At 34.8% G+C, this 129,865-nt stretch overlaps 9 protein-coding genes and 1 pseudogene across 22 annotated transcripts; 6 read left to right on the top strand and 4 right to left on the bottom strand.

The window, feature by feature from the left end:
- Positions 1 to 1,445: 1,445 nt before the first annotated feature.
- On the bottom strand, positions 1,446 to 2,854 carry LOC25480736 (probable aspartic proteinase GIP2; annotated as a pseudogene).
- A 30,974-nt stretch (positions 2,855 to 33,828) lies between these two features.
- On the top strand, positions 33,829 to 34,771 carry LOC25486860 (uncharacterized). Its single transcript, XM_013608681.3, has 2 exons — positions 33,829 to 33,992; positions 34,444 to 34,771. Exons 1-2 carry the CDS (start codon positions 33,871 to 33,873, stop codon positions 34,691 to 34,693), a joined length of 372 nt encoding a protein of 123 aa, XP_013464135.1. The 5' UTR covers positions 33,829 to 33,870; the 3' UTR covers positions 34,694 to 34,771.
- A 4,004-nt stretch (positions 34,772 to 38,775) lies between these two features.
- On the bottom strand, positions 38,776 to 43,525 carry LOC25486856 (DAR GTPase 2, mitochondrial). 3 transcript variants are annotated; one of them, XM_039830608.1, is made up of 7 exons: positions 43,203 to 43,525; positions 43,019 to 43,096; positions 42,423 to 42,552; positions 42,219 to 42,289; positions 41,185 to 41,281; positions 39,648 to 39,853; positions 38,776 to 39,200 (listed from the first exon to the last, which is right to left on the bottom strand). In XM_039830608.1, the coding sequence occupies exons 1-7, from the start codon at positions 43,470 to 43,472 to the stop codon at positions 38,949 to 38,951; spliced, it is 1,104 nt and encodes a 367-aa protein (XP_039686542.1). In that variant the 5' UTR covers positions 43,473 to 43,525; the 3' UTR covers positions 38,776 to 38,948. The 3 variants fall into 3 exon arrangements, with proteins under 3 accessions (XP_039686542.1, XP_013464131.1, XP_024631350.1); XM_013608677.3 differs by having other exon boundaries at positions 42,423 to 42,576; positions 43,203 to 43,523; XM_024775582.2 differs by having other exon boundaries at positions 42,423 to 42,580; positions 43,203 to 43,459.
- A 2,329-nt stretch (positions 43,526 to 45,854) lies between these two features.
- On the bottom strand, positions 45,855 to 48,124 carry LOC25486855 (putative pentatricopeptide repeat-containing protein At1g03510). The gene has a single exon (XM_013608676.3). The coding sequence runs from the start codon at positions 48,089 to 48,091 to the stop codon at positions 46,775 to 46,777; it is 1,317 nt and encodes a 438-aa protein (XP_013464130.1). The 5' UTR covers positions 48,092 to 48,124; the 3' UTR covers positions 45,855 to 46,774.
- Positions 48,125 to 48,208: 84 nt separating this feature from the next.
- LOC25486853 (transcription termination factor MTERF15, mitochondrial) lies at positions 48,209 to 55,108 on the top strand. Of its 8 annotated transcripts, none has more exons than XM_039830606.1 (4): positions 48,209 to 49,970; positions 50,978 to 51,698; positions 52,272 to 52,826; positions 54,043 to 55,090. In XM_039830606.1, exon 1 carries the CDS (start codon positions 48,243 to 48,245, stop codon positions 49,539 to 49,541), a length of 1,299 nt encoding a protein of 432 aa, XP_039686540.1. In that variant the 5' UTR covers positions 48,209 to 48,242; the 3' UTR covers positions 49,542 to 49,970; positions 50,978 to 51,698; positions 52,272 to 52,826; positions 54,043 to 55,090. The 8 variants fall into 8 exon arrangements, with proteins under 8 accessions (XP_039686540.1, XP_039686539.1, XP_039686538.1 ...); XM_039830605.1 differs by having other exon boundaries at positions 50,836 to 51,698; XM_039830604.1 differs by having other exon boundaries at positions 50,150 to 51,698.
- Positions 55,109 to 59,561: 4,453 nt separating this feature from the next.
- LOC25486852 (uncharacterized) lies at positions 59,562 to 63,278 on the bottom strand. The gene is made up of 3 exons (XM_013608673.3): positions 63,126 to 63,278; positions 60,182 to 60,289; positions 59,562 to 60,059 (listed from the first exon to the last, which is right to left on the bottom strand). The coding sequence occupies exons 1-3, from the start codon at positions 63,186 to 63,188 to the stop codon at positions 59,838 to 59,840; spliced, it is 393 nt and encodes a 130-aa protein (XP_013464127.1). The 5' UTR covers positions 63,189 to 63,278; the 3' UTR covers positions 59,562 to 59,837.
- Positions 63,279 to 66,504: 3,226 nt separating this feature from the next.
- LOC112419407 (protein FAR1-RELATED SEQUENCE 5-like) lies at positions 66,505 to 68,915 on the top strand. Its single transcript, XM_024777053.1, has 4 exons — positions 66,505 to 67,728; positions 68,246 to 68,560; positions 68,642 to 68,773; positions 68,850 to 68,915. Exons 1-4 carry the CDS (start codon positions 66,505 to 66,507, stop codon positions 68,913 to 68,915), a joined length of 1,737 nt encoding a protein of 578 aa, XP_024632821.1.
- An 8,563-nt stretch (positions 68,916 to 77,478) lies between these two features.
- Positions 77,479 to 96,582, top strand: LOC25486850 (callose synthase 2). 5 transcript variants are annotated; one of them, XM_013608671.3, is made up of 44 exons: positions 77,523 to 77,626; positions 77,822 to 77,889; positions 78,255 to 78,481; positions 79,204 to 79,304; positions 79,553 to 79,671; positions 79,830 to 79,923; positions 80,036 to 80,146; positions 80,494 to 80,610; positions 80,683 to 80,775; positions 80,892 to 80,983; positions 81,130 to 81,256; positions 81,433 to 81,570; positions 81,661 to 81,737; positions 81,828 to 81,927; positions 82,523 to 82,645; positions 82,746 to 82,863; positions 83,053 to 83,387; positions 83,670 to 83,722; positions 83,813 to 83,873; positions 84,150 to 84,231; positions 84,313 to 84,362; positions 84,452 to 84,538; positions 85,252 to 85,389; positions 86,030 to 86,124; positions 86,559 to 86,643; positions 86,739 to 86,899; positions 87,204 to 87,327; positions 87,407 to 87,504; positions 87,595 to 87,724; positions 87,837 to 87,988; positions 90,375 to 90,484; positions 90,626 to 90,745; positions 90,871 to 90,939; positions 91,023 to 91,212; positions 91,298 to 91,454; positions 92,236 to 92,355; positions 92,774 to 92,892; positions 92,988 to 93,071; positions 93,460 to 93,572; positions 93,667 to 93,896; positions 93,972 to 94,769; positions 94,877 to 94,927; positions 95,055 to 95,240; positions 95,915 to 96,157. In XM_013608671.3, exons 3-44 carry the CDS (start codon positions 78,295 to 78,297, stop codon positions 96,155 to 96,157), a joined length of 5,838 nt encoding a protein of 1,945 aa, XP_013464125.1. In that variant the 5' UTR covers positions 77,523 to 77,626; positions 77,822 to 77,889; positions 78,255 to 78,294. The 5 variants fall into 5 exon arrangements, with proteins under 5 accessions (XP_024631533.1, XP_013464125.1, XP_024631535.1 ...); XM_024775767.2 differs by having other exon boundaries at positions 77,822 to 77,902; XM_024775765.2 differs by lacking the exon at positions 77,822 to 77,889 and having other exon boundaries at positions 77,479 to 77,626; positions 95,915 to 96,582.
- Positions 96,583 to 104,393: 7,811 nt separating this feature from the next.
- LOC25486848 (uncharacterized) lies at positions 104,394 to 106,109 on the top strand. Its single transcript, XM_013608669.3, has one exon. It carries the CDS (start codon positions 104,810 to 104,812, stop codon positions 105,656 to 105,658), a length of 849 nt encoding a protein of 282 aa, XP_013464123.1. The 5' UTR covers positions 104,394 to 104,809; the 3' UTR covers positions 105,659 to 106,109.
- A 14,726-nt stretch (positions 106,110 to 120,835) lies between these two features.
- Positions 120,836 to 127,654, top strand: LOC112419406 (uncharacterized). The gene is made up of 2 exons (XM_024777052.2): positions 120,836 to 124,697; positions 126,876 to 127,654. The coding sequence occupies exons 1-2, from the start codon at positions 120,836 to 120,838 to the stop codon at positions 127,652 to 127,654; spliced, it is 4,641 nt and encodes a 1,546-aa protein (XP_024632820.2).
- The last annotated feature ends 2,211 nt before the right edge of the window (positions 127,655 to 129,865 follow it).

The raw sequence follows: 129,865 nt of genomic DNA, 5'->3' as shown, positions 1-129,865 counted from the left end.
AGTTCCTTATTTTCCTCCTCGATTGCCCCTCTTCTAATGTGGTATTTAGGCGATGTTTGATCTTGATCAGACTACTAAATCTTGAATGGTGTCTTAATAGTTGCTCCAATTACTCTTTGAAGGGTATTATCTCTACTCAAGCAAATGTGAACGATTATTAAACAAATGGGACACGTTCAAAATTTCTTAGCAATTTGGGACTTCCCTATTTTTTTTATACCAAAGTAAACTTAATTCATATCATTACTTAAAATATAGTCAATACAAGGAGGACAAATCTCAAAGACACGGTGACTAGCCCAAGAACAGGCCGCCCTAGCAAGAGTGAGCAGCCATGTTCGCTTGTCGTCTAACAAACTTTACCTCAAAGTTGGGATGTAAAACTAAAATAGACTTAATAAGAGAAACTAATGCATGAAACTCAGACCTGCCATGTGTTGGGGAAGAGATACAATCCACAAGTGTATTTGAATCTGATTCAAAAAGTACTCTATGCCAATTTTTGTCAATGGCTACCTTAATAGCATGTTGCAGAGCCCAAGCTTCCGCTTCGAGAACTGTCAAATTCGCAACCTTCCACGCTGACTGAACATGAACAAACCGCCCCTCAGCCATCCGTAACCCGACGGTTCCCAACTATTGTTAGATTGCAGAGGCATAGTTGTGGATGGCTCGACTCCTGCATAGTCGAACCTGATTCCATTGCGGCCAACCATTCACTGCCAATCCACCAATTGTAATTGAAGACTCATCATGAGTATCATTCCACACAACATTTATGGCTGACCAAATCTGCCATAATAGTACCGCAACCCGACCTGCTGCATCTGCACTCTCACGACTGCAAATATCAAACACTAACTCATGCAAAGTATTAAAATGATGCTGCCTAGACATCATCAACTCTGAAAGTTCCGTAGAAGACCAACTTTCCTTTGCAATTGTACACCCAATAAAAGCATGTCAGTCCGTTTCAGCTTCCAGACCTCACGAGGGACTTCACTATTTGATTATTGCTTTTAGGATCATGTTAACAAGGTTTATGGGAACTTGTTAAGAAGTAAAAAATAAAAATAAATGATAACTTTCCCTAAACAAAAATAATGATAACTTTTAACTTTTCTCTTTCTTTCAATCAAATTAATACTTATGTTGAATGTTTTTTATGATATCTAGACACTATTTCATTTTTGTGTTAAAATATTTTAAGTTTGTTAGATCTTTAAGTTTTATACTTTCACATATCATTGACGATATTGTTCGCGTAAATTGACTTTATCCAAAAAAAAAAAGTTATATTCTTTCCGGCGCATAATACATCTACTAATCGGATAAGAAACCCATAATTATCAATTTTCATAACTTTTTTTTTCAAGAAGTCAAAATCAATTTTCATAACTAGATTACATCAAATAAAAAAGGGTTATGGTTACATCATATGTGGTGTCAAACAAAATGAAGAACAGAACAACAATTTTAGGTTACACAAAGCAAACAAAAGTTGAGAAAAGTGAAAAATAAAAGTTGCAACATTCAATGTGGCTAATATAATCTAAAATGCTTAATGAACATATGCCATTAATTCAAGAGTAGGATTTAGGAACAACTTGCATTGTGGACCAAAAGTGAGGAACTAAAGCTCAATTTAGAGGAAGCTAGATCAAACACCAAAAGATTGTCCACCAATAACAACTGAAGCTTTTGCAGACGACCATCTTGGTGATGTCCCTCCATCGACAAATGCCAAACATGCTACATTTTTCTTTACATTAACCATTAAATTGGTTTCATGTATAGTCCACTGCACACCTCCTTGAAGCAAAAGATCAATTCTTGGTGCAGAATTTTCAATGCTAGTCGAGTCAAAACATGCGTCAAACGGTGCCACCGATTCCACTCTCTTCAGTTTTCTATCCGAAGCCTTCTTGAGAAAATCGCGAATAAAGGGTTTGTAGACAGAATTTTGCAATTTAGTGAAAGGACTCAAGGTACTAATTTTGGTGCCACCATTTCCCTTTTTGTCAATAGAAAACAAAGAAGGCTTTAAGTTCAAAACATTACCATCAATCTTAATAGCTTTCAAATCAATGAAATATTCATTTGAAGGAACACCTTGAATAAAAACAGCACCTGTTGAAATAGGATTGACAATGAGTGGTGTGGTTTGAACAAATTTGGACAATTCCTTAATAGGGTCACCACCATATCCAACAAGCAAGTTTGTGAATCCTTGTTTGTTTGAGGAAGGTAAACAAAGAGAGAATTTAGGTGGAAGCTTGTTTCTCAAGGCAAGTTGTGTAGTGAATATTTTGATCTTGCAAGACCAATAATTCCTTTGGTATTTTTAGGTAAGCCATTGAGTGGTGAATCATTGTCGGTGAATGACGGAAAACCATCAATGTCAATACAAGTAGAAAGCAAGCCAAAAACTTTTTGTTGATCGACAAATATGATATCTTCACCGAGGCCACCATTGAAAATGAATTTGGCAAATGAGTTGATTGTATTAGCAGGACATGTATTGTTTGTGCAACCTGGTTTGAAGGGGCCATTGCAACCAATGCATGTAATATCTGGACATTTTTTTGAGCCACATTCAATTGGAAAATAGGATGATGAATTGTAGTGAGTGTCACAATCATACCAAAGATTTTCACCTGCAAGATCAATAATTTTTTCGAGGTGTTCCTATGCCAACTGATGTGTAGAAAAGATTGGTTGATGGGTCTTTCTTGATGGGAAGAATAAAAGGGTGTTGTTTGGTATTAGGAGGTTGAGATGTTGATGAGCAAGAAAGTGAAGAAAAGGATACTAGTAGGAAGAAGAAATGGATGGTGACAAAAGAAGAAGCCATTGTGAATGAAGATGTGGGAAATGGTATTGTTAGTGTGCTTAGTTGATGTTTGCTTTTATAGATAAAATATAATAAGGTTTTATTTTTGGAAACTTAGTGGACCATATATTGTTTATAGCCACCGTACATTTTTTTAAGTGTTTTCGATGGCTATCTGCTGTTGTTGACTTTAAATGATAAATCAACTATGATATTTGTACACTCTTTTATTTTTTGAGTTAAGATCCACTCCATTTACGATTGTCTCCATTTCTTTCATTTGTAGAGATAAAAATACAAAAAATCTTAAAAAAAGTATAAAGTTATTAATGATGGTGAGATCCATTTAATTAAAATATTCATTATCTATTTTTTGTGTTTATTTCTTTTTAAATTGTATTCTCCATTTATTTTGATAAATGGAGAGGATCTTAACTCGTTTGAAATACATATACTCCACATTTGTTTACATTTTTGGAGTAGAGTCTCTTACCATTTTTTACACACCTTAAATATTATGTTTTACTATAAAATTATTGAGTTTTTATTTTATTTTCGATATGCAAGAGTATCGAATCTAGATCATCAAAATTGAAGAGCTAATTTTTAATCAAATTATTCTAAGGTAATTGAAAAAATAGTAATTTTTAGTTTCTACAAATGATCAATTTTAGTCCATGCACTAACAACCAGAACTAAAAAGCGGTACTTTTAATGGGAAAAAAATTCCAATAATATTTTTAAACGCTTTTCTCATTGAAACTGTGGAAATAATTCTCCCCTAAATTCACGAAATGACAAACCATTCCTTGAAATTGAAGTTTCTGAGTCAATTTAGATGTTTCATCATCTACGATTAGAACTTAGAAGTCTTAAGAACGAGGTAGTATATTTTAAGCTAAATTACACCGTAGGTCATTTAAGTTATTTAATTATAGTAAATTAGTCATTTAAGTTTTTTTTTTTTTTTTTTTACCACTTGAGGCTTTAAGTTAATTCATTGTAACATGTTTGTCTTTAAGTTTTTTTCCATATCAATTAGGTCCTTTAAATTATTTAACCATAACAATTTGGAGGATTTCAAATCTTAAAAATATAATTCCTCAAAAAAATCTTCAAAATATAAGTTATTCGGGGTTTAAAAGTTACAATTAAATAACTTAAAAATCTAAGTGGTACAAAAAATACTTAAATAACTTATTACAATTAATTAACTTAAACATCTAAATGAAACAAAAAAAACTTTACAGATCAATTTATTACAATTAAATAACCTAAAAAATATATGGTGTAATAACAAAGTAGTTAGTGAATTTTGCAGTGTAAAATAAAACAAATTATGCAACAAAAAATAACTTATACAAAATATTGTTGCAACAACGAAAGTTTTTCCTTTTTTCATTTTTGGAATAGGAATTTTTGTTAAAAATTTAGTGGATTGAATAGTTCAACCCGATCGTAACCCAATACAGGTTTATTGGATTAGCTCACGATGGTGAAGCGTGACTTTTGCACCTCATTGCATTCATAAGTTGGGTTAATTCAGGTTGTGCTCTATATTTTTTCGGTGTGTCGGAATATCGAATCTAAATTATCAAAGTTGAAGAACAAATTTTCAATCACGTGATTCTAGAATAACTGACGGGTTAGCTCATACAGTCGAGATATTTTAAAACTATATACACATTTAATCGTGCAATTGAGTAAAACTTTCACTAATAAATTGTGTGTGTATTTCCCTTCAACAAAAAAATTGTATATCTCTTTTTAGGAGTTCATAACTTATTTGATTTGAACGAAGTAATTCTATTAATGTCCAAAAAATGATCAAACATAAACATAAATAAGTTTCTTGACCAAAAAAATAATAAACATAAATAATTTTAACGACAAGAAAAACTTAAAATTGTAATTGATAATAATAATTTGAATAAAATCTAGTTGGCCCTCACAACTTCTTCGCGACTTAAACCAGCCTTTAATAAAAAATAATATCAAATTAGTCCTTAACATTTTCATATAAAAGACAAAAGAGTTATATTAGTAACAAGTTAAAATTAATCAAGAGACTAAGAGCATTTACAATAGTGAGTGTTTATGTTATTTCACTTTAAATTAAATAAACATCTCCAATGTGAATGGAACATATTGGATGTTTGTAGAAGATGGAGTTATGAAAGCACATTCTCTCTACAATTTTGTGGGTTTTGTTAAACAAATTGTATTTAAATAAATGATTTTGGTTAAAATATAATAAATTAGATAGTGGGACCTTTTACTAAAAATGAATTTAGATGCTAAGTTGCATATAATTAAGTGTTTATTAAGATTAATAGAAAAAAAAATTATAAAATGAGTTATGCATACATACATATTTGATCCACTTAAGTATAAAATCAGAATATTCTATCGTGGATAATCTATGTTGTCTCTTACAAGTTACATGAAAATGTCAAAAATTATTTTGGTTATTTTTTTAGAGACTGAATTAAACCGCAAACAGTGGTGAGGAATCAAAATTGGTCTTGACTCTAGTAATTAAACGGTAAATGATTAAGAAAAGAAAAAAAAAAAAAAAAAGTAGATTTGGTGATATTTTTATCTCTCTCTTCTTTGTGAGGACCAATTTCAAGAAGTCCTATAATTTGGGTGACTTTCAGTTTTTGTGATTTTGATAAGTTGTGTTCGGTTGATAGTCGATCAATCTTTTTAGTAAAATAATTTATTTTAATCATTCATTTATCATTATTTCTTTTTAAAATACACTTTAATTTATTAAAGCATGTCTTGTAGTACTTTTCTTTAATATTTTTTTTTATATAAAAAATGATATTTATACAACCATTTTATGACAACTTTTGAACAACACTCTCACATACTCACATTATCTTCTTACCCTTTTTTTTTTTTAGGGAAACATGCTTATAGCATTTCATTAATCATAGAGTTGGAAAATAAATTACGAAACAAAGAACGACAAGAAGAAATAATAGAACCAAATTCAGACAGGTCGTTCCGTGTAGAAAGGAAGGCAGCAACTATTACTTTAGAATCTGTTACAAAGTCCACATTATCGAGCTGCATATCACCCAACCATTGCAAAGCAGAGTGCAGCCCTAAAGCTTCTCCAACATCCACCGAAACAATACAAGAGTATGTATTAGTCTTAGCCAGAACAAAACTACCTTCCGAGTCGCGAATACAAATGCCAATACCTGTGCGATTATGATGAGATGAGAACGCTGCGTTAATATTACACCTATATCTACCTGATGTGGGAGGCTGCCACAATACTCTATTGTGGTGGTGTGAGGAGGAGGCCCCCATATGCGCAGGCATGACATGTTGAGGAGGCGAAGTGGATGCAAGGACATCCGGAGAATTCGCCAAATGCCAATCCGTAATCATGTTTCAAGCTCGCTCTACAACCACCGCACTTGTTTCTATAGCATCGTCCCAAACTCTAAGATTGTGGTGTTTCCATAAGCTCCACATGACAGTTGACAGACGTTGAGATAACTCAGCGGACAAAGTCTCCAAAAGAGAGAAAATAGCATCCGTAGCTGAAGTAGTATGAGTGAGGGCGTGATGTACGGAGCTCCAAAGGTTGGCCCTGTTCCACACCTGTAAAGCAAAAGGACAATCGAAAAAAACATGCAAAAGGTCCTCATGAGTAGAATCACAGCTAGAACAGTTAATGGGACAAACGACGCCTTTGTCCAATAGACGTACACGGGTCGGTAGACATCCTCGACACATACACCAAATTAAATTCTTAACCTTCGGTGGAACTTTAAGGTTCCAAATACCAGACCAATACCCCGGCCGCCATAAATAGGAAGAATCAATTAAATCTGTTACACACAACCTGTAAGCACTACGTACAGGGTAGCGTCTGTGCCTTTCTGCTTTCCAAATAATTCTATCTTCCTCAACTTGAGAAATAAGTGGCGTATGAAGTATTTTATCTGCAATATCCACGCTAAATACCTGTCTAACTACCTGCTCATTCCAGCTTTTGTCATGCAAATTCATCAGACTATTAATAGTAAAATTATGAACAAAATGAGCACTTGGAATATCACTACTAATAAACTCCCCGTTAGACAACCAAGGTTCGTTGAGAATGGGAATGGTAGCACCTGAACCTATTCTTCATCGTGCTCCCCCACGCACTATAAATCTAGCGCGCATGATACTACGCTAGACATAACTCGGGTTGTGTCCAACAGTAGCCGTGAGATAGGAACCAGACGGGAAATATCGAGCTTTGAAAACACAAGCAACAAGAGAGTCGGGTTCGGTAATAAATTTCCATCCCTGTTTCCCCAACATAGCTAAATTAAAAGCAGAGAGGTCCTTAAAACCCATACCTCCATGAATTTTTGGTGCCGACAGCTTCTCCCAATTCATCCAATGTATCCCGTGTTGAGCCGTTTTGCCATGACCCCACCAAAAGGAGTTCATCATCTTTTCTATGGAGTCAATCAAATACTAGGTAGCTGAAAAATACTCATTACATAAGTGGGAATAGACTGCAAAACAGATTTTATCATTACCTCACGACCCGCTTTCGAAAGACACTTGCCACTCCAGGAATGAATTTTCTGCCAAGCGCGATCCTTAATATACGCAAACGTAGCTTTGCGGTCCCTACCTATCATAGAAGGTAGGCCCAAATATTTACCTATACCTAAAACAACTTGAACGCCAAGAATATCTGTGATAGTAGTTTTAAGATCGACAGGGACATTGCGGCTGCAGTAGATCTCTGATTTTGGCAAGCTGATCGCCTGACCTGAGGCTAACTCGTAAGTGGATAAAATATTTTTCATTACATGTGCATGGTCCTCAGTAGCTTTGAAAAATAGAAAACAATCGTCAGCGAACAAAAGATGGGAAACAGAAGGTGCTTGGCGACAAACCTTGGTTCCCGTAAGAACACCTCTTCGCTCGGCATCGTTGATTAGCGCTGATAAGCCCTCTGCACATATAATAAACAAATAGGGGGAAAGAGGATCCCCTTGTCGGAGACCACACCCTGGAATAATAGGGCCAACCTGCTCACCATTGACAAGCACAGTGTAATCGTCTGACTCTACACACATACGCATCCAATGAATCCAGCGGTTATGAAAACCCATTTTATTAAGAACAACCATTAAGTAATTCCAATCCATACGATCATAGGCTTTGCTTATGTCAAGTTTTAGAGCAACATACCTATCTTCCCCGCACGTCGTGGCTTTCATGAAATGGAGAACTTCAATTGCTACAATAGCATTATCTAGAATGGAGCGACCAGGGACAAAAGCAGACTGGTTATCAGAAATACACTTAGACAAAACATGCTTCAACCTGTTTCCTAACACTTTAGATATAATTTTATATAAAACATTGCAAAGTGCTATTGGCCGCCAATCTTTCATGCTAACCTGCGAATAACCTTTAGGAATAAGTGCAATGTTAATAATATTTAAATCAGGTGGGAACTGTCCTGTATCTAACCAACCACAACATTCCTTGAAGATGTCATCACTGCATAAATTCCAAAATTGTTGGTAAAAACCCGGACTATATCCATCAGGGCCGGAACATTTGTCCGGATGCATAGAGAAAATAGCAACACGAAATTCGGCCTTAGTAAATGGTGCCGTAAGAAGACCATTATCATGAACAGAGATAGACGAATTTATAACATCTATAACAGAAGAAAAATCACTATTTTGTTGTTGAAAAATATTCACAAAATAATTTCGCGCTATTTCTTGCAAACCATGTTCACTAGTAACTTTATTACCAACGTCATCATCAAGAGATGTTATACGATTTACCTTTTTCCAGGCTGTTGCCGAGGCATGAAAAAACTTCGTATTTCTATCACCATCCTTGTACCAGTGAGTTTTAGCACGTTGACGCCAATAGGCATCGTCTTGGGACAACAAGCGTTGCATACGTTTCCGAAGTTCAAGCATACGATTTTGATCCTCCCCAGAAGCATGCATCCGTGTGTCTTGCATTTGTTTATGGCAATCTTCAATATCTTTTTTTAATTTGTTACAATGATTTCTCTTCCACTCGCACATATCTTCCGCACATAAGGATAATTTTGGCATGAGAGTGCTTGTCGAATGTTCCTGCCAAGAATTAGTAACAAGCTCCTTAAACCCCGGTTCAAGTTGCCACGCATTTTCGTAACGAAAATTTCATTTATGCACATGAGGCCGAGGTAAAGGCGCAACAGTGACAAGTATAGGGTAATGATCGGAAGTAGGTGCTACAAGAGTCTCAACAATAGCATTTGAAAACATATTAAACCATAAATCATTAGCAAGTGCATGATCTAACCTTTCTTCCACCGCACGTGGGGTGCCAAGACTTTTGAACCAAGTATACGGATAGCCTTCAACCGGGATGTCGGATAAACCTGAGTCAAGTACAGCTCGACGAAAGCCATTTATAAGCCAAGGAGATCGGGTGGTGTGCCCCTTTTTCTCACTTGCATCCAAAATATCGTTGAAGTCACCAAAAATACACCAAGGACCTGAAAATTGAGTGGAAAGTTGTCGAAGAAAGTTCCAAGCGGCTGTTCTACGACCTCCATTAGGATAGCCATAATAGCCGGTGAGTCGCCAAGTACCAAGAGTAGTGTTTACAATTTCAACAGTGATGTGATTATTAGAAAAATTTACAAGCTGACAATGTAAAGAATTTTTCCAAAATAAAGCTAAACCCCTGGCTCTCCCGGTGCGGTCTACATGAAAACATGCATCGTAACCAAGCAAAAAACGAAGTTCTTCAATTTTATTTCGGTGAGCTAGAGTCTCACTTAAGAAAAGAAGATCCGGATTGAAGTGCCGGACTAGGTACTTAAGGTCTGGAATTGCACTCGGGCTACCTACACCCTGGCAATTCCATGCTACTAAACTCATTCACCTAGGCAGGCCTGATCTTCAGGACCTGCCATTACATTTTGCTCATCATACAAAGGATTAGAAAAAACATTCATTTCAGCATCCCCCATGACTAACATTGTTTCCTATTACATTGTTTCCCATAACCCCATCAGCAGCAAATGATTCTCCATTCTGAAGGGCAAGCATACGCTTTCTTTTCTTCAACTCCGAGCCATTATCCTCATGCACTTCATCATTATTTTTAGTCACAAACGGGCCAGCGGGTAAACCAAGCACTATAGGGCGCCCGGGCAGCAAGCTAGAGGCCGAAGTTCCTGTGGAAGAGGAAGCCAGAAGTTGCACTTTGCAAGCAGAATTAGTATCATTACCTCTTTTAGCATACACCGCGGTTTGGGCAGCAAGAACATCTTGTTTCATGGCAGTGAGTTGGTGCTAGAAAGCAAGCATACGACCATTAAAAATTTTCAGATTTCCTATACCAGCAGCATGTGTGTCGCGGCCAGCAGGAACATCAGCAGTGCCACCAGCAGAGGTGGTTTGGTGTGGCACAATTGCGGGAATGGGATCTTGCAGCCAGCAGTTTGTTGCAGCAGTACCAATCTTGTTCGTAACCGGCTTTAGGTCAGCTCCCCAATTACGGACACCATCATCAGCTTCTAATTCGAACAGCTCCGGACAAACTTTGTCGGTATGTCCGAGTAAACCACACTTGTAACAAAAAACACCCAGTTTCTCATATTTAAAGTTAACAGTAACAAAAACTCCATTGCTTGCACGGACATGCCATTCTTTTTCAAAGGTGCAGTGACATCAATAGCAACTTTGATCCGCATATAGGAACTATGTATTGAGTTTCGGCCATCGTAAGCTTTTAGGGTTCCTAAGAAACTTCCTAGACCTTGACCTACCTTCGGCTGGATAAAACCAAATGGCAAGCTGTTATACCCTGATTTTGGACCTAAAAATACTCGTCCAAATTTCTTTTCTAACACTGATATTTGTCAATTCTCTGTTATTTTACTCTGAATCTTTACTCTCTTTTAAACGTATTTTACTGCCTCTGTCTGTCTTTTCTTGCATTACAAGTCATTTAAGAATTTTCTGAAACGTCGCATTACTTTTCTTGCATTTTATTTCAAAAACCATGCAAAAAGGGTATTTTGGTCATTTCCTGCAGTGGAACCCATTTTAGTCCCTGTGTCTGCCTCTGAGTCTTTTCAATTTGTCTGTACAAATCATTGTTAAGTCTTTGTTTAAAAATCATTTCAAAAAAATTGCATCTGAGTCAGTTTAGTCCCTAGGGGCATTTTGGTCTTTTCCTGTCAAAATTTTGACAGGGAGGTATTTTGAAATACCTCATGTCAGTTTTTGGTTCGTTTTAGTCCTTTTGTTGATTTTATTTTAGGTTTCACTTTACGTTTTGTCAGGTTACCAATTTTATTTCAAATTTTATTTTTATTTTGCATTTTGGTCCTCAAAGAGGTCCAAAATTGCTTTTCAGTCCAGAACTCTTTTTTTAAAATTGCATTTTAGTCCAAAATATTTGAAAATTCCATTTCAGTTCTTCTTTTTTATTATTGCAGTTTAGTCCTTTTAGTTTCCTTTTTTGCAGGAAGGTCCTTGAATCAAGTACTGCGCAGGTCCAGATGTCACAATTCTATTGGCTCAAGTGTACACATGTCAGCTATAAATACATTGAGTCAGATTTCAGAGCCATTAATCACACGCCAACTCACAAACACAAATCCAACTTTCTCTTTCTCAGCAATTGAATCAAAACAGAAAGATTTCTCAGAATTTCTCAAGAACACCAAGATCACAAAAACCCTAACCGTTTCCAGAAATCAAAAAGTTCCTCAGAAATTAACGAATCTCACATCAATCCTCAGAGATTCGTGTGAATCTTCATCACTGGATTGAAGAATTCTCCTACAATTCAAAGTGCGAGCTCACATTGAAGCAAGCTCAAGCACTGATCATAGGGATTTTCTCACGCAGATCTAAGAAGCATTGAAGCAAGCTCAAGCACGTAATCACAGAGAGAGAAGTAGAGAAAGAATCGGAGAAGATGAAGAAACAGAACCGGTAAACCGATTTATTTTCGGTCCAAGAAGATCAAAGATTCATCAAAGAACATTCAAGTTTTTCCGAAGATTTTCTCTATCAAAAGTTTCAACCAAAACTTCAGGTAAAACTCAGAATTTCTTTTCAAAAACAATATCATAGTTTAACCTGCAAAATCACGTGAATAAACAGAAAAAAATTTCCAGAATCACAAAGAAAACCATAACCGTAAACACAAAACCTAGATCCATAAGGATCCAAGTTTTGAAAGCAAGAACAAGCACCAGAGAAGTAATAAACGACGAAACGATGTAGATCCTTAAAGATCTAAACGTTTTCTTTCAAAAATCAAAAAAATCAGTTTCAAAACCGTACGAAGTTTTTTCAGATCTACGTCGTTTCAAGCTGTGTTTGAAAAAACCTTTGCTGGATTCGTGTTTAGGGTTAAAGGACGAATCAAGAGATGTAAAAATCTTTGAATTCTGGAAAGTTAGGTCACCGGAGGTTTATAGGCTCGCCGGAGAAGATGAAGTTTCCGGCGGACCTTCAAGGTCTCCGCCGTAGCTTCATCCTCACCGGCGGTGAGTTGAGAGAGAGGTGAGAGATGAGAGAAGAGAGAAGAGTTTAGAGAGAGAAAGGAGAGTGACAAATGAGTAAACCGGCGCACTAGGGTTTTATATAGGGCGCTAGACCGGACCGGTTCAAGACCGGTCCAATCCCCTGCGTTGTGAGCCCTTAGATCTAGGGTTTGGGACCTTGGATCAATCCAACGGTCCCTGAGTATCCCTGTGAGATCCGTTTCCTTTGGTTTTGGGCTGGGCCTTCTTCTGTACGTTTTCGCTTTTTTTTGTGCTATTTACACCGTTTTTTTTGCTATCTGAACCTGTTGCTTGCTCACCTTTTTTTACAAAAAAATCCTAAAAATCCTAGTTGTTTCTTGATATGTTTTTGGTATTTCTATGGTGTTTTGCATGTAAAAAAAATTGGTAAAATGGCATGAATTGATTTCTATGTGTTTTTACATTTTTTGGTATTCTTTTGGTTATGTTTTTTGACACTTTGATATGTGACATGGATGAATGATGCCTAATATTGTGATGAATATGCCTCTGGTCATGTGCCCTTTTTGCTGTTTTTGGATATGATTTTGTGAATTTCTTGTTTTGCAAGCAACAAGTGTTTGTCTTAAGGAATAAAGTGCCAAATTTCTCTATGAATTTGGTGTGATACTTTGCTTGCATGTGTCTCTATTAATTTCATGTCATGGCTTGAAACAAAATCTCTTACAAAATTGCCATGATGTGATAATATGGGTCACAAGCACCTTTAGGTATCATATCAAATTTTTTAGGTTTTTACCACTTTATTACTTTCTTTTTGCCATTCTTATGCTTTCCTTTTTGTTTATTTCCTACTATTTTGTGCTTTATGATTACTAACCATTTCATCTCATGTGACATACATTTCATAGCATTCCACTATCTCCTCCCCTTTCTTTAGCTTAGCATTTATTTTTTTTGCAAGTTTTAATTCATTTGGTGATGTAATTTGTTATCATCGGTTTGTAGCTTGGCAAAGAGGCCATAGAATGTATTTAGGCAATTTTTGTAATATGGACTATGGACACTATGACGCACCGGCACGCACACACCCACCCTAGATGTATGCCTAGGATTGTATGTGTAGATGTATGGCTAGGATTGCATGGTTAGATGAATGCTTAGGTTTAAACACTTAGAGAAAATCCAATTTTTTTCCAAAATATGCAAACAAATTCACTTCAAATATTTTTTTATAAAAAATGGAGTCAAAACTCCAACAATTTTTCCCTTTTATTTTCTTAAACAAATTCTCAAATAAACCTAATCATTAAGACTTTTTTGCAACATCGCTAAACAAACCCTCACTTTTTCATACTCTAATGCTCATGAAGCCTCTCAATCCCTTTCTTCAAAATCATTTTCAAAATTTAAAATCAAACAATTAAAAACAAAAAACAACAAGTCTTTTTAGCAAGAACTACGCCGGTTTTGATCCCGTAAAACGGTACGTAGGCAAGGGACTTTAACCCCTCCAAGCCGAAATAAAATAAAATTCTACTTCTTCTCACCTCCATTCTTCACTCAAATAAAATTTCTTTCAATAAAGTAGGCAAAAAAAATAAAGCGTAGAAATAAACTTAAGAAAACGGCTCCTATAGAGTACTATAGTCACCGCGGGTGCCTAACACCTTCCCGTAGTGAAAACGACCCCCGAACTTAGAATCTAAGGGTTTTTTCTCAATTTCGCCCTTCCCAAGAAAAAATAGAGAATATCAAAGATTGAAAGGTTCAAGCCTAATTAATGACTTGACACCCGAAAATCGAGATGACAGAAATGGCGACTTCACTGGGGAAATTTTTTTAGCGGGTCGCGCCTAGTTTTTCTTAGTTTATATTTACACTTTGTTTTATTGCTTACATATGTGAATACTTGTTTATTTTCATTTGACGTGTGGGGTGAGAATATCAAAAGTCCTATACCCGGGCTGAGTGAACTTATGAATAGGTAGAGATATAATCGACAATTCAATCCGAGGGTTGCCTCGTGTATTGGGTTATGCGATCAATCTCATATAGCGGAGGCATTTTGAAAGTAATATTGTCGGCGTGTGTTGTCATGCTTAGGCACTTTGCTTTCAATTGTTCGACGACGCTATGGACTGTAGTTACCAAGCCCATCCTTGGCCTTTTTTAGGACGTAGTGCGGTGGCTAAATTGAGTGTTGTCTCAGACTTTAGTCGTCACGCGATACTACACTCAAACTAGACCTTCTCACAAATAATCATGGAACGGGTGTCGTCCTGTACTACCATGATATATGTGAGAGAGGTTGCAGTTTGGGAACTTGATTAGAACCTTGGTTACTATTATCCTAAGCCTTAGTTTACCGGGCACCGTGTCCGCCCGTGGCTCCTCGACTTTAATCTCAACCCTCCATGTTTTCTCTGTAATTGAAAAAAACAATCATGCATACATGCATTCATGCATAAATTTTTTCTCATGCATTCATCGAAGGATTGGACAAATTAAAAACTTTGTAAACATTACAGGTATGAATTTGCTTGTTTAGATATTGTTTACAAAACTCCTAATTTGTCTAAAAATCCTTCGATGTCCAAAAACAACTTTTGCATTTGCATTTGTACATATCATGCATCATGTGCATCATTCATCAAGCCACAAGAGGTTTCCAAGTGCTCACTGCCTCCTGGTTCTTCTGCCTCATATTGAAAGGTGGCTCGTGCTCGGAAAGTTTACGAATCAGACAGAATACACCGGACTAGACTCTACAGAAAGAAGAATTCGGCAGCCATGGAAGAGGAAAATGCTCAGCTCCGTACCGAATTAGCTTCTCTGAGGGAAGAATTAGCTAAGGCCAATGATACCATGACTGCTCTGCTAGCCGCCCAGGAACAATCATCCACCGGTTCACCAACAACGACAGCAGCAACAAGCTAGACCTACCTTTCCTCTGATACCAATGCTATATGTTGAGTTGCTCCCGACTCTACTTCTCAGAGGGCACTGCACAATCAGACAGGGGAAGCCTCCACCTGATCCGTTACCTCCCAGGTTCCGGTCTGACCTCAAATGTGATTTCCATCAAGGTGCTCTGGGTCATGATGTCGAAAGATGCTATGCTTTGAAATACATTGTGAAGAAGCTCATTAACCAAGGAAAGTTAACTTTTGAGAACAATGTCCCTCATGTCCTCGACAACCCTCTTCCAAATCACGCTGCTGTGAACATGATTGAGGTATATGAGGAAGCTCCCGGACTTGACGTCCGTAATGTTACAACTCCTCTGGTGCCACTACACATCAAGCTATGCCAAGCCTCTCTGTTTGACCATGATCATGCCAGTTGCCCAGAATGCTTCCATAATCCTTGGGGTTAATACGTTGTTCAGAATGACATCCAGAGACTGATGAACGACAATTATCTGACTGTCAATGACATCCAAGAAGGACAAGCTGCTGGCTGGGGCAAGTTAATACAACTCCTTGAGAATAAGCATAAAGAGGGTCTCGGATATTCCCCAACTTCAGGAGTCTCCACAGGAACCTTCTACAGTGCTGGGTTTGCCAATGCAATTACTGAAAAGACGACTGGATTTGATCCTAGGCCTATGTTTGTTATACCAGGAGGCATTGCGAGAAATTGGGATGCCATCATCATTCCTTCAATCATGCATGTTTCCGAGTAATGTGTCTTGTTGCTTAAGTGTTTTGTTTTTCAAAAATAACAATCCTCTCGCTCTGCCCGAAGCGATAGTGATATTTTCTGTAAGGGCATGTTTGTTTCGGCATCGCCGTTATTAATAAAAATTGTCGTTTCTTTCACGACTTTTATTTTTTTTTAGTGCTTTTTTTTTTTTGGGAAATAATGGTAATGCCAGAAAAAACCAAAACATCTTTATTTTTCTTATCAATTTCAAAGAACTGCATAAAAGAAAAAAAAAACCATTTTGTAAAATCATTCAACCATTCTATGCAGTTTGAACCATAATAAACCCGTTGAACACAGTAATCCTACGGTTCCTCCAAATTTTGAATTCCCTGTGTATGAAGCCGAAGATGAAGAGGATGATGATATACCATATGAGATCACTCGACTGCTTGAGCAAGAATCAGTCTATTGTATGGAACGATGAATGCCAGGAAGCTTTTGATAGCATCAAGAATTACCTGCTAGAACCACCTATCCTTGTCCCTCCCATGGAAGGAAGGCCTTTGATTATGTATTTGGCAGTATTTGGTGAATCCATGGGATGCGTACTTGGTCAACAAGATGAGACTGGAAAGAAAGAACATGCTATCTACTATCTAAGCAAGAAGTTCACCGATTGTGAAACTCGGTATACAATGCTTGAAAAGACTTGTTGTGCTTTGGCCTGGGCCGCTAAACGCCTGCGTCATTATTTGGTGAATCATACAACTTGGTTGATATCCAGAATGGATCCGATAAAGTATATCTTTGAGAAAGCTGCTGTCACTGGGAAGATTGCACGCTGGCAGATGCTTTTGTCTGAATATGATATTGTGTTCAAAACTCAAAAGGCAATCAAAGGTAGCATTCTTGCCGATCATCTTGCTTAAAAACCTCTTGACGATTACCAACCAATTGAATTCGATTTCCCCGATGAAGAGATCATGTATTTAAAATCAAAAGACTGCGAAGAACCGTTGATTGATGAAGGTCCAGATCCCAATAGCAAGTGGGGTTTAGTCTTTGATGGTGCTGTCAATGCTTATGGTAAAGGAATTGGGGCAGTCATTGTATCCCCACAGGGGCATCACACTCCTTTTACCGCCCGAATTCTGTTCGAATGTACAAACAATATGGCTGAGTATGAAGCATGTATCTTCGGGATCGAGGAAGCAATTGACATGAGAATCAAACACCTCGACATCTATGGAGATTTTGCACTTGTCATCAACCAGATAAAGGGTGAATGGGAGACCCACCATGCTAAGTTGATTCCTTATCGGGATTATGCGAGACGTTTGCTGACATATTTTACAAAGGTTGAGCTGCACCATATTCCTCGTGATGAGAACCAAATGGCTGATGCTCTTGCTACTCTATCTTCCATGTTTCGAGTAAACCATTGGAATGATGTGCCAATAATCAAAGTGCAACGCCTTGAAAGACCTTCGCATGTGTTTGCTATTGGGGATGTGATCGATCAGGCTGGTGAAAATGTGGTTGACTATAGACCCTGGTACTACGACATCAAACAGTTCTTGCTGAGCCGTGAGTATCCGCCGGGTGCTTCCAAACAAGATAAGAAGACCCTGAGAAGATTGGCCAGTAGGTTCATGTTAGATGGAGATATTCTGTACAAAAGAAACTATGACATGGTATTGTTAAGATGTGTTGATGAACATGAAGCGGAGCAGTTAATGCATGATGTACATGACGGTACCTTCGGGACCCACGCTACAGGGCATACTATGTCAAGGAAGTTGTTACGAGCAGGTTACTACTGGATGGCCATGGAGCATGATTGCTACCAGCACGCCAGAAAGTGCCACAAATGTCAAATCTATGCTGATAAGATTCATGTGCCTCCGCACGCTCTCAATGTTATTTCATCCCCATGGCCGTTCTCAATGTGGGGCATCGACATGATTGGAAGAATTGAACCGAAGGCTTCAAATGGTCATCGTTTCATCTTAGTGGCAATTGACTACTTCACCAAGTGGGTTGAAGCAGCATCTTATACCAACGTAACCAAGCAAGTGGTAGCTAAGTTCATCAAGAACAACATCATCTGTCGATATGGTGTTCCCAGCAAGATTATTACCGACAATGGTACCAACCTGAATAACAATGTGGTGCAAGCTCTTTGTGAAGAATTCAAAATTGAGCATCATAACTCTTCTCCCTATAGACCTCAGATGAATGGTGCAGTTGAGGCCGCCAACAAGAATATCAAGAGAATTGTCCAGAAGATGGTAACCACTTACAAGGACTGGCATGAGATGTTACCCTATGCTCTGCATGGCTACCGTACTACCGTGCGCAGTTCAACCGGGGCAACCCCTTTCTCTCTTGTATATGGTATGGAAGCAGTTCTTCCTTTGGAAGTGGAGATCTCATCCCTCCGTGTGATCATGGAAGCAAAGTTATCTGAGGCTGAGTGGTGCCAAAGCCGGTATGATCAGTTGAATTTGATTGAGGAAAAACGTATGGATGCCATGGCTCGTGGACAGTCATATCAAGCAAGAATGAAGACTGCTTTTGACAAGAAGGTCCATCCTCGAGAATTCAAGGTAGGGGAACTTGTATTGAAAAGGAGGGTAAGCCAGCAACCCGACCCAAGGGGCAAGTGGACGCCTAACTATGAAGGCCCTTATGTTGTCAAGAAGGCCTTCTCCGGTGGTGCTTTAATCCTTACACATATGGATGGTGTAGAACTTCCAAATCCAGTGAATGCCGATATAGTCAAGAAATACTTTGCCTAGAAATATGAAAAGAACAGCGTGGTAGGTCGAAAACCCGAAAGGGCGGCCTAGGCAAAAATGCGCTTCCCGGTGGATCGAAAACCCGAAAGGGCGGTCCAGGCAAAAATAAGGGACAAAAAAAAAACAAATATGAAAAGCTCGCTGAGATTGTACACAACTCAGGCAAGAATGAGCGTCTCGATGAATCGAAAACCCGAAAGGGCGGTTCATGCAAAAATGAGATTGAAACAAAAGGCAAGTAACTATATCTGGCTAACCACCGTCCCCCTTGGGGCATCTGCGGCTGTTAATGACCATCTTCATCTGAAGCTTCTGTACTTGTGAATTCAAAGTTTCTAAGAACTGTAGTGGTTACTATGTTCAATGTACCACCAACCAATAAAATTACCATTTTCCAAGCTTTGTGAATCCGTGGAGTCATGCCTTTGGCTGACCACCACTCTTATACATCAATTTGAGCCTTTGCTTTTGTTTGAAAACTCCATTTTTCTTCTACTTTCAAAGCTATATACAAAACATTTTCTTTCTATTTTGATAATGACAATGCTCGAAACAAACATTTTGAAAATTGAAAACTTTTTTGTCTATTTTGAAAAGCAAACCTGAGCAACAGGGTACATTCAAACGAAACATGCATGAGCGAGTGTATGTTGATGTCTATTTCAATACATGTCACAAGCAGGACCTCCCCCGAGGTGGTCTATGGTCAATGGCAAGAATGAAAAAACAGAATGAAAATGCATGAAAATGAATAGGCTCGCTAAGTCGAAAACCCGAAAGGGCGACTTAGGCAAAAATGAGCACCCCGCTGGATTGACAACCCCAAAAGGGTAGTTCAGGCAAAAATGGGGCAAGAAAAGAATCTATTTTCCCGGTGGATCGAAAACCCGAAAGGGCGGTTCAGGCAAAAATGGGATGTGAAAAATGAGAATATGACATGCAAAAAAGCATTGACCACAGATGCGATATCTACGACATACCCAGCACTGAAATGCCCAGCAATGACGGCATTATTCCCAGTAGAGTCTCCCGAGATTCTATCCCCAGCAAGTTGCATAGCTATCTGCCCTCAGCCATGGTCCCGATACGTCTCCCAACGACGTCATCTCCAAAGAGGATTTCCAAGAATGCGTAATATAGCACGAGCCACTACGTGCCCAATACTCCAATATCTTGTCTGTCTCTGCGAAACTGTGTCTACAAACTGCCAACAGTCATGCATTACAAGCATTCATACATGCATAATCATGCATACTACGTGCCCATGCATTTAATAAAACTGTTATATCATCCATACATATTGCATTTCCAATGTCAACATCAGTCTCAATTCAATACTCATGTCAGGTTCTCCGTCAAAACCTTGTGAGCCAATAATATTGGTCAATCTCTACCTTTCAAATCAAATCGACGTCAAGTCAATTTCAACCTATATTTTGTCAAACAAACCAATCCCCAGTGAATTTGTTTCTGTTCGGTCAAGTGGCTAGTTCAAGTCCAAGAACAGCTTGTACCTGTCTATTTGTTTCTATCCGGTGGAGTAACCAGTTCGCATCCAAGAACGACTCGCACCTGTCTGTCTGCTTTTTTTTTCCCGGTCAAGTGCCCAGCTCAATCCAAGAGCAGCTTGTACCTGTCAATATGTTTCTGTTTGGTCAAGTGTCCAGCTCAATCCAATAGCAGCTTGTACCTGTCAATTTGCTTATCGGTCGAGTTACCAGTTCGAATCCAAGAACAACTCGTACCTGTCTATGTGACTATGATTTTGGTCGAGTGACCAGTTCAGATCCAAGAACAACTCGTACCTGTCTATTTGTCTTTATCCCCAGTCAAGTGACCAGCTCAATCCAAGAGCAGCTTGTACCTGTCAATATGTTTCTGTTTGGTCAAGTGCCCAGCTCAGTCCAAGAGCAGCTTGTACCTGTCAATTTGCTTATGTTATCGGTCAAGTGCCCAGCTCACTCCAAGAGCAGCTTGTACCTGTCAATATGTTTCTGTTTGGTCAAGTTACCAGTTCGCATCCAAGAACGACTTGTACCCGTTTACTTTTCAATGTTATCGGTCGAGTTACCAGTTCGAATCCAAGAACAGCTCGTACCTGTCTATGTGTCTTTGATTTTGGTCAAGTGGCTAGTTCAAGTCCAAGAACAGCTTGTACCCGTCTATCTGTTTCTGTTCGCTCAAGTGGCTAGCTCGATCCAAGAGCAGCTTGCGCCTGTCTATTTTGTCTTTGTCTCCGGTGGAGTAACCAGTTCGCATCCAAGAACAGGCTCGCACCTGTCTATTTGCCTTGCTTTCAGTCGAGTGACCAGTTCGAATCCATAAGAACAACTCGCACTTTCCAACATCCCCAAGTGAGTTACCAGTTCGAATCCATAAGAACAACTCATGTTTGTCCAGGTAACCTCTATCCCCTGTGAAGTAACCAGTTCGCATCCAAGAACAAGCTCGCACCTGTCTATTTGCCTTGCTTTCAGTCGAGTGACCAGTTCGAATCAAGAACAACTCGTACCTGTCTATCTTTTCTATGTCCCCGGTCGAGTGACCAGTTCGAATTCAAGAACAACTCGCACCTGTTTGTCTGCTTTTATTCCCGGTCAAGTGCCCAGCTCAATCCAAGAGCAGCTTGTACCCGTCAATTTGTTCCTAGTATCCTATCTACCCTGTTATCTGTTATCTTGTTAATGTCTATCAGTCCCGCAATGGATATGACATCTTTTGTTAATTCCAGTTTTCGTTTGTCTTGCACTCATAATCCAAATGTTGCATGGCATTCATGATATTTGAAAATGTACAAGCGTATTTTTACGTCCAAACACAGTGCAAATGTTAATATTTAAGTATCTTCGTCCCGTCAAGCCAAAGACTCCGTCTCTTGACCCTCCAGACAAAGAAACTTAAATAGGGGCAGCTGTTATACCCTGATTTTGGACCTAAAAATACTCGTCCAAATTTCTTTTCTAACACTGATATTTGTCAATTCTCTGTTATTTTACTCTGAATCTTTACTCTCTTTTAAACGTATTTTACTGCCTCTGTCTGTCTTTTCTTGCATTACAAGTCATTTAAGAATTTTCTGAAACGTCGCATTACTTTTCTTGCATTTTATTTCAAAAACCATGCAAAAAGGGTATTTTGGTCATTTCCTGCAGTGGAACCCATTTTAGTCCCTGTGTCTGCCTCTGAGTCTTTTCAATTTGTCTGTACAAATCATTGTTAAGTCTTTGTTTAAAAATCATTTCAAAAAAATTGCATCTGAGTCAGTTTAGTCCCTAGGGGCATTTTGGTCTTTTCCTGTCAAAATTTTGACAGGGAGGTATTTTGAAATACCTCATGTCAGTTTTTGGTTCGTTTTAGTCCTTTTGTTGATTTTATTTTAGGTTTCACTTTACGTTTTGTCAGGTTACCAATTTTATTTCAAATTTTATTTTTATTTTGCATTTTGGTCCTCAAAGAGGTCCAAAATTGCTTTTCAGTCCAGAACTCTTTTTTTAAAATTGCATTTTAGTCCAAAATATTTGAAAATTCCATTTCAGTTCTTCTTTTTTATTATTGCAGTTTAGTCCTTTTAGTTTCCTTTTTTGCAGGAAGGTCCTTGAATCAAGTACTGCGCAGGTCCAGATGTCACAATTCTATTGGCTCAAGTGTACACATGTCAGCTATAAATACATTGAGTCAGATTTCAGAGCCATTAATCACACGCCAACTCACAAACACAAATCCAACTTTCTCTTTCTCAGCAATTGAATCAAAACAGAAAGATTTCTCAGAATTTCTCAAGAACACCAAGATCACAAAAACCCTAACCGTTTCCAGAAATCAAAAAGTTCCTCAGAAATTAACGAATCTCACATCAATCCTCAGAGATTCGTGTGAATCTTCATCACTGGATTGAAGAATTCTCCTACAATTCAAAGTGCGAGCTCACATTGAAGCAAGCTCAAGCACTGATCATAGGGATTTTCTCACGCAGATCTAAGAAGCATTGAAGCAAGCTCAAGCACGTAATCACAGAGAGAGAAGTAGAGAAAGAATCGGAGAAGATGAAGAAACAGAACCGGTAAACCGATTTATTTTCGGTCCAAGAAGATCAAAGATTCATCAAAGAACATTCAAGTTTTTCCGAAGATTTTCTCTATCAAAAGTTTCAACCAAAACTTCAGGTAAAACTCAGAATTTCTTTTCAAAAACAATATCATAGTTTAACCTGCAAAATCACGTGAATAAACAGAAAAAAATTTCCAGAATCACAAAGAAAACCATAACCGTAAACACAAAACCTAGATCCATAAGGATCCAAGTTTTGAAAGCAAGAACAAGCACCAGAGAAGTAATAAACGACGAAACGATGTAGATCCTTAAAGATCTAAACGTTTTCTTTCAAAAATCAAAAAAATCAGTTTCAAAACCGTACGAAGTTTTTTCAGATCTACGTCGTTTCAAGCTGTGTTTGAAAAAACCTTTGCTGGATTCGTGTTTAGGGTTAAAGGACGAATCAAGAGATGTAAAAATCTTTGAATTCTGGAAAGTTAGGTCACCGGAGGTTTATAGGCTCGCCGGAGAAGATGAAGTTTCCGGCGGACCTTCAAGGTCTCCGCCGTAGCTTCATCCTCACCGGCGGTGAGTTGAGAGAGAGGTGAGAGATGAGAGAAGAGAGAAGAGTTTAGAGAGAGAAAGGAGAGTGACAAATGAGTAAACCGGCGCACTAGGGTTTTATATAGGGCGCTAGACCGGACCGGTTCAAGACCGGTCCAATCCCCTGCGTTGTGAGCCCTTAGATCTAGGGTTTGGGACCTTGGATCAATCCAACGGTCCCTGAGTATCCCTGTGAGATCCGTTTCCTTTGGTTTTGGGCTGGGCCTTCTTCTGTACGTTTTCGCTTTTTTTTGTGCTATTTACACCGTTTTTTTTGCTATCTGAACCTGTTGCTTGCTCACCTTTTTTTACAAAAAAATCCTAAAAATCCTAGTTGTTTCTTGATATGTTTTTGGTATTTCTATGGTGTTTTGCATGTAAAAAAAATTGGTAAAATGGCATGAATTGATTTCTATGTGTTTTTACATTTTTTGGTATTCTTTTGGTTATGTTTTTTGACACTTTGATATGTGACATGGATGAATGATGCCTAATATTGTGATGAATATGCCTCTGGTCATGTGCCCTTTTTGCTGTTTTTGGATATGATTTTGTGAATTTCTTGTTTTGCAAGCAACAAGTGTTTGTCTTAAGGAATAAAGTGCCAAATTTCTCTATGAATTTGGTGTGATACTTTGCTTGCATGTGTCTCTATTAATTTCATGTCATGGCTTGAAACAAAATCTCTTACAAAATTGCCATGATGTGATAATATGGGTCACAAGCACCTTTAGGTATCATATCAAATTTTTTAGGTTTTTACCACTTTATTACTTTCTTTTTGCCATTCTTATGCTTTCCTTTTTGTTTATTTCCTACTATTTTGTGCTTTATGATTACTAACCATTTCATCTCATGTGACATACATTTCATAGCATTCCACTATCTCCTCCCCTTTCTTTAGCTTAGCATTTATTTTTTTTGCAAGTTTTAATTCATTTGGTGATGTAATTTGTTATCATCGGTTTGTAGCTTGGCAAAGAGGCCATAGAATGTATTTAGGCAATTTTTGTAATATGGACTATGGACACTATGACGCACCGGCACGCACACACCCACCCTAGATGTATGCCTAGGATTGTATGTGTAGATGTATGGCTAGGATTGCATGGTTAGATGAATGCTTAGGTTTAAACACTTAGAGAAAATCCAATTTTTTTCCAAAATATGCAAACAAATTCACTTCAAATATTTTTTTATAAAAAATGGAGTCAAAACTCCAACAATTTTTCCCTTTTATTTTCTTAAACAAATTCTCAAATAAACCTAATCATTAAGACTTTTTTGCAACATCGCTAAACAAACCCTCACTTTTTCATACTCTAATGCTCATGAAGCCTCTCAATCCCTTTCTTCAAAATCATTTTCAAAATTTAAAATCAAACAATTAAAAACAAAAAACAACAAGTCTTTTTAGCAAGAACTACGCCGGTTTTGATCCCGTAAAACGGTACGTAGGCAAGGGACTTTAACCCCTCCAAGCCGAAATAAAATAAAATTCTACTTCTTCTCACCTCCATTCTTCACTCAAATAAAATTTCTTTCAATAAAGTAGGCAAAAAAAATAAAGCGTAGAAATAAACTTAAGAAAACGGCTCCTATAGAGTACTATAGTCACCGCGGGTGCCTAACACCTTCCCGTAGTGAAAACGACCCCCGAACTTAGAATCTAAGGGTTTTTTCTCAATTTCGCCCTTCCCAAGAAAAAATAGAGAATATCAAAGATTGAAAGGTTCAAGCCTAATTAATGACTTGACACCCGAAAATCGAGATGACACAAGCCATGAACTTGAACCCAGAAATCGACATGGGTGAGAGGAACAGAGTTTGGTACGACACCAGGCGAAATTCGATCCATGACAATATGAAAATTGTCATACAACCATGGACCTTCATCTAGGATACGGTTAGCATCGACCTTGTGATGAAATTGGAACAAGTAGCGATCATTCACATACTTGGTAATCGTAACCCGTTTGCCTGGCTTCCAAGCACGAGACATACGCTCGCTGAAATAGGCAAACTGAATTTCGCGATCAGCGAGCACGCGACCAATAAGGTAGTGTTCAAGGACAGCAGCGGTTTCCGGTTCAGACTCTAGGTTGAGGGTTAAACCTTCCTCGGACAGAGTCAGGCCACCAAGATTGAGGTGAGTGGGATCCATGGAGTCAGTGAAACAAAGGGAAACACAGAGAAAAACGGTTTGACAACAAAGGAAGGGAGAAGACACGATTATGCGCGAAAACGTTTTACTGGAGGCTAGGGTTTGGTGATGCAAAGTCTGCAGCAAACGTGGGAATAAATAGTCAGGAATAGAAACATCTAGATCATGGATCAGATGAGATACAGCTTCTCACGAGGAAGATCCGGCCCAAGGTGCGGCGGCAGCCCAAAGGAGGGTGGCGCTAGAAACCCTAGGAGGTGGAAACCCTAGGAGACCAACAACAACAGTCAATCATTATTATCTTCTTACCCTATCTTCCTTTTTTTGTCTCTTGTTTTTAACAATAAAAAATTGTTTATATGAACTCTCTAAGCAACTCTAGCCGACTTACCCTCTCCTTCCCCCACATCATTTAAACCATTTATCCAATTTGTAGATGATCTCTTTGGTGGTGCCATGAGTGGCAAAAGGCCCTCTGTACCACCCAGTTTTCGGTTCTCTCAAAGTCTCCCACGACGTTAGCTTGGAGGTTCTAGTGTCGCCGCCGCCCTTGGTGGTTTTTCGAAGCCCTGGTTTGTGGTTTGTTGGATCTATCTGCCCTCTTGGTTTGATATGGGTTTGTGGCCTATTTGGGTTGTGGATTCAGATTCGAATCCTGAGTTTCTCTCGGATCTCGCGGGCTTTTGTATTGGCCTTCCTTTACGTCGAATTTTGCACGTCGGCGAAGATCATGTCGTTCTGCAACCGTTCTCATTCTAGTTTGACTGTTTCGCCGGATCTTTGTCGTTGACGGGTTGTTTGCTACTATGGGTATCCGACATTTTATTTTTTGTCGCTGTTTTTGTTTTTGCTACAGGAAGATGAAGATGGGTGGTGGGTTTGTTCCGACTTGATTTGTTCGTAAATCTTGAATCTGTTTTTTTTTTTGAATTGAGATTGGGTTCTTTGATTTTGTTCTTCTGTGCGATGTTTGGTTTGTTGCATCCCTTGATTTAGATTAAACAACTCTTTATTCACTGTTGTTGCTCAAAAAAGTTTGGTGCGTAGATGCTCCGTGTTGACGGTAGTAGTTGTGTTTAAGAATTTTATCTGCCGCGGTTGATTCACGCGCCATTGGTGGATTGTGATGAATTTTTGTCGTTTGTTCATCCCACGATCTGGACTACGACTGAAGTTTCAAAACTTGTGCGACTCCATGCTTCGGTTCGTAATTAGTTGGTTTGGCTTGAGAGGACGTTTAACTTGCTTCATCTAGAAGGGAGTTGTTGGAACTTGGATCGTTTATGTGTTGGCAGACGATTCATACGCTTATGTAGATGCTCTGAATGCTCACTCTGCGTTTTTTTTTTTTTTGCAATTCGGTTTTGCGTCTACACATGGTTCACTGAATAGTTCGTGGTAGTGATTGTTTAAGGTTTTTTTTTATATACCAGTTATGTACTAAATTGTTATATCACTCGTAACATGTTTTTGTGGTTTACCGGGGTAGGTACATGTCCCTAGTCTTGCACTTCCTTGTCTTTTTAAATTTAATTTCTATTTTGGCTTAAAAAAACAATAAAAAAAAGTTATCACAATAATTATCACATATTATTGTTTTTTTTTTTTATCTTTTTAAAAAAGTTATGATTAAATATGTTTTTAGTCCCTACAAATATACCACATTTTTGTTTTAGTCCCTCTAAAATTTTCTTTCGAATTTTAGTCCTTGTAAAATTTTCAATCACCACTTTTTAAGTCAACTCATGTGTATTATTTGTATTTTTTTTAATGAAATAGTGCAGAAATGTATATAATATTGCAACAATCTCTCTAAAAAAGATTAGATTTTTTAACAAAACATGAATTAAATATGAATTTTTAACCGTCAAAAATATAAAAAATTCATATTTAATTCATGTCTTTTAAAAAACTCTATTTTTTTTTTTAGAGATTATTGTATATTTATAAAAAATAAAATAAAAATAACATACTCTTTTTTTTAGGCTAAAACGCACTTTTTACCCCTTAAGTTTGCAAAAGTTGCAATTTTGGCCCCCTATTAAAAAAAATGGCAAAAGTGATCCCCTATGTTTACCCCCTTTTGCAAAACGTCAATTTTGACCCAGTCAACCCCATGTGGCACGCCACCTGTGTATTTATTATTTTTTTTAATTATTTTTTAACAACTATTTTCCACGCGTATTAATGCAGAATTAAAAAAAAATAAAAAATGGAACAAATAAAGCTTGGCACGTGCGAGTAAGAATCCCAAATGAGTTCTAGGGTTTTTTCCCACCCCCATTTTTCCCCCAATTCTTTTCACGAACCCTTATCTTTCCATAACCTTGTGTTCATCTCATCATATCCCTAAAACGCATTTCAATCGCCTCGTCTGGAGCATCCATCACAACATTCACAGTCGAAATCGCAAAACTCCGAAAATAGGAACTGAGTGAAGCGAAGGTTGAAGATGAAGTGGGCAAGCGATTCTTCAACGATGAAGTTTGGTGAAACTTCGGAAGGCAACAAAAACGTGGTCCCAGAGAAGATTCCTGACAAAGATGTCTCAAAGTAAGTTATCCTTTGTTTTGCTTTGTTTGTCCTACTCCTTTATTGAAGTCAACATAGTTATGAGTTAAAAAATGGTTGGTGGGATGTATTTCGTACGAGAATCGTATATTATACGGTAGAAATACAGTATTGAAATTATTCAAATCGTATTTTTAGTGTAACTTGTTATAAATTTCGTATGTATTTGAATACTCCCTTATACGTATATTGGTTTATTTATTGCTAGGTTTGCTGTTGGCAACTACTTGAAGATAAGTTTTCATTACAAAGGCTACTTTAGTTGTGACCCTGATTTTGCATATAAGTGTGGTAAGGTTCACGAGTTTGAGGGTGAGTGGAACACAGATGAGGTGAATCTCATAGATCTGGACAAACTAGTAAGGGAGATAGGTGTGGAAGGTGACTATAAGTTGTGGTATGTTATACCTGGTGGAAGTTTGAATGGTGGTTTAAGGTTGCTGAAAACAGATAGAGACTGTGTGAGGTTCATTAATGAGTTTGAGAATGAGGTAGCTGCTGATTTTTATGTTGAGACTCCAGTAACTGAAGGATTGGATAGTAGGTATGACAGTGATGTTGAGGTGGTAGGAGAGGTGAAAGGTAGTGAAGGATCTAGCTCAGATGGTGAATACATAGTTGAAGGTGAAGGTAGTGAAGAAGAAGGTGAAGGGAGTGAAGAGGAAGGTGAAGGTGGTGAAGAGAAACAATCTGAAGAAGGAAGTGTTGAAGGGTTATCAGAGCATGACAGTGAGTATGATGAAGACTGGGAGTGGACATCTGTGTTGCCTGATCACACTTTGAATCCTAATGCTCCATCTTCAAATGTGTTGCCTATTGTAGTTGCTGCTGCTCAATCATCTAGGAACCCTGCTCCAACTACTCTCTCTGATTTTGAGGATGACAATGCTGATTCAGAGGAACTAGAGAGTCCATACTCTTCATCTGATGATGGTGTTGGTAAGAAAAAATTGAATAAGTTTGTTTTGAATGAGAATGAGCAAGTTAGCTTTCAGGCAGGTCAAGTATTTGCTAATGCTGAGTTAATTAAAGCAGCTGTTAAAGAGTATGCTTTACAAAGTAGGAAAAATGTTTATGTTAAGAAAAATGAGAGAAAAAGAGTCATTGTCAAATGCATGCCTAAGTGTCCATTTCATATGAGGTTTAGTAGGGCTGAACCAAAAACTTATTATGTGTTATCTAGGTATAGTTCTGGTCATAAGTGCTATCTCACAAAAAAAGCTAGGTTATTGAAAACAACTATTTTGGCTAAGAAACTTGTTCCAATTCTGAAACACACACCAACTATGAAACTAAAAGCTTTAGGGGAAGAGTGTCAGACTAGGTGGGGTGCTCATTTAAGTAAGTTTCAGCTGTATAGAGCAAAAAACAAAGCCTTGGAAATGATTCATGGTGCTATAGATGAGCAATATGCTCATCTTAGGAATTATGCTGAGGAATTGCGTAGGAGTAACCCTGGGAGTACTGTGAAGATAAAGTGTAATGCTGGTCTTGAGGGTCCTTTGTTTGAGAGGATGTATGTGTGTTTCAATGCAAGCAAGAGAGGTTTTGTTCAAAGTTGCAGACCATTGATAGGTCTAGATGGGTGTTTCTTAAAGGGTAGCTATGCAGGACATCTGTTGTCAGCAATTGGTAAAGATGGGAATAATCAGATGATGCCCATTGCATTTGCTGTTGTGGAGGCTGAAACCAAGGAATCTTGGGATTGGTTTCTAGATCTGTTGCTAGCTGATTTGAATGGTATTCAACATAAAAGATGGGCCTTTATATCAGATCAACAAAAGGTAGCAATATGTACATTTAAATTCATTAATTATTGTTGTGTTTCAATATATGCAAAGTTACTAACATTCCAATGATTTATTTTCTACAAGGGCCTGGTTAACACAATTGCTGCTACATCAGAACATGTTGAACACAGAGTTTGTGTGAAGCATTTGTATGGAAATTGGAGGAAGAGACATGGTGGTGAGCACCTAAAGGAAGCTTTGTGGATTGCTGCAAGAGCAACAACTGAGCCTGAGTTCAAGAAAGCTATGGAAAATCTGAAGAAGTTGAGTGAACCTGCATGGAAGGAAATGAGTGAGTTGGCAGTAGGTATGTGGTCTAGAGCTGGGTATAGTGCATACACATGTTGCGACCTACAAGTTAATAACATGTGTGAAGCATTTAACAGTGCCATATTAGAATACAGAGAGTATCCAATCATTTCTTTATTTGAGGGTTTGAAGTTTTACTTAACAAAGAGAATTGTGAGGCTGAGAGATTATATGTTAAGATATGAAGGTGATATTTGTCCTATGATTGCAAAAATTATGGACAAAAATAAGAGGGATGCTGATGGATGGTCACCAAATTGGCATGGGGACAGAGATTACTCTTCATTTTCTGTGGGTAATGGTATTGATAAGTATGTAGTTACTTTGAAGGATAAGTCATGTGCTTGTAGAAAATGGGACATCACTGGCATACCTTGCCCTCATGCTATTGCTTGTATGAGGTTTAATAATCAGAATCCAGATGATTTTGTGGCCCATTGGTACAGGTAATTATGTTGTTAAATATGTTGCTAGATATGTGGTAGAAACAACAAACTGTTTACTAAATGAAAACAAACTTTGCTGATTTTGTTGATTATGTTGTACAGGAAACGAACTTTCTTAGATTGCTATAGCAATCTGATTTTGCCATCCAATGGACCAAAGCTTTGGCCAGAAGTAGTTGGTGATCCCATATTACCACCTAAAATGAGGAGAGCTCCTGGTAGACCAAAGAAGTTGAGGAGGAAGACAAATGATGAACCAAAGAAATCATCTGGTGCTGGTGGGATGAGGAAAAGAAACCAAGAAACTGTGAGATGCAGAAGGTGTAAGGAGTTAGGCCATAATCAGAGAACTTGTGGGGGAAAGACTGGTGCAGATAGGAAGCTTCCTAAGGGAGCTAACAAGGTATGATTGAATCTTGTGAACTGTTTAGGATGAATGTTGTGTATACATGATATGAAATGAGTTTGAATGAATGTTGTGTATGTTTTCTGTAGACTGATTCAGATAAAGGGAAAGGCAAAGCTAAGAAGCATACACAAGCTGGTGGGAGTAATGCTGGTGGGAATCATGCTGGTGGTGTATTTCAAGCTGGTGTGAGCAAGACTGTGACACAATCTGTGACACAAACTGCTGTAACTGGTGGGAAGCATGTAACTGTTGGTGAGGCTACAATGTTTGTGCCAAGAAAGATAAGGACAACAGGAGTCAAGAGGAAAGTGGATGAAATTGGAACTCAACAATCTGTCAACAAGAACTAGTCCTTTCTAAAGTCATGAGACTTATGTAATTTTGGGATGTAATTCATAAGTACTCTTACCAATATTTATGTTATTCTGGGATGTTATTTTGGCAAGTTAGACTGCTAAGTTATGAGACCTATGTAATTCATAAGTACTCTTTGCAATATTTATGTAATTTTGGGATGTTATTTTGGCATGAAATTCTGCTAAGTACTGCCTGGCAAGTTTTTTGGTTTGTAATGTTAAGTGCACCTTTGGTGTATAACCTTTTAGCATGTAATGATAACTACTTTTATGGTGCTATTTCTATGTGCTAATTTAAGATAGCTTTTAGCATTTCACTTTTGTTCAATAAGGTAACACAGTTGCCATATTAACCCAAACATAGTTGCCATATTAACCCAAACATACAAACACTTTTGATTAATTTTATCACAAAGTACATCAAACTTTAACAACACATAGTGTTTCAACAAATTACACAAACTTAAACAACACATTAAGTTACTAACATTAAGCTAAAATGCATAAAATTACACCTAAACAACATAAACTAAACAGCAGAAACTTAAAGACACTTATAGCAAACTACACCAACACTCAAAACCAACAAAACCACTAATATGACTATCACTTTCAAGAGTATTTTTTCCTTCTTCTTCAGTTTATTGTTTTTCTTCAACATCCCACTAATGATTTTCTTCTGTCTATCTGGAACTTCAGGATCAAACCAACGGAAGAAGTTGCATTTCCTCCTCAAGAAAAATCTTCCACATCCATGGAATCTCCTTCCTGGGTTTTCTTCTGTCCAAGCAGTCACCAAAGGAGATTCCACACCACAGTGACAAACCAATCCAGTTTTTTGTTTCAATGTCGACAACCCATTGAAGCTTGAGGATGAATATTGAGACATTTTCAAAATTTCTGGAAAAACAAGATCCACTAATGGAGATGGAGGGAGGGATGAAAGAAGAAAAGATGAAGATGAAGGTTTGGGTCGGAATTTCTTGGAAGGAATTTTCTGAAAAAACAAAGGAGAGGATGATGTAATAAGAGAAGATGGAGATGAAGGTTTGGAAGAGGAAGATGAAGATTTGATTTTGTTTGGAAAGAGAATATGAAGGAATTGGTATAAATAGTTGTTAAGCTAGCACGTGCCAAGCTTTATTTGTTCCATTTTTTATTTTTTTTAATTCTGCATTAATACGCGTGGAAAATAGTTGTTAAAAAATAATTAAAAAAAATAATAAATACACAGGTGGCGTGCCACATGGGGTTGACTGGGTCAAAATTGACGTTTTGCAAAAGGGGGTAAACATAGGGGATCACTTTTGCCATTTTTTTTAATAGGGGGCCAAAATTGCAACTTTTGCAAACTTAAGGGGTAAAAAGTGCGTAGATGCTCCGTGTTGACGGTAGTAGTTGTGTTTAAGAATTTTATCTGCCGCGGTTGATTCACGCGCCATTGGTGGATTGTGATGAATTTTTGTCGTTTGTTCATCCCACGATCTGGACTACGACTGAAGTTTCAAAACTTGTGCGACTCCATGCTTCGGTTCGTAATTAGTTGGTTTGGCTTGAGAGGACGTTTAACTTGCTTCATCTAGAAGGGAGTTGTTGGAACTTGGATCGTTTATGTGTTGGCAGACGATTCATACGCTTATGTAGATGCTCTGAATGCTCACTCTGCGTTTTTTTTTTTTTTGCAATTCGGTTTTGCGTCTACACATGGTTCACTGAATAGTTCGTGGTAGTGATTGTTTAAGGTTTTTTTTTATATACCAGTTATGTACTAAATTGTTATATCACTCGTAACATGTTTTTGTGGTTTACCGGGGTAGGTACATGTCCCTAGTCTTGCACTTCCTTGTCTTTTTAAATTTAATTTCTATTTTGGCTTAAAAAAACAATAAAAAAAAGTTATCACAATAATTATCACATATTATTGTTTTTTTTTTTTATCTTTTTAAAAAAGTTATGATTAAATATGTTTTTAGTCCCTACAAATATACCACATTTTTGTTTTAGTCCCTCTAAAATTTTCTTTCGAATTTTAGTCCTTGTAAAATTTTCAATCACCACTTTTTAAGTCAACTCATGTGTATTATTTGTATTTTTTTTAATGAAATAGTGCAGAAATGTATATAATATTGCAACAATCTCTCTAAAAAAGATTAGATTTTTTAACAAAACATGAATTAAATATGAATTTTTAACCGTCAAAAATATAAAAAATTCATATTTAATTCATGTCTTTTAAAACACTCTATTTTTTTTTTTAGAGATTATTGTATATTTATAAAAAATAAAATAAAAATAACATACTCTTTTTTTTATCGACTTCCACCTTATCTCAAAAGGGAGTAGAGAGTGAGAGAGTGATATCAAATGGCGTCTGTTGGATTCTCCTCACTGTCGTCACCAGCCAGATCACAATACCTCAATATAGGGTTTCCTTCAAAACCTCAATTCCTTCCTACTGCCACACTCAACTTCTCTCCCACCTTCAGGTTCATGCATTTCCTTGTCTATCTCTTATTTCAGACTTTTAGGTTTCAATTGTTCTCACATTTGATTTTAGGCTTGTAGAATTGATTTTGACATTTTTTAATGTTCTCAAGTATAATTAATTAATTAATTTTCTTCTACAATTGATTTTAGCCCTGAATTTACTGTTACATGAATGTCTCTAAACACAAATTACTTTACATAAAACTTAACAATTCTCTGATTAGATGGAAAGTTGGTGAGTGAATTTTTTTGAAGATGGAATTTTCATTTTAGTCCTCAAATGTAGTGTTGGTCAACTTTTCCAATGAAAACGAAATTTCAAAATTTACCCGGAAATTTAAAATCTCGATCGCACTAGTCGTCTCAACAATCAATTCATCTATGCCTAGGATGCATGTATTATCCTCTTAGTATTAAACTATATCCTCTCTTGCTGACTGTATTATCCAGATGCATAGGCTCTAGAAAATTGCAAATAAATCGAAAGCTATTAACTGTTTCTGCTACAAACCCCAACTCTGGAGGTGGAAAATCATCCAATGAAGGATCAGATGTAAAGGAAACTGGGAATGCTTCTCAGGGACCTCCTCTCCTTACAATTTTGGCTGGACTCTTTGTGTTTTTCCTTGTTGGTTGGGTCATTGGGTCCGTTGTAGTGTGGTTGATAAGTTTGATTGTTAATGTGCCCTCTCCGAAATAAACATTTATGTTTGCTGTAATGTGTTGTTGTTTATATGTTAAACCCTTGTATCAGTCCTTATCATTTTTCTTGGTTTGATTTTGTGCATTTAGACTTGATAGTGTTTGAGTGGTGGAAATGCCAAAGTGAGAAAAAAAGCTGGATAAAGGGAAGAGAGAGAGCATATAGAAGCAGTGAGAGTATGACCATTGCCAATAGATTCTAACCTATGGACCAAAATGTCAAAGTGAGGTAAAAGTATGTACGATGTCTAACACCGACACTGACATGGTTACATTTAATCTTTCCATTTTCAAAAAAAAATTATTACCAGTGTCGAAATGTTAGTGTCGGTGGTTGTGCTTCGTGGGTTCTAACTGAGATTGCTTGAGAGACAAGGTTCTGCTTTGGCAGCTATCCTCAGCAAATTTCTTGCATGCTATATTTTCTGCTTCCATTAGCTATACATCTGTATTTGAAACATCTGATTGGTGGATTCAAATTCCAGTTCTCTGTTTTGAAATTCAATTACTTGAAATTGAAATTTCACTTTTAAGCCATAATCATTTACTCTTTGAAATTGGTTATTGGGATATCTTTTAAAGGAATGTTTTACAGTGGCTATATGTCCTACAATGGTGGTGTTACTTAATGATGCTACTAGAAGAAATTCTACTTGAAAGAGTTTGTATTATGTTTTGTCGCCTTTTTGAGAAGAGAAAAAAAAAAGTGTGACAAAACATAATACAAATTCATAATATTTAATGTGCGGTAAAATTGTAATTTTCATTAAATTACACAAATACTTTATTTCGTTTGGTGAATTCAAACGTAGTTTAAAGTTTAAAGTTTAAACATCAAATTTACGCTGTCAATCTCCTCTCTATTGGGAATCCATGCATATGGCATATCTCTTGATTGATTGACTACATTGTCAAATGTTTTGTTCTCCTAGTACAGCTTGCAGCAAAAATAAATGCATGCCTGAGTTATTTCATATGAAACACTCTGCAGAAATATTGCATTTAAAAAGTTAATGGTGTCATGAAATGCGTGGCTTAGTGACAGTGGAAATACACTGGAACCATGATGCATTACCCTTTTTTGTTAGACAACCAATGTTAGTATGGTAATTGTTAATTTGTTAATATTTACTCTCGCACCTAAGCCACCAAGCCAACCTTATAGCTTCCGATACCTTAGCCCCTTACTTAGGCATCATTCCTTCCGTACTATTGTCTTTCTTATTAAAGGGCATACCTCTTGAGTGATTGAGTATACACTATTCCTTTCTCAGAATGACATAAACAAACATGATTGAAGTTTCCAATATAGTGTGCAAGCTTAGGTTCAGCCCTAAAAGTTAGATCAGATTAGTTCTATGCAAACTGTTGAGATTATTTCTCTAGTGTTTTCGATAGGATAGACTATCTTTTTATCCTTTGAATGTGTGAGATGTTGTCGTTGTAATCCCACAAAGTACCAAAATTGCAAATACATCCTCTTGTCTTTTTTGTTTGTAATTTTATGAATTAAATTGACTAATGAAAAACACATTTGAGGATCAAAATAAATAACAAAAGGCATATTAAAGAACCGAAATGACTTACTAGAGGATGTGCTTGCAATTTTGATACATTCAAGGACTATAATGACATTGTCTCACATATTTGAGGACCGAAATGATGGTTTACCCATTTTGAATATAAAACAAAATGCAAGAATACTTAAACAATAAGACGAATGAGAGAGAACTTGATCCATAAAAAAAATACTAGAGAACGTGAAACAATTTACAATATACAATACTCAAATCACTTCATATGTACGAATCTAAAATAATTCCCAAACAAATATGAAATTTTGGTGGCTTTTAGTGTGATTTTATGAAATGTCATTTCTCACTCAAGTCACCAAGTAGTGTATGTCATAAACCAATAGGTGAATCTTCAGCTGTGTTCACCTCCTCCTTGCATGTAGAGTTAGGATTTTGTTTCTTTGCTACCACTAGTGACCCTTTCATGATATTGAGTGACTCTTTGATGACCCTCAAATCTAAGGCTTTGACCAAAATCAAGCTGAGACGAATACCAGAACATTCTAAAGTGGATAAAGTTGCTACCTAATTTTCACTTTTTGCCATTACCAGGGAATATATACTACCAAAGAGGCCTTCTGGCTTCTTGACAATGGGCATCTTTCCTCATGGAATGGTATAACCAATGTGTAAGATTACTATTACTATATCCAAACCAACTATAAAGGAAATGCAAATTATCTATAGAACTATTGAACTATCACCTCAACTCTAAGGGTTCTAACTTCTAAGAAAAGGCTTTGGGTTGTTTTCAGACAAGCATTAGTGGAGGCCATCTCTTTCTCTCTTCTATTCTATTCTCTTCTCCTCTCTTTCCTTTTTCATATTATACCAAGAGTAGCCGAATCATTTTAGTAGTTGAATGTTGGTGTAGCTTTGATTTGTAATTGTATGGATGACTGTGATTTGAGACTAAAGTTTCCATTTATGAAATTCAGAGCTTATCTTTTGTTCTTCATGCATCATTTAATTGCCATTCCTGATTGATTTTTAGACTTTAGGTTGATTGGAAGGTCCTGTAAATTAGTTGATTCTGATGTTCAGGAAATAGTTACTGGTTCCGATGACGTCAAGAAGTAGATTACAGAATTGATTGCATGTTGAGTTTAAAAATGACTAGTGAATTAAGGATTTCATTTACAGTTAATTAAGAAAACCCAAACATGAATTTCATGACAGTAACTTCGAAAATCCTCATAGTTCAAGTGCATGGAATCTTTATCTATGTTCTTTCCACCTTGTCGAAAAGAGCTAATCACAATTTCTATCTCCGCAACAACTTCAACTATAAAAACTAAATTTTGATTTCAAGAACCAAAGTGTATATATATTTACATGATAATCCATCAAATTTCAATTTTTCTCCAAACACTTCAGAATCTTTAGCTATTAGATGCTTTCAACTTTCAAGTCAAAACATCATAATTGAGACCTAATAAAGTTACTCAAAAAACTTGCATCTTATTACAATTCCAGTTTGCCACCTTATACATAGTCTTGAACTCTTGTCTGTCCCTTAAGAAATTGCAGCAAAAGAGACTTGAAACACAATTAGTTTTTGTTTCATTATAGTGAACTTTATCCACTTTAAAATCTATAATTAACCCAATTCTAGTTTCTTCCCTACATTAATCACCCAAAAGTATAATGTTGTTAAGTTTATTTAAAACACATTAAGTTAGACCTCCTTTATCCATACAGGCCTATAATTTTCATATGCCTCTCATATTGTATGTATCCTGCAAGTAAAAACAACAGAAAATCTTAGGAAGAAAAGGAAATAAAATTGTGAAATTATGTATGATTCTTCTAGACTTATTATCTTTCAAAAATAAAATAAATGTTGTATTTACTCTAATTATGAGAAGGAAAAGGGATATAGATGAGCATGCCATAGATGGTTGAAGAAAATTGTGAGCGAAAGAAGGATATGATTAGAACTGGGATTGTACCGGTGCATTAGGAATCCGTTGAGAGGCCTATTACCAATAGTGTCTAACCTATGGACCAAGATGCCAAAGTGAGGTAAAAGTATGTCCGATGTCTAACACCGACACTGACACGTGGTTGCATTCACTCATTTCATTTTCTAAAAAATTATTACCAGTGTTGACATGTTTGTGCTTCATGGGTTCTAACTGAGAGAGCTTGAGAGACAAGGTTCTGTTTTGGCAGCTATCCTCAGCAATGGATGAACTGCTTAATGACAGTGGAAATACACTGTTGAACCATGATACCCTGGCCCCTCATTGAGGCATCATCCATTTCTTTCTCACCGTTCTTTCTCTTTATTAACTGACAAAGTTGAGCAAGTCACCATTTTACAAGTACATAACCAAATTTGCTTAAAAGTTTCAAGTATAATGTGCAAGCTTAAGTTCAGCCTTAAAAGTTCTCGTAGGACTCGGATTAGTTCTATGTAGCTTAACTATTAAGAATATATTTTTTTGAACGGCACTTAACTATTGAGATTGTTTTTATGGTACTTCTTTCGATACAAGAATACTTAAATAATAACACGAATGATAGAGAACTTGATCCATAACCAAAAAAAGTTAAACAATGTACAAAAGTAATACATGTACTAGAACGACCTCAACAAACAACAAAAAAGAATATCATTTCAGAACTTAACTAAAATATTTAGAGACCAACACACAATGCATTGGCCTGCAATGGTCAGTGAATATTTCTGGGAAGGTTATCTAAAATATAATGTCCAAGACGACCCGTACGAAAAAGATTAAGCAATTTCCCGGCAACCACGACATGAGCATCTTCTTCACGTTCAGTTGAAACGTGGAAAACTTCCTGCAACGCGGTAAACTGACTAGCAATAAGTGCTTCCATTTCAACTTCACATCTTATATTGCCATCAAAAGATGAAACTGTTTCATAGAGTGTTCTTCTAACATCCTGCACCATGTCGTCCTGCAAAACACAAAGATAACTGAATGAATTTGAATTTTAACTACATAAAGATCTCGTGCAAGATTGCATAAACCTGAGGAAGATATGGCAGAAAATAATAGTGTAAAATTCCACCATATATCATTGGCAGACTACTTTTCTTAGTAAGAAGAGAGCGAAAACATTAATCAATCACCCAACTCATTACAACTGTTCTTCATCAATAGCATACAAACCAACTTTAAATGAAATGTAAATTATCTATTGAACTATTGGAATCCTTTATTAGATTAAAAAATGTTCAAGTTACAATATCCAATGTCAGAACCATTTGTTTTGATTCAATTCTTTGATTGTCCTTTCCTTTTCTAGCTTGATGTGTAGTTTTATCAAAACAGAAACAGTTTTTATCCACGTATTTGAAACATTACATAAGATTGAGGTTTACACGTAAATAATTACAGATACCTGTGTGTGATCGTTAGGGATTTTCTTTTTCTGTTTCATTTGTAACCCATGTGTAGTCAAGCACTCTGTTGTGCTGTTAAGGAAAAATATGTCGTTTTCCTTGCTCGATAACTTTGCCCATTTTTTGTACTGATCACTTGAGTTGTGAATAGCTAGAAAATATTCAGCAGTTTCTTTTCTCTCAATCAAACAGTCCCCAATTGCTCCTGCATAACGATAAAAATGAAGTCCAAATCAGATAAGAAACACACACATACAGAGAGAGAGGTTATATAAATGTTTGAACAACAGAAGTAATTTAACCAGAAATAAACACTTGTTATGGAATGCTTTTTGTTCATTTGGAGGTAAGCTGTACTTGTTTGAGAAGGTGGGATGTATAAAATGAAATTGACTCTAAATTTAGAAATGTAGAAAAGTTTAGAGTAGAGAGTATTGTGTACAAGAATGAATAAACTATCGAAGCATGAGTATATACTTGAAATAGTTGGAAGTACTAGCTAGAGAAAAATGGTAGAAAGTTTAAGAACCGTCTAAATATGAATCAGCACAATGTTGTTGGGATAGATCAGCTCATTGGATTGCACTGTGGTGTTCAGTCCATTTCATGAAACTGGCTTTCAATGACGCATATAGAGAAGCGTTAGAGGAATGTGATGGTGCTTTTTTCTTTGCCTCTTCTCTTGGTCTATTTCCAGAGAAGCATTAATAGAGGCCATCTCTTTCTCTCTGTCTCTTATCTTTCATTGTTTTTTCCTTTTATCACAAGTAGCTAGCCCTTTTAGTTGAATGTTGGTGTAGCTTTGATTTGCAAATATATCAATAGTTGTGATTCAAGACTAAAGCTTCCATGTATGAAAAACAAAGCTTACCTTTTGTACTTATGCTTCATTGAATTGGCCATTCCTGGTTGATTTTTAGACTTTATATTGATTGAAAGGTCGCACACACTACATGATTCTGAGCTAAATATAAATTACTTCTAGAAATAGTGTAACTCTCTTGTGGCTGCTTTGGGTTTGGTGAAGCTTAATCCTTGTGACTTTAAGTAGATTGCATGTTGATTTAAGAGAGACTAGGGATTTAAGGAATTGTTTTACAGTTAGTTAAGAAAACCCAAACATGAATTTAATGACAGTAACTTTGAAAATTCTCATAACTGAACTACATGGAATAATCCAAGTGAAATCAACAACCCAAAATGGTTACCTATCGATTAACCAAAATTTTCTTCCCATTTCTTGCTTTCTTCTAATTTACAATATGTTATCTATTAATTTCATGGAATCAACTCACTGCAATCTGTATTAATTGACAGCTCAATCCTCAAGGGACGACAACTCTACTCACTTTGTATTACTTGCTTGATTCGATATACCTCTCAAAAGTTCTCAACACTTGCTCATAAAAAAACCCCTCCTTCCTATAGCTCAACAGACATACAAAAAATTGTACCATACTACCACTAACCACCACTAACTAAGAATGTAAAAAAAAAAAAAAAAAAACAAGGAAGAAGAAAACCAATCAAAAATACCTGTTAAGAGTAATTTAGATAAAACATCAACATCAGGAACCTCTGGAGGTAAAACAGCTGGAGTGTCTAACACATAAATATTGGGATGGCTAGCAATCTGAAAGGAAGGAAAAGTTTCATAAGAAAATCATAAAAGAGATACTTATGAATGAAGTTCAGACAAGAAGCAAAATAGGGAAAGTGATGAATATCTTAGTACATATTGGCCCACAAAAAGTATGTAATATGCATCAAGTTAACTCAAGATTTAAATACATGAGTGTTTTCAAAAAATGTTTTCCAACAATGCAAGTCATCTTATTAAATACACGAGTGCGAAAAGATTTTTCCTTTTTTTATTTTATTTTGTATATACATACATATGTAAAGTTTTCTCGTGTTCAGTGCATTACAACTGAAATCCAGCTTACATTTGGAAATATGCAATGATAAATTGATGAAGTTGGCAATCCATGAAAAACATAATATCCTGGTTCCTATATATGCTGGTATTTTCTTAGTTTGATACAGAAAGTAATTAGTGAGATTCGTTCAGTTCTTGTATTTGGTGGTGTCGTTAAGGTGACATCATATCCCCTACTTTTGTGCATTTTTTATATTCTCTAATGAAATTATCCCCTAATAACAAAAAAATCTTACCCGCTTACCAAACATGAGCTTCCTATACAAGCATACTAGATATCTGGGAACGGAAGATGCCTAGATGAGCATGCCTGTGCACAAATCATCTTCCCAAAGTAAAATTATTATGTTCGTCAAGTCGTTGTCTGTTCAACATGATGATCAAATTTTTAATTTAGCCAAATAAATGAGATTGTAAAAAAGAGAAGAATGACGAAAGGTTGCATGAGATTCAGAATTTATAAAATCTATTTAGAGGCTAATTAAGAGTTCTGAGATCCAGCAGCATGACAAAAAAAATAAAGAATTGGTAGAACATGTGATGAAAACATACAACTTTGGAGGTCCTTAAAAGAAAAAAAGAATTCCTAGCAAAACGATAAAGAGTACGGTGATAAAGAACAATCGTTAACCTTATAACTTCTAATGTCTTTAGTCTCCCCTGGCTCTGGACTCACAGTTGCATGCTTTAACTTTCCTTTTTCTACAAAACAAAAGTTGCAAAGGAAAAATTAGAAATAAAATTGAAATTTGGTGGACATGCATCCACTTGTTTCTCAAACGTTGAGAATGTCATTTAGCCTGTTCCTCTAGAATTGCAATAATAACTTGAATACCTGCAGCACTGATTCTCCCAACATGATGCAAAGCATTAGTAAGTGCCGATTTTCCAACATTTGGAAGCCCAATTAACATTACTGTTGCAGTATATTTATTAGCTTGATCCGTTCTCCTCAACTTTCCCACCTGCCGTTGTATAAGGCTTAGGAACTGTCTAAAACAAAAGGTCTTTATTAGTAAATTAGTTTATGAACAGATAAAAAGAAAGAGGGCGAGAAAAAAGCCAAAAAGAATAGCAACAACTAAGTGCAATTTTTTTTCTTTCAGAATCTCTAACTGATCATTTCTTAAATTTACTCACTAAAGTAAAGAAATCCCCATCATTATAATACTATTTTTGTGTATAACAGACAAATCGATGGCAACATACAGATTCATTCCTTATAACTAATATAAAATGTGAGCTCTTAATAATTCAAATCAATTTGAATATGACTTGTTCAAAGCTGCAAGATTCAAAATTACAAACTAGTCTTCGTGTCCTTTAACAATGTATCGTGAGAAACAAATCCAAACACCATGATATTTTCATAAGATCATTCATTCCTGAGACTCGACAGAAGATCTCACGAAAAAGGAACTTATAGTTTACCTGTCTGATGCTCTCCTTGTTATGAGCATCGACTCCACAAGATACGCAGTTCGTTTCCCTAAAATAATCCATCCATACCTGTTTACAGATTTTTTTTTTTTAAAGTTAAGTTATTCTCACTCATATTCATATAAGCTATTTTCTTAAACAGCTTATGAACAGTAAAAGAAGAGAAGTAACGAACCTGTAAAGAGGAACGAGAAGCGAGATCAGCTTTATTGAGAACGATAATATGATTATGTGTGAGTAAATGACATTGAGAGGAGAATGGAATCCTTGCATCAGTGACATGGACGATGAGATCAACCAAAGGGATTCTTTCTGCAATGGCGCGAGTAGAAGCAACCATGAAAGGATCGTTCCATAATCCTTCACGTATAACGCTGCTTTTCCTTCTTTCTATTCTTTCTTTCACTATCCTTCCCACTCGCCTTCCGAATTGCGTCGTTGCCATTCATCAAACGCTGTTTTGTGTTGCTCAATTCCGTCTCTCGTACAAAAATAAAGCCACTCATATATATATTTGTAATTTTAGATATGTCACAGCACAAATAAAATTAGTCCCTCACAATTTTATATGATGGTCTAATTTGACCCTTTTAAAACAACCACATTTCTTGTAAAAAAAAAACATTTTAATTCTTTGATCAATTAAAAACGACCACATTTCAAATCTTCATGTGAATCAAATATCTATATTACACTACTCTTTAGATCCTTATTTGACATGTTCATTTTTTTCAATGGTTAAACCTCGACAAAAAGATCAGACTTGTGATACCACTTAAGTTCTATTTGGAAGTTTTGAGGGGATTAGAGGGCTTGTAAAAAAAAGAAAGGAAGAAGTGGAAAGAATGAAGAGTATTAAGATGAGAGGTTTTTTTTTTTTAAAAAAAAAAGCATGAAAGGTTTTGTCGAGTTTGGGTTTAATATTCCATCGTAATACAAAATCTTTTTAATTTGGGAAACTAAAAAAATTGTATTGAAGCAGGAGTTTTGAGGGTTTTTAGGGATTTGGGTAAATTTTTTAAATTCAATATATGTTGTTATAGTACTTTCAAAATTAAAAATAAATTAAAAATTAGTGTTAATTTATCATTCTCTACAAAACACTATCTCAATTTTTTTTTAAATGATTTCTTTATTTTATTCCATAATTAAAACTTTAGGCTTTGTTTACGAGTTTGGAGGGGGAGGGACATGGAGAAAATGAATGAACAAGTGGAAGAAAATAGGAGAAAATGGAATGGGAGGGGAGGGTTTTGGGGGTTAATTTTTCTTTGAAATACAAAACTCTCCTTATTTGAGGAATTCACAAATTGTACACGATGAGGTTTTGGATGGTTTATATAAATTTTTTAAATTTAATCTATGTTGTCAAAATATTCTTATATAGTAATCATAAACATTAATTTATCATTATCCAAAAAACTACTATTTCAAAAAAATGTGAAAAAATTCTCTTTCTTCCTCTATATTTTCCACCCTCCAAAACCTTCATTTTCATTCCCCTACAAAGTCTTAGGCTTTATTTGCGAATTGGAGGCGAAGGGATGGAGGACTTTGAAGGGATGCGATTAGAGAAAAAGAGTCATGCTAACTTGTGCCCTTAAGGCACAATTATTTTTTTTTTTTTAGGGACCCTTAGGGCACAAGTTAAGAAGCTTAAAATGGAAATTAAATAATTTTATTTTAGGGAAAAAATAAATTTTATATTAAAAGTATAACTTTTGCATATATATTAATGCACAAGTTTCAAGAAAATCCTTCTACATTTAGTTTCTTAACTTATGTCCCAAGAGCACAAGTTAACATCTCCCTTTTGTTTTTTATTTTGTTTTCCTAATCCATGTACTAAATTCTTTGACTCACCGTCCATATACAAAATCAAAACAATCATTATTGAGATACTAATTCAACCATATACAAATTAGCCTTAAGTTCTCATACGATATTCAAATTGGCCCTGAAACTCAGTGTTTGTTTGGAACCACTGATAGACAAAGTGCAAATTGGCCCTGAAACTCAGTGTTTGTTTTAAACCACTGATAGACAAAGGAAAGAAGCAGATGAGGAAAGAAAGTTTATTGGTCTTTGTGCTTCCACAGTTTGGTTCCCTGATAAACAGTTAAGGAAAGAAAGATTTATATGAGTCCCAGGAAATGTTTCTCTTCAAATTGGTGAGGAATCGGCTTGAATTGGTACTGTTGGTTAAGAAGTCATAAAAACCACTAATTAATACAATAAAATAATGTTAGTATAGGATTAAAATAATGCATCTAACATCATTTATCAAAATATACGAATTGAAAAATATGAAAAGAACATATAAATAAAAATATCAAAAACTAAAAAATAAAATATTTTATATTAAAACATAATTTTATTTAACTTTCTACGGTGTACCATAAATTTAATATTTATTATGCAAGCGTGCTATACATCAATGTAGGGATATTTATGCCATTTAATAAAAATAGATCTATCTTTCCTTCAACTTTCTTTGATACCAAACAACTAAATAATCATCTCACTTTCATTCCTTCAACAATCTTTCCTCTTGCTATCTTTCCTTTCACTTTCTTTGATCATCCAAGACACATGCATCGGCAACATTATCCCCTGTGTTTCACACCATGTATTGAATTGGGTACTTGTTCATGTCTTGATATTATTATCATTACATACAATAAATACTAATATGTTGATAACAGACATGTTGATGTGCATAGATTTGTTTGCAAGATCCATTTCTTAAGATTTCTGGTAACGATTAGCCAATGTTAGAAATAGTCATTGATTTCTTTTACTCCCATATATATTATAATTCTAATCATAGACATAAAAACAGGATTTGATTAACAAAAAATAATAGAAATATTCAAGTCAATGTACAAGCTATTGTGCAGCATTCAAATCTACCATACATCAAACGATTTGCATGAGAAATATCCATCAATTTATCAGCACGGGTTTGAATTCTCCCTGGTTGTCGGAATATAGGATCAGAACCCACCAATGCAGCAAAAGTCATGTCCAGTGTTAAAACCAGAAGATTCAAATCCATATCAAATTAGCAACACCTTATCAAGAAGTGCAATTGCCAACTCGTCGTACCTGCCTTTGATAGCTGCAAGTAACGAGCTCAACCTCATCAATTCATCCTATCCCAAAGGGACCCAAATAAACAGTCCCTTTTTCAGTCCAATCCTCCATCCGTCCATTCAAAACACCACACTTCACCAATTCTCTTTTTCTATATTAATCTTATTATCCTTTCATTAGGAGAAAAAAAAAAATGAGACAAAACAAGGGTATCAAGAAAAAAACATTACTTGACAACCAGTTTTCACAGTAGGGCAAAACTTGCCAACAGTACTATAGCCTATAGGTGTTGTTCTCTACTAAAACTTACAATAATCATAATTACTCTGTGCTCATGATACTGTAAGTTTTCTTTTAAAATTATGGTCTACGAAAGCAATTGTCAGTGTGTTTGTTTCCGCGGCCACGACACTTTCATCGTGCTTTCATTTAGAAGCTCAAAGTAGTAGTTTCAATACTATCACATGTCCAACACATATCAATTGCAAAACACAAACAATTAACGTGACCAAAACATCAACAGTTCTGAGATCTTTGCAACTGCAATTGCTGCAACGCAAACAACATTTGTCTGGGATTTCCAACAATATTGAAAACCAAATCTCAACCATAACTGCAAATTAAAACCACGTTTGACAAACGCAATGAATCTTAAGACTCAGAATACACGACCCAGCTAGTACCACTCGTAGTCTTCACTCCCTTCTCTTTCATTTCCCTTATCATTCTATCAGCCTCCTCTCGTCTCCCAACACTAGCATAAATCTTAGCCAACAAAACATAATTTGCAGCATTATCTGGTTCAACCTCAGCCAAAGCCTTCCCCGCAATCTCAGCCAACCCCAACTCCCCATAATTCGTACAAGCACCAAGAAGAGCACCCCATGCCTTGGCAGTCACTTTCACAGGCATCCCTTTAATAACCTCATAAGCTTCATACAATCTCCCAGCTCTACTCAAAACATCAACCAAACATGAATAATGTTCGCTATTCGGCTCAACGCCATAATCCCTATGCATCTTCATGAAAAAACACAACGCCTCATCATCCAACCCAGCATGACTACAAGCTTTCAAAACAGCAAGAAAAGTAATCCCATCTGGCTTCACGCCTGAAACTTCCATTTCTTGAAAAAACTCCAATGCTTCCTTTGCTTCACCGTGTAAAGCACAAGCAGATATTAAATTACTCCAAACAACTACATCTTTATCGCAGCCCCTCATATTCTTAAAAACTGTACGTGAATCCATTAAACAACCGCATCGACCATAAGCTTCTATCAACCCACTACTCAACTGAGGATGTGAATCAATATCATTCCTCATCGCATAACCATGAATCTCTTTAATCAAATTCAACGCTGCAATCGAAACAGACGCACGAACAAGAGCAAGTAGAGTGATCAAACCCGGCTTTAATTTCAACCCAGTCATTCTCCGGTAAAAGCTTATCGCTTTAAACGAAGCATTGTTTTGATTCGACAATGACAAAGCTGCTATAATCGGGTTAAAAGTTGATTCATTAGGCGGTACATCCATCTCATTAAAGAGATTAACAGCAGTTGTAATGTTTTGCACACGCGAGTAAAGTGCAATGATGGAATTCCAAATAACATCGTTTCGGTGAGGAGTTTCATCGAACAGTTGGTGTGCATGATTGAGCGAAACACAATGGCCGTAGAAGTTGAGGAGGGAAGAAGAGAGGAATGGGTTGTTGGTAAGAAAAGAGGATTTGATGAGGTGGGAATGGATGGAAGTAGCGAGGTAGGGAAGGTGAAGGGAGGTGCAGGATTTGAGAACGAGGGTGAAAACGTGTGGGTCAAGGAACATGAAAAGGGAAGAGTGCATGTGGTGGAAGATTGATAAAGCTTCTCTGTGACGAGATTGGTTGACGTGTGTTGTTATTTGCTTTGTGAAGGATAGGAGACGTTGGTGGTTGGGTGAATAGAAGAATGAGGAAGACGCCATCACTTCGCAGAAAGAAGGTTGGAAGAAGAATCAATCAATTGAGGTGATTTTTTTCAACTAAATTCGCTTTCTTTGGCATCGCTGTCACTGTTTCTGTTTCTGACTGATATTATACTAACTAGTATCAGTCACATTTCTCACAAGAAACAATATGTTTATTCTCAGAAGAACCATTTCTTCAACTAACAGCTTCTCCACCATTTCTCATCAAACATCTCATTACAGAAAACAAATCACACTCGCTAATCTCTTCCTATCCTTCGGTTTCCCTTCCTCTTCTCTTCCCCATTTCCTCTCCAAAAACCACTTCCTCTTCAATTCCGATCCATCCCACCTTCGCCAATCCTTAACAACCCTCTTTTCCTTCAAAATTCCACAGAAAAACCTAATTTCACTTGTTCGGGATTTCCCTTCTGTGTTGGAACCCCAATTTCTACATAGTTGGGAATTGGGTTTTCCAAAATTCAAATCCAAGCTTTTTAACCCTTCCCCGTTGATGATAGCCAACTTATTGCGGTGTTCTAGAACTTTCCATTTAAACCCACTTGAAATTTCCCGTAAAATTGAGATTTTTAGGGGTTTAGGGTTTTCTGATGATGTTTTGATAAGGGTTTTGGAGGAATTTCCCAGTGCAGTTGTAATGGGGGAAACTCAAATTGTTGGTGTCATTAATTTTCTTATGGAATTTAGGGTTCCTAAGGATGAAATTGATAGGGTTGTTAGATTGTTTCCTAAGGTTTTGGGATTTTCTATTGAGGATAGGTTGAAGCCGTTGATTCATGAGTTGAGGGGTTTAGGGTTTTCCAGCCGAGAGGTTAGGGCGGAGGTTGTTAGGGATCCAAGGATTTTGGGAATGGAGATTGGGGAATTTTCACGGTGTTTGAAGTTGTTGCAGAGTTTGAAATGCAGAGAGGCAATTAAAGAGAGGATTTTTGGAGAGGGTTTGGTTAGGGCTTGTTTTGAAGTGAAGCTGAGAGTGGATTGTTTGTGCGGTCGCGGTTTGATTCGTAGGGATGCTTTGAAGGTGTTGTGGAAGGAACCGAGGTTGATTGCTTATGATTTGGAGGATATTGAGAAGAAGATTGAGTTTTTAATCCAAAGGATGAAATATGGTGTTGATTGTTTACATGAAGTTCCTGAATACTTGGGTGTGAATTTTGAAAAACAGATTGTTCCTAGATACAATGTGATTGAGTATTTGAAAGGAAAAGGTGCAATTGGGTTTGAAGTGGGATTGAAAGACATTATCAAACCAACTAGGCTTAGATTTTATAATCTTTATGTCAAGCCTTATCCTGAATGCGAAAAAATATATGGCAGATTTTCAGAAAAGGTTGAAGTTAAAAGAAAGCATCCCGCCGGACTTTGGAAGATGTTCCAACCACCGAAGTTCCCTCAAACCAGTAAAGATGTGAAGAACATGAAGGCTTTCATGGACTCGTTGGTGTAGTGGTTTGTTCTATGCATATTGTTAGTTGGATGAATGGTCCATGATTTTGAGTGTGAACACATGTGTAGAGTTTACTATTCAGTCACTTATGCAAAACGAGTTTACGTAGAGTTGTACTAAGCAAAGATAAGAAGGTACCATATGTCCTGCATCACTCAAAGCACTGCAGAAAAGGGGGAGGGAGAAGATGAATAAACCTGAAAATAGTTTTAAATCACAAATGGTTACTGTTGATGAATCTGTGAATCCGCATGTTCAGAGTACTCAAAAAGTTAAACGTATGCTGATAGAAGACAAGAATGATAAAAATGTTGGCAGACAGAAAGACTTCAACCACCACAAGAATGCTTGGAGCAATAGAGTTGAGGCCATTAGGGAGTTACAATTTTCATTAGTTGGGGATGTTGTTGATACTCAGCAGGAACCTGTGTATGGTATGCCTTCTTCATTCTTTGCACGTTTTTTCTTTGTCTAGCTTGTGAGTTCTAGTATCAAAGTAATGATATATATGATCCTTACGTTCATAACTGCATTACGATCGGTATTCTGGCTACATATGTTTATAAACATTAATATTAATATAGGTTGGTCCTTGTTCTGTATTTTAGGTATTTGATAAATTAATGCTCAGCTTCTGATAATATGCAAAGAATGAAGAAGTCATACCATACACAGGTTCCTGAAGTGTAAAATAAAATAAAATAAAATTGAAGTGTAATATTTTTTTTATTATCGAAATAATGAAGTGTTTGGAAGTAATGGAAGATGCAGTATTGGATTTTCCCACACTAGTGTTTGTTCCACCCAAAATAAACTATCATCTTCCTTTTCTCACTCACACCACGCCACGCCCAATATCAATTTCCTGAATCCAACCAACACATCGTCTTCGTTGGGGTTTATCTATCACACACATAATTCAACCCTACTCTCAAACCTCTTCATCCAAAAACTAACTAAAGCCTACTCTTCCCCAATCACGATTACAACCTTCTCTTTTTGTGATTTACCACACACTCTAAACGCTGCACGTTTCTGTTCCATTTCCAAATGAAACGGTGCGTTTCACTAGCACTGGTGCTCTTCCCTGTTGCGCAATGTCGCCAATTGTGAACATAATTTAAATTTAACATTTTTATCAAATCTGTTATGGTATGTATATTGGTTCATTTTATTTCATATTCTTTGTTTCGAGAAATTAAATAATGCATAGGTTGAGTTAGCTCATCAATTATTATTGCTTTATGTTTTAACTTGTTTTGATTATACTTGTTTATGTTTTTTTTTTGTTCAGGGGATTCTCTATTAACTGTCAAGATTGGTTTTTCATTTATTTTTCTGTTGCTTAATTGGGAGTGTTAATTCAAATTCAAGATCTGTGTTGCATTTATTTAAACATGTATAATCATGGGAACCATGACCCTAATTTCGGACAGGCTTCTGTTCCTCCACCTGCCCTACTGCCACTCCCACTTTCATCGGGTCATCAGCAGGCACTGCCACCTCCCCCATCGCCGCCTCTTTTTCAGCATTTTGCCCCACCACCACCTCACCGTGTTTATTCTCATGGATATGGACCCCCCACCACGCCAAACATGAATTGGTGGTGGACGAATATGAAGGTCCACCACCACCAATTGGTGATGATCAATAGGGGGAGCCAAGATGTCTCGTGGTGAGAGTGAGCAATAGGGGGAGGGACTCTGCGAGGACAAATTTTGCATAATCGTCATCTTCCTCCACCACCACTGGCCCCTTTTCGTTCTCCATCATCTGATGGAGTTTATTTCCATTCTGACCAACTGCCTTCCGTTGCTCCTCAACAATTGCCGGCCGCTCCACCACAAATTCCGCCATGTCCACCACCTCCTACCTCTATCATGACTTCCACATCCTCCCAAGCTGCATGAACTGATGACCTGAATTCCACGAAGGGTGTGGACTCAGTAGATGGATTTATAGCTTCCTGTCCGTCTGATATTGCACCTGTACATAATTCTGACGCCAATCAGGATGGTGGAAATTGTGGAAGGGTTGTGCCAGTTTCCCTCAGAGAGGGCCTATTGCCATCTAGAAGTGTGATGAATCTTCCCCCACCTCTGCCCCAGACAGCAGAAGAAAATACTGTAAGCACTGATTCTGACATGGAGATGGAAGGTTAGTTTGCATTGTTATCTAACAACTTTTTTTCTAGAATTGGTGTGTGGTGAATTTGTGCCCAAATGTATGAATCTGCTGATATGTATTCTTAATATTACTTTTTATATTGAATTTGGATGCTAATAGAATGTGAAATTTATTACCATTGTTAGAGATGCTGATGGAGTAGGGTTTTATAATATTATATACTCTTGAATAGAATATGTTGCTATAGACAACATTGGCTATTATGTACTCTTAATATTACATGGTATGAAATGAATCATCGTATAGTATAGTATTCATTAAATAAAAGGATCACGAAGCTCTTGTTTCACCATGTAAGAAATATTAGAACCCAAAATAACTGATTGAATTTTTAGCACATTCGATTATCTATATCATCAGACTTGTGTATAGCTGTCTGGGATTATTTGGTATTGTTGTTTTTGATTCAATCATATTATATACTGCCATTGTTCAATTTAGCGTAGTGTATTGTGAATGATTTTATGGAATAGATTCATTTTACGGCAATGTAATAAATTGTTACTGTCAGCACTTGATTTATGAAGTTCATTTTCTCTGCAGAAAATCAAAAGATAAAATCTGCTCATTCCATTCTGATTGTTGGAGGAGGTCCTCTATTGGTGTAGAACTTGCTGGAGAGATAGCTTCTGATTTTTCGGATATAAAGGTTACACTGGTTCACAAAGGACCAGGGCTATTGGAATACATAGGTGAAAAAGCTGTTGATAAAACTCTAAAATGGTTGAAATCTAAGAATGTTGAGGTGAAACTAGACCAAGCAGTCAACTTAAACGGTGCCACAGATGGACACCACACGATATCACGTACAGGTTAGGTGATACTGGCTTTGACATTGATAGTAAGAGTGGTACTGCTGAACATAAACGTGAGAAGGAAACCTCAAAGTTTGAACCAACTGTTCTGAAAGTAGATGAATTTGGGAGGCATGAAAAAGTTATACAGATAGTGACTCTGATCAATCTCGCACTCATCGGACCAGGAGGAAGAACAAGAGAGATAGAAGCCGGAGTCGCAGCCAGTCTCGATCTTCCCTAGACATAAGCAGTAGGAGGAGAAGTAGTCCTCGGAGGAGAAAGGATAAAGCCACTCTTGCAGGTTTGTACTTCCGTAGTGCATTGTAGGATGCTTTGATTACCTTTTTTTAACTTGAGCATTGTCTACAAACAAACAGGCTATGTAGGATACACGAGCTATCTTTTCCTAGGTTATTTTGTTGTATGAGTTGAACCTCGGCTAAAACCTCCCTCTGTTAGTTGATGATTTACTAGCATCAATATTTTTTATTTCCCGTATCATACTAATACGCCGATACTCTCCAATGTACTGTTGATACGTGTTAGTGCAGTATTGGAGACCACAATAACAACCAAAGCCTTATCCCACTAAGTGGAACCGGATACATGGATAGTGCAGTATTGGAGACCATTTAAAAAAAATATTCCAATACTCTTGAATATGCCATTGACATGCTCCCGACACACCGTCAACAGCTCATTCTTCATGACTCTTCACATCTCAGATACATATTTTATAGTACATGTCGAAGCTTCACTCATTAATTGCAACATATATAATTTATATCACCACTTCACCCATTCAGCTATTAATCTCTGTTTTTGCTATTACACACACACACACACACTAATTGCAACAGATGCAATGTATATTACCCATTGACCAATTTTTCACCTATTCCATATTCTTTTATATATTTTATTTTTCTATTTTTTGAATTGGGATACTATATTTATCATATTTTGTGGATTTTTTTTACTTCGTATTTGTATGATAAATATATTGCATCCTATATTTTTCGAGGAACGTCTTATCTGATACACCTTACGTCGTATCTAATACTCATATCGATGGAACTCGTGAAATCAAGAACACATAATTGTATTATTTAATGGATAGTGATGAGCTCAAAAGCTCTACAATGGTGGAAAACAGTAAATGAAAGAGATAAACCAGAGTTCTATGAACTCATAATCCAAAGCATAGCTCTTAACCTGAGAGAAAATCTCCTAATAACTTTCTAACAATATTCATGAATGAGTTACACGTTACCCTCCCTTCCCTAAAATCAAGGAAATATCTCAACTAACTCTTATTGCATATGCTTCTACAATCTTCTAGAATGTGCCTTATCTTAGTGTTCTATCACATATCGCATCTAATACTCATATCGTATCTTTGCATCGTAGTTGAGGATTGATTATCTTTTTACATTTCTAGTCCTAGATCTTGATCACTTCAGTTACTCCGTTGAAGGATATTTTATTTATAACTTTTCGACTTTGGTTTGGTGCAGCTGGTCTCCTTGGCGGCGTAGAAGCAGGAGTAGGTCTCCAATGTTAAGACGCTCATGGTGAGAATGTGAGAAGGGACAAGGCTAAATGCTTTGATTTCTTACGTAGAAAGTGCTATCGTGGAGCATTGTGTAGGTTCTCTCATCATGAATCTAACAAGAATGCAACTTCAAGGCGCTCTAGGAATAAACATGATGTGGAACTTTATTCTCGTGAAAACAGTTCTGGGGTTAATGAAGAAGTGAAGAGTATTTCTTATCAAGTGTCAGATTATGAGCATGATGGAGTTAAAAATCAGGACATAGATCTTCACCAGAATATAACTGGCCAGGATGTAGTGCAAAGAAAGAAAGATTCTGAGTGCTGTGCTATTGTGTCTACTACCTTTGGTATTGATGGTCAATCGGTTAATAGCAATCCAAGCTCTAAAGGTATCAGAGAGGTTTCTCCTAAGGTGCAGAGAACCTTAGTAGAGTTAGAGAAAAGCCCAAGACTTCGAAACATGAAAATGAAAGTTTTCAGAACGCAGTAAATTCTCATCAGCAGCACTTGGTTGATGACTTTCAGCCTGAAGCTTTAAGTAGTGCTGATGCTTCTAAACCATCTGGTGGTACATCTAAAGATGTTATTCCTTCATAAAATGGTTTATTTGTTCAGCAACTACAATCGAATGTTTCCGTTGACGTTCTAGAACATTCTGGTAGTACATCTAAAGATATTATTCCCTCGAAGATTGTTCATCTGTTCAAAAACTACAGTCCAATGTTTCTGTTGAAGTCCCAGCTCTTTGCCAGATTTAAATGGTTCGTCAAAAAGTTTCCCGAAGCATGAGACGACACCTTTCAGAACACAAGGCATGTAATATTCTTTAATAAAGTACACATATCTTGCATTATAGTATGCGACAAATGTCTTTTTTCTTTACCAAAATGAATTCAGTGTTCATTTATGTGTTCATATGTTTCTTGATACTGTGAAAACTTGCAGTTACAAACATCATGCTCCAATGTAATTGTTCCTACATAATGCTTAGATATATTCATTGTATCATATCATGTTCTTCCTTCAGTATTATCTATATGAAACTGGGCTTAGGAAGTCATGTGTTCCAGCGAACTACTTCTGGTTGGTGTCAACACCTTCTTTGAGCTTAATAGACAATAGCTTAGTTAATGCTTTCAGGTTTATATATCAGTGAGTCCAATTTTATTTCTGAGTTTAGGCAATAACTCAGCAATTTGAATGATTTCCTCTTTATCGGCATTGTGATATCGAGCGCCATTGGGTAAATTATTGATATTGATAATATGAATACAAACAGGGAACTCCTGTCTTTGTTTCTAGATTACCTTTTCTAATCAGCATCTTTGCTTTCTTCATTGACTCCTCTCAAAACATAAAGGATGATAATATCAATTTCCAAAAGGCACTGGTCATGCAATTCCACATTTGCATGATATAAAATACCTTTCAGCGTCATCTGTCAGAAATGTCCCTGTTGATAACCCTAATGGAGCCATAAACTAGGCATGTCAATTCTCTCTCATTTCGAAATTATCAATTACCTCTATTTTACTTTTAACGGTGCTTCAGCGATGCTGGTCATTTCCCTGTCTGATTTGTAGGTTAGATATTCTTGTACAGGTGCCATGTATGTACAGCATCAAAAGATGGTGCTATTCGGTTGTGGGATGGCATCACTGCCAATTGTGTGCGCTCCGTAACTGCAGCACATGGAACAGCAGAGGCTACCAGTGAAAGTTTTACAAGAGATCAATGGTATAATTTTGGAACAAATATTTGATATAAAAAAACCATGAGAATAACAGTACTGCTACAAGCTGCATCATGAGTTATGTCTTATGAATTGTCTTCAGACATATAATCTTTGAACCTTCTATCAAAGAGAAATGTGTTAGGTGATGAGCGGAAGCTTAAGTAATAGACACGTTAGTGGACTTGACACCGCAACTTGACCCAAGATCTTCTAACATTATTAACCAATGTAAAACTTCATTGCTCAATTTTTACATAGAATACAGAGTAATTTAACCGATATACAAATTATAGTCACCACACAAACATCACTCACTTTAGTTTTTGAAACTCTACAGAAAGAAAGATTGACTTTGAAGCAGAGTTGTACAAGTGAGCAAACCCAGTTCATCCAGTTTGGCTTTCAAGTGAGTCGACTCGAGTTTTTTGTAAGCTAGAATATATTCTATTTGGCTTGACCAACCTCGGGTTGGTGGGTTGCTTCACCTAGTTTCCAAAAAATTGTAGAAAAACAAGATGAAATAGAAGAAAAAAAAATACGTACAATTTTTTTTTCATCTATAATAAGAATAATCATATGCTCAAAGTTGTAGATATCTATTAATTCTAACTTGATTAATTCTTTCTATTTCCATATGTTAAATCATCAAATAATGTTTCCATATGCCCTGCTATTCCACCGACCCACTGTACTCCATGATGCACAATTCCACTACCTCTCCCAAAGAAATACCAAATGATCAACTCATCTCCTCCAAATAAAAAATAGATTTGGACAGGCGATTGCTTAGCTCTGTGTTCCATTTTCTAAAGAAGAAGTGAAGGTTGTTTATGGAGGTGGAAGGAGACGAATGCATTATGTGATTGATGGAGTTAGGATAGATTATCCTTTTCGTGGAAGCTCTTAACTGGAATCACGGCTATGGTGGTGCGGTCATGGGCATGCTGATTTATGTTATTGGTGAGGACTCCAAACAGGGGAGGGTTGACGGCCAGTGATGGCAGATTTCTTGCACGTTGATAATGGACGGTGATGTCACAAAAGATGGGTTTCTGAAGATAAGAGTGTGAATGAGTGTTTTGATTGTTGTTTAAAGTCTGAGCATCAAAAATATGGTATTGGTAGGGTTTTTTTTTTTTTTTGTTTTAAACCGTATTTTTAGGTTGTTTTATTATATTGATTATGGAATATTTCCATAAGGAAAGTGGGTTAACCCGACATAATCCAGACCTAACCTGCGTCAACCTACAGATTATGTATGCTGAGTCATAATAACCTACTAAGGAGGGAGCTTCTCCTTTGCCAACCCACCCTTTTGTGGTGAGCTGGGTTGACTCGCAAGGCTAGAGTACACTTTGACAGCTCTACTTTGAAGTGATTGATTCATATACTATTTACTATTTAGTATAATTTTTTAATATTAATCGTGGTTGATTCATATAATGATAAACCAGCCTTCTAATCTTAGTGATGCAGATGCATATTAATTTAACTTGCACCGAAGGAGATGATTGTGCTTCTCATTTTTTCCTGCTTCCGTCCTTAGCTAATTTGATCTTCTATCAGTTTGAAAAGGAGTTATTATTTGTCAACATCATATGCATACATTGTCATTTGGGGTGCAATTTGGAAGTAGTTCATTTCACATTGAACTAAAAAAATCACATAGCTAATACTCAGTTAGCATTTCCATCCATGTTCTTAATAATTACCATTCTGTGTCTCTATGCATGCTATTTTTAATGCAACAGAAAAACTTATTCTATCCATAGAAGAACTGAACAGCGAGGTTTGTTTAGCTGTCAAATGTTTGGTGATGTTAGCTTTATAAAATGGATTTTGTATGAGGAAGCTGGTGTACTTTGCCGGTCGTTATCTGGGATGCGATGACAAGAGAAATAGTAGCTAAATGGCCTTCTAACCATGTTGGTGCACCGCACTGGCTGGAGCATTCCCCGGTAGAGTCTCCTTTTATTTCATGTGGAGCTGATAGATCAATTCGATTCTGGAAGGAGGTTTAGTTTATATACAATCTTTTAATTAGAGAGATCAATGAATAAATTTAATTCAGAAAATCTCTCAGCAAATTTGTGGTATTGTTTTACCCTGCAAAATCAGTAATTCCATTCACAACATAAAATTGGAGGATTATGTTAGTTTATGCTGATGTGGTGCGCCTAATAACTGTTTGTTTCACAGTTCATGTTTGGACATGAAACCATATTTGAGTACATGGCCAAATTAGTTCTTTAAAATAGCTTGAATCATATTGGTCCTTGAATAATTAAAGTTTTGCTTAATTCATTAGATGTGTATTTTATCAGTCATTTATTGTCATGTTAAGGCATTGATATTGGATGTAATCGCTCAACTAACCAAAAATTTATAAATGAACCAAGTATTGACTCGAGCAATAAGAGGGAGATTTTGACAAGGATTTATTTAAATTACGTAGTAAGCTTGAATAGAATCATGGAGGAGTTGAACGTTTCATCATATTGAAAATCACAAACAAGTTTCATCATGTGCCTGAGATCACATGTTTGGTATAGTTCATGGCCTGCTAAGCCTCTTGTGGAAGCTAGTTTCAGAAGGAGCATTGGTATAGTATATGGCTTTAGAATGACACAACTCTTCATTGTCCAACTCATCTTTTACCTTTGTGGTCAGATTTGTGTCGAAGACCTTTTGCACCATCAAAGGCTTGGAACGAACCTGTGATCTGATGCATACTCCCAAATTCTTTGTATAATGCTATTATTAACACCCTATTTTCCTCAAGTATATAAGACAATATCATTAGGTATCCTGACGATGCGATTTCTTATTTGGTTAAGTCAACTTATAAAGCTTGCCATGACTCAGTTAGTTGACACCACACATCTCCATGTCAATTTCCTTCCAACTTCACACCAACTTGGAACTTTATCTGGAATTTGCAAGTTCTTCCTTGAGTTAAATTGTTATTGTGGTGTGCCTGTCGCAAATGTTTGCATATTGGTTTGGTTGGTTTCAAACTAAGGGAGTTTGATGCTCTTCATATTGTTTGACATTCACACTCATTAACAGTTCCATCAAGCTGTTGTACCATAAAATTGTCAATTTTGGTATGAACTGTACCATAAAATTTGATTGAAATCCTGCAAAATGAGAAGCTCAAAAATTTAGGCATAATTAACAAACAATAAAGTTGAAATGAAGAAATAGAATACATGCAATGTAATGTAACTCACTTTTATATTGCTTAAAATTAAAAGCTCAGCTTTTTCAACCGAAGCTCTTATGGCAAGGACGTGAATTCCCCATGGGGAAAAATGCAAACCAGAGCTTATCTTCTCCCATATATATTTTTTTGAATGGAATCTTCTCCCATTTCACTCTAGTATTTCAAATTCACGAACCTTGCAAAGACTAGTACCTCCGTCTGGCTTTGAATTCACTTTAGCATAAACAAATTGGCATTTAATAGATATAAGAATGTAATTAATTATTTAATGTGTTTACCATTACAACAGTAGTTTCAAACCAAAAAATAATAGAAGATGGGATATAAATTTATGGAATAAAATACAAAATACATTGTTGGTCACGACTTAATAACATGAACTAAGATGTGGAGATTGTGTTGTATGTAACTTTGTAATAAAAGTATCATGACTTTTATCATTTAAATGTCGAGCATGATCAAGTCCATTTCAAATTTGCAAATAAAACAAAATGAAAATGTGGTGCTAGACAAAGCAATTAGTTTGGCAATATCAGATCGGTGATCCTGTTGAAGTATCAAAGTGTAGTTTTTGCCAAAAACACGGTGACTCGTCGTAATTTTGTCACTCTTACTACCAAACCAAACATGCACTAAGCTGCTATGTAGAAGAGATCCTCTTTTTTATCTTTTGCACTATGTCAATAAAAAAAAGTAAAGTGCAGCACTTTCTTTATGGGTATCGTATCAGTTTATTGAAACAATACAAAGCACTAACATCATATCCATATATTCAACAATAAGAAAATATGAATTTATTTAGAGTTTTCTGCATCTGTTTGGGTGTTGTTGTCTCCGGGAGATGCTGTAAATTTACGTCTTTCCTCGGAGTTAGCAGTGATGACTGGCATCCACACATCAGCTGTACTACTCAAGAGGGACTGCACCTGAGGATCAGTAGCCATGGTGGATGATATCATCTCATCAACATCATCCAATTTTGCTGATAGTCTATCCAACTCCTTTGCTATTTCCAACTGTGTAGACAAAACAAATAATTAAAAAAGGAAAAGAATAGAAAGCTATTTCATTCCATCAAACTAGAGACATGCAATGAAATGTTAATCAAGTAATGGCTAAACTATGGAGTGAAAACCACCTCGTCAAGCTGTTTGGTTGACTTTGAAGGAACTTTCGTGACCTCTAATCCAAGAGTTTCAATTTTAGAACGCAGTTCAACTTCTTCTTGATTCGTCAGTGCTTCTACCTACAGATTTTATCATTAGACATATGTGAATATATATAGCAAAATTGGTAAGAAATTAAACTACTGGTGAAATCCAGAGAAACTGCATGCACAGTCTTGTTTTTGTATACATTTTAAGTCTAAATGCCTAATAATAGAATTATTTACGGAATCAGGATCAAGGGAAACAAAGTAGTTAAGTCTTTTTCTGTTACATAAACAGTGAAAATAAGTTAAAAATTATTTAAAACAGAAAAGCTATATAATCATAGTTAAGTGAAATGAAGATCATAGACTACTAGACATGTGTTCTCTTCAACTGGAAAACATTAATCCAGCCCTCTCTAAGGCCTTTTAGGCTTTAACACAAGAAATTCAGTTCACTATTCTGCAAACTATTTGAGCCATTAACAATACAAATTCTCCGCGGAGAATCCAAAGATCACGAGTATTACAACAAAGAAGCTGTGGATTTTGTATATGTGAGAAGAAGACGAATAGAAGTTTTGATTAAAAAAGTAGACTAATGAAGGATAACCGATAATTAGACTGGGGAAAACACATTGATTGTTGCAAGATATGCTCTTTTATGTTCATCATCTCCAAAGTTAAAAACCAAACACAACTCATATAAATCAATCAATCAATAGCCTGGTCAAAAACATACTGTTAAGAGGAAGATATTCAAACTTTATTAATTTGTTTACTCTATTGTGTAGTCCAAAAGTTTTCGTAATTAAAACACAATTAGCAACAATTTCACAATAAAGCATGCAGCCATCTGTTGCAAATACATGAAAAGTGATATAGCAAGGGCCAGACAACTGTATTTGACCTTTAGAAAGTACTATACTGCATGCTGGCACAGGGATGAACTGTAGTGGTTCACTACACAGCCAAAATATTGGATTTTTAGAAATGGAGCTATCACAAGTACAAGTAAATATGAATAAAGACAACAAGTGAATGTGTCAGCAAAGGAAGGATTAAAAAATAAACAATTCTCCATAGGGAAAGGACAATGCATAACCGAAACTTAAAATGGCATCTTCACGCTAGTTGGCTCGTAACTAACAACGATACAAGTCAAGATTTTGTTTGTAATTTTTCTTAAGGGGGTTATTCAAAGTATTAAAATCTTCAACATGTCACCTAGAGAAAATTAGCCCTCGACTATCCAGATATTCATCTTACCACTTATATTTATTATACAAATGTATATATCACCAATAACTGTATTAATTGCTTTTCTCCCCCGACTTTACAAAAAATTTAGCACAAGGAAAGTCCGAAGATGTATGCAGATTAATCATGATGAGTTTAACTCTAGAACCACTTTCCCCCCAAAGTGGATTAGGCAACACCTAAAGATGGTTATCGAATCAAGATTGAAACCATGGATAGGTTTCACCAAAGTGGATTAAACAACCTGTTTTCTGAATTGTAAATAAAATCTTATCATGAATCACTAAATACATGTTAATAAAAATGCTATATTTAATTTAATTAAGAACAAGTGAACCCTGAGCTAATATATATCATACACAAACTAGAAAATAATTCAAGTCATGGATCAAAATGACAAATAAAGTGGCCCGGTACACAAAATAGATAGGGGTTTTAAAATTGGGATTCATCATAATGAAAATGATTTGTCATAAAAATGCAATTTATCGTAATGAACTGGGATTCAAGCTGTGATTATGTCTAAAATAGATATGCACAATGATTTGTTTTTAAATTGGGTTCTTTTAGGGCCATGGTATGGATGTGGGTTCTAAGGAGAATCAAGGTGTGGAGAGTCTTTGTGAGGAGGAATACAAGAGAAAACAAGAATGATAATGTCGGCATGTCACTAGGGGTGTAACAGAATTGCCAAACTTGTAACAAGGAGTGAGAAGCATATGGGAATCAGAGAGGAGATAGAGAGGAACGTCTTAAAAGTTGGTTAAGTTGTACGGGAAAATGGCACTGGCTCTCTGAAAGAATACTGCTCTGTGGCAGTAAAAATCTACTTTCCTAAACGAGTTTTCCTTATTCTATTGTTTATGCCGTAAAATCTTAATTTTTAAGGTGTTGGGCTTCTGCGCTATGCGCAAGAAACATTTTTTGTTGAGCAGCAATGCTGCTGTGTCGTACGCTATGTGAAGGACTCCAGATCTATAAAAAATAAAACTGCATGTATTTTAGGGTTAAGGGTAAAAAAAAAAAAAAAAAGGCAAACCTAGAGAGACCAAAAGAGGGAATCTTCAAAAAATCAATAGGCTAAAGGTTGAGGACTTTTGGGAGAGATTCTAGGGTTTGGAACACCTTGAGATGTGAAATGATTGAGTCTCTTGATCACGGTACGAGATTGGGGGCAAAGGGTATAAATTAGGGTTATTATTGTTGAGGCTAATTTCTTATAAATTTTTGGTTTATCTTTGTAAAGAACTCATTGATAGTCCTCTAGACATAGGTCAAATTGGGACCGAACTGGATAAACAAATATCGTCTTGTTCTTGTCCTTTATATCACTTTGGTTTTGGTTGCTGCTAATTTTGCTTCTCAATCAAAGCATTTGTGTGCGTTTTGTCGGAATTTAAAACACTCTCCTTAATAATAAGTCTCCACGATTATTGTTCTATTAATTTGTTCAAATTCTCCTATTATTAAACAATTACAGGAAAACATACTCATGATGCAATCAGTATTTCAACAAAACTGAACTTTGCTCATTAAATTGAAACACAATAGCAGTTCATATAATCAACAGATAGATCTTGGTAAAATAACTAACAAGATGGTTAAAAATAAAAACAGATTAAGAAGACAATAATCAAATAAATAAATAAATGATTGTGAAATTGAAAAGAACCTGAAGGAGAAGATTGGAGAGAAGCTGAAAGAGCTGGGCATCGGGTTTCCCTTCCTCGGCCATGCGATTGATTTCTCTTTCTGCAACTGTCTCCTTCACTTGTTGATGATGATGCTAACATACCCTATTTTCAGATTAAATATTTTTTTTTTATCCTTATAAATATTTTAATTTTTTTTATCTTCTAAAAAATTTCCCTGACTTTTAGTTTTAATCACCATTTTTTGTTAAAAAAAATAAATCAATTTAACTGTATTATTCGGAAAAAAAATTCTTGCAATAGTTTAAAACTTTTTAACAAATAATGAGTTAAATAAGAATGTTTATATTTTTTGCGCTTAATAATTTATATTTTGTTAAGAAAAATTAATTTTCCTTGTAGATTCTAATAATATTATAAACATTATTGTTCAAAAAAAAAATATTATAAACATTCATACAAAAACTCATTCAAACATTTGAAATATACGCATAATGTATGTTTGGTTCCACTTTTGAAAGAATCAAAATTGATTATTCTGATATGTTTTATGAGAAGCGCTAAATATCCCAAATGAATTTACCACAAATTTGTCCTAAAATAAATGTCACCCGATGAAATTATTGTCTGGCCGGGAAACATGGAGGTGTGGGTCACATATATTTTTTTGATGAAGCGGTTTTCAAATAATTATGAAATCTAAGGGATAATAATTTGCCACATCATTCTAGAACCAACCGTGAAAAAACTTTTGCTTCACATAGCATTTATGATGTTTTATTGCTCTCAAGTATAATTGATTCTACCTTTAGAATTGATTATACTTGAAGTTAGAATTTGTATCATTTGATTCTTAAATTGACTTGTACACATAAATTTATACTTCAACTCACTTTTACACATATGTATTCACACACAAATGATTTTTAGTCAAAATCATTTTTAACTAAAATCAATTCTCCCCACCTCACAACCAACACTCGCATAATCTGACTTGAAATCAGATATCAAAAGTGTTGACGAAAAACATTTGGTAGATAAAAGTCGAATAAATTTTTTAGAAAATCTACTAAAAGTCGTATAATTTTTTTAGGAAAACCAAAATGAAAAGTCGAAATATTTATATAGATAAAAAATATAATTAATTCATTAAATATATTAGGGAAACTAAAGTGAAAATCCAAAATAGTAAATTAGTCATTGACATTTTTTAATTGGAGATAAATTAGTCTATCTTTATGATGAGTTGAGGCAGGGTCAACAAGGTCGTTAAATAGGGGCTTAAAATAATAGTATGTCATATATACAAGGAAACGAGTTAAATTAAATTGAATTTAGATTCAGGTTGACTCGATAAGAATTAGATTGATTCGAGTTCGTCACGAACTTTTTTTTTCAGTTTTAACTCATTCAAGCATAGGAATAACGTAGTCCAACTTGATAGCTTCAACATGATATCAGATGAGCAAAAAACATTGCATTTGTTTTTTTCAACTTTAATCTCAAATATCCATAAAAATATATTCGATTGTCATCTCACATGAAAACTTTTTATAGGGGCTGAGCCAAATACATTTGAGGGTAAGATCATAAACTTTATACCAATAATTTTTTTTTTATTATATTTTGCACTTGCATTATGTTCTTTGGAACTTTTGCATCTCAATTATCTTTTTCAACATCTGACACATGGTCCAACATTTTTCCAATCAACTTTTTTTTTTTCAATAAGGGATTATTTTATTTTTTTTTAAGCAAAAGAAAGGGTGCAGAGGCATCTCCAACTGCAGCACCTTGAAATAGATAGAAAAAAAGTACAAAAGAGAGGGGAGACATAAACCAAAACCCTCAAGGATAAAAGAAAAGAAAAAAAGAAAGGAAATAAAAAAAACAAAGCAAAACAGATAAACCAACCAGGAGCTAGTGGAGCAACATTAAACTATAATGCTAGCGAGGTGAACGACCGAAAGCCTCAACCTTAAACCCTTTGCTAGTCTCAGTAAGGAATTTGAAAATAGTGGATTGAATATAGCCAAAATCTTGATTTTAAAAAATGTCAAATACTTGTTGTTTGTGTTCTTTTCCGGTTCTTTGAGTTTATGTTGCACCGGCGGTGTATTGCACGCTGTGTCATCCTCTAACATAGCAGTTCTTGCACTGTATTGTAGTTTTTTTTAAGGAATGCACTGTATTGTGGTTAGATTTTCTTTCAAATATTAGAATTATTTAGCTTATAACTTTATAATGAAAGACATTTTATTTTTTTGCAATAACGAAAGACATTTAGCTGTAAAAATGTACTTAATTATTTAATAATTTGAAGAAAAAAATGTTTGTTTCTAAATAACAAATACAATTCAAATGATAGTTGCATTGATATTTGATATGATTAAGTGTAAATTCGAATTTGTAATTTTTCACTTTTAGATATCTAAAGTGTAAAATTTTGCCACCAAATTCAATCGAATTAAAAAATATAAAATAATGTGTCTGTCTTTAAATGTGCCTTACATTTGGAGGTAGTGCATTCTCATGGTCGATCGCGATACATCTTCTTGGAATATACATATACTTATATATGCTTGAAAGTGAAGCAATGGGAGCTCTATGAATACGGCAGTGTCATGATCCATGCTTGGATCAGTTTGCTCAACTTTTGTTTGTTTTGACAACGATGATTCTGTAAGATTCTTTATTGACAAATCTAGCATAGCATGTCTTCGGAATCGGATCCTCTCCTTCAGAATTATCTCCATCTCTCTCCTTCACTAATTTCTGGCCATTGGATCAATCAGATGGTGGATATATTAAAAGACAAATAACATAAATAAATAAATAACCTAAAACTTCTGCACTAATTGGGCGGGATTCTTCAACACCACGATTCTTCAACTTCCTTTTAGAGGTCTCCACTCTCAATCTAAGAAAATGGTGGTCACCATATCTCAATTTCTGTGATTACTCACCTATGTGCTCTCATCACGGCCAAAAATTCTAAGGTAAGTTTCTAAATAATAGCTTGAATTGTGAATGAATTTTATTGTGTTTCTAACTAGCTTAAGTTTTGAATGAGTTGTGTTGTGTATGTGATAATAACACATGGTATGATAATCTGTCTCTTATTACTACGACCAAATATATTGATTTTCTGAATATGCAATTGATTTTCAATCTTTCATGTCATGGTACCTTAAAAAAAAAGGACGTGTTCCCCTGTTTTGAGTTTATTGTGTATTATTTCTAGCAAATGGAATGAGTTTGTTTGTTTGTTTGTTTTTCTTAAGAGGATTTATTTGTTTCATATTCATATATAAATATTACATAAATACATATTTATATTACAAAAAAATGCAGGATTGTTGATACAAAATGCATGAAGATCAGAACCCAAAAAAAAGCATGGTTTTTGATAGCTTTGATGATGCTTGGAAGTTTTGGGTTGATTATGGAGGGAGAGTTGGATTTGGAGTGAGAGTACAGTATGTACACAAGAATAAAGACGGCTTAGCCACTTCTTGCAGGTTTGTTTGTTGCAAAGAAGGCCTAAGAAAACCAGATAAACGAGATTATAAAACAATCAAGCCAAGAGCAGAGATCAGAACTAATTGCAAAGCAAGGATAGGATTTAAGAATATGGGTGGAGTTTGGACGGTGCGTGATTTTGAGGCAGAACATAACCATATTATGCACACTCCGGAAACAACTCATATGTTGTCATCTCAAAGAAAACTTTCAGAAATTCAATGTCAACAAATTGATCTAGCGGATGATGTCGGTCTCCAACAAAGGAATTCATTTGATTTGATGAGCAAGGAAGTGGGAGGTAGAACCAACTTGGGATTTATACGCCTTGATCAAAAGAATTATCTACGGAAAAAAAGGGAAAGAAGTTTGGTACTCGGGGAAGCCGGCTATCTGTTACAATACTTTCAGAAAATGTCAATTGAAAATCCTCCTTTCTATCATGCCTATCAAATGGATATGGAAGATCAAATTACCAACGTGTTCTGGGCTAAAGCAAGGATGCTCATTGATTATGGGTATTTCGGTGACGTGGTTTCTCTTGATTCAACATATTGCACAAATACTTCACATAGACCATTAGCTGTGTTTTCAGGATTTAACCACCATCGTAAAACAGTGATCTTTGGGGCTGCATTATTATATGATGAAACAAAAGAGTCATACAAGTGGCTTTTTGAGACATTTTTAGAGGCACACAAACAGAAAATGCCTCAAACTGTTTTTACTGATCAAGATCAGTCAATGGCAAACGCACTTGTTGAAGTTATGCCTGGAGCATACCATGGCCTATGTACGTGGCATTTGATGCAAAATGGTATCAAACACTTGGTTAATTTAATGAAAGGTGAATCTCATTTTCTCAGTGACTTTAAGAAGTGCATGTATGGCTATGACGACAAAGAACAATTTGAAGAAGGTTGGACAAACCTTCTTGTAAAATACAAGGACTACAAGGTTGAGGAAAATACTTGGTTGAAAAGAATCTACACTCTCAAGGAGAAATGGGCATCTTGTTACATGAAAAAGGCTTTTACATTAGGAATGCGCAGCACCCAACTTAGTGAAAGTGTGAATGCAACTATTAAAAGTTTTATGAAGGTAAAGTTGGATATTATCAATTTTTTTAACTGTTTTGATGATTTTATTGAAGAAAAGAAATATAACGAATCACAGTGTGAATATGAGGCACGCCAGAAGATACCAAGACTTAGAAACTCGTATTCCGAAATATTGCGACAAATGTCAGAGTTGTATACTCCTGCTATTTTTGATCTATTCCAAGATGAGTTTGAGTTGTTTGCAGCATGTTCTATGAAGAGTATCAACATACAAACAACATCAATTGATTATGTTATTACCATGGCAGAAAATCCAGGGGAGTGGCGGGTGTTTTTTGATTTGGATAAGAATTCGATTAGTTGCTCTTGTCGTAAGTTTGAGAGCTTTGGCATACTTTGTTGTCATTGTTTAAAAATCTTTATTCATATGGATGTGAAAACAGTGTTGAACATTATATCTTGAAGAGGTGGACAAAGTCAGCAAGAAGCGGGGTCTTACCTATTGTTGATGTTAGCCATGATGTGGAAGATGTTGAATTTTAAGGAAATGCTACAAGGAGATTTGTCCTCGCTATATCAGGATTGCCACTGAAGGATGTAGAAGGCCAGAAACATTCAACTTTCTTACCAAAGTTGTTGATGAATTGGATAGGCTGGTACTACAATTTCAAAACTGTCAAGTAAGTAGTGATCAAGAGGATATGTTTCTTCGCAAAATTAAAGAGATCGGAAGTAGCATTGATGGTTCAACACCAGTCAAGGGTTTTAAAAAGAAAGAAGGAAGAAGAGGTGCAAAACGTCTCAAAGGTTTCATAGAATGCAAACTTTCCAAAAGAAAGAAAAAAGATGGTCCAAGTGCTTCACAAACAAAGGTATTATTTATTTATGTAATTTTAATTTACATTTAGTCAAATACAAAAATTCATGCTTTCTGTTATTTCTTTTTTATCCAGAATAATGTTAGAAGGGTAAAAATTGCCAAAAAAAGCACAAATGGAGACTTTGGTAATTCACAAATGCAATATGAGGTGCCCAACACAAGTGGAGCTATTTGGCTCAATGATGTACACAATAGACCTTTTATGGTAAGCTAATAGCAATTGGAGTGTGTGAATAAACTGAAAAATGTTCACTGATTAAACATCTTTAATGTTTATGCAGGAAGATGATGCTACTGTAAGTTCTTTTGGTGAAGATAATGCCACTTTAATCATTTGGTGCCACTAGTTTTACTAGCTTATTGATGGGAAACCCTCATGATTATACCACAACATTGATGAATCCATAAAGATGTGAAGCAAATTTTGGTTTTACTGGGCAACACTTCTTCTGGATATATTTTGGGCATATGTTATATTTGGACATGTTATTGATTTAGTCTAAACAAGTGCACTTGATACAATTGTAAACAATTTGACTTTTTTGTGTTGTTGATTTAGTGATATGCTTTAATTTAGTGTTAAAAAATGTTTTTTTCTAGTTGTTCTCTTTGGTTTAGTGAAGTAAATACACGAATGCAATGTGGTATGTGTATCACCTTACTTTGAGTAAAATATAACTTTGTTTATTCAATTAAACTTTCACAATATATTATTGTAAATGAACCCGTAAACCCTTTTACAACCATTTCCCCAACTTTACAAGCAATATAAATCATTTTGTACAATACTCCAAACTCATCATCTTGTATAATTAAAATATATGCTTTCAACTAAATAATTCCAAGATATAGCGAAACAACAACCTTCTACCTGCTCCAAACTAAACGCCGAATTTCGATAGCCAGGCCTGCTCCAAGAACTCTGCTTGAACGATAATGAGACCGGTAAATGCATTGCTACTGCCAACCACTCTACAAATTGACCAAAAAATGCACCGCTAAACGGAAGAGAGGCAGACCTCCAACAGAGAAGGAAATTCACCTGAGCAATCCAATTAAATTCCCAAAATAATAACAAACTAATATGCTTTGCAATATTGAGCCATTTTCCCAACCTGTATTCCGTCGCCGTCGGCGCATTACCTCGTCGCCGGTGTCAGTTCTGTCAAACCTTGCTACTGTTGTGGTTGAGTTCAGATTTGGGGATTTGGAGTTGTTTCATAAGTAAGGGATTTGGAACTACATAACAAATGTAATTTGGAGTTATTTTATCTTTTAATATATCCACCATCTGATTGATCCAATGGCCAAAAATTAGTGAAGGAGAGAGATGGAGAGAATTCTGAAGGAGAGGATCCGATTCACATGTCTTCTTGGTCAATTTTGTTTTATTTATTATTCAATAACAATGACTTGGAAAGACCACAAAGAACTTGCATGTGAACCGCAAAGTTTTATACACAACCCATAAGTATAATATTATTACACCCACCTTACAAGTTACAAGCAACAAGGCAAACATTACGTCAAGACGTCAGTGATATGTGTGCTTGGCATGCTTACTATATTATTAAGGTCTTGTTAATGAGTTCTGAGGTTTTCTTTAAGGATTCTAAAAGAAGAAATTAATTTAAAAAAAAAACAAACATTTTGATTTCCAAGACATTGATTACATATGTTTTCATACAAAGTTACTATATAAAGGTCTTAAAAGTGCCCCGGGGGCATTTTTAACATTTCCCTATTATTAATAAATTATAATGTCTTATACTAATTAGTCACTCTTCCCCTCCCTCTCCAACAAGCCGGCCCTAGTTTTTTTTTTCTCTCTAGGTTTTCTCTTCTAGTTTCTTCATCGAGGGATAGTTTCAATTTTTTGATCTGAAATCACCCCATCTTCATCTTTTTCTCTCTATTTCAATCTAAATAAGTGGTTTTCACATAGATCTAGGTTTTTTCTTTGTGATTTCATCATGTAAGTGTGGTAGTTTGTTGGTCGTCGTCTTGTGCGGCGTTGTTTGATTTTTCGTCTTCTTGCGGTGTTCATTTGATTCATCTTGAAAGATCGGTTATTCAATCAAAAATTTGGGTGTCAATGTTGCAGATCCGGAGGCGATGAATATTCCAGTCACTTTAATTTTTAGCAATGTTGAATGATATAATCTCTCAATTTGAATGAATGAATATCATTTTGTTTTTGTCAAAAAAAATAATTATTATAATGTCTTGATCTTTATTTTTCCCATAACCTGACTAGTTAAGTATGCACATGCATCGTCACAATTGTCTACTTTTGATTAGGATATTCACTTGTCCCCCATAGATTTCCCTTCTTTATGTTTAAAAGCCGTAGGTGAAATTAGGAGAAAAAACCAACATGGAGTTTTAGAGAAATTTAAAACCTCTTTTAAATTTACGTCCAAACAACATAACCGAAAGTTAGCATATTAATCGTGGAACGAAATGGACCAGGGGTAATGACCGAGAGCTATTGAATTTTTATTACAATTTCATTAATCAGTAGTTTGGTTGGCTACACGCCTAACATACAAAAAAAAATAAACTACGGAAACTATCCTTTTAAATTAATACAATCTCGAATAATAGAGCCAACATAGTTAGGAGATTGTTGGTGAGCATTCAACGCTAAAACCACATTAGAAGCATCTGATTCTGCTATAAGATTCAGAAAAGACACATCTTTCGCAAATTCCAAACCCTTCTACATAGCTAAAGCTTATATAACCTCTGAATCTGGTAATGAAGAGACTTGCCAGGAACCAACACCAACGACAACACCTTCATTATCTCTCAAAACAACACCAATACCCCACTCATCACCTTCTATCGGACCTGCTGCATCAACATCAAGCTTATAGAAACCACTAAATGGAGGAGGTGTCCAATGAACATTAGATATTGGCAAAACTGGACCTCCACTTAGTGTTTCCATCAACACCGTACTTACACTCTTAAAATTCATAATAGATCTTTGTGCCTTTTGAACAGTTGTAGTCACATCAACATCAGCCCCCTCAAAACATTTCTTATTTCTAGCACACCATATCTCGTAACACAAGGCCAAAACATGGACTATAATATCCTCATCGACATCAATAATATTTTCCTCCAACCACTTACGAAAAGGTACGTACCTGGAATCACGTGCAATTGTATATCAAAATAACTGCCAGAACTTGTTTCTTGAATCTCATTATTTTTTGGTGGTTCTTGCTTTTAAATCCTCATCATCTATTCCGTGGAACCAAAGAAATAGTTGGAACAACAATTTGATTTTTTTTTTTTTAAACAAGAATAACGGTTTGATGTTGATTAGCAACATGATTTTTTTTTTCTTCATATATTTAGAGAAGGAAAACAATATACATATGGTTTAGCTAATGTTTTAGATTATCCATAGATCATTTCATAATGTGGTATCGAGATTATTATGATCACTAGAGATGGTTATGTGAAAGACAAAATAGACCGGTATAATTTTTTATGTTTTTCTGCCAATGAGTGATTCAAAAGCTAAATCTTATTTCAATCAAATATTAATAGTACTTGAACAATTTGCAAAACAAGACAATTTCAAAGCCAAACCTATAAAAAAATACAACAAGCTAAGCAATAAAAGATACAATGTATATGCAATTGATGAATTGGTTATGAATTGAAACTAATTGATCTAAGTAAAATAATGAAAACCTAATTCAAGGAATTAGGCCAATTTTTAATAAAAAAAACAACTTAGATCAAAATCAATTTCTAAACTATCAATTAATCAATTAAACATACAATTATCAAAATTAAAGAGATAAGGAAAAAGAGAACGACACCGAGATTTTTATAGTAGTTCATCCTTTCGTCCTCGCTTCGGGCTATGTCTACTCTTCTTGGTGAAAAACACCTCCACCAAGGACTTCCACTAATAGTAACAATGTCGAATACAAATGTGATTGCAAGAGTTCCTTGAAACTATCCTAGTTCGTCAACCCCTATGTAACCACTCCCCCAAACTTCAAATACCCTTTGAATTTGGTGCTTCTTGATGTCTTCGAATCCTCAATCACCCGTGCAACCCTTCAAACTCTTCACTCAGGCTCTTCGATACTACGTCTGGAAAATGAATCCCCTTGAACACATGAACAATTAGAAAGAACCCCCAAGACATTTGGAGGTGGAATGAGCTTATTCACTTCACTTTAAAATCTTGATTAAGCCCAACCAATTTCCTTGAAAGAACCAACTTGCTATCCCTATTAGCACCATAACAAATCATATGACTAAAATTACAAAGTGATTCTAAGAAAAAGTGTTTAATTTTGAAGAATGTATAAACAATGAGTTTTTGAGACATAGAGAGAATAAATGCAATTGATTCAGTACTTTGGGTGTTATGAGATTTCTGAGAATTGATTCAGTACTTTGGGTGTTATGAGATTTCTGAGAATTGATTCACTAAATATGTGAATCGATTCAGACATAAAAATACAAGCCATATGACCTATGAAGATTGATCGATTCAATATATATTTGAACCGATTCAACTGAGCCTAGGATGAAGATTAATACGATTCAGGCAAACTTGAACGATTCAGTTGTGATACGATTCAAAAACTTGTGAATCGTATCATTGGAAGTCAGAGACTTCTGATTATACGATTCAAACACTGGTGAATCGATTCGGTCAATAAAAAGATGAGATATGGCTAAGTTTCAAATATGTAAACCATTCACATGACACTAATGAATTCTAGGACAACGATACATAGTTGCTAGGTGCTTTAACATGACTATATGCTAGAAAACAAAGAGCAAAACAAATATCAAAAGGATGTACTAATGAACATCATAAAAAACACGTAAAGTAAAACTACAAAGGCTTCACTAAATAATTCATCTTTTTCAAACTCATTAAATACATTTATTGATCAATATAAAAATCTTAGATATAACTTAGTTCGGCGACACATAATCATCGCGGAAGACAATACTTGCGTGGGAGGGTGCGGTTCTCAGGAGACTGCAGATCACCTTCTCTTTCGTTGCGACACTTTTAGTAGCGTGTGGTTCATGGTGTTGCATCAGCTTCGTCTCTCTTATGTTGCTCCTGGTGGTTGCCGGGATCATTTCAGTCATTTTGGTCATATGGCGGGGGTACCACGTTCGTCTTATTCGTTCCTTCAGCTAATCTGGATGGATTGTGTCTGGGTTATTTGGAAGGAACAAAATAGCAGAGTTTTTCATCAGAAGATTACAGATTCTTAGACCTTAGCTGACAAGGTTAAACTGCTATCTTTACAATGGCTAAAAGCAAATATGCAAACTTTTGTTTTTAGTTATCATGATTGGTGGCTGCACCCTTTGTTATGTTTGGGTGTCAGGTTGTAATCCTCTTGTTTGGTACTTTTTATTTTGGTGTTAGTTGTTGATGCACTTGTGAACTGACATTGTACTTTTTTGTGGTGATTATCTTTTACACACCTTGTGTGGGATGAGTCACCACGGTGGCATTTAGGGTGGGAAGGGGAAAGAGTTTCCCACCATAGGAAAATCGATTTGGATCATAGGATCAAATAAGAATACTAAGCTTACTATGGTCTATATACACTATATTTTTTCTCGATCTGTCTCCAACTTCACTCGCTCACCTCACCATCCTTCTCTCTCCTCCATACCTCCACTCACCCACCATCACCAGCCACATCAGAGACCATGAACCATCAACACTAGCATCTCATCCATCATGAAACTACAATCCATTTTCATCTTCACCATGTTGTTTTTCAAAAAATACCCAAAAATTTAAAATTAAAGATTCAAACCAATTCTTCACGTGTTGCAATTAGGAAGCATGTTTTTTTTATGGAACCAATTATTAAAAACAATTTCATGAGTTGTAATTTAAAAAAAAGTTAGAAAAAACAATCTTTATAGCTTCAAACAAAGGTGCCCATGACAGTTTTCAATGAACTTCAAATTGCAATGGCTCTTGAACGAGGTTGCTCTTGGAAATTTCTTATGCTTGTAACTTCACCCATTTCAACGCAATAATGTTAAAACAACTTTCCCAGAATAATTGCTAGTTTAAAAAACTCAGATCTGAAATTTGTTGATAGCCCAAATTTGTTGGGTTTTTTTTTGTAGAAATAAAAAAAAAATGTTGATGATGAATGTGGTTGTTTTTCAACCGTTTCAATCCAAAACCGTCACCATCGCCGGAACCGGTATCGGCGCCGGTGAGCTTGCAGGTCGAAGACCATGGAAAGAAAGCATGAGAGAGGAGATTGTAGCGGAGAGAGGGAAGAAGCAGTGGGACCTAGCTGGAGGAAGATTGTATGAAAAATATATTGTGTTGAGAGTGTATGATAATAGTATGTACTTGATTTAATCTAATGGCTAAAATCAACTTTCCTATGGTAGGAAACTCTTTCCCCTTCCTATCCTAAATGCCACCACAAATAATTTATATATTCCATTTTGGCTTGTTAAAAAAAAAAAAAAACTTAGAGAAATCAAAATCCGAACATGAAAGGGACTAGATAAATTTGTCCTGAACTTAAACACTTTGTTTTAAAAATTAAACATAGAAAAGCGAAAAACATTACAATTCTCAAGCAAAGTTCAAAATAAAGCATACAGTGATCTAAATATGGTTTCGAAAAAAAAAAAGAATAAGAAAAACCCAGAAAATAAAAGAGGTTTAGTCACGTCTATGACCAGGTTTGACCTTGGCTAATTAACAAAATAAGAAAAACCTTGGATCACCTAAAACTTTCACTTCCAGTGCCTATTCTCATTTTCTCAAAACGAAACAAATGTTTTTATGAGCGGTGGGATTTTTAACCAAGTTTACTTATCTTTCAATCAAACTTCAAATTATTAGAATCCATTTATATGAAAATTGAATGTTAAAAAGATTAGGAGATAAAATATAAGTAAAAATAATCTAGAAAATTCAAATGTATTTAACTTAAAACTGGAACAAATTCATTTGACATTATATTTAGTTTTTATTTAATCCGTCTATTTGTAAAATACAATATTTCCTACAGTTCTTTTTTGATAAGAGACAAATAAGTCGACAAAAGTTGATGCACCTAGTTCATAATATAGACCAAATATATAAACTTTTGTTGATCCATTGGTCTCATATAAAATGGATCGAATAGAGTAATTGACACATTTGACAAATGTGACAATTATTATGGAATAAAGGGAATACTCTTAAAAAAATAAATCAAGAAATTAAACTCATATTGTTAGTAAAATCTCCATAAGATAAAAAAAATTAGGAGAACCCAAGTTTAATTATTGGATGAAACAATGGATGACCAAGCTTTACTTATCTTCACCCAAACTTCATATTTCTATAGTCCAATCCTCTCTGAATCAAAAGATTAAAAAAAAAAAAATTACGGAATAAATTTTAAGTAAAAATGATCAAGAAAATCCAACCAGATTTAGTTTAAAATTTAGAGCAAATTAATTTGACATTTTGAATATTTTTGTTTATATTTTATTTTCATTTATTCTCTCCCCATAAAATGTAATAAGCATCACATTTGTCAAATGGAATACTATTAATGGAATAAACCAAGTGGTTGAACTCAACTGCTAATGAGCTCTCCCATATAGATGAATAATTTAGGAGAGTTGAGGTTTGATTACTGGGTAAAATAATTATTGTCAAGACTTTACTTATCTTTTGATCGAAGTTCGAGTTGTTATGGTCCACTCTTTGAGAGTCAAAAGATTACAAAAAAAAAAAATTACAGAATAAAATACAAGTAACAATGGTATAGAAAATTCAAATATATTTAGTTTAAAACATACAAATTAAAATGTCATTTTGAATATTTTTTGTTTATATTTCATTTTTATTTACATATCTCTCTTTGAAAAAGTAATATTCGTCACATTCAACAGATGCGACGATTATTATGGAATCAATGGAATAATCTTTATAGAATAAACTGTCTAAACCAATGGTTTATGACAGTTTGAGTTTGATTTTTGAGTAAAACAATTTTTATTAAATTTTACTTATTTTTTAACTGAACTATGAATTACAAGGGTCCATTCCTCTAAAAATGGAGATATTAAAAAATTAAGTAAAAATATCTAGAAAATTCAACAGTATTTAATTTAAAATTTGGAACAAATTCATTTGAATTTTTAATATTTTTGCTTAAAATTGATTTTTATTTAATCTATCAATGTAAAATGTAATAATCATCACATTTAAAAAGTCGACAATTATTATGGAATAAGAAGAATGCTCTTTATGAGAGTGACGAAGTGATTAAACTCAAATTGTTAATGCATGAATAAATGATTTGGTTGAACCCGACTTTGATTAGTGGGCACTATAAAAAAACTTATTAGTGAAAAATAGTTGATAATTGTGCATGGAAAATTGGTATATATACACACAATCAAGTGCCGTAGAAAAACAGATAGATGGACACAATAATGTTTGTCTTTTCGCTAATTATGAAATAAAGAGAATATTCTTTATGTAATAAACCCAAGTGGTCAACAATCTCTACTGATTTAGAAGAACTCGAGGCATTTTTTCAAATAAAATAATTATTAATATTTTTTTTTATTTACCACTCTTCATATTATCGTGGTCAATTCCCTTAAAAATTATTGAGTTAACGCAAAAGATAATACTCTTTTTAGAATGAAATATAAGTAAAAATTAATTCAAAAATTGAAATGTATTTGATATATTAGTTTATATTTAATTTTTTAATTTAATTATTTAAAAAAATTCAATTTTTTAATTAATATCTCTGTCTATAAAATGTTTCTTTGTGAAGAGGAAAACTACAAGAGCCTCATGCAATTTGCCACATGTTATTATCTAATTGGAGCAGAAACTTTACCCGCTTAAAAAACATTGATTTATAAGCATTAATGCACATGATTCAAGGCAAAGAATCTTCACTTTCTTCACAGTTTCATCTTATAGAGAGAGATAGACAAATCACACTCTCACTATTCACAACAACCATCACTGTTCCATTTTCTTATACAACACCTTGTAAGATTCATCTATTTTTTTTTTCTCTTCATTTTTTCTTTCACTTTCTTATAAAGTATATTTTTTTCTTCTTTTTTTATTTACACTTGACTTTTGAAGACCCCTTTTGATTTTATTTAATAAAGTAGTGAACTTGATCCATACCCTTATCTTGATTCACATAAAAATTGAACCTTTTTGCTGTTTTGCTTAAAGGGTTGCTTAGTAAGAGTGAAGAATTCAAGATATTTTATCGCTTGATTCATCTGCTTTTTAATTCAGATGTAAGCTTTTGAGGTTTGTTTGAACTAAAAGCGCTTTTTTTAAGCTCAATTTAGGGGTTTCTTTCATATTTTAGGGTTTTTATTGAATCAGGGTTTTGGAGAATTTGAGAATTTTCATTGTTTATTTTTTGAATCAGTGAATTTTCATTGTTAAGCATAGTACAACCACACTCAATTTTGCATCTTATGCTCATTTTTCTGTTTGGTTGATCTAATCTTAATCTTAATCTTAGTGGATTTTTGAGCTCTAATTGAGTTGAATAAATTAGTTTTAAGTGTTCCTATAATTGTCATATTATGATTTTATTTAATATATTTGATTTTATTTTAATATTTTTGTTCTTGATTTGTTGGTGTTGTAACAGGAAGAAGTGATATAGGCTGTTGATTGGAGGGTTCAAGAAGATGTCTTATAGAAGGGGGTCTGAGCAGCAACCGCAGAGGCGGATACTGCGGACTCAGACTGCTGGAAATTTAGGAGCAGACCCGATTTTGGACAGTGAAGTCGTGCCATCTTCATTGGTTGAGATCGCACCTATTCTCCGTGTTGCTAATGAAGTCGAAGCAAGCAATAAAAGAGTTGCTTATCTCTGTGAGTTCATGTTTATAGCCTCTTTAAATATATAAATATAAATGCAAGGGTGAATTCTTTTTCCATTTGGATGTTCAAAATTCAAAGTCTATTATTGTTTAGAAGCTTTTGCTTTTAGAAGAATTGACATTATGTCACTAAAAATGTGATTTTAAGTTCTCATTGATTGGAAAAGTTGCTGAAGATTGTACTGAAAATGACTTTGTCTGGTATTTAATAGAGTTTTGGCTGGAAAATTTCTTGGTTTGTTGTCTTAACCGTAACTGTACTTGAATGCTACATTTTATTTGAAAAGATGCTCATAGTTATGAGCACAATGCGTTTTTCTTAATTTGTTAATTTTTTTTTGTTTCTTAAAAAAAAAATTGTAATGTATGAAGTTCTGGTTAATAGAGAATGAATTTGTGTTCTACCAAAAAAAAATGAATTTCTTGCATGTGTTTCATAATTTTTTTCCTTTAATTAGCTAGATCATAAGGTGGCAGCTCTTTAGGGAGCTTTAAAGTTGGTAACTCTATGTAATCACTATATGTTTACTTATTTTGGATCTGAAACCACTCTGATGAACGTTGTAACTTTCATCTTTTAATATTTTACTTCAATACTTTTCTTCTTTTGGTTATTCTATTTGGATATTATGTTAGCCTCATAATATGATAAATGCTTTACGAACTTTGATCTATGTATTCTTTGTCTAATGCACTCGGCTGGTTTGTAATTAGGTCGGTTTTATGCCTTTGAAAAAGCTCATAGACTAGATCCCACATCTAGTGGGCGTGGTGTTCGACAATTCAAAACAGCTCTTCTTCAACGTTTAGAAAGAGTAAACTTCTTATTTTATTTGTTTACAATTTCAACATTTGTTTTAGTTCTCATAAATTTTCAATCTTTTTAAGGTATTTCCCTTGCATTTGTTTTTCTGAATATTAATGGCTTCTTAACTGTTCTCTAATTTGAGTAAGTACCAACAAAAGGAGAAAGAACAAATACTTACCATGTTATTATATCATAGATTGGAATGTCTTTCTTTGGAAATCTGAATTTTTGGAAGTATTTTCCCATTCTTTGCAGGAGAATGACACCACTTTGGAGGGAAGAGCGAAGAGTGATGCTCGCGAAATGCAGAGCTTTTATCGACATTACTACCGAAAGTATATTGAAGCTTTACAAAATGCTGCTGATAAGGACCGGTGAGTTTATTATAATCTAAGTCAATCAATAATTTGGTCATTGACTCGACTTTAGCTCAGACATTATCTGTTAACTGTCCTAATTTCTGTTAATATGATTTGTATATTTTATCCATAAAAAAGGAAATACCGGCATTAACTTCATATGTTTTTCCCAGTGCCCAGCTCACAAAAGCATATCAAACTGCTGCTGTTTTATTTGAGGTTTTGAAAGCAGTTAATCAAACAGAAGCTGTAGAAGTATCTGATGAGGTAAAATAAGTGTCATGCTACTTCAACTTTCTATTAGTAACTGAATGGAGTATACAAATAACTAGAATAATATTAAAAATCTTATTTTTAACATTCCCATATTTTGTTGTAGATCTTGGAAGTTCATACAAGGGTTGAAGAAAAGAAGCAATTGTATGCACCCTATAATATTTTGCCCCTTGATCCAGAGAGTGGGAAAGAGGCTATAATGAGATATCCCGAGGTTTGTTCTCTTTTACTATGTTTTGATCCTATTTTCATTTAAGCTACCACCTTTGTCCCTCTCCAAAAAAAAGTTACTACCTCTGTCTCTTAATATAGGACCCCATTGACTGAATCACTGAGCTTAAAAAAGTTGGTAGTAGCATTGAATTTGTTGAAAGTTGGTACTCCTTGTTTTAAAAGTTTAGTCTTCAGGAGAGAGAATTAGTTTATATTTTTAGTATTTGTTACAGGTTGCAAAGTCTGGCATCAACTTATCATTACAACTTTTATCTGATAAAATAACTTATGTTAGAATTGCTTCCACAGTGTTGACTAGATTGCCTATATTTATTTATCTATTTACAGATTCAAGCTGCTTGCTCTGCACTGCGTAATACTAGGGGTTTGCCATGGCCGACGAATCACAGTAACAAAATTAATCAAGACATTCTGGATTGGCTTCAGCTGATGTTTGGTTTCCAGGTTCGGATTGATTTATAGCCACCATTTGGTTTTTATATTTCATTCTGAGATTATCTCCTTGTATCTACGCAGAAGGATAATGTGGAAAATCAAAGGGAGCATCTGATTCTTTTGCTTGCAAATGTACACATAAGACAATTTCCAAAACATGATCAACAACCCAAGGTTATTATTATTATCATTATTTTTTATTTTTTTTTGGTGAATGAGCTTTGACCCTTATTTCTGATTTAGACAGAGTAAATATATTGTTTCTTACAATCTGCATTTTTCCTATTTAGTTGGATGACCGTGCTTTAAATGAAGTGATGAAGAAACTCTTTAGAAGCTACAAAAAGTGGTGCAAGTATTTGGGTCGCAAAAGTAGCCTTTGGTGAGAGTTGCATGTCTTACTATAGTAATTACGTCAAATGCTTGTTTTGTGAAGTATTGAGTTGAAATTTATAGTTAGGCATATGTGGCTACTTAAAGAATTTGTAATACGCTCTTTTAAGTTTGTTCTTTTATGATGATATTTAGGTTGCCAACTATTCAGCAGGAAATGCAACAGCGCAAATTGTTATACATGGGTCTATATCTTCTTATATGGGGAGAAGCTGCAAATTTGAGATTTATGCCAGAATGCCTTTGTTATATCTACCATCATGTAAGTATTATATATTTTAAATGATTCATACAAACTCTTAGTTTTGGTATTTTCTACACACTCTACGTAAGATATTTTTGATTACTTGCCATGTATGTCGTGCACTTGCATGTCTTCTCTGTAAATGTAAAATATGCTAACTGAATCTAAGCATCATTTTATCTTTACCTACCTAGATGGCATTTGAGTTGTATGGGATGTTAGCTGGTAATGTTAGTCCACTGACGGGTGAACCTGTAAAGCCTGCCTATGGTGGTGAAAAGGAGGCATTTCTGATGAAAGTAATAAAACCAATATATGATACAATATACAAGGTGTGCTTCTTTATTTATGAGCTGAAGAACTGTTTTAATTTTCTTTCAACATTTTGCTTTCTATTAATAACATTTTTTTTTGTATTGCAGGAAACTTTAAGGAGCAAAGGAGGAAAAGCAAAGCATTCTCATTGGAGAAACTATGACGATTTGAACGAATTTTTTTGGTATTTTATGCTTCTTTTCGATCTGCCTAATTTCCTTTATAATTTTTTTTTTATCATTAAAGAGATTATAAATTCATTTCCAATTTGTAGGTCAGTTGATTGTTTCCGCCTAGGTTGGCCTATGCGTATTAATTCTGAGTTCTTCTCCGTGCCTTTGCCTCAATCGCAGCGTGGAAATAGCAAAGAAGAGGTATGACATTTCTTATTAACAAATGACTGGAAATATAACTTAAAGGAAAACAGTAAAGGATACCAACCCTAAGAGCATTGTATATTTATATGAAAAAAAAATGATCTACGCCAGTGAAAACTCTTCTATACTCTTTTCACAGCATTGCTCCCAGCTCATACAGGGTTTGACATATATTAATGAACTTTCTTAATATGAAGAAATAATGTGTACTGTTGAAATTACAAGAATTTAGATATAGAGGGTGGAAAAAGAGGATAAAATCTAACTACTGTGAAATTGATGTTTACTTGGTACTGTTATTGCGGTGTTTACTTTTTTGTTTATTGACAGGGTTTCAGTCTGGTACTTATATTTAACGCTTGAACCTCATATATGCGACCTTCGTATATAGTTGAGTTGTTTTCCACCATATGTTTTTCATTGAAAGTGCTAACGACAACTCATATTCATGATCACGTTTATTACTTACATGTATTGTAATTATTTCCTTCTGAAATTTTTTTGTTCAATCCAAAGTTTGTCTTCAATATGAATGAAGCAATACCTCTCCATGATATTTCCCTAACAAATTGCGATTGGTTTTGGAAAACAGGAAAGCAAATCTTATGACGACGAACGGTGGATGGGAAAAGTTGACTTTGTTGAGATCCGCTCATTTTGGCATGTATTTAGAAGTTTTGACAGAATGTGGAGCTTTTATTTACTATGTTTACAGGTAATAGTTCTTGTTTTGGTTTTTGATTCACATTCTCTACTAACTTCATCCTGCATCAATTCTATTCAATAAATTGGACTGATTATGCTTTCTAATTAAGGCAATGGTGATCATTGCTTGGAATGACTCTGGAAGTTTAAGCAACATATTTGATGGTGATGTTTTCAAGAAAGTTCTCAGCATCTTCATTACTGCTGCAATATTGAAGCTTGCACAAGGTAAGATAAAACCAACACCTGTCTATTTTGCATGTGTGTGTCTTCTGCACTTAAGAAACAGAAAAAAAGCACCATACAACTCAATTTACTGCATCAAGATATGTGCCTTGATTTCCACTTTTAGTTTCTCATTTTTGCTGAAAAATATGTTGTTACTACTTGATTAAGATACCTTTTATACTTTTCCAGCCCTTCTTGACATAGTCCTGAGTTGGAAAGCAAGGAATGTCATGTCGCTTCATGTCAAGCTACGATATATATTTAAAGCTATTTCAGGTGCAGCGTGGGTTGTAATTTTACCGGTCACTTACGCTTTTAGTTGGAAAAATCCATCTGGTTTTGGACAAACCATAAAGAATTGGTTTGGCAATGGTTCAGGCTCTCCTTCTATCTTCATTTTGGCTGTTTTCATCTATTTATCTCCAAACATTCTCTCTGCAATTTTATTTCTCTTTCCATTCATTCGCCGCTATCTTGAGAGATCAAACTATGGCCCTGTGAAGCTCATGATGTGGTGGTCCCAGGTAAGCTGATCCATATTTGGTCTGTGAATTTTATATTTCTGTATTTTATAATGATAAAAGTTCTTTCTTATTAACCAACAATTTTTTTATCATCTTTAAGAAATACTTGCAAGAAATAGAATTTTTTTCGTTTTTCTTTAAAGTTTTTTTTTTTTTTGAAGAATTTTTAAAGATTATTAGAAACTATTGGTGTAGCGGTTTAAAAAATATATATTTAGTTTTGATTGTTTATTTTTTTAAAAATATTGTTTATCTCATGCTTCTTTTTTCATCAATTTGCAGCCTCGGCTCTTTGTTGGAAGAGGAATGCAAGAGGGTCAACTTCAATTGTTCAAGTAAGAGAATCAAGTTAATTTCTTGAATCATCAGTAATCATATTCACTGGTCATCTTCGTCTGTAAAATGGATTTGTCTTGATTTTCTAGGTACTCTACGTTTTGGGTTCTCCTAATTATATCTAAATTAGCATTCAGTTACTACCTTGAGGTAAATATCTGATCCAGAAATATATCATTTTATTCACTGGTCATCGCCTACTGTAGAATGATTAGAAAATAAGTGTCTATATCAATATTAGTATGTGCATATGTGTGTATGATTTAGAAATATATATGCGTGCTTGTTTCTCTGAGCTTCTAAATGATCCAGGGGCTCATAAATTTAGAACTGTAGTTCTATAATTACAAAGATGCAGAGCATTTATATGGTGTCTAGTATTCATTTGTTTGTTAATTCATACACTACGTTTTCTATAAACTGCAGATTAAGCCTCTTGTAGGCCCAACAAAAGCCATCATGCAGGCCCATGTGTCAGTTTATAGTTGGCATGAGTTCTTCCCTCATGGTAAAAACATTGTGAATAATTGAAAATGAATTTAGTTCATTTATGGGATCCTTCCTGATATCATGTTATTACTATGTGCAGCCAAAAACAATATTGGTGTAGTTATTGCTATATGGGCTCCTATCATGCTTGTAAGTCTATCTTTCTGTAGCATACCTTACTAATCATATTGAAGCCATTTTTATCTAGTTGTGATAATCAATCAGATACTCCTGTGCAGGTCTACTTTATGGATACACAGATTTGGTATGCCATTTTCGCTACATTTGTAGGAGGCATATACGGTGCATTTCGTCGTTTGGGAGAGGTTTGTCTATTGTGTGTTGTTGTCGAACAGTCCTTGTAGTTTGGAAACTTTTGCATTCTCCATTATTGTATATTCTCTCTGTGCTGTCGTATTTTGTTCATTATTTTACAAATTGAATCTTACTATCCTTTCCTTAGTGACACTACCTATTTTGTGAAGACTTAAAGTGATGTTTTATTTCTTGTTCTAGTGTTAAATTTTCCTTCAATTTTAAAATGTAATGATATTTCACAATAAATCTGTTTATTATACACTGTCGAAATAGGAATTTTCTTGACATAACTTATGCCAATATAGATAGTTGTGTTCTATCTAATTTATCATCAACATTTTTAAACTTTCCTATTTAATTTGAATCTTTCCCCTGCTAGTTATGAGTATGGCTTGATCGCTGGCTAGCACTAAATCTGTTTTGGCAAATACGGCTGTGTTGTGACAGATGAGATAAGAAAACCTAAATTCAATATAGAATCTTTTAAGTAGAACCTTAAAGTAACTGTTCTATTAGAAGTTAAGATATTATCAAGTTAATGTTCAATTTTGAATTCATTTCTCATTTACTTATGTTATTTCTGTTGTACCTATATGCTACTGAGTCACAAACTTGTTATTTAAAATAAGCTAATGGAAGTCATCTGGGTTTTTATTGCTGAAGTGGCTGCAGATCTATGGATCTTATCATACTTAAGTCATTGTTTTCATTATAATTTCAGATTCGGACATTGGAGTTGCTAAGGACTCGCTTTGATTCGATTCCGGGTGCATTTAATGCTCGCTTGATTCCCTTGGATCAGACGGAGAAGAAAAAGAAAAAGGGACTGAAGGCTACTTTTTCTCGTAGATTTGACCAGGTTTTGAAACTTTTCTTTATTATTAAAATCAGTATATGAATAAGCTTTAGCTTTAGTTTAATTGCTTTACTTTGTAATGATAGTTCCTCTTAGAATTTGGATTGGACCTTAACTCAACCTTACAAAACTGACTTGTAAGATGAGGGTTGCCTTCCACCTATAATCACTTTTGTTAGGCCATATCACATCTAATTTAGGACTCTCAACACTAGTGTAAGGTATCCTCTCCTATGGTGCCTAGTTGTATTAGTCTCTCGTCTATGAGGTGAGAGAATACAGGAAAGGGATTTGGCTTCATCACAAAATAAATAAGTATTTGCAATAAGATTAATGTGATATGTTAAGAATTAATTTGAAGACCTTGGAATGTTCACATTAATGATTTCCTATGCTTTGCAATCATCAATATTGCTTAGATTAAAGTCTCCCATCAATTATGGAGGGACTCCCAACACATTTGATGTTTGGCGTTGATCATTATTTTTCAACGGTCCTTGATAAACATGCCTGTTTTTCTCTCTGATCATTTTCTTTTGTTGTTCACTCTGTTGATATATTTTCTGATTGCACTTTTTTTCCTTTTTAATGTATACTTCATTTGTCAACATATATTAACTTCTAAGAGAGTCGGTTGTTTCAGGTCTCCACCAATAAAGATATGGAAGCTGCAAGATTTGCACAACTATGGAACAAAATAATTACTAGCTTGAGGGAGGAGGATCTAATTGATAACAGGTAGTTAAATTTATTTTTTGAATGGAAGATTTTAGTAGTTAGATTAGTTTTTTCTCCTTCGTCCGGGTTTGAACCCAGGACCTCCAACTCTTTATCCCTTGGCTCAAACCAGTTGAGCTACCCAACCCCCCCTGATAACAGGTAGTTAGTACTATGACTGAACTGTTCTTAATAGGGAAATGCTAACTTGTGCCCTTAAGGCACAAGTTTAGAAGCTAAATGTAGAAATATAATTTTGGAAATCGTGCATTCAATGTCTCTGAAAGTTTAAAAACTTATTTTTCCAATACAAAACTTATGTTTTAATTCTTTTTTTAGATTAGCATGACCCTTCTAAATATTGTAATTCTTTGTCCAATGTCCACAGAGAACCGTAAATAATTAAAATATTGAGATTTTGTTGCTAAGAAATCTGACTGCAATGGAATATTTAGGGAAATGGACCTCATGCTTGTACCCTATATGGCTGATCTTTCGCTGAACCTCATTCAGTGGCCTCCTTTCTTACTTGCCAGCAAGGTCCATCTATTTCTTCTGTTCAATTGTTTTGAGTTTGTATAAGAATAATCAATATCTTGCTCAAATTTATTCATATCTTTGGATTTGTTATGCAGATCCCAATAGCAGTGTCTATGGCCAAAGACAGTTTCGGGAAAGGTCAGGAGCTGGAAAAAAGGTTGTCAAGGGACAAGTACATGAAATCTGCTGTTCAAGAATGCTATACTTCTTTTAGAAATATTATTAACTTCTTGGTTCTTGGAGAACGGGAGAAAATGTAAGTTCATGTTTAGTGAGATACTACACTGGACTCAAATACAAGCAAAATGTAGTTATATTTGGTAGCCCAAAATATAGGCAAAATCTAAACACTTCACCCTTTTTATTGCTATTATTCTCAAAATGTCCTTCAATAAAACAAGTTCTCATACAAAATTAAATGAAAAGAACGAGTAGTTTAGGAAATGCAATTATTTCTTAATCTGTGTGCGATTATTTTTTTGTTGCTTAGTATACATCAAAAGATAAGTTTGGTGTATTTCAGATACTGACATTAGTATGTTATTGTTTCATGAACTCAGAGTTATGCAGAATATTTTTCAAAGAGTTGACGAGCTCATTGAAAGAGGAGATCTGCTGAAGGATCTGGATCTTAGTGCTCTCCCTGATCTATATGATCGTTTTGTTAAACTGATTGAATGTTTGGTAATTTTTGTCTTGACGTAAATATTACATTGTGTTCAATCAAATTTGAAGTTTAACCCAATTTGTTTTGTTTTATCAGTTGAAAAACAATCAGGAGGTTAAGGATCAAATTGTGATTCTCTTGCTTGACATGCTAGAGATTGTGACCAGAGACATAATGGATGGAGATGTTGAGGGGTAAGTCCACTGTGATTTTGATTGCCTCGCTATTTTGATTAGTTGTGATGATCATTTTGGACTCATAACTCATTGTCATTTGCTTGTTAGTTTGCAAGATTCAAGCCATGGTGGGGCTTTGAGAAAAGATGAAAGGATGACGCCCCTTGATCAACAATATCAGTTTCTTGGTAGACTTCAGTTTCCTGTCACAACAGATACTGAAGCTTGGTCAGAGAAAGTAAGTTTTAGACTTAAAGGTGTTTTTATGTCTGTGTTATTTTGTTACTATTTTGTATTTATATAAGATGATATATTTTTTTCGCTTAATTTATTTCATTTGATCTTCACAGTTAAAAAGACTTCAATTACTGCTTACTGTCAAGGAGTCTGCTATGGATGTACCATCCAACTTGGATGCTAAGAGGCGTATAACTTTCTTCAGCAATTCATTGTTTATGAATATGCCGTCTGCTCCTAAAGTTCGAAATATGCTGTCCTTCTCGTAAGCCTGAATCATTTTATTTGCCTTCACCTATTTGAACATCAACTTGTGACACCGGCACACTCTCCAACACACTTTTTATAACATGCTCATAGGTCTTATTGTCTTAATGGGCAAGGGTGTTTGAAAAAAATGTCGAAGTGTTGATGCTAATAATTTCAAATATTGTTTATGAAGGGTATTGATCTAGCTAGGTCATTTCTTGATGCTTAGAGTTAGCTTCAAAGCTCACACTTTTCTTCATATAATCTTACTTGAGGAGATTTTTAATGAAAATTCAATTTGAAAACAAATCTTCAAAATTGCACAATCATTCATACCTAAACTCTTCACAAGCATTGCATTATTTCATATTATATTGTAGTTCAAACATCACGTGAACAAATTGAAATATATGATAAAATTAACAGTAAAATAAAGTAATCCACTTTAACTATTAATTTTTTTCCGTTGTAAATTTAATATTGTCCGCATAATCTGCTAGATCTACATCCAGTAATTAATAATAGTATTTACTTTCTTTTGTTTTTGAAATACTTGATAGTGTTAGCTCAATAGTCCACAAAAGTGCAATTAGTGTGGTGTACAATTTCTGTTCAAGTTTGAGATTTTATCATTATTTTGGAAAATGTGAAAGTAGTGGTATATAATTCATCCTTTAAAAATTTTTAAACTAAAGTGAGAAGAAGTCTGTATCACCCATTTATTAAGTTTTTATATTGGGCCTAACTTTTCCTTAAAAAACCGGCTTGTAAGGTTAGATGCGCCAATATTTATAAACTCTAGTTAGACCTCATCTTAAATCTATGTGGGTCTTGGTTTTTCCAATACACGCCACATCCATCATTATTGGATTTGGTGTGTAGATATAAATGATGAGTGTCCCGAATCCATGGACTCTGATACCATATTATACACCAACTGTATATATGCACACAGACACACACACATTGAGTTACCAACGAATCTAAGAAAGTTAAACCCTACATGCCTCCCCTCAACTGGCCAAAAAAAGAAATGGAGACAAATTACAAGCAAAGGAAAGATTTGCCAGCAGTTCAAAATTTAATATATCCCCATATGTTAGTAAAGGCTACCAATGAAACAGTACAGAGGCAGAAACTACAAAAACAAAAGACCACAAAGCGCAGTTGGAGGAAGTCTTTTGATCTGAAAGGTGCTCTTCCTAGCAATAAAAAGTCTCTTAATAAAAAGTCATTTATACTAAATTTTGAACCGCCAGCAAATCATTCCTTTGTTTGTAATTTGTCTCTATTTTTTGGGCCAGTTGAGGGGAGGTGTGTAGGGTTTAACTTTCTAAGATTCGTTGATAACTCAATGTATGTGTGTGTGCATGCATACATGTAGATGGTGTATAATATGGTATCAAAGTCTATCCACTCGGGCCACCCAACATTTATATCCACACCAAGCCCAATAGTGCTGGGTGTGAGGAGTGCTTGAAAAAACGAAGTTCCACAGATTAAAGACGAGGCCCCTAGAGTTCATAAAGAGAGGTAAACCTTACCTTACAAGCCGGTTTTGTAAGTGTTGATATTTGTAAATATAGTGTAGAATATTCTAGAATAGCATATTCTGTTGTAATTAAATGTCTTTGTTGTATTCTTGCGTATATAATAAAATCTCTGTGCTGCGGCCTAGACACGTTCAATCATATATCTCATTTTCTCTTGTATTCAACATGTTATCCAGATCCTTTTGAGACGCAACCCTAAACCGTGATTGACCGGTGGACCAGTCCTCCGGTGAGATTTTTTTCCGGCCAACCATGTTTCACTCCGGTTTGCCCCTCCTCCCCTGCCGGGACACTTTTTGGCATCTAGTTTCATCACTTTCTGTCACAAATCATCACTGTCACCGCCCATTCAGGCAACCTTTTTGGAGACTGACCACACCATTTGAATCGGAATCCCCAATCTGGTCAGTCCCTGAACGCGCCGCCCTAGATACGCTTTCACGTGCCCACACGTGCCACCTTTCTCTCCAGCGCTCAAACCCACGTGCCGCTGCTTGCAACCGCGCGTGAGAGCGCGTTCTGCCTTCGTTTTGGCCACTGTATCGTTGCCTTTATAATATAATCTCCGCGGTGCGGCCTGGACACGCGGTTCAAGCATGTGTCTCTCATTTCTCTGGTATTCAACAGTAATAAAAACTTAATAGCTCTGATACCATATTAAGTTTTTATGTTGGGTCTTACTCATCCTTACAAAACCGGGTTGTAAGGTGGGGTGTGCCTCTTTATTAACTATAGTCAGGCCTCATCTTCGATCTATGTGGGACTTGATTTTTCCAATACGATTATACATGTACTATACAAAATTTCCATCTAAAGCATTGTAGTGACATTATATATCTTTGTTTGCAGTGTCTTGACGCCATACTTTGATGAGCCGGTTCTTTTCTCACGAGACCATCTGGGAGAGCGAAATGAAGATGGAGTCTCGATCCTCTTTTACTTGCAAAAGATATTTCCAGGTTTCTGCATTTCCTCTAGATATATTTGCAAAAGCACTGCTTGACCTAAACAAGCTTTAGTTTTTATTTTTAAGAGTCCAAGAGTGGTTATTATATGTATAACTACACTCTTGCTTCTGATCTGATCATGAATTTCTCTAGATGAATGGAAAAACTTCCTTGAACGTTTTGATTGTAAGAGTGAAGAGGAACTCAAAGAAGAGTTAGACGAAGAACTCCGTTTATGGGCATCATACAGAGGCCAAACATTGACCAAAACTGGTACAAATTGCTTCCTTGCCCTTTGACAATATTCCTACATGTTAGATATGTAATTTTATGTTATATTTTGCATTGTATAATTACGGGTGTCTTCTGCATTTTCACTTAATTCTCACAAAATGAAGTCCGAGGAATGATGTATTTCCGACAAGCATTGGAACTACAGGCTTTTCTTGATATGGCGAAGGATGAAGGTACGTGGAGAAATATTCGTTGAAGGAGGGTGGGGGGGCATTACCTTATTTTACAACTTAACTTATTTTCATTTCATAAACAGAATTAATGAAAGGTTACAAGGCGGCAGAACTAGAGAGTAAGGAAAATCCAACCAGTGAGCGGTCGTTGTGGACACAGTGTCAATCATTAGCCGACATGAAGTTCACATATGTAGTGTCATGTCAACAATATAGTATTCACAAGCGATCTGGTGATCCTAGGGCCAAAGAAATTTTAAAGCTCATGACTAAGTAAGTCTCTCAAGTTAACCTTGTTATTTGTTATTGATTATGCAAACACTATCCTGTTACATTTGGTACTAATGTACAATTGCAGGTATCCATCTCTCCGAGTTGCTTATATTGATGAGGTTGAAGAGCCTAGCAAAGATTCTTCCCGAAAGATAGACAAGGTTTATTATTCAGCACTAACCAAAGCTGCTTTACCAACCAAATCAATTGATTCATCTGAAGCAGTTCAAAGTTTAGATCAGGTATTGTCCTAAAGACCATTCCTGAAATTATGATTAATGAAGTCAATAAATTGCAAGTGATGAAAATTATGCATATAATTATACATTAAAACCGAATAAACCATCAATTTAGTCCCTAAAGTATATAAAAATAATTAGTCCCTACAGTATATGCAATCTGTCAATTTACTCTAAAGTATTTGAGACCCTAAAGTATCTTAATATCAGGGGCTAAGTTATACATTAAAACCAAATAAACCATCAATTAGTCCTTAAAAGTTTCTATCTCTCCCTAATTTAGTCCCGAAGTATATGCAATCCGTCATTTAGTCTCTAAAGTATCTGAAACCCTAAAGTATCTTAATATCAGGGACTAAATTGATGGATTTTATATACTTCATGGATGATTTATTATATTTTATATACTTTAGGGACTACATAGGAGAGAGAGTGATAATTTAGAGACTAAATTGATGGTTTATTCCATTAAAACCTACTTTTTAAATCTTTGGTACTAAATAAAAGATCCAAATTGATGGAGACACACAAATGAGTGTATGCAATTTCATCAACATAATCATCTGGCTTCATAAACCGTCTGAGCATATTTCCTGTTAAGAGGAAAAATATAATCAGAAGTAGTTTTTTCTCTAGTTTTTTAATTAATTATTATGGAAAATGATCAAACATATTCTTGATGGTCACATATTTTTCTTAAATTTATTTTTTATTGCAGTAACGAAAATGAAATAATCAAATTAGGCGATGATTTCCAATTTGTCATATGGTTATTTTGGTGTAGGTAATTTACAGAATAAAGCTTCCCGGGCCTGCAATATTAGGTGAGGGGAAGCCAGAAAATCAAAACCATGCCATCATTTTCACAAGAGGCGAAGGCTTGCAAACAATTGATATGAATCAGGTATTACATTATGGGTTTGTCTAACATGTGCAACATTGCACATGTTAAAACAACTAATAGTAGTAACTTTTTTTGGAAAACAATTATTTATTCAAAAGTTTTATACACCATCCAGTCACTTTTATAAGCAAAAATCTACATTTTAGATTCATTCAATTAATGATGTATATGGTCTTTATTATATACTACATACATCATTTAATGAATGAACCTAAAATATTGATTTTTGCTTATAATTGTGACCGGAGGGTGTATTTAATATCAAATGTACAAATTTCAATACAAAATTTCTATTTTAAACTTCTTAACATGTGCAAATTTGCACATGATAGAAAACCCTTACATTATTTATATATGGAAGAAAGAAGTGAAATCCAGCTTATGAAAAAATTACGATAGCTAAGCATTTGTGTAACAGGATAACTATATGGAAGAAGCTTTCAAAATGAGGAATTTGCTGCAAGAATTTCTTAAGAAACACGGTGGCCCCAGATATCCAACTATACTTGGACTCAGAGAGCATATTTTTACTGGCAGGTATGATCTATTGTATCAATTTCTGTGTTTTCTGATATAAGCTAAAATCTACAAGTAGACACTGTTAACTTTCATCTTCCTTATGTTTCTTGCAGTGTTTCATCGCTTGCATGGTTTATGTCCAATCAGGAAACCAGTTTTGTGACAATTGGACAGAGATTATTGGCTAACCCCTTGAAGTAAGTCTCTATTTTCTTTAACAACTGGATGCTCACAATGATGCCTGATGCAAAATTTTAACCAACACTCCTATTCATACTAATAATCTAGGTTTTAAGACAAATAGTTCAAGTCATCATAGTAATAGTACAATGACAATAATAATACAAGTATTTAGTTATTCATCAAACCAAATATGGCTAGTCATATCCCATGATCATCTTTTTTAGGTATTTTTCTAAAACATGAATATGTAAAATGAATAGAGTGATTGTGCAAGTGGACTGTTTTACTGATCCATTTCTCAGCGAGTTCTGTTTTTTGGTTTGAAACTTTCATCAATTTCTTCATCATAAAATAAGAGATGTTTTTGAAGTTCTTAGTAATACTTTTGTGCTTTTCATTCAGGGTGAGGTTCCATTATGGCCACCCAGATGTATTTGATAGGCTTTTCCACCTGACAAGAGGCGGTGTAAGCAAGGCTTCTAAGGTCGTCAACTTAAGCGAGGATATATTTGCAGGCATGTGCTTTATTATCTCTTTCTCTATGTGCATAACTCATTTCCATTTCTTTTATTAAAATATCATTAGCATACGTTTCTCCATGAGCTGCAGGTTTCAATTCTACTTTACGTGAAGGAAATGTCACTCATCATGAGTACATACAAGTTGGTAAAGGAAGGGACGTCGGTCTTAACCAGATATCAATGTTTGAAGCAAAGATTGCTAATGGGAATGGTGAGCAGACAATGAGTAGGGACATATACAGGCTTGGACACCGATTTGATTTCTTCCGAATGTTATCTGTTTATTTCACCACCATTGGCTTCTATTTCAGTACCCTGGTATACTTGGAACCTTCCTTACTAGTGGTATCTATGATTATGATCTGTTATACGTACTGACTTTGCTTTTAACAGCTGACAGTCCTCACAGTTTATGTATTCCTTTACGGCCGCCTCTATCTTTCCCTTAGTGGACTTGAAGAAGGGCTGAACAAACAAAGAGCTATTCGAGACAACAAAGCTCTTCAAGTAGCTCTTGCTTCTCAATCTGTTGTGCAAATCGGATTTTTGTTGGCCTTGCCTATGTTGATGGAGATTGGTTTGGAGAAGGGTTTTCGTGAGGCGTTTAGTGATTTTGTACTAATGCAAATACAGTTGGCTCCTGTATTTTTCACATTTTCTCTTGGAACGAAAACACACTATTATGGAAGGACATTGCTTCATGGAGGTGCGCAGTACAGAGGTACTGGTCGGGGTTTCGTGGTGTTCCATGCCAAGTTTGCTGATAATTATAGGCTCTATTCTCGGAGTCATTTTGTTAAAGGAATTGAACTGGTGATTCTTCTTGTGGTCTACCATATATTTGGCCATGCATACCGAGGAGTGGTTGCATATATTTTAATTACCATAACCATATGGTTCATGGCAGGGACATGGCTCTTTGCTCCTTTCCTTTTCAATCCATCGGGATTTGAGTGGCAGAAGATACTTGATGATTGGACAGATTGGCATAAGTGGATAAGCAACCGCGGAGGTATCGGTGTACCTCCTGAAAAAAGCTGGGAATCCTGGTGGGAAAAAGAGCATGAGCATCTTGAGCATTCCGGAATGCGTGGTATTGCTACTGAGATAATACTGGCACTCCGATTTTTCATATATCAATATGGACTTGTATATCACCTTTCAATCACCAGATCACATCAAAGTGTTTTGGTAAGTGTTTTTCTCATATAGCTCTCCTTAGGATTACTCCTTTGTCATTTGTTCATGACCCTATTAACCTGGATATGAATTTAACTACAGTTACTATCGGATTACAGGTTTATGGTATTTCATGGATGATAATCTTTCTAATATTGGGTTTAATGAAGGTGAGAATTCAAATCATGAAAATCTCCCTCCTTTTTTCTTCCATCTGTCACACATCATTTTATACTTGAGTTTGTATGGTTTCGGAATAAATTAGCCATTTCTATATTATCTGCTGCATTTTTGCAGGGTATATCTGTTGGCAGGCGCCGCCTCAGTGCAGACTTCCAGCTTGTATTTAGATTGATTGAGGGTTCTATTTTCATAACATTTCTTGCCACCCTCATAATATTAATAGCAGTCGCTAATATGACAATTAAGGACATAATAATCTGCATTCTTGCAGTCATGCCAACAGGCTGGGGAATGCTGCAGGTCAGTCATTTATTTTTCTTTTCTTGCATTCTCTTTATGTTGCATCTGTCTTCTATCATATCCTCTAAAAAGCAAAACCTGGTTTTACAAAACTCCGGTCATGCAGGGTCTAGATGGTTCTGATCCATCTCGGATCTTTTGAGCCTTACCTTGTATTACAAGAGTCGGATTTCATGACTTGAACTTGTGACATTTAGTCACACTGCAGAAATTAAAGTGATATCAAATAGTTCTAGTCTCAAGCAGTTCCCCTTCTCTAGCCTCTTTTCCAGGACACTTGTGAATAACAAACACTCACACACAACTAACGTAGTCTGGTCCAGTTTCAGACCAGTTCAGATCTCTCAAAGATTTGAGTTTGAATCCCGCTGCCGATGTGAGTGCCTCATTGGTGGATAATATGCTAGTATGTATGTCAGTGTTCACCGAGTCTTGAGGCTTTTCCTAACCCTCCTGGGACACAACTCACCTAAACTTTTCTTTGCCAAAAGAAAAGTTTAACGCAGGTGTTGATATACAAAGCTAATTTCAACTTACACGAGCAAGTGTTGATAAAAACTCATAGTTGCAATTTGGAAGATTATATTTATATTGTTATTTCTTGATTGATAAGTGCTTACTAAGAAGTTTGTAGCTCTCAACTAAGTTTCTTTTCTCTTGTTTATTTTGTAAAGATTGCACAAGCTTGTAAGCCACTCATCGCTAAAACTGGACTTTGGGGCTCGGTTCGAGCACTTGCCCGTGGATATGAAGTAATAATGGGCTTGCTACTCTTCACACCAGTAGCTTTCTTGGCATGGTTTCCATTTGTTTCAGAGTTTCAAACAAGAATGCTTTTCAACCAAGCTTTCAGTAGAGGTTTACAAATTTCTCGAATTCTTGGTGGACAGAAGAGGGATCGCACCAACAAAGAATGATTATAAACCAACGATCTATGTCCTGTTGTACATGAATTTTCAATTGGATCTACTATCATTATTAAAATTTCAGTCACATGTTGTCACATTATTAAAAGAGTTTGATTTCAAAGGCTATTGTTACCTTGATCAAATTCTATTTTTAAACGTGACATGCATGATTTGGATGATAGTGGAAGCTATTAGAATGTTTGTATATAAGTATATTTATATTAATCACACCAGCTTGTTTTGTAAATGCTGTTGTACAACTTATTCTTATGTGAGTATGTGATAATACATGCTTTAGTATCGATTAAAAGTTGGAAGTTTTGTTTAAGCACACCAAGGCTCTAATCTAATCTATGCTTTAGTCTCTGTGAGAAGCTTTGCCAACATTTTAATGTAGATAACTTTTTTGTATTAAATAAATTTCATTGTTTCAATTTTCCTACTTTAATATTTTCCCCTTTAGTATCAATTTTTTTAGTATAGGATTAAAAGAATTCCTTCTAGGAGGATTTGTGTAAATTTGAATGTTGGAGTTTAGCTAATCATGACATCAATTTGCTTTCGATCCCCTCTCCTACATTAGCTAAATTCCACCTCAACAACAACCTCAGTCGATGGTGACAACGTTGGTGTCATCAGGATCGCCGGAGTCATTGCATATGGTGACACGAGAAGCTATACCACCAAACTTTTTCGCACGGATTATAAATGATGTCGTGTTACGCGGTGCAAATGGGGCTGAGAGACGATCAACTTTGGGAAACCTCCTCTTTTGAGAAGTCTGCCTTAAGATCCGAAACTGACCTATCATATTTCATTCAAAGGATACCGTAGGCTTTAAAACTTCACAACAAAATTAGATGAAGAAAAAAAAAATTGGAATATTTAATAAAAGACCGAAAACAACAATTATTTGGAAATTGATGAAACTCTTAGAAAGAAAAAAGGTTTTAATTTTGTTGGGTTTGATAGTGAGGGAAAATTGGTGTTTGTGAACTTGTAACTGAGTTTGGTGATTATGTTATGATTCAAGACTATTTTGTTATGATAAAGTGTGACAAGAGAGAGTGAGATAAGATTTAAGGGTTCAAATTTGAGTTTGAATGAATTGAACGGTGGAGATTGGATTGTGTTAGAATTGGGTTCACAAGGTTTGTGCAAAGTAGAAATTGGATAATGTTCCGCACAATGCCATAACTCGGTTCATGTTGTTATGACTTTGCAAAAGGGTTGCCTTTGTGTTTTGTGTGTGTGTTTTTTCTTCTTCAATGGAAACAAGTGTTTGTGCTCGTTTTTTATGGGTATAAATAGATGAAAATGAGATCACAATTTCTTTCACAAGAAAAAATATTCAATGTATTTTGATTATATAGAATTCATTTATATTTAAATGTCCTATTCAATGTTTATCAAAATAAGTAGAAAACAACTGTATTGAGTGATTATTTGGTGATTCATTTATTTTTGACAGACCATTTTTCACTGTGTATAATGTTTTTGATAAAGTATTTGGTAAATTTATTCAATAAATAAAAAATTACCATGTATTGATTTTTATCTTTTTTTGGTCTTGTATTGATTTTTATCTTAAAATTATTAATAAATTCAATATGACTATTATCTTAAAATTCAGAACATCTATTTTTTTGGGACAAAAGAACATCTAGTTTTTTGAAATATTTAAAAATCAAATTTATTGGAAAATCATAATTTTGTCGAACATGTGCATTATTGCACATGTTAAAGTAACTAAAAGTGAAAACTTTTTATTGAAAAACAACAATTATTTATTAAAAAGATACATATTTATTATTAAATGAACAAGTTCCAATGCAAAATTAATTTTTTAATTTTTTTAACACATGCAAATTTGCACGTGATAGAAAAACCCTTATTATTATAATTTATCTAATTTTTCATGTTTTCTCGTATCAAACATTTATGTTACATTTTTGCGTTTTTTTCTCTCTCACATTCATTTTCTTATCATCATAATAGTAGTAATAAACTCTCTTCGACTTGAGAAACAAAACTTCAAAGTATCACAAAAAGAGAACAGAGATGACTTCTTGCTTCCCAACATTTTTAGCGTGAAAAATGATATTTGTATAATTATTTTGTGACAATTTTAATATAACTATATTTTTCATACTCACGTTATGTTTTTACTATCTCTTCTTTTTTTCTCTCTATTGTTTTTGACCAATAAAAAGAGAGAAAATAAAAGTTGTCACAAAAGTGTCACCTATTGATTGTACAAATATCTTTACACCATATGGTTTTTCAAGAAACTTGAACTCTAAGCTATCCTATAGATGATGTCTCTTCTTTTAATTGTTAGTAGATATCATGGAATAACATGACTCATATTTATAGGGCTAAGGATCAACGAACATCCCATCCACCATTTAAACACCTACTTATGTGGTATTGTCTTCGGTCACATTTATAAATAAAAACCAATTTTTTAGGTTTATTGAATGATTAATATATATGATCACATCTATAAATCAGATACATTAGTTATTCAATGAACATAAAAAATTACATTTTGCTTATAAATATGATCGAAGTAAGTATTTGTTTTTGTTGGATGAGTGACACAACAAATGACATATAAGTGTGTGTTAAATGAATTTAGATTAGAGGAGGTTAGGTAATTCAATTGATTTGAATTAAATGATAAGGAGTTGGAGGTCCAGGTTTTAGTCCTGACAAGAAAAAAAAAATTAATATAACAATTAACATACTAACATTTTACATTAAAAAAAACGAATTCGGATAAAATAGTGTCTATTTTTTTTTTGTCAAGTAATTCAGTGGCCAGAGAAATTCACCTTAAGTCTATTTATCGGAACTTGCATGAAAAAGAAAGTGAATACCACGTTCACATGCAATAAAATCGCTTTTCATATGCAACAAAAATACACATATTTTGTTGTTCCAAAATATAAACAAATCGTACACCAACCATTTCTTAATAGTTGTCACATTTGAAAAAAAAAAAAAAAGGAGTTGTCTAAAAATGTTCACTTCTAATTTTCCATGTAACTTGAATTACTTATTTTTTTATTCTACTATAGTAGGAAATATCAATGGTTAATAAGGCTACTAAATTCTAAGTATTAACCGTGGAGGAGGCAAATCAAGCATTAAATTTTTTGAATTTGGTCTCTCTTTTACTTCAAATGTCTTGTTGCCGGGTTGTGTTATTTTTTTCTTTCTTCTAGAGGCTTTTAGTTTGTTTCCAGCTATAACTATAGTAGTAGTCGCAATTTTACATAGCGGTTTCAAACCTCTCTTGTTGGCATTAAACTAACATGATTTATCAATATATCAAATTCCAGCCTAAGAGAGGTTTGTAACTGTTACACTCTGTAAAAAAAAAACCATGGTTAGTGTTAATTTGGAACCGCTATGGATAACTCACTAAGAAAGAATTCCCAAACTTAGATTTTGTGACTCCATATTTAGTTGGATAAGCAACAATTCCAAACTTTATGAGTAAATGAGACTGTGTGCTCCTTTAGCCACTCTCTTTTCTCATTTATACGAGGTTTAATTGGTATTGATGAGTTAAAATTGAAACTAAATTTATATGTATATCTATATAGTGAATAATTTAGAAATACAATGTCAAAGAGATTAAGTAGTTTAGATATCAACATTAAAAACTTAAAATAATTTATGCGCATACGTAGTATCGATTTGAACACTTACTTAGGAGTTGCTTGTCTTTAATGCTCTAAATCGGGTGCGGTTATCATGCATAAGGAAATTCTTAAGCACCGTGCATAAATTCCAACCCATTAACCGGTAGCCCAACATAATTGTTTCCTACACCTCCCAAAGGAAACCAAACGTGGGACCAAACAAAACAAAACAAAACGAACCAAATGCGGAAACAAACTGAATCATCACCGTCGGTCATCATCATCACCACCGGAATCTTCAATCTCATCATCAACACCGTCGTTCATCATCATCACCTTCATTTACCATCATCATCACCACCGTCACTAAGCTCCACCAAAATCTCCACCAGCGGTGTCTTCTTCTTGAATAGTAAATTCATTTTCCAGCAATTCATTTTTTGAGTTTTCACTACAAAACCATCAAAATCACTAAGCTTAAACACGGTTTCGATCCATCAAGAATCGAACTGATCAAAGAGAAGGAGGTAGAAAGTTTTTCTGTTCATATCTTAATCCTTAGATCTACGCTTGTTTACTGTTTGTCTTTGAAAAACAATTTCGAAAATGAGAAGTAGGAAGAAAAAGATTGTTGAATATATAATTTGTTTTTGAAACGGCTGAGTTTTGAGTTCCGACGCGGTGGTGCCACCACCGGCCACCGCGCCAAAAAAGCAATTCTCGCTAGAGAAGAAGATATAAGGTGGCGCTGGTTTGAATGTCCTAGAGAGAGAAGTGAACAAAGCATTTTTAGTGAGAGGTTTTTTTTTTTGTCAAAACCTATTTCCTTTATTCCTTGATTTGGTGTAATTTGAGTAGCCTAGGATTATTACACGTGTACACTAAATCTGATGGTTGTGAAGTATTTATGCAGAGTGCATAAGGAAATGTCTTATGCATAATAACTTTTGCCCTCTAAATCTACTTTGTTTTTTTACTCAATGGATATTTGATTTGATTTCTTTTTCTTTCTTCTTCTTCTTCTATGACATGGTTATGAGCACATGTTGTGTACCATGTAAATTTTAATATTTTATAGCTGTGCTTGTTTATGTGGGACATTTTTCTTTTGACATAGTTTATCTAACTTGCACCCTTTTTGAGCAAACAACAAGGAATATAAAAAAAAAAATGCTCTTTAAGGAAAAAGGAATATAAAAAAAATGCATTATAAGAGTTGTCCCCTACTGTACGCTACTTAGATTATCCTCTAACGACCAATCACATTTTAGTGCCCTTGTGTTTGTATCAAGAATCCCCTTTGTTAGTATTTCTTTAGTTTTGTCTTTTTATTTTAAAAAAAGTAATGGATAATGTTGTATAACTTATAAGTAAACGGTTTCTTTAATCTTCACAAAAAAAAAACGGTTTCTTTAATGATATTGTTGTTTTCCCTCATTTTGGTTCAGTTTATAATCCCATAAGTCATAGCTCAACTGACAAAAATACTGAAAATTGTTAGATCGGACGTTATGATCGGGTTCGAACTCCGATACTTCCATTTTATGTGTGAGTTTATGATGACTTTATCATCTCGTTTATCTACCCAAAAATAATAAAAATACAACAACACCAAGTTTTATGCATTAGGTAAGATCGACTATCACGAAATAATAATCTATCAAAATCATATTTTTAATCAAATTATTGATCTTAAAATCCTTTTTAATATTCTATCTATTATTCCTTGAGAAAATCTCAAAGTTTTTTTTTTCTTTTTTCTTTCTTGTGCTACCCTTTTGTTTAGCGATTGAAGTATCCACCCACCATATGATATACCACTAATTTTATTATAGAATTAACATCTTTTCTTCACACAAATGTCAAAACTCAAAACCACATATTTGTCAAGATCAAACTATATAAGTTTTCCACAATTATTTTAAAAAAAAAGTTTTCCACATTATTACCGATCTAGTTTCAATATGAGTAGTGATATATGTACAACTATTTGTGACAACTTTCATTTTCTCTCTTCTTATTGGTCCAAAACATAAGAGAGAGAAAAAGAAAGAGAGGGAATAAGAAAAAGTTGTAATCAAATGATTGTACAAATATAATTTCTTTTTCAATATGATAAAATTTTCCCTTTGAAAAGTATATTTTTATCACATAAAAAAATCAATGCTCCCCTCCATTTTCAGTCATCCCACTTGAATCTAGCATACATCTCTCTCTACTTTGTTGTTGTTTAGTACAATATACTCAAGATATTTAAATTGTATGACTAATGGTAAATAAGTGTACTTCGTCTTTTGTTAGACTTGAATTACGTATATTTGGCAAAACAATATTTGTTGTATCTTAACTTAATTAATTTTGTATAACAATTTTGTCATTTATCTATTTTTTATGTTATTTTTGTCTTTTTGGTTCGTTTGCATATGAATTTTTTAGTCTTAAATCTAAAATTCAGATAAAATTACGAGTTAAAGATTGTAGATTTGAATACTAAGAACTCATGTTAAAATAAAACCATACATTTAAATATTGGAAATTCTTATGTAAATTGATCAAAAAGACGAAAATGACGTGAAAAAAAGATAAATAAAGAAATTGTTTTTCTTCATGCTGTGATCTTAATGAAGAAGTGTATATGAGTCTCCTCCTTACCTTCATTTATCTCATCTTGACTTGGTGTGCAGCATACAATAGAATACTAAGCTTACTTAAACATTGCATGTTATACATGATCTAAAGTTGACTATTCACTTTTTACCAAGAAAAGCAGCAATGGCTTCACTGTTCTAGTTTATGTGGATGATTTGGTCTTGGGGGTGTGGGGGACAAAAAATAATGAAATCAAAAATATTAAGACATTGCAAGATGACAAGCTCAACACAAAAGACTTAGGAACTACTATCAAATATGTCCTATGAATCACCAAATACTTTATCAAAAACATTATATTATATGTAAAGAACAATGCTCTCAAAAATAAATATCGCCAAATAATCATTCAATACGATTTTTTTCCCTATTTTTTGACAAAACATTGAGCTTGCTTTAGAGTTCCTGATTGCATTAGAGCTTGCTTTGTTCCAAACATTAAAAAGTAGTCATAAATATTCTTGTCCATGGATGTTCCTGATTGCATTTGAGCTTGCTTTGTTCAAAACGAATTAGGGTTACCTAATTTGAGATTTGTACCTTAATATGGAGGTTTTAGTTTGATCCCCCTCCTTTATTTTTTTTTGTTGTTTTTCGCTTTCCTTTATATATATATGTTTGATAAACTAGTACTTTGCTAGTTTATCCTTTTTTTTTTAAAAAAAAAAATTATAATGAAAGAGATAGAGTTTATGAATTTAATTTGGTGCGGTGAACTATGATAAGATTTGGTGGGACAATGTAATTTAACTTTCAGAAAAAAATAGTTCAACCTTAACAAATACATCAAGAAGTCCAAACTATATGGTCTCTATGAACAAAATACATCTGATATTTTATCTTGCGAGACAAGTAGCTATCTCATTTTCTTTTATGAGAAATTGAGTAAATAGTCAATTTTCCTCTTGAAATTTTAAGTTTCATCAATTACCTCCCTGAAATTAACAAAACTTCAATTACCCCCCTGAAATTTCACAACGTTAGTCAATTTACTCCCTCCGTCAAATGTTTCTGTTAGTGAACATGACGTTTTGCAAATGCCCCCCAAACTTAAAAATTTATATTATTTTTTTCTTAATAACAAACAATTAATAGTTAAATATTAAAACTAACTATTAATTTTGGAATTTGGGAAAACTACATGCATATATACATCAAAATAGGCTCCAAAATGGGGAAAAATATGTATTTTTTAAAGTGACAATAATGAGATGATTTGTGGATTAATATTAGGGGTTGTGTAGTTTAAGTGGTTTGAGCAAATTGTTGAAGGAGTTGAGGAGTTAAAAGACTAAGATGGTGAAGGAGAAAATATAAATTTAAATCTGATTATTAATTTGTTTATAAACCTCTAAAAATAATAATTTGTCTATTAGAAATAACCATTATTGTCACTTTAAAAATACACATTTTTCCCTATTTTGATGTATATATGTATGTAGTTGTTCCAAACTCCAAAATTAATAGTTAGCTTTAATATTTAACTATTAATTGTTTGTTTTTAAGAAAAAAATAATATAAATTTTTAAGTTTGGGGGCATTTTGCACATAAGTGCAAAACTTCAGGGGGATATTTGCAAAACGTCATGTTCACTAACAGAAAAATTTGACGGAGGGGGTAAATTGACTAACGTTGTGAAATTTCAGAGGGTAATTGAAGTTTTGTTAATTTCAAGGGGTAATTGATAAAACTTACAATTTCAGGGGGAAAATTGACTATTTACTCATGAGAAATTCTATCAAATATTTCTAGAACACTCTTTAAAAACATTAAATAATACGATTTTATGATATTTGTGTATTCAATGCAGTCAAAATAAAAGTATTTAACTTTTAAAAACATAATTTTTTAATTTAAAAACATAAAAAAATAGTCCAAATACACCCACGGACAAACCCTTGTTCCTGTTTTGTCCCTTCATAAAAAAAGAAGACACATCCTTTTGCAAAGTGGTAACAAGTAACAACATCCACCGAGAGTCATGTCACTGTACGGAACTTCAACCCTTTTCTCCTTTGCAGCTTGCACAAAATTCATGTCATGAACCCGATTCTCCACATGACAACACAATTGAATCTCAACCGTGCAATTTATTCAAACTGAAATTTCAACCATCGATCTCTTCTCTCTTCTCACACTTTATCACCCCAAAATAGTCGTGAATCATCACAAAATAATTACGAATTTCAGTTACATATTCACAAAGACCATTTTGTTCTCACTCCTAGCCAGCAAAATTAAAATAAATCTCCAAATTTACTTTTTATTTATTGTTTTCAGTCTTTTATTAAATTTTCCAAACTTTTTTCTTGTTCATCTATAAATCTCTTGTGAAATTTTCGTGCTTTTGAATGAAAAATGATAGTCCAGTCTCAGATCTCACGACAGACTCCTCAAAACTACCGCCATCCATCTTATTTGCCTGAAAATCCGGCCGTGTTCTCCCAACTCCCAACATTTAACGGTCATCCGCCGTGTCCAATGAATTATCCGGGTCGGATAAAATGGAACGGAAGCAAACCCGAAAGAGCTCGCATGGACCATAACCTATCGGGTCCGGGTTGTCCGTTTGGAAACCCGAATGGTTCATCTGGTAAAGTTCGCCGGTTTAACTATCCAAAGAGGAGGTTCAACGGCGGTGGTCGTCCCTCCGCCCCGTTCGCGCCACGCAACACGACTTCGTTCTTAATCCGCGCGAAGAAGACAGGTGGCATAGCTTCCTTGGTGTCACCCTGTGCGCTGACGCCGGCGATCTTAACAACGCCGTCGCTATCGCCGTCGACGGAGGTGGTTGTGGAGATGGCAAAGGAAAAGTGGGGAGTTGACGGATATGGCACAATGAAAGGTCTAATCCGTCTCAGGTCAGGAAAGGAAAACTCCGGCGAAAACAATGGCGGTGGGGTTTTGGAGGTTGAGAAGAGATTGAACAATGATTTGAGCAGGTTTGAGATGATATATCCAAGTTCAGGTGATGAACATAGTTTAGAGAATAGAGTTGATGAGCAAGATTTGCAAATCACACATCTTGAAGAACAGAATCTATCCTTTAAGGAAAGAATTTTTCTCATGGAAAGGGAATTGAGTGATTTGAGGCAGCGTGTTGTATGCTTGGAGACCGAGGGAAATGGCGCTGGTGATCGTGAGTCTGAGAATTTCAACGGCATAGATGTTTGCTCGGAGAAGAGCGTCGGAAATGGTGATCACTGATGAACATTATGGTAGATAGAACTGTGTTTGACTAATCCAAGTGAAATTAGTTAATGTTTGAAATTGCGATGGTTTTGATGAAGTTAAATTGACACCGTGATTTGATTGAACCGTTATCTTTGTCAATCTCACTGCCAATTGAAACATACATTGAATCACTAAAATGTTCAGTTTACTTCATTGTTTCTTGGGCTGCAAGTATCTTATGAGAAGAGTTTGATGGATTTTGCTGTAATATCCTAAATGATTATAGATATATTTTTTTGGTTATAGGTTGATAAATTTAACGTCATAGCTTAGTTTAGCATGCTATCTTTTGTAAACTAGCTTTATGGATGTTGTATTTTTCTGGGTTTAGTTGGTAATTAGGACCTTCAAACAATGGTGAATAAGAATTGGAGGATGCTATGCTCTTTTTGATAGGATAATCTAGCATACTTGTTTTGTTTGATTGTTTCTTTGCCTCAACGTTTTCTTTGATATGCTTTTATCGTTCCCTTGTGCTGTGTTCGAAAGGTCACTCACCAAATTTTATGTTCAAGTTGATCGGTTGCAATACTTTAATCAATACTTACATTTGAATATCCTTAATTTTCCTAAACTCATTCAACAATTCATTTTCTCTCTAGCTCTCTTTTCCCATCACACCACCCTCTTGATTTATTTCTCTTCAATGGTAGAATGAATGTTTTGGTCAGTAAATTTATTTGGTCTTGCTAACTTATGTCGTGAGGAAACATGTTAAGAACCTAAAATAGGATTTTGCACCGATAAAACAACATTTTATCAACTTTATAAGGTTGATTGCACGATTTTTAAAACGAATATTTCTAGAGTTCATTAACATGTGCCCTTGAGGCGCATGTTAGCATTTGCCATGTTATAATCTGCAATTCAAGACTGGTTATTAAACAAGTGTTTGAAACCACAGTAGGTAAGTCATAGTGGATTAGAATTCTCAAATTTTAGATATCAGGATATTGAGTTAAGGTGGCGTGCCTAAGGAGAAGAGTTAACCATGTCCATTGTGGAGTTCTTCTCCTATTAAGCATTGAGCTTATAGTCAACTTTCATCGGATGGTTAGAAAAATTGATGCTTAACAAGATTCTGGCTCCTAGAGATCAACTCTTTCTCTTCATTTATATGACATCTATTTAGCGTGTGTTTGAAAACATGTTTGGAAACCCAATACCACTTTTCAATGCACTTTCACCATAAAAATTCTAAAACTAATATACCAAGCTTTTGCTTAGCTGTGATTCTCAACGTGATTTTGGGTTAATTGATGCCATTCCAAACATACTTTTAGTATTGATGAGTTATAATTGAAAGTAAATTTATTGGTAGAATCTATTTTGTTAATATTTAGAGGTACTTTGTCTTTATTGTTAGATAGATAGACCAGGTATATTTTATAAACAATAATGCTAAAGCCAGCGAAGAAAAAAATCACGAAATTATAGTTAAATTATAGCGAATCTATTGAAGAGTAGATTCACGAAAGTGGATGACATAAATGATGATGTTTTTTTTTTTGAAGAGTAAAATCTATTGAAGAGTAAAATCGCTTGAAGAGTAAAATCTAATGATGACATAAATTATAGTTAAATTATAGCGAATCTATTGAAGAGTAAAATTGCGCGCAACTGTGTGAGACCTAAATGGGTGACAAGTTTTTTTAAAATTTTTAAAGCTGCTGTATGCCCAAGGCTGAATTCGAACCCAGAATCTTGGTTAAACACATAAATTATAATGTAATACATGAGTTTTTATTTTTATTTTTTAGGAAGATATCATGAGTCTTTTCTGTGCTAAAATGTTGCGACAAATAACACTGCTTTTTGTTAGCGAACTTGGATCCATTAGAACACAATAACCATTATATCAAGATCAAACGATGTATGATTTTTTTTCTTTTTAATATTTAAGGAACTTGAAAGACATGGTACTCAGCACATTGTACAAATACCAATTGTAGGACTTTACGCGATTCAAACTCCTTTGTTTCATTTTTTTTTTTTTTTTCCTCTTTATTCTTATTGAGAGACATGGTACTCAGCACATGACAGGTAGGGAAGACCAAGAAAAGATGGAACTGTACCATGTAAATTTTGGGCTTTCCATAAATCTTTATGTTGGACTTTTTTCTTTTGACAAAGTTTCTTTAACTAGAAATAGCACACCCTTCTTGTTTATCAAACAACGATATATCCAAATATGCATGATCTGAAAGTGTTGTCCATTGCACGCTACGTAGATTATCCTCAAACGACCAATCACGTTTAAGTTGCCCTTGTGTTTGTCTGTATAAAAAATCGCCTTTGTTTTTTAGTTTGACTTTTTATTTTTCAAAAGTAGTGGATAATGGTATGGTTTAGTATTTTTTTTGTTTGTGAAAAATGTAGCATCACTTTTTCAAAGAATCCAAAAAAGGAAACTGGGTCTTAAATGTACATAAATCAAACATTTGTTATAGTCGTAAATATATAATATTTTTTAAAAAAATTTCTTCTTTTGTCTCCCTTAAACGATGCTCTAAAAACTCCAAAGGCTTGATCCAATGGTAAAAAGACAGGTCTTGAATCCGAGAGAACTCGGGTTCGAGCCCCGCTAGTGCCTTTGGAGGGAGGTAAATGTAATTACCTTTGTAAGTGCTCTTTGAGTCCGAAGGTCTTTCCCTGCCTTGGTCTGGGGCACCATCCCCTCACCCTAAAATTTTTGTAACAAAAAATAAAAACGATGCTCTAAAGACACTAATTAACTTTTTTTAATAGTTTTTCCTTCTTTATCTTTGTCTAGATTTGACGATGGATGTATGAGAATTGCTATGATTTTGGCTTCATTCATTTTGTATTTTTTAGATGATCTTTGATGTATTTTTTTTTTTTTTTTTAGTTTTGCACCTTGGGTTGATTATGTTTTGATGATGTTTATTTCTTAACTTGATTAGATAATGTTTTTGTTCAAGCCTAGCTTGTGTTTCCAATATATCACTACTGATCTCCTTAATGGTTAAATACATTATTTTTCAGATATACACTGTTTGGAACTCAGCTGGTGAAAAATTTCTATCAACATGTCACTTTTTAAATGTTTGATTAGATTCAAATCTTACAAAGGAACAAATGAATCTAATTAAATTCCCCTTTGAGAATTGTGACTCGAATTAAATTTTTGATGTTTCAAATCAATCTTCATCTAAAATTTCATTTTTTGTACGTTTGATTCAAATCAAATCTTATAAAGGAACAAATGAATCGAATCAAATTTCCTTTTGGTAATTGTGATTAGAATTAAAATATTAATGTTTCCAATCAATCTTCACCTAGAATTCGATGAATTGAATCATAGTTCATTTGTATCGAATCAATCTTCAAAGCAATTCAGGTTTCATCATATACACTAATTGATTTGAATTAGAGCTCTTATGATTCGATTTGCTCCTATCACTCTCAGTCTCACCTATATATACTTTCCTCCACTCATTCTTAAACTATTGAATAAATTTGCAAAAATACTCTAAAGTCATTTTTCTCTCTTTTTCTACAATTTCTTCAGATTAAAAACTTTTTTCAAGAACACTTGCAGTATTTGGAGATCTAGATTGCTAAGGTGCTATAAGATAATTGTATAATTGGTTTCATTCAAGGATCTTTGTGGAGCATCAAAGATCTAAAGATAATTGTGGGGGTTGTTTCTCAAACAATCAAGCTCGAAGGGGATCAAATTGAAGTCATAGCAAATAAGATTTGTTGGACAAGAATATTGAAGGATTGCATGCTATCTTAATTCGAAGACCTTGGATCCTTTCAATTTCAAGGGACCTTGAGGGAACCTCTAGATATAAGTGTATTCTTCTCATTTATCTTTATTTTTTACAATATAATTTGATATATGTTAGTTGATTAGGTGAATTGATAAATGTTAAGTGAATGAGAAAAACTTTGGAAAATCAATTCGCTTATTCAATCACTTTTCATCATTGATAACATTCCTTCAATTGATTCATCATATATCAAATAGTTTAATTTTTGTGATTTCTTTTATTTTTTGGTTTGGCATTGTGCTATGTTTTGTAATTTGATTGTGTATTAAATTTTGACTAATCAATAACAGTTCAATTATGCATTGCTTGTTCAAAATAGGATTGAGTTATTATCATTGATAGCTTAGTTTCTTTGAAACAATTGTATAAATTTCAATAGTCAAATTCATTCGAGATTAACACGCTTTTGAAAATTAATTTTTGGGGAATATATTCACCCCCTCTAGATTCGCTTTGTATATGCATATTGACCGACATTTTTCTTGACAGATAAAAATTTGATTTGATTCTTGCTTAATTTGTAAAGAAAAAAATATTGATTCTCTCAACATGTTCATTTCAAATTCACTTTGCATGTGACAGGAAAAATCTTCACACATTTGTTAATTTGTCTGTTGTTAAATGATATCATCAACATATAATTGAAAAATTAATGAACTAGTTTTTTCAAAACATGAGATTGATGGACATAGACTTACTTATTTAAGATTCCATTTAAAAACGTACTTTTGATGTCTATTTGAAAAAGTTTTATATTTTTATGAGATGCATATGCAAAAGTATTCTTATTGCTTCTGGCCTCACAACTGAAACAAAAGTCTCATAATAATCGATATCTTTTTGTTGATAATATCATTGTGGAACACGTCTATGTTTTTTTTTTAATACTTTTTACTTCTTCATCTAACTTATTTCTCAGTTCCCATCTTTCTCAGTGTCCATACTTCATTCTTTTAAAATTGAGAAAGTTTTTCTTTCATAGCTTCTATTGATGAGTTGTGGTATATAGATCTATTGATATTTTATGGCTCAATTTTTGAGATAATTTTGATGTTATTAGCATTGTCTTTGAAGGTAAATCTTGCTCTCATGTCCGCGTCATGTTTCTAAATATTTGATCGGGACGATGATCACCAACAACTCTAAAACTTTTTTGGAGGTGTTTGTAAGTGTGATACTTGTTTGTTTTCTTCATTTACATCTTTTTAGATTTGTAGAGTTTCTACATCATCAATGTATTATTCTCAAGTGTCAAGATCATCAAACTCATAAAATAGGAAAATGATAACTTGTGCTTTAGGGCACATGTTAATGAATCTAAAGTGGAAATTTTGTTTAAGAATTGTGTCAATTTATTCTTCTAGAGACTGAAAATTAAGGTTTTGTAATAAATATTTACCATTTATGGAATTCTTAACATGTGTCTAAAGACACAAGTTAGCATGACTCAATAAAATATAATATGCATATTTATTTCCATGGTTAGAGTTTTTAAGTTAAATACTTTGTTTCGTTTTGAGTTTGGTGAATACCCTAAAAGATAGATTCATTTGATTTTGAATCATATTTTCCTAGATTTATTTATTTATTTATTAATATATAAAAATAACATAAAAAATGTGAAAATATAATATGTATGATTTTCAATTTTTCTAGAGTTCAAGTGAGGTTTTGTTTAAGATTTTTTTTTTCTCGAGACTCAATTTAAAATGTAACAAAAAGTGTTTATATATGACTTTGGCCCAAAAATAATTTTCAACATTTGATTTGGTTCAAATGGTTCTCTTTGGTTTATCTATATATTTGGTGGTAATAGCCCTTAGCTATTCCACTTTTGGTTAAAAAAAAAATGGTTCTAGAAATTTTTTATAAAGTTATATTTTTCTTTTCAACAATTCCATTTTGTTGGGGAGTTCTTGCCCATAAAAAATTATGTAATATACCATTTTCATAAAAAAAATGTTTTGAAGGATAAATTTATAAATTATTCTCCACGATCACTTCTCACTAAGATGGTATCTAGACTTTTTGTCAATTTGAACTAATTTAAAACCATATTGTTTTCCATAAAGGATTGTGCTTTTCTGTTGTAAATATGTCTTTTGAATAAAAAAACTATTTTTGACTTGTTTTTTTTACACATATTTTATCTTTTCCATATTCCATGATCACCTGTTTCTGGATCAAGTCGAAATATGTAAGATCTATAGTTTACAATGACTAAATCTAGGACTTTGTGTTTGTTTTTTCATTATTGTTGTTATTTGACTATCTATTGGCGGTAATCTTGCATGTGTTTCGAATTAGTATAAGAAAGATATTTTGTTTTTTTTGTTAATAAATGATTTTGTAAAATATCTTAACGTTGTCATATATATTAAGAAAAGGAAATAATGTAAGCTTAATCTATTTCTAGAAAAAAAAAGTAGTCAAAAAATAAGTTTTGAAATGATTCTTCAGATAAAAAACAAAGACGGCATCGATGGAAATTGGCATCCTCTTGTGATAAGAATGTCATCTGTGGGGAGTTTGTTGTGCAAGCATCTCCAAATCATTAAAGTTTTGAAGGATGAATGTGTTTACTCCATATGATCTTTGCCAAATCAATATTTTGACCTGTGTTGCAGTCATAAAGATAAGCCTCTTTAAAACTCAAATCACCATTGCGGCATCAACATGACCCTTAGAAGTTAGCAAAATCTAAAACAAGGTAAGCTTAGTCTATTTCTAGCAAAATCCAAACCAATTCACCTAAGGATGTTATCCCACCACACATGTGTTTGCAACCTTATCAGCACCATGGTTTCCTTCCTTGAAAACATGGGTGACAAAAAAGGACATAGAATTACAAAGGTGCAAACAATTGTGCCATCTGTTTCGAATTTGCCAAGGCACTATCTTATAAGACTTAAAAGCTAAAGTTACTAAGGTTGAATCTGTTTCTAACCAAAGATGTGTCCATCCCTTTTGAAAAGCTATCTCAATTGCAAACATGGCACCCTGAAGCCCAGCAATTAAAGAATTTGAGATCCCTAGATTGCAGGCAAAGGCTCCAAGGAAATCAACTTATGAATATCTGAAAACACCTCAACAACCAGAAGGTCCTGGATTACCTTTACATGCACCATCAATATTGCACTTGATCCAATTAAAGATAGGAGGATGCCATAACACTTCCTTGATTCTAGATGCATTATGATAGTTGATTTTGACAGAAAAGGCTCTAAGGAGAACAAAGTCAGAAATTGATGAATGAGCATGAAGCTAAAGCAGTACTAGTGATGACGAGATTAATGTCTGATCTCAAAAAGAATGAATTTATCTGCAAATCTTCTTTGGTTTCTACAAAACCAGATTATGTTGATGCTATAAATAACAGAAGCAATGACAACAAGCTTGCAGAGCGGGGATCTGGTTCTTTGACAAAAGTTGATTGCCTCAGTTATAGAGGAAAAATTACATTGAGCATTTAGCACCGTACTAAGCCAATGCCAAATCTTCTTAGCAAAAAAGTAGTCAAAAAACAAGTGTTGAAATGATTCTCCAGATAAAAAACAAAGATTGCATATTGATGGAAATTGGCATCATCTTGTGATAAGAATGTCATCTGTGGGGAGTTTGTTGTGAAAGGATCTCCAAATCATTAAAGATTTTGAAGGACGAATGTGTTTACTCCATATGATCTTTGCCCGATCAATATTTTGACCTGTGTTGCAGTGATAAAGATAAGCCTCTTTAAAACTCAAATCACCATTGTGGCATCAACATGACCCTCACACGTTAGCAAAATCTAAAACAATGTAAGCTTAGTCAATTTCTAGCAAAATCCAAACCAATCCGCCTAAGGATGTTATCCCACCACACATGTGTTTGCAACCTTATCAGCACCATGGTTTCCTTCCTTGAAAACATGGGTGACAAAAGAGGACATAGAATTACAAAGGTGTAAACAATTGTGCCATCTGTTTCGAATTTGCCAAGGCACTATCTTATAAGACTTAAAAGCTAAAGTTACTAACATTGAATCATTTTCTAACCAAAGAAGTGTCCATCCCTTTTGAAAAGCTATCTCAATTGCAAACATGGCACCCTAAAGCCCAACAATTAAAGAATTTGAGATCCCTAGATTGCAGGCAAAGGCTCCAAGGAAATCAACTTATGAATATCTGAAAACACCTCAACAACCAGAAGGTCATGGATTACCTTTACAGGCACCATCAATATTGCACTTGATCCAATTAAAGATAGGAGGATGCCATAACACTTCCTTGATTCTAGGTGCATTCCGATAGTTGATTTTGACAGAAAAGACTCTAAGGAGAAGAAAGTCAGAAATTGATGAATGAGCATGAAGCTAAAGCAGTACTAGTGATGACGAGATTAATAGTTGATCTAAAAAGAATGAATTTATCTGCAAATCTTCTTTGGTTTCTACAAAACCAGATTATGTTGATGCTCTAAATAACATAAGCAAGGACAACAAGCTTGCAGAGCGGGCATCTGGTTCTTTGACAAAAGTTGATTGCCTAAGTTATAGAGGAAAAATTACATTGAGCATTTAGCACCGTACTAAGCCAATGCCAAATCTTCTTAGCAAAAAAGTAGTCAAAAAACAAGTGTTGAAATGATTCTCCAGATAAAAAACAAAGACTGCATATCGATGAAAATTGGCATCCTCTTGTGATAAGAATGTCATCTGTGGGGAGTTTGTTGTGAAAGGATCTCCAAATCATTAAAGATTTTGAAGGACGAATGTGTTTACTCCATATGATCTTTGCCGGATCAATATTTTGACCTGTGTTGCAGTGATAAAGATTAGCCTCTTTAAAACTCAAATCACCATCGCGGCATCAACATGACCCTCACACGTTAGCAAAATCTAAAACAATGTAAGCTTAGTCAATTTATAGCAAAATCCAAACCAATCCACCTAGGGATGTTATCCCACCACACATGTGTTTGCAAGCTTGTCAGCACAATGGTTTCCTTCCTTGAAAACATGGGTGACAAAAAATGATATAGAATTACAAAGGTGCAAACAATTGTGCCATCGGTTTCGAATTTGCCAAGGCACTATCTTATAAGACTTAAAAGCTAAAGTTACTAAGGTTGAATCTGTTTCTAACCAAAGATGTGTCCATCCCTTTTGAAAAGCTATCTCAATTGCAAACATGGCACCCTGAAGCCCAGCAATTAAAGAATTTGAGATCCCTAGATTGCAGGCAAAGGCTCCAAGGAAATCAACTTATGAATATCTGAAAACACCTCAACAACCAGAAGGTCCTGGATTACCTTTACATGCACCATCAATATTGCACTTGATCCAATTAAAGATAGGAGGATGCCATAACACTTCCTTGATTCTAGATGCATTATGATAGTTGATTTTGACAGAAAAGGCTCTAAGGAGAACAAAGTCAGAAATTGATGAATGAGCATGAAGCTAAAGCAGTACTAGTGATGACGAGATTAATGTCTGATCTCAAAAAGAATGAATTTATCTGCAAATCTTCTTTGGTTTCTACAAAACCAGATTATGTTGATGCTATAAATAACAGAAGCAATGACAACAAGCTTGCAGAGCGGGGATCTGGTTCTTTGACAAAAGTTGATTGCCTCAGAGGAAAAATTACATTGATGACGTGGCAAGCTGATGTGGCATGTTGACTGTGCATATCTGATTATGTGGCGTGATGACTGTATTATTATTATTTTTTTATTTTTTTAATGGGTACACGTGGCATTTGTAATTTTTTTAAAAAAATTAAAATAAAAAAATAAATTCTGGAAAAATAATGAAAAAAATAATTAAAATGAAAAAAAATCTGAAAAAATTAAAAACTGTAGAAAATTTAAGAAAAAAATCACAAAAATAAAAAAAAATTCTGGAAAAATTTATAAAAAATAAAAAATTCTGGAAAAAATTTATATATATCAAAATTTTCAGAAAATATAAAAAAATTCTGAATTAAATTAAAATTATAAAAAAAATCAAAAATATAATATTATATAGTTATTTTGATTATGAAAATTTATTTCTAGAATTTTATTTTATTCGAAAATATAATCTAGATGAATTACAAGATACAATGAATTTTGATTAATACTGGTATATAAGTCATGTTATATTATTGAATAACAAACCCTTAATTCTATTATTTAATGTTATGTTTTCTTAATTATTGGAATATTTCCAATATTTTTATTTTTTGTATAAAAAATAAAAAAAAACTTACTTTTTAATTTTGAAAGAAAAATCTGAACTTTTTTTTAAAAAAATAAAATTTATTTTCTTATTATATTCATGAATTTCGAAATATATTAAGTTCCTGAATTTTCCATAAATATAAAATTTTTGAAATATATATTTTTTTTCTCATATTTTTAACTTTTTCCAGATTTTTTTATTATTTTTTAAAATTTTCTAGAACTTTTTAAATTTTTATTAATTTTTCCAAAATTTTTTCAGTATTTTTCATTTTTATTAAAATTTTCAGATTATTTTTTATTTTATTAAATTTACCAGAATTTTTTAATTTGTTTAATCATATTTTTTATTTTAATTAATTTTTTCGTTATTTTTTAATTTTTCAGAATATTTTTCATTTTTATTAATTTTTCCAGAATTTATTTAATTTTTTATGTTTTTTTTCGTTTTTTATTTTTTTTAAAATCACAAATGCCACGTGTACCCTTTAAAAAAATAAAAAATACAAATAATTATACAGTCAGCGTCCATTACATATGTGTCAGGTTTTAAAAAAAATTAAAATTAAAATAATTACACAGTGGCGTGCCACATCAGTGTCTGGATGGGGTCAAGAGTGTTTTGTGGAGAATCTTAATATTATAGGGGTGTTTTGTGAAGAATCTTCATATTATAGGGTTGGATTCTAAACTTTTATTTTTACAGGGGGTAAACCGGAATCGCCCAAATTACAGGGGGTAAAGACATATTAACCTATATATATATATATATATATATATACACACACCTTGTTTATCTTGATAAGTGTCATAGTTGAAAAGAATTCTCTAAAAATATAATTTGTTCAATTTTTAACATGATATCAATTATTTATTTATTTTTAAAATATAATGATCAATCAAAGTTAAAAAAAAATATTAATTAATTTTATTGATTATATCCTCTAATTTATTTTGCATCAACCTCGAGTCAATTTCTTTTTCTTAATGTTTATAAAATAGATAAATACATCAATATTTTGGTAAAATTAAGGCTAAAATATGTTTTTGGTCCCTGCAAATATAGCGAATTTGGGTTTTGGTCCCTGGTAAAAAAAAATTTGAAATCAATCCCTGTAAATTTTTTTGTTTTTTAAAAAAGTCCTTGGCCCCATTTTCTTGCTGATTTGACACATTTTTGTCCATATGGCACATGATGACTGTGTAGGACTGGTACATGTGGCAATTATGTTGATTTAAATATTAATGAAAAAGATAAAAATGCTAAAATGGTTTTTGTTTGTTTTAATTAAATACAAATAATTATTTTTTTAATTGAAATTTCAAAAAACAATCATCTTCATCCATCTTATGAATAAGTGTACCAGTAAAGCAATGCAATCTTGAATAAAACTCATAAATTTCCAGCCAGCTGCATATCAAACCCAAGAAAAAATTGCTCAACAAAAATCATTCATTCAAATCCATCTTCATCACCAAAATCACGACAAAGCCATAAAAACAAATTAAAGCAACAAACCAATTGACTCATAAAACACAAATCACTTTGGATTCCCAAACCTTCACCATACTATTCCAATCCTTCATTCATCAAACCGATTTACAGTGGTGATGGTGGTAAGGCTAAGTTGTGTTTCACATATGAATCAGATCTGTCATTAATCATCAAAATTAGATATGAATCAAACTCTGGATATCACGATTTGCAATGGACTGTTAATGAATCAAAGCTGTATAAATAGACGACAAAGAAGACGGCGGTGACGAGAATCGGAACAAGCTACACCGGCAAGCGAAACCCGAACCCAGATGGTGGAAAGGGGAAAATCTTAGGGTTTCCAATTTCCCCCTTCTTCTTCTTCATCAATCTCCATCCCTCCATCATTCTTCATCTTCTTCTTCGCCGTTCATCGTTTGAATCGACCATCCATTTCAATCCCTCAATCGTTCATCTTTCGAGGAGTGATGAAACAAATGTGGCCGGAGGAATATAGAGAGCGATGGTGGTTGATGACGAGATCGGAGGTGATTTATGTGGGGATTTGATGGATTCTGGGGTAACCTAGTGAAGAACCAATGATGAATGCAGCTGAGGAAAGATGAATAAATTGCTTTTCTGGTTCCAAGTTTGCACTGCTTTTTTGTAGAGATAATGAATATGTTGATTCTAATTCTTCTATATATTTATTTTAATTAAATTTATTTTTAGTTTTGAAAAACTAATTTTAATTTTATTAAAAGGATTTATAAAATGTTTAAAATAAATTAAATTCCATGTGTGCGCCACATGTTCAAGTTGGTACAGTCATCAGCTACCACCTAAGCAAAAATGTGCCAAATCAGCAAGAAAGTGGGTCCAGGGACTTTTTTAAAAAACAAAATTTTTTGCAGGGATCGATTTCAAAAAAAAATATTACCAGGGACCAAAACCCAAACTCACTATATTTGCAGGGACCAAAAACATATTTTAGCCTAAAATTAATTTGTTTTTCATAAAAAAGGTTTTGGTTGAATAAAAAAGTTAATTTGGTCAATTTAACATTCTCTTTCTTTTATTTATAATTATTATTTATTTTTGTAAAATAACCAAATGTGTCATTCATAGAACATATGAAATATATAATATTGAATCAATATTTACTCAAAAAAAATAATATTGAATCAATATTAAATAGAGTTTAATAGCAATCTGCCATAGAGTAAAATGATTTCTTTTTTGTATGTAACCCCTTCAATTCTCAGGGAAAGGGGTTTTGGTAATCTAAAGTTCAATCAGGAGGTAAGTAGATGAAAAACATTGGGATTCTTCCCTATTATCAATGATATTTTGATGGCTCTGCTAGGGTTTCTTTCGCAAGCAAGCACTTTCTTCTTCCTTGCTCCTTTTCGATTTTGATTGGTTTCTTCCCATTGAATTAGTGCAATCGCGTTAATATATTTGTGTTACAAAGATTGATCCCACTTAATTCATCATTAGAAATTATCTCCATCGAGGTTTTCTCCCCTCATCTACTTACTCTTTGATCTTTTCTTTTACTGTGTGCTGATAGTCTCATACGAGCTCTGCCATGTCGTTCGACTGGTAGGCAGAATTGGCTCCGCCAGCAGCTGCACTCTCCAACGCTGTGCAGTCTTCCTTGCCAACTATTACTCGAACACAGACACCAGAGCACCTCTCTGCGTCAGTTTCGCCTATGGTACCAGCTTCGCAAACTGCGTTTCCACAACCGGTTTTGTCCTTCGCTGCAGCTCTCACAGGGACAACCGTAATTGATGAAAGACCTTTCCCTTCTCCGTGGATCAAAGGTGATGCTTTAAGCATTAAAATCTATCAGGAGGAGTACCGGAAGGGAGTTGAAGATTGTCGTAAGGTTTTACGTGCGCGTCTGACTCTCAGCAAGGGGGACAAACCTCTTTCTGCCCGTGAGCTCAGGGACAGAATTGGGAAGATTTGGCAGACGGCAGCAGGTTGGAAAATGGTGCCTCTAGGAAAGGGTTTTTATGATTTTCACTTTGACTCGGTGGACGATTTACAGAAGATATGGGCAGCAGGCACAATGAACCTTAAGCCTGGATTATTACGGTTCTCTCAATGGACCAAAGACTTTAAACTTTTGGTGCAAAAACAAACTCATGTTTCGCTTTGGATTCGCTTGGTGGAGTTACCGCAAGAGTATTGGCGGGAACGCACCTTGAAGGAAATAGCTAGTGCCGTGGGCACGCCTATTGACATTGATGGGCCAACTAGAAACCGTACCTTTGGGCATTATGCTCGCATTCTAGTGGACATAGATTTATCCAAGAAGGCGTATGATGAGGTCCTTGTTGAACAAGACAGTTTCGCGTTTATGGTGGAAATTCAGTATGAACGTCGGCCTTTGTTTTGTCACCATTGTTATTCCATTGACCATAATATCAATACTTGTCGTTGGCTAAAACCGCAAGCAGCCAAGGAGAAAGTGGATCGTGGGAAACAACCGGCCAAGGAATTTGTTGGTGCGCCTCTACGTCAACAGAAGGGTGGGGGCGCTTCTACTTCGGCTGTGGGAGGGGCAGCGTCGTGGATTCCTATTCCGGTTCCTATTCCATCTACAGTCACCACCACTACCAGGACAACAGTCCCAGCTTCTTCAACACCGCAGGCCTCTTCAGTTCAGCCAGTGCACCAATCAATTCCGGTCTCAGTAGGTGCTGTCCCGGGTTCTGACCTTTCATCAAATTCTTTCAGTTTACCGCTACACAATGTCTTTGATTTGATTGAGCGTAATTCAACTAAAGAATGTACTTTATCGACACCTGTGTTGGAGAAGGTTGTTTCCCCTGAAGCGCACGTTGACGTGCAACCTGTAGAAGTGGGCGAGTTCCATCAGACATCGCGGGAGGAGTTGGCGTGCCCCACGTTGACTAATGTTACTAACCCACTTCTGGATAGTGCGGAACACAATCATGGGAGCCCACGGGAGCTGGGGGGTAGTCCCAAGGGTCCTACTGAGCGTGTATCGCACTCATCCCCTCCTGGGCGTGAGGACTTACGACCTAACGGAGAGGTTCAGTTAACTCAGACATCAAGGGAGGAGTTGGAGAACCCCACGATCGATGAGTTTTCCGAACCGCTTCAGGATGGTGTGGAACAGGATCATGTGAGCCTACGGGAGCAGGAGGAGAGTCCCAAGGGTGCTCGTGAGCATGTTTCAAGACCATTCCCTTCTGAACCTGTTGAAACAGGTCCGCTTGTTCGGCTTGTTAATCCTGAAAAAGAAACCACCAGTGTGGAGGAAGATGGGATCGAACAGGCAGTTCCTATTTTGCAACGACAAGAGGTTCACCCTAGTAAAAACATTCAACATGGCCTTGAGTTATGGGAAAGGGTTCGTGAGTATGATGCTAGAACAGCAGCGGAAGCTAGTGTAATAAATACTGATCTATTGCCAGTTCTTACCAGAAGTAAGAAACAGAAGCTTAAGGTTCAACAGGTTCTTGAAACACAGCTGCCCAAGCCTCGTGCTCGGGGTAACAATCAGCCATCTTCCCAATGAATGTTCTTTATTGGAATGTACGAGGTATTGGTAATTCTGACACTCAGGTTGCTTTAAAAAATTTATTTTTATCCCATAAACCAACTATTATTTTTGTGGCGGAACCAATGGTTAGCTTTGAGAGAATTCCTACTTGGTATTGGTCTTCTATAGGCGTGACGAAATATTGCATAAATAACCGAGGTCCCTCACTTCCTAATCTGTGGGCGTTGTGGGGTAATGATTTAATGGCGACTGTTATTTTCGTTTCTGACCAATGCATTGCTTTGGAGGTTTCTTGTTTCCATTCAACTGTTTATATTGCTGCGATCTATGCTAATACTTACTATGTGAAGCGTCGAGAGCTTTGGGCTGCTCTCACTCATTTGCAAGGTTGTTTTCAAGGGCTGTGGTTGTATATGGGTGATTTTAATGCCATTTTGGGCGCTCATGAAAAAAGGGGTAGGCGCCATCCTCCTCCTTTGTCTTGTGAAGATTTCTTGAATTGGACAAATGCAAATTCTTTAATTCATCTCTCCACTTTGGGGTCTTTTTTCACTTGGACTAATGGTCGATTCGGTGTGCAAAATGTTGCTCTTCGCCTTGACCGTGCTGTTTGTAATGATGAATGGTTAAATTTTTGGCGTCAAGCTACTTGCACAACGTTAGTTCGAGACCAATCTGACCACCATCCGCTTTTACTATCTCTTATTTTCTCAACTGTACAGCATTCCAGTCCTTTCAAATTCTTTAAAGTTTGGACTTCCCATGAGGATTGTCGCAAGTTGGTGACTGAAGCTTGGTCTAAAGGTGTTAGCGGGCAGGGCATGAAACGGTTACAGGCGAAGTTACGTTATGTTAAAAATTCTTTCCGGTCTTGGAACCGTAATGTTTTTGGTGATGTGGATAGGCAGGTGCAACTTGCGGTGGATGAAGTGAACCGTATCCAGCTTTTACTTGACACTGAAGGATTTTCTGACAATCTTTATTTGCAGGATTTAGAAGCTCAGCTTCTCTTAACAAAAGCGTTAAATGTTCAGGAACAATTTTGGAAAGAGAAGGCGCGAAATCAGCATTTTATTAGTGGGGACCGTAACACTGCTTACTTTCACAGGGTGTCTAAAATCCGGGCAGCCACCAACTCTATTTCTTTACTGCAGGATGGTGAAAATGTTCTTACTGATCCCATGGATATTGAGATGCATATTCTTTCTTATTTTCAAGGTATTTTTACCATGGATAATAACTGTGTTCAAAATACGTTGGTGGATGAGACTATCCCCGTGCTAGTTACGGAGGTGGAGAATCAAAGGCTCCTGGATTTACCTGGTTTTAAGGAAATCAAGGATGCAGTTTTTGCTCTTAATGCTGATGGAGCACCAGGTCCGGATGGGTTTGGTGGCCATTTTTATCAAACATTTTGGGATGTCGTGGGCACTGATGTGGTCCAATCTGTTCAAGATTTTTTCCTCCATGGTGTGATTCCTCCTAATGTAAACTCGAATATGATTGTGTTACTTCCAAAGATTCAAGGCGCTCAGTCCATGGGAGACTACCGTCCTATTGCTCTTGCGAACTTTCAGTTCAAGATTATTACTAAAATTTTGGCGGATAGACTGGCATGCATAACGTCGAGAATCATTTCTGTTGAGCAACGGGGATTTGTTCGTGACCGTCACATTTCTGACTGTGTAATTATTGCTTCTGAAGCGATCAATTTGCTTGATAAACGTCAGTATGGAGGTAATATTGCGCTTAAGGTCGATATTTCCAAAGCTTTTGACACTTTAGATTGGGATTTTCTTATCATGGTGCTGCATAATTTTGGTTTCTCCACTACTTTCATAAACTGGATCCTTGCTATTTTACAATCGGCTCGTTTATCTATTTTAGTAAATGGCACAGCGGTTGGTTATTTCCCTTGCACCCGTGGGGTGCGTCAGGGGGATCCTCTTTCCCCTCTTTTATTTTGTATTGCAGAGGAGGTTCTCAGTCGTGCATTATCTATTTCTGCTAATAGGGGGCGGCTTACACCTATGTCCTATTGTCGGGGATCTTTCCTCCCGACTCATGTGTTATATGCGGATGATGTTTTGGTTTTTTGCACGGGGCTGAAGTGTAATATTAGGGAGCTTTTTCTTATTTTTCAGAAATACTCAGAGGTGTCAGGGCAGATTATTAACAATGTAAAGAGCCGGTTTTATACGGGAGCTATGTCTACAACTCGGACAAATATGATTGCTAATTTATTGAGCTTCCCGGTGGGAACATTGCCGTTTCAGTATCTTGGTTGCACCATTTTTCAAGGAAAACCAAAGGTAATTCACTTTCGTATGATTGCGGATAAAATTAAAAACAAACTAGCTACTTGGAAAGGTCGCATTCTGTCCATTATGGGAAGGGTGCAGCTTGTTAAATCATTGTTTCATGGGATGCTTGTATACTCTTTCCATGTTTACCTTTGGCCTAGAAGGTTGCTGCGTTTTCTTGATTCGTGGATTAAAAATTTCATCTGGAGTGATGACGTCCATTCTAGGAAAGTTTGCACGGTAGCTTGGAAAATAATGTGTCGTCCGTGGGTTGCAGGTGGCCTAGACATTAAACCTACACGTTTGATCAATGATGCCTTGATTATGAAACTGTCTTGGGACCTACTTGCTTCAGATGCACAGTGGTCTACTCTTTTAAAGAGGCGTTATTTTTCCAATGGTGTGCCTCGTCTGCGTTATTTCAAGTCCTCGGTTTGGTCCGGAATCAAGGTACATATAGGTACTGTGTTGGATAACTCTTTATGGATAGTGGGCAGCGGTGATCGTATCAATTTTTGGACGGATAATTGGTTAGGGGAGCCGTTGGTGGATTTGTTGCATTTAGATAAAGAGTTTCATGGGCACCTTAAAGGAAAGCTTTCTGAAGTGATTATTAACGGAGCCTTCTTCTTGCCTGCACCTATCGCTGCTAGTGGTGACATCCAACTCAGATTAGATAGCATCGTTTTACCAAACAGCCAGCTGCCGGATGTTTTGGTTTGGAGGCATGCTTCGAATGGAATTCTTTCGTCAAAGCAAGCCTATTCGTTTCTGTGCCTGCGTGCTATTCTGCTGCCTTCGGCGGAAGTAATTTGGTCTGCTGCCATACCGCCTTCCATTTCTTTCATTTATTGGCGGCTTCATCACCGAAAAATGCCCACGGATGAAAATCTCCGTCGCCGTGGCTGTATCGTCGTGTCCGTTTGCAGCCTTTGCTTGACAGCAGCAGAATCTTCGGAACACCTTTTCCTTTCTTGCATCTTTGCGGCTCAGCTTTGGGGTTGGCTTGGCTCTAGACTCAATTGTGTTGTGGATACATCTTCCTTTGCTGCTCTTTTGTCTTGTAGACCAGCAAGCTGCTCCTCTCAAGTGGCGGAAATATATCTAGCAGCAATATTGCATACTCTTCATTCTATTTGGTGCGCTCGCAACTCCATCCGGTTTTCATTCTTAGCGCCTTCTTTGCATGCTGCACAGGTTCGTATCCATTCTTCTATTACTATGTCTGGTAATGCTTCTAGAGGAAAATGTTTGCCTTCGGATTACCCCTTTCTGGATTCTTTTATGGTCTCGCACCATAGCCGTCGAGTTAAGGAAATTATACCGGTTTTGTGGAAGGCTCCGACATCCCCTTGGTTAAAAGTTAATACGGACGGCTCGGTGATAGGAGGTCACGCAGCTTGTGGGGGGCTGTTTCGTGACTCTCTCGGTACTTTCCGTGGAGCTTTTTGTTGTAACATTGGTCTACAATCTATTTTCTATGCGGAGGTGCTTGGTTTTATCATTGCTATTGAATATGCAGCATCTAAAGAGTGGCGACACATTTGGTTGGAAAGCGACTCCTCTAGTGCTTTATTGATTTTTTCTAATCCCTTGTTGGTTCCTATTATGCTCCGTAACAGATGGCATAATGCTAGGCGGTTGGGAGTTCAGATTCTATCATCTCATATTTTTCGTGAAGGTAATTGTTGTGCGGATAAATTAGCCTCTCTGGGACATTCCTGTGTTGGTCAAGTTTGGTTACACAATCTACCTTCTGCATTGTGTCTTGATTTTTTCCGTGATAGATGTGGGTTTCCTAATTACAGGCTCCCTTAATTTGTTTGAGTCTGTTGGTGTTTCTGTTTATTTTTCTGTTTTCTTTTCTGTTTGTGGAGGGTTTTGGCCTAGTCCCCCCTCCTTTTGTAATTATTTTTTTTCCCCTTTTTTTAATAAAATTTCTTGAGTGTCTCGGTAGAGGATGGAGGTATCTCGGGGTGCCAACCTAGTTGGGATGTCGACGACGCCTCTTGATGCTGTAGTCACTCTCCTAGTTCATAAAAAAAAAGGAGGTAAGTAAAGTATAAAAATTATTCCATCCAATAATAAAACTTAGGTTCTCCTGAACAATTCTAATCTTGAATTTTAAACTCACTTTATAAATACAATTTAAAAATAATAATATATTAAATTTATTAAATATCAAATGTAAAACTAGTTACACTGTTGAATACATGTGTTTAATAGCACATAAATTGTCAATGTAAGTAGTTTTACATTGAAATTCAATGAGACCACTATTCTTTCATGTCATGCAATTACAATCAATTTCACAATAACCACAGGGGTGCCGTGGTAAAATATGAAGAAAAAAAAATGGATGTCATTTTTTTTTAATGGATGCCTCTTTTAAAAATATTTTGTACTAATAGTGTGCATATTCTTTAAAAAACAAATTAGAGGAATTTAAATCCTTGATACATTCCCCTTTTTTCTATTAAGTTATAGAAATAATAAAAAATAAAAAATATTTAATAATACATTTTATGTTATTAGTTACTTATACTATATATGAATTACCAATTACTATATAAAAAACAAAATATATAAAAAAAACATGCAATGTCAAAAATAAATAAATCACCAAATAACTTGTTCAAAAAAAATAAATCACCAAATAATCATTGAATATTATTATTTTATCATTTTTTGACAAAACATTGAATACAACCTCTAAATAAAATTAATGAAAACCATATAAGCAAAATACACTGAATATTTTATCTTGAAAGAGAAGTAGCCATCTCATACTCTTCTATTTATTTATATTTTTATCCATTAAAGACACACATAATTTCGTAAAAGAAAAAAACACACAAACCCATTTTAAGAAGCAATTGTTGTTTTTCAATAAAAAAATAAATTCACCATCAGTTACTTTAACATGTGCAATATTACACATGTTAGACAAAATTATGATATTACAATAAATTTGATTTCTTTCTTCAAAAAAATAAATAAATTTGATTTCTAAATATTTTAAAAAATAGATGTACTAAATTTTTAGATAATAGTCATATTGAATTTCTTAATAATTTGAAGATAAAAATCAATGTATGGTAATTTTTTATTTATTGAATTACTATATATGAATTTACCAAATACTTCATAAACATTATATATAAAGAAAAACGATCGGTCAAAAACAAATGAATCACCCAATACAGTTGTTTTCTTCTCATTTTGATAAACATTGAATATGACATTTAAATATAAATAAATTCTATAAATGCAAAATACATTGAATATTTTTTCTAGTGAAAGAAGTAGCGATCTCATTTTCATCTATTTATACCCATAAAAAACAAGCACAAACACTCATTTCCATTGAAGAAGAAAAAAACACACACACAACACAAAGACAACCCTTTTGCAAAGTCATAACAACATGAACGGAGTCATGACATTGTACGGAACATCATCCAATTTCTACTTTGCACAAACCTTATGAACCCGATTCTCGACATGACAACACAATCCCATCTCAATCGTTCAACCCATTCAAACTCAAATTTCAACCCTTGGATATTTTCTCACTCCCTCTTGTCACACTTTGTCGTCCCAAAATAATATTCAATCGTAAAATAGTCATAAATTTCAGCTACATATTCACAAACACCATTTTCCCCTCACTCCTTGTTAGTAACATCTTTTATTCTCAGCAAAATTAAAACCTTTTTATCTTTATCTTATCTTATTTTCATAAAATTCCAAATTATATTTTTACTTTCCAGTATACTATCAAATTTGTCAATCTTTTTCCTTCTTCTAACTTTCTTGTGTAATTGTCAAGGCTAATATTTTTTGAATGAAATGATAGGCCAATTTGAGAACTTGCCGGAAAACTATGTCTCTTGGTCCCACTGCCAACCACATTACATGCTAGAAAATCCGGCTGTTTTCTGCGAACTTCCAACTTTTAACGGCCATCCATCGGGTCGGGCCAGATATCCGAGTCGGAGCAGAAACATACCCAAGAGACGCAACAACAATGCAGATACATTTGAAAATCGGAAAGATTCATTGAAGACCAACCGATTCACAAGAAATTTTCGCCAGTTTAACTACTCTAAGAGGAGGTTTACCGACACCAAAAGTATCTCTGCCCCGTTTACACCCCACAACACGACATCGTTCATAATCCGTGCGAAGAAGTCTGGCGGGATAGCTTCCCTGGTCTCACCTTGTGCGATGACGCCGACGATTCTAACAACTCCGACACTATATCCTACAACTGAGGTGATCGTGGAGACAGCCAAGGAAAAGTGGGGACTGGATGCATATGGCACCATGAAAGGCCTAATCCGTCTCCGGAAGGAAAAAGAAAACTCCGACCAAGCTGGTGAAAACAATGACTTGAAAAATGAAGTTGAGAAGAGATTGAACAATGATTTAAGTAGGTTTGAGATGATATATCCAACAAGTTGTGGTGATAAACATAATTTGGAGAATAGGGTTGATGAACATGATTTGAAAATTAAACATCTTGAAGAACAAAATCTAACACTTAAGGAAAGAATTTTTCTCATGGAAAGGGAATTGGGTGACTTGAGGCAGCGTGTTGTATGCTTTGAGACCGGGGGGAATTGGCGCTGGTGATAACGAGTCTGAGAATTTCAACGACCAAGATGTTTGCTTGGAGAAGAGCATCGAAAATGGTGACCATATCAACAGCAAGAGTGAAGACAATTGACAACAGTAATTGTTTGAGTGAAATTAGTGTATGTTTTGGAATCATAGTGAGTTTGATAAAATCATAGTAACTGTAATTGAACCTCAAAAGCGTGCTTTTGCCACTGTGAAATTCACCACTTCTTGTTAGAGTTCGAAAGATTATGTTGCTATATCTAATGATTATACCTTTTTTTTAAGAGATAAGAGAAGAAACCTTGGTTATTATTAAATGAGTGTTTGAAACCACTACAGCTAAAAGAACTCACAGACACAGCTGCTGTGTTAGAATTTCAAAATATTAGATCTTGTTGGGACTCGATATTTAGTCAAGTAACGACATTCCAAAATTTTTGATATAAGAGAGGAGAATTGGATTGGACCGTCTCTTTTTTTTTTGTTGAAAGAATTGGATCATCTCTTGTGAGGAGGGAGTTCTTCTATTAAGCATTGATCTTATCAATCACATTTCATTGAATGTCAGAAAAATCGATGCTTAATTCCGTAAGAAAAAAAATGGAGAAATTTGTTTTGGAGGGGAAAAGAAGATAGAGAGATTGTATGCTCCTCTGACCACTTTATTTTCTCACTTATATGAGGTTTCTTTAGTATTGATTGATTGATGAGTTATAATTAAAACTAGATTTATTGGTAGAATCTATTTAGTTGATTAGTTAAGAATCAATGCGTCAAAAAGATTAAGTATTTATTTATTTTTTGGTACAAAAAGATTAAGTAAATACTATTAGATATTAATATTAAAGAATGCAAATAAATAAAGTGCATACATAAGTCATAAGATCGATTTCATCTAAAAAAAATTAACTTCTATTAGAAATACGATCCTTAAATCTTTCTTTAGAAATCGATTTCGAATATTCTCGCGCGTCCTATTTGTTTCTTCTAAAATAGCTTTTGTTCGAATTATATAATTCGAACCGCATTTGGATTATATAATCATAATTTTTACGACCCTTCTGTAACATGGAGCACCTTGAAGGATCTTGAAGTTGAAGTACATAAATTAGGTTCGAATTATATAATCCGAAAAAATTTAAGCAGTTTGGATAATAAAATCCAAAACGTGTCAAACACCCTCATGGAAAGTCAACAATTGGAGGGAAAAAGGGGTGTTTCGGATTTTATAATCCGAAATGTCTAATAAACGATTGAGATTATATAATCAGAAGTGTATCAGCATACAGACAGACAAGGTCTGTTTTGACTGACACATGCATTAGACACTTTAAATCGGTTCTAAACGATATAAACATGCATTGTTCAGATGTTCAAACTTAAAATTCAATCAAAAACATAAATTTAAAACATTAGATTAAAAATACAAATTATCCAAAGGTTACAAACCAATTGTTCAAACATAACTTAAAATGAAAACAAAAGGTATCCATCAGTTACAACACCATAAAATAAAATCAGCCCATGCCCTTGCAGCCCTGGCCACCCTTAACATTAAGCCCACAGCAGTAAACTCGTCCTCCATGAATCTCTCTCAAGAGTTCTTCCAAATGAACTCATTCAGAAGACCCTTGCGCAATCACACCACTGGACATCACAACATACACATGGTCTCTGATACGGCTCAACCTTTCGAACAAATCCAAGTACCCCTGATCTCCATCCTCCTCAGCAGCAATCTCATCAAGGTGTCAGCCTACATTTTCGACAGGCTAAATTAAATGCAGTGAACAGAGTTTAACTTTGTATTTCGCGGAAAAGTTAATATGTTCGATATCAGAATACATGAAGGATTGTTTGTTGCTTTGTTGAAGATATGTACTTAGGAAGATTCTATGTTATGAGGATCATGGTTCGACAAGTGAGAAGATGTCGAAAGGAAGATTGGTTTCAGATAAGAGTCAAGTAACAGATACTATCAAGGAATGCTTTTAAATTCAAATCAAATAAGTGTTTTAGATCGTTATTACAATTATAGTTTCAAATATCTATGTGTAGGTAGTTTTCTAGTATAAATAACAGTTTCTCGTTGGAAAAAGGGGTCAGAATTCAACAATACAGAAAATTTACGCTCAAACTATCCACATTTAGAGAGAAACGAGTTAAAAGTCACAATGTATGAATCCGTGTATCAATTTACTTTCAATCAACGCAATTTAAGTT

The sequence above is a fragment of the Medicago truncatula genome, chromosome 2 (assembly GCF_003473485.1).
Source record: "Medicago truncatula cultivar Jemalong A17 chromosome 2, MtrunA17r5.0-ANR, whole genome shotgun sequence".
NCBI lineage: Eukaryota > Viridiplantae > Streptophyta > Magnoliopsida > Fabales > Fabaceae > Medicago > Medicago truncatula.
This window is presented reverse-complemented; position numbering and strand designations above follow the sequence as displayed.

Coding starts and splice junctions, on each gene's coding strand:
- LOC25486853 (XM_039830607.1), top strand. CDS start 48,243: ATGTTTATTCTCAGAAGAACCATTTCTTCAACTAACAGCTTCTCCACC.
- LOC25486848 (XM_013608669.3), top strand. CDS start 104,810: ATGATAGTCCAGTCTCAGATCTCACGACAGACTCCTCAAAACTACCGC.
- LOC25486860 (XM_013608681.3), top strand. CDS start 33,871: ATGGCGTCTGTTGGATTCTCCTCACTGTCGTCACCAGCCAGATCACAA. Junction 33,993..34,443: donor AACTTCTCTCCCACCTTCAG/GTTCATGCATTT, acceptor TGTATTATCCAG/ATGCATAGGCTCTAGAAAAT.
- LOC25486850 (XM_024775765.2), top strand. CDS start 78,295: ATGTCTTATAGAAGGGGGTCTGAGCAGCAACCGCAGAGGCGGATACTG. Junction 79,305..79,552: donor TTCTTCAACGTTTAGAAAGA/GTAAACTTCTTA, acceptor CATTCTTTGCAG/GAGAATGACACCACTTTGGA. Junction 84,363..84,451: donor TATGGGCTCCTATCATGCTT/GTAAGTCTATCT, acceptor ACTCCTGTGCAG/GTCTACTTTATGGATACACA.
- LOC25486852 (XM_013608673.3), bottom strand. CDS start 63,188: ATGGCCGAGGAAGGGAAACCCGATGCCCAGCTCTTTCAGCTTCTCTCC. Junction 60,290..63,125: donor TCTCCAATCTTCTCCTTCAG/GTTCTTTTCAAT, acceptor TAAAATCTGTAG/GTAGAAGCACTGACGAATCA. Junction 60,060..60,181: donor CAACCAAACAGCTTGACGAG/GTGGTTTTCACT, acceptor TTGTCTACACAG/TTGGAAATAGCAAAGGAGTT.
- LOC112419407 (XM_024777053.1), top strand. CDS start 66,505: ATGGTTTTTGATAGCTTTGATGATGCTTGGAAGTTTTGGGTTGATTAT. Junction 68,561..68,641: donor CAAGTGCTTCACAAACAAAG/GTATTATTTATT, acceptor TTTTTTATCCAG/AATAATGTTAGAAGGGTAAA. Junction 68,774..68,849: donor TACACAATAGACCTTTTATG/GTAAGCTAATAG, acceptor ATGTTTATGCAG/GAAGATGATGCTACTGTAAG.
- LOC25486856 (XM_013608677.3), bottom strand. CDS start 43,472: ATGGCAACGACGCAATTCGGAAGGCGAGTGGGAAGGATAGTGAAAGAA. Junction 42,290..42,422: donor TGGGAGAATCAGTGCTGCAG/GTATTCAAGTTA, acceptor TTTGTTTTGTAG/AAAAAGGAAAGTTAAAGCAT. Junction 39,201..39,647: donor TCCCTAACGATCACACACAG/GTATCTGTAATT, acceptor TGTGTTTTGCAG/GACGACATGGTGCAGGATGT.
- LOC112419406 (XM_024777052.2), top strand. CDS start 120,836: ATGGTTAGCTTTGAGAGAATTCCTACTTGGTATTGGTCTTCTATAGGC. Junction 124,698..126,875: donor ATCTCATATTTTTCGTGAAG/GTAATTGTTGTG, acceptor ATGAAATGATAG/GCCAATTTGAGAACTTGCCG.
- LOC25486855 (XM_013608676.3), bottom strand. CDS start 48,091: ATGGCGTCTTCCTCATTCTTCTATTCACCCAACCACCAACGTCTCCTA.